The sequence below is a fragment of the Plectrocnemia conspersa genome, unplaced genomic scaffold (assembly GCF_051122295.1).
Source record: "Plectrocnemia conspersa isolate PC_06_02 unplaced genomic scaffold, ASM5112229v1 ptg000005l, whole genome shotgun sequence".
NCBI classification, from domain to species: domain Eukaryota; kingdom Metazoa; phylum Arthropoda; class Insecta; order Trichoptera; family Polycentropodidae; genus Plectrocnemia; species Plectrocnemia conspersa.
Genome location: NW_028277169.1, coordinates 31,571,663 through 31,689,572, shown reverse-complemented (window position 1 = coordinate 31,689,572; position 117,910 = coordinate 31,571,663). Strand labels below are relative to the sequence as shown.

General features: G+C 29.2%; 6 protein-coding genes and 2 long non-coding RNA genes across 12 annotated transcripts; 5 read left to right on the top strand and 3 right to left on the bottom strand.

The window, feature by feature from the left end:
* The first annotated feature begins 21,815 nt into the window (after positions 1 to 21,815).
* LOC148235432 (uncharacterized) lies at positions 21,816 to 23,902 on the top strand. Its single transcript, XR_015809527.1, has 2 exons — positions 21,816 to 22,145; positions 22,226 to 23,902. It is a non-coding gene; the product is annotated as an uncharacterized LOC148235432 (long non-coding RNA).
* Positions 23,903 to 41,592: 17,690 nt separating this feature from the next.
* LOC148235431 (uncharacterized) lies at positions 41,593 to 65,187 on the top strand. The gene is made up of 10 exons (XM_088185807.1): positions 41,593 to 41,731; positions 43,415 to 43,688; positions 47,223 to 47,260; positions 54,843 to 55,012; positions 55,084 to 55,235; positions 62,499 to 62,698; positions 64,194 to 64,302; positions 64,377 to 64,490; positions 64,566 to 64,661; positions 64,936 to 65,187. Exons 3-10 carry the CDS (start codon positions 47,232 to 47,234, stop codon positions 65,017 to 65,019), a joined length of 954 nt encoding a protein of 317 aa, XP_088041933.1. The 5' UTR covers positions 41,593 to 41,731; positions 43,415 to 43,688; positions 47,223 to 47,231; the 3' UTR covers positions 65,020 to 65,187.
* A 2,176-nt stretch (positions 65,188 to 67,363) lies between these two features.
* LOC148235430 (uncharacterized) lies at positions 67,364 to 73,221 on the top strand. Its single transcript, XM_088185979.1, has 4 exons — positions 67,364 to 67,924; positions 67,991 to 68,090; positions 70,722 to 71,602; positions 71,667 to 73,221. Exons 1-4 carry the CDS (start codon positions 67,564 to 67,566, stop codon positions 71,795 to 71,797), a joined length of 1,473 nt encoding a protein of 490 aa, XP_088042105.1. The 5' UTR covers positions 67,364 to 67,563; the 3' UTR covers positions 71,798 to 73,221.
* A 39-nt stretch (positions 73,222 to 73,260) lies between these two features.
* Positions 73,261 to 84,664, bottom strand: LOC148235429 (transmembrane channel-like protein 7). 5 transcript variants are annotated; one of them, XR_015809595.1, is made up of 6 exons: positions 84,539 to 84,664; positions 79,835 to 80,323; positions 79,659 to 79,763; positions 79,485 to 79,585; positions 74,289 to 77,888; positions 73,261 to 74,219 (listed from the first exon to the last, which is right to left on the bottom strand). XR_015809595.1 is itself a non-coding variant. In XM_088185977.1 (5 exons), exons 2-5 carry the CDS (start codon positions 80,043 to 80,045, stop codon positions 75,747 to 75,749), a joined length of 2,559 nt encoding a protein of 852 aa, XP_088042103.1. In that variant the 5' UTR covers positions 80,046 to 80,323; positions 84,433 to 84,664; the 3' UTR covers positions 73,261 to 75,746. The 5 variants fall into 5 exon arrangements, 3 of the variants coding, with proteins under 3 accessions (XP_088042103.1, XP_088042102.1, XP_088042104.1); XR_015809596.1 differs by lacking the exon at positions 84,539 to 84,664 and adding an exon at positions 80,434 to 80,564; XM_088185977.1 differs by having other exon boundaries at positions 73,261 to 77,888; positions 84,433 to 84,664.
* Positions 84,665 to 86,213: 1,549 nt separating this feature from the next.
* LOC148235427 (uncharacterized) lies at positions 86,214 to 92,047 on the bottom strand. The gene is made up of 2 exons (XR_015809552.1): positions 91,915 to 92,047; positions 86,214 to 86,572 (listed from the first exon to the last, which is right to left on the bottom strand). It is a non-coding gene; the product is annotated as an uncharacterized LOC148235427 (long non-coding RNA).
* Positions 86,767 to 88,540, top strand: LOC148235428 (uncharacterized). The gene is made up of 2 exons (XM_088185770.1): positions 86,767 to 86,800; positions 86,935 to 88,540. Exons 1-2 carry the CDS (start codon positions 86,796 to 86,798, stop codon positions 88,238 to 88,240), a joined length of 1,311 nt encoding a protein of 436 aa, XP_088041896.1. The 5' UTR covers positions 86,767 to 86,795; the 3' UTR covers positions 88,241 to 88,540.
* Positions 91,768 to 93,572, top strand: LOC148235426 (uncharacterized). The gene is made up of 2 exons (XM_088185771.1): positions 91,768 to 91,849; positions 91,987 to 93,572. The coding sequence occupies exons 1-2, from the start codon at positions 91,845 to 91,847 to the stop codon at positions 93,251 to 93,253; spliced, it is 1,272 nt and encodes a 423-aa protein (XP_088041897.1). The 5' UTR covers positions 91,768 to 91,844; the 3' UTR covers positions 93,254 to 93,572.
* LOC148235425 (thioredoxin-related transmembrane protein 1-like) lies at positions 93,560 to 98,108 on the bottom strand. The gene is made up of 7 exons (XM_088185773.1): positions 97,898 to 98,108; positions 96,095 to 96,256; positions 95,852 to 96,026; positions 95,690 to 95,791; positions 95,015 to 95,098; positions 94,834 to 94,944; positions 93,560 to 94,764 (listed from the first exon to the last, which is right to left on the bottom strand). Exons 1-7 carry the CDS (start codon positions 98,035 to 98,037, stop codon positions 94,657 to 94,659), a joined length of 882 nt encoding a protein of 293 aa, XP_088041899.1. The 5' UTR covers positions 98,038 to 98,108; the 3' UTR covers positions 93,560 to 94,656.
* Positions 98,109 to 117,910: the final 19,802 nt, after the last annotated feature.

The following is a 117,910-nucleotide window of genomic DNA, read 5'->3' as shown; positions in this document are numbered from 1 at the left end:
GAGCCTGTGCGGGAATATAAAAAAAGAGACTAGCGACACTACACTAGCGAGAATTGCCGGAACCGACGGCTCCGAAATCCTAGTATCCAATACATTTTCAACCGTCTGTAGGGTAAATGCTTCAGGGGTATATAACATTTTTTCCAGTATAATCATTATTTTTTTATTATTTCATTATTATTATTTATATATATATATATATATATATATATATATATATATATATATATATGTATATTCATATATATAAGTATATACATATATATATGTATATACATATATATATATATATATATATATATATATATATATATATATTTATATATATATATATATATATATATATATATATATATATATATATATATATATATATAAATATATATATATATATATATATATATATATATATATATATATATATATATATGTACATATATATATATATATATATATATATATATATATATATATATATATATATATATATATATATATATATATATATTTATATGTACATATATACACATATATATATATATATATATATATATATATATTTATATGTACATATATACACATATATATATATATATATATATATATATATATATATATATATATATATATATATATATATGTATATATATATATATGTATATATATATATGTATATATATACACATATATAAATATATAACATATATTATATAATATTATATAAATATATATATATATATTATATAAATATATATATATATATATATATATATATATATATGTATATACATATATATATATATATATGGTTAATATTTCTAGGAGTCGGATTACTCCGCGTACTTTTTTGATTCCGTGTGGAATCATGGTCCCTACGTTTCGGCCAGATTCGCCCGGCCATCCTCAGGGGAAAATTGAGAATATGAACATCCGGTGTGGGCAAAGCCCAGCATGTGGTTGTTCAGATCTGTCGCGATCTTACGCGATACGAAGCATTCAACCACATATATATATATATATATATATATATATATATATATATATATATATATATATATATATATATATATATATATATATATATATATATATATATATATATATATATATATATATATATATATATGTATATACATATATATATATATATATGTATATACATATACATATATATATATATATATATATATATATATATATATATATATATATATATATATATATGTATATATATGTATATACATATATATATAAGTATATACATATATATATATATATATATATATATATATATATATATATATATATATATATATGTATATATATGTATATACATATATATAAGTATATACATATATATATATATATATATATATATATATATATATATATATATATATATATATATATATATATATATATATATATATATATATATGTATATATATATATATATATATATGTATATATATATATATATATATATATATATATATATATATATATATATATATATATATATATATATTCAACCGTCTGAAGGGTATTTTTATTTAAACCATTATTTAAAAATATTATATTTTAATAATTTACGAAAAGTTTTATTTACATTTTAAAAATAAATAACATACTATATATAATTGTTATCGATCCCTGATGGGGTCTGGCCGCTCACAACTCGATATTTTTAATACGACATGCGATAATGACTCTTATTACAGCGCAAATAAGAACTAAAATAACACAAAATCGCATATTCATCATTAATTTGGTCAAGTTCACTGCAGACAACGTCACACGCTGCGACCGTATATTTACAAACTAAAATACACATTTTGACTTTTTAATTATTCATTAAAAAATCCCGGTATTTCTGGAATATTTTTCCCAAAAGGCCCGACAACAAAGGGTTAAGAAACGGTAAAAATAATATTCACAATTTTTTGGAACAACGCAAAAAATACTCGTTATGTAATTTTGAAACATTAATTTTGCAAAAACTATAAATTTTTAAATTTTTTTTTTATTTTTCCTATTTTTATATAATTATTTACTATTATAATTTCCAATAAAAAAATATGTTTTTTTTGGAACACTTTGCAAAAAAGCACCCGCATGCTAACTGGTTAAATATATATATATATATATATATATATATATATATATATATATATATATATATATATATATATATATATATATATATATATATATATATATATATATATATATATATATATATATATATATATATATATATATATATATATATATATATATATATATATATATATATATATATATATATATATATATATATATATATATATATATATATATATATATATATATATATATATATATATATATATATATATATATATATATATATATATATATATATATATATATATATATATATATATATAAATGTAGGTTAAAATCACATAAATTAGACTTGACATAAGCGTATTTAATTAAAAAATGTTGAATATTAAAAATATTAGGCTTTTTATATTTTTTTAGATTTACTTACAGTTACCACGATACTGATAGTCCATTCAGTTTTTTATTTTCATTAAAAATTTGACCCGCATGATTTGCGTCATATTAACCATTATACAAACATGAATCACAGCAATGGTCATTTAAAAAATAAAATAACAGCACCATTCCACGTATTTTTTTCCATCGCCGTAAACATTATCGAGAAGCGTTTTTAAGCGCTATCGTTCTGACCGCGACAAGCAGGAATAAGGGACGCGATCGCAACTCTCTAGAGCAGTGGTGCATAAACCATAGATCCTGACCCCTCTGGGGTCGTGAATTATTATATTAGTTATTACTAAATATTTGCAAAAATAATAATAATAATAATATAATTTATATAAAATAAAATTATTTTGTGAGAAGTCTAATCATCTGTACTATTAACTCTAACGACTATTTAAAATATTAAATAAGTAAATAAACAACTCGTTTTGACAAAATGCGTAAAAATAAAAGACAATATTTAATACCACATTTGCATAATAATTTAATATTTTACAGACAAAAAAATGCGACAATGCATCTATTTGCATAAAAACCACTTTTGTCGTCTACCCTTTGCATTACCGATTTTAAAAAGTTACACTTCAAGACGTGAATAAATTTCGTTGATGCAATTAAAACATCAACATCCGCATCTGGGATTCGACAGAGCTGTCTTAAATCAAGAGTATATAATATGTGACAACAATTCGGAACGAGATGGTCAGAGACAGTTCAAGACAGCATCTGATAGAGAAAATCGCATCTACAAACGAAACATAATGGATCTAAAAATGTTTTGTTATTTTATTTTAGTTTTTACTGTGAAGTATAACTTTGCTCTTTACTCATAGTTTATTTTTACCCAAGTTATATTATATTAAATCACAAGGTTCTGGATCATACTAGCTAATAAATTGCCAAGAAATTTACAATTAAAAATAAGCTTAGTAGATATTTGATTAAAAAGATATATAAAATAATATCCCAGAAATACGTATATTATATAAACAATTTTTTTTGTTGGAAAATTAAAACGCAATTTTTTTGTGTTTGTTTTTGTCAAAAATAGCAAAGAAGCATATATTATAAGCTTTCCTAAATAAATATCTATATTTATTTATTTATAAAATATAAAATATCTCTTAAACGCAATGACTAACAAGTGAATCACTTGTTGATCATTATTTTTAAACAAATTATTTTTTAAGACATGTATACGAATATCATACGAATACGAATATCAGTAAACCATTTTTATAATTTTTTTTAGAAAGAGATACAGACGCGTGAAGGGAAATAACAGTTGACTCATTAAACAGTCGCTGGAATTTAAAGAGTTAAAAGCAAAAATTCTTAAAAAAATATTTTATATTGTAAAATTAAATTTGTGATCAATATTTATACACAGTTTTAATAAATCACACATTTATAAATATGTTGTATTGGACATCGAATAAATTTTAATAGCATATATGCCATGCCATATATGTGATTAAAATTTATTTTAAATTATAAATACTTCAATCGTAACATCACAACGTATTAATACCAAGGTCAACCTTTTTTAAAGGATTAATTCACAGTCAATTTTACTGGTATTTCTTATATTTTTTGAGTATGCAACAAAAACATTCTACATGTTCCTATAGTGCGATAAAGGGTGAACGACAGCGCCCTACGGTTTTAGAGGTTCCGTTACGTAAGTAAGAAGCCCTGCAAGTTGAATACGTCTGACTGTTGCCCCCGTAATCCTACACCCTGACGATACAAATTCTATTATTTGTTTGGATTCCCTGCCGCCGCTGGGGGGCCACATTGATATATTTTTCGCATTGTTACATAATAATAATATGACGTGTGAATTGAAAAAATAATACTTACAAACAATGTGATTCATTGTGGGATTAAAATCAAAAATAGTTGCATCAGTTAGTTTGTTTTTTATATCATAACATGTCGAGTCTTTTAGCTAACACTGTCACAACGCAATATTGCGTGAATTTTATCAGTAATCTAAGAGTCAAGTCTATCTAATCATGGCAAAATATATTGTATTATTATGACATTAGATCTGCTATTCCGGCAGTACAATTTTTGTGAAATAAGTAGAACATGTAAATACGTGGATAGATCGTTAATGTTACAAATCAATGGCAAATGAATTATTGATAGCTTATAGATAGCAACTGGACTGATCCAAAATCTGACGATGGAAGTGAAAAGGCTGCTTGCAATTCAATTTACTTAATACAATTTTAGGGAGCAAGAAAAATCAACAAAATGTCAATAAGCAAAACCATAGCGAATAAAATAATGCACCAAAAAGTCATACAAGAGCATCTTTTAAAAATCGTATTTAGATTATAGAACCGAAACAGACGCAAATTATTTATACCATTATAAATTTGAACAATCATATTTTGTATCAAAAATTAGAAATACATATTGGAAACACAAGGGATCATATGAACTCGAACCAAAAACTGCTGCTGATTGAGAAAGCAGCCGCTTTTTCAATTGTTTAATAATCTTGATAACAAACAAGCATACGAGCTAAAATAAGCGTTATACTCAACTTACAAAGGCAATTGTGAATTCTAATCGTATAACTGAGATAAGCAGTTGTCGCGAAGATAAGCTTCTCCTCAAGTAGCTGCCGAGTATATATGGACAATTTCAAAGAATTTTTGAAGGCTTGGAACGCTTTAATCTAAAGCAGCGTTCTTTATACACGACTGACCACAACATATAACACTAAAAAACGTTGCGGACCGCAATTATTATAACGCTTTTCTTATGAATCAGAATTCGAAATAACTAATTATTTTAAGCTCCTATATTGTGATATTGTGGCCGCATTAAACAGTATCAATATGACAACTTACCTTGAAAAATGTATTCTTCCATGTTTATTATATTTATCGTATACGTTATAATATCCTGGAAAAAAATGAGCGAAATAATATCATACTACATTATTTATGTTCAAAGATAGAAACCGCTGTTTCATCATAAGGCACAACAACAGATATACGGTATTACAAAAATGAACCGCACGAGTTAATACAAAAAGTGATTGCCTCGACGTTCCACCCTCTCTCTGTCGATGGGGGGGCCCGAGGTCTCGCGGGACCTTCGCCTATTTAAGGGCATTTAGTTCTACATTTATTATTTACTAGCATCCGATCTCTTCGGCTACCCCCGTTGTAATGTGAAACCGCAAACTGAAAGGTCGACGGTACATGTTTTATATCAGCAGGAGTGAGAATGTAATATGTACATACATAAAGGCCTCCCCCAAGAGTGGCGCAGTACACGCTAAAAGACCGTCTGTCGTGAAAATTTAATAAGGAAAACGCAACAGATAAGTGAGCAAAGATTCTATATATTATATACATACGTATTTTATTATATTATAATAAAATATGCATTATATAAAGTGGTTTATTAGTTATTTACCATTTAGAATAATAATAACTGCATATTATGTCTAATAAATGGTCTTATTTTAAAAGCTTTATCTCTTAAAAAAAATTTATTCCTAAATTATTTAAATTTTTTTGAAGCCACATATTATAATACTAAATAGTTTCTTTATACAATTAAATAACTCTAGATATAAAAAAATATTTTATAAGCAACTATCGTTTTAATTTATAATTTTATTTCGAGATATGGTCGGTCTGAAATATCTATCTTTATTAAATATGGAATAGCGTAGCCCGTAATGTCTCAGACTAGTAATTCTGAGGTTGTGGGTTCGAGCCCCGGCAGCGGCACTCGAATTTTTAATTTATAAAAATGCACTAATAATCAATAAAACTGACTCTAGCTGTAGTGACATCTACTGATTATAAATTGTATAGCACATAATAATTAATAATATAGATTTCACAGATTCCCAGACTTTCAGTTTGAAAATAAATGCTTACTTGTAAGTATTAATTATGTTTGATTAACTTACTTAATTTTGACTGTTTGTACAAATTTGACCGATGTAACGCATTGGGCTAAAGCCTGTCAGATCACAACGGAAGATTTATTAAAAAATAAATAAATAAAAATACTCAAGCCTTTTTTTTGTTAAAAACTAAATAAGTGCAAATATTTTTGAATGTTTGTCAACGGCTGTATTTTTTATATCAGCTGCATAAGAAAAGGTTTATGTTTAAAAATATGCATGGTTTCTTAGGAACTTTTGATAGATGTTGGAAGTATTTGAATGTCAAAATATTGTTCACAATTTTCTGAATGACTTAATGGTAATCTTAAAACTACATTAATAATCAGATGTTCCGTAGGAATTGAAAGATTACAAAAATGTGTGAGAGCTATAAATTTTTTTTTGGCATACTTTCAGTAACCCAAAGAAGTTTTTTATCTTTATTTTTCTCGTAATATGAAATAAATTAAGTAGTAAAGCTGTTATTGACAATTTTTCTACGATTCGAGAATAAATATGGGATCCCAAAATTCTTTCGAAATCGGCTTTCGTGCCATATTGAAACAAAACATTATTAAGTGCCCAATATAACTGTATAATTTACCAGGAAGCTCTCTGTGGGAAGTGTTTACGACATGTCAGTGCCATGCAAGTACTAACATCATACGAGAAGGTAATTGAACTTAAGCTTTTCTTAAGTTAGGTGAATGCTTCATTCGGCAATTTGCTTTTTTCCTTTTTGATATTTACTGGTTGAGCACTGGAAAATGCCTGGGGCGCCTTTTTGCCATTCAAAAAGATATACCCATATTTCTTAAAAATAATGTCACGCCTGACACAAGAAAACTGAAAAATTATACGCATGATCCAATTTTTTTTATCAACCAGTTTTCCGAATTAAAATTGCAAGGCAAGCGACAGAATATTGCCAATTATTTGGGTCATTTGAAAGGATTTAAAAACAAATTAAAACTTTTAACATTAAAGTTGTCATATGTTTTTTACAGTTTTTTCTAGTTGCAAAGAACAATTTGAGGGAATGATAAAATCCTGGTTCGTTAGCGACTTAATTCAACAATTATTCAGCAATTTTTTACAATACTGTTATAAAATAATTGGCTGCTATCTATTGCATGCCTAAACTATCAGTAAAAAATGTTTCGCATGAATGAACAAATACTAAGCACTGCATACATTTTTTATAACACTTTTCCATCGGTAGTTGGTGTTTTAGATCAATTTTCTTTGTCATCTTTGAAATATTCGCGGCCCACTTAGAAACATTTGTACCGTTAATTAACAGCAAAACAATAAAACAGTCATGTTTTTGTAGTCCGTAACGTTTTAGATTAGTAACTCTAAGGTTGCGGGTTCGAGCCCCGGCAGCGGTACTCGAATTTTTATTTATAAAAATGCGCTGCTCCAGCTGCAGTGACATCTATTGATTATAAATTGTATAGCACATAATAATTAATAATTAATAATATAAATGTCACCGTCCTAGACTCTGTTGATAATAGTTACTTGTAGTTATTCATTATGTCTGATTGGCTTATTGATATTTTTATCATACCTAATATTCCTATCATAGTTTTAAATCAGCATTTGCTAGCACGACATATTCATCCCTCAAAAATAATGCATATTTTTTTATAATTACTCTTAGGGTAGTACCGAACAAAATTATTAATAAGGCATCGCCTTGTGATAATCTTCTTGAAATTGTAATTAATATTTTAATATTTAAAAAGTAAATATTAATAATAAAATGTACCTTCTAAGTAAATTTTCAATAAAATATTTGATAATGATCGATGTAATACGCAGGTTCTTTGTGAATATATAGAATATTATATTTAATGATATTTGCAAAGAGAAAATATTGAAGGTCAATTCCAGCACGAACAAAGTACATTGTAATTAAGTCGACAGGGCGTTATGATATTTATGTGTGTATGAGTTTTGTATGTTTGACTGTAAATACCTGCATATGTATGTAAAGGGTGTAGCTACATTTGTATGTTTGGTCATTTGACGTAGGTGAATTTTCAGAGGTCTATATCCCGTGATGTTGGTTGCGCAGGTTTTCTTGCGCTTCCAGAGCGCATGGCCCTCAGGGAAATATTACGAGGAGGATGAGAATCAGGAGCTCTGCAACGAAGCAAATAAATTTAAAAATAAAATAACGTATATTTTTAAATTAATATACTAATTAATATTTAAAAAATACTAGCCTATTTTTTTAAATTAGATCACACTATTATTTACCATAATCAGGTAATTATAAAACGCTGTCATCGCAGTAATATAATAATAACTTCCATCACATCATTGACATCAACTTTTTATTGCATTAATTTAGCAGAAAAAATTGATATGATTGGCATTCGTTTTATGCAGATTTGCATATCAATAACATAGCTAGAAATAAATTTAATAGGATCGAATTATTGAACTGATTGAAATTAAATATTTGAAACAAAATATAAAAAAACGTAACACGAACATTGTGAGGCACACCAGTTTTTGAGATAGTAGGCCTTTCCAACATTTTGATTCGTTCAACGAACGAATTCTGCAAATTTCGGTCATAATAGTTACCGCTAAATTTCGGTCATAGTAATTAATTAAAATAATAATAACAATATCGGTATTGAATTATTTCTCTCAGTAATACAGGTATTATTGCAATCCATAATGGTTGGTATAAATAATAACAAAAACACCCGAAGTCATATTTGATTATGCAAACCAAATAATATTATTATTATCTTTGTGTTGAAAAAATCTTGTTGTACAGTGTATTGTAAGTTGAAAAAACTTATTACAAATATTTTTGAAAACATTTTGAAACCCTCGCAGTTATAAAACCGTAAGCGGCTTAGGCCGCGGCCCTAGACACACCCCAGCCGCCCACCACCCCGCCCGACTTCCCCGCACACGCACACGCACACGCACCAACACACTCACGCGCGCGCGCAAGTTTGGAAATTACGAAAATCATTAAAAGCGGAGAGCGAGCCAAGATGACCAGATGGCTGAGCACGGCTTACCAGAGGCGCAGACTCCAATAAAACGGCCGCAACAATAACGCCGGGGGCCTCTAGAGTGGCCGACTTGAAAAGGCAATAAAGTTCGCAGCGGGCTTCGCTCTCTGTGTTTATACATGTTTATACTGGCGAAGCAATTCATTCGCCGCTGTGCAATTTGCGGCGCGGCCGATCATGACGCCCTTTGCCCGGGGCGAACCCAGCAACAGGCGCCACTCTCTGAAAGCCAAGCAATAAACTAGCGTCGCTGTAGTAATTGCAAAAGATAATCTCGAAGCTCACAGAGGATTGTAGAATGGCGGAATCATCTTATGACAGATGAGAAAATAACAATAATAGCATATTTTTATTGCAACACATAAATTTAGATTGAATATGGACAATCATCACGAGCTTTACGATTACTCGCTTGCGTTTAGATTGATTGTCAAATACGCACGTCAGGGAGTTCACACACTCACTAGTCAAAGTGTACATTATCAAGTAAAAGTATACACAAAATTTAGAAAAAATATTACATTTAAAATCAAAAAATTGAAAACACTACAATCAATTTATTGAAGAAAACATTCTATAAGCGCATAATTTTGCGTATTACACATGTAAATTGCCACTTTTGGTTTATTTTATGTAGAGATATATTAAGCGCTAGTCTACGCTGATAAACCAGAGACTTGGGAGTCAACATTCGCCGCGTTATTGCCAATATACAGCCCCAATTGACTTTCAAATTGCGCTTTATTCGAGTCAGCCGCGGCACCCATATGCACGAAATCATATTTAAACACTAATGGCATAAAATATCTTTCTTTATTAAAGCCAATACCATGACCATTATCACGATTTTTATGTGTTTTATTTTATTTTAAAGTTCTATAACTCTAAAAAAACACATTTTTAATAATAATAAAAAAAAAATCTGACACGTTTAAAATTAAATGAAAAAAAATGTAGGGTGTGAACATGTATATGCATTTAATAGTTTCACCACTGATTTGTTTTCAAACCTCTACTTAGCATTATCTCTACAAAATCGATCGTCTACCTACAACCCTTGCGAACAATAGAGTTATTCCTTTGAACACACAACTATATTACATCTCTTTACACTTATACGCGCAACATTTCGACACATGGCCCGAGTGGAATTAGCGGTGGGCAAACATTTTGGCGTTGCCCCCTTACAACACACTTTATTCAGAGAACAATCCTGACTGTGATTAGTTCCGTCGGTCCCACAGCAGATGGCGCCTTTCTCGACCGCCACTACACTACCCACGAGGGCGTAAACGCATCGATTCACAGTCAAGTGGAACCTACACTTTACCATTATATTGTTGTACTGCATACACATACCGACTGCTTCAAACGAGCACAATAAACGTGATATGGGGGAATTGGAGCAATGAAAGAAGGTATAAGGACAATTGAAGATCTTACCAATGTCTGGGAGTGTTCTTGATAATTGTGAAGTCGGCATTGCTTTGATTCTTAGATATTTAGTCAATTTATCCAGAATTCTCTAAATCGTATCGCTTTGTATTCACGGTGTATATAATAAATAATACACGTAAACAAACGAAATATATTTAATTATAATAATAAAAATCAAATTTGAATTTGCTCCATTGCTTACCGAGGCACCGGTAATGCATTCTGTTGTTTCGACCAATAAAAAATACGTATTCAAATTTAAACAAGATGGCCGACAGTAACGTGGCAACAGTTTTAAATAATTTTGCTACGCGACAGTAACATTCATTATTTTTTCATGTGCGTTGTTCGATTTGACTGAATATAAATAATCGGATTGCAAATTAACTAGGTATGTTATAACTATGAAAATGAAATATATACATAATGTGTGTAAGGATTATAAGAATACATTGATTAAACTAGATAAGCAATCGTGCAACAATCTTCGTAATGAAATCTTCAAATTTTGAATTCCAGTCGACGGGCTCAGAGGTCGAAAGTGAGTTTTTCTTTTTACAATACATAAACATTATCATTGCTTCCGATTAAATGCACATATTCGTTCGATTTGACTGAATATAATTACTCGAATTGCAAATAAACCAGGTACATTTAAACGTGAACATGTAATATATACTTAGTATGTATGAGGATTGAAAGTTAATGTCGATCAAACCATATAAATGTATTTTTATCTATTGATATTTGGGATACTATCTTTCACGACGATCGCGTGACAATGATTGTGATGCAGTCGGTTATTTAGCTGGAGAAGTTTGGTTCCATTTTTGCGTAGTCATCTTATTACTGGCTCATGGCTTCTTAAAACATCAGTCATGGGTTCTTGTCTTTTTGATTTTGTGATAATATTTAGGGTAGTGAGTGAGTTGTTTTATACACTTTAAAAAATTTAAACAAAATAAATTAAAACCATTATTGCAGCAAAAAAAATTCACCTAGATCGTTCCGTTCTGAGCGACGACTCACAAAATATCAGCCAATGGCCAGCTTATAAATGTGTAGTTTCTTAGATGTTATCTAAAATACGATATTTTACAATGATTATAATTATGTGATTGTATACCTCAAGTTATCGATAGCTGAAATGTCTAAGAGTGGGTTATTTTTAATTTCTTTGTGGCAAAATATGTATCTATGTCATGGTTTTTTATCATTTTTTGTTCTGTGTAATCATTTCTCTTTTGGAACAGCCAAATTCAGGATATTCAGTTACATCAAACTTATATAGTATGTTCTCTATAAAAAGATAATCTTCTTTTGTAAGATAAATGCTGTGAATATAACATATTTCACTGTTTATTTGATTGCACTAAACTGCACGCGTGTGCTTAACATATGACAGAAGAGTTGTCATATGTATGCAAATTTGACAGTTAAAGGAAATCCCGGTCTTACAAAATACGCAATTGATTTTTTAATTAAATTGTAAAATACTTATCAAAATATATAGAAAAATCCTGAAGTTCTAAAAAAAATATTTTTTCAATTTAAAAAAAAAAATTAGTTTATATAGGATTTTAAATATATTATCAATAATATTGATTTGTATTAGCTTCTATGTACAGAAAAAAGGTGTAATTAAATTTTGGCAAACGTTGGTAATTTAAAGTTATATTTCTTAGAGAATTTTAAAAGATTCGATTAAAAAAAACATTTTTAACAAAAATGGGCTAAGTCTTAAAATATTGTCATTAACAACTAACTACTAATAGAAGAAACACATAGTGTTGCAAAAATCCCATTTACATTGACATTCATTTACATATTTTAAAATTATAAAGTAAAACATTAATTTAAATATTTTAAAATTATAAAGTTTCAGAATAAAATTTCAAGATTAATTCAAAATAGTTTTTTCAACCTTTAAAATAATTTTTATTTTATTATGAATTTTAAATATTTTTAGCTTATTATAGATTTTAAATATGTTTTTAGTTTATTATAAATTTTAATTACAGTGTTTTTGCACTTATTAATTAATAAAATATAATATTTAATGCTGCTCATAAAAAAACTTTAGTTAAAAAAAAATATTTTTTAATAAAAATAGCCTAAGGTCTCAAATTTATTAATATTTTTAAAGCGCATATTGTGCTTAGTGTCCACTTTTGGTCTAAAGTAACAGATTAGGTGCTCAATATTTTCAGTTTATTGTTTCTTTCTCAGTGGCGTAGCTAGCTGGCTATGTGCCGCCCAGGGCGATCCTTAAAATTGCCGCCCCCCCCCATACATTTTTTGCAGGGTCATAAAATCAGCATTTCTTAAAATAATAAATTGGTTATTATTAAGCTCATGTTATTCGTGGATTTATATATGTTTTAGTGCATTCAGGGTTAAGAACCACACTAGACGATCCCATCGCGAATATGCCGCCCCCAAGCAAGTGCCGCCCAGGGCGGCCCACCCCCCCATAGCTACGCCATTGTTCCTTATAATTAGTAAATATAATAAAAAACTGGCTTTTATATAATATTATATTATATACACATAAAACATGTCAATTTTTTTTAAATTATAAAGTAACTTATGGTGTAACTAAAAACGTTCTTATTACTGAAATTTAAATTTATGATAAAATTGTGATATAGACAATATTTTTTTTATATAAATATAGTTATTTAAACAAAAAAAACATTATTTTAACGAATCACATAAAATACGTTAAAACACAATCAATGACTTAAAATCGCTCACATTGCACCAACTATAGGTAATCGATTATGTTGTAGCGTCAGTCAAGTGTAACAAAATATTTTTTAATATCAGTCATATTTTTGAGTTGATTTATTATTTTATTATTATTATTTATTTAAACTGCAAACCTACTTTTAAATGATATAAAATGTTACGTTTTAATATTATTTTAATATGTGGCAAACATTTTGGTATTTTTTGCTTTATTAATATTAAGTTAGGTTGCAAACCAATTTTAAAACATAATGTTTAGTTTTATTATTATCTAGCTAAGTTTTAAACCTAATCTTAAATGATAAACAATATTTAGTTTTATCATAAAATATCTAAGTTTTAAATCTAACTTTAAATACCTTAAAATGTTTTCTTAAGAAAATATATAGCTAAGTTGTAAACCTATTTTCAAATGAATTGAAAATGTTAAGTAGTTTTTTATAGATTGATCCATTTTAACTTCATTTAAAATTCTAAATATTAATTTCTAATTTCAACCATTAAATTTAAAAATAAATTTTAAAAAATCAGAACGAAGCAAAAATAATATTTGAAACCCAAAAAGTTGAGGGTCCGGTATTCGCACGTTTCCTACCGACAGAGAGTAATGTTTATTATGAAAGTACTACCTAGAAAGTGGGTGCTTTTGAAGGCAATGCACCGCTTCCTTTATTTCTTGTATGTATAAAAAGAGCTGATGGAACTTATACCTGAAATACGTCAATACAACTGTAGTTTAGTTCAGATTCATTATTTGAGGTCGGTTTTTACTTTTTTTATACATATATGAATCGGGCCCCGGGAGTTTGTCCCGTCTTTCCCCCCCTGCCAAAGGGGGGCTGATCATATATATCATGTTTATGTCAATCAATGTGGATATTAATGCACATATACATACATTTACTTCTAATAAATATATTCATAAAATGTGTATATGTAAATAATATACTTATAGAGATTTGGTGCATATTTTGATCGCGAGCTGACAATAAAAAGCCGGCAAGGTTAAATCGCGTGCTTTAAAACGAGAATCGCATAGATTCGATAAATCAAAGAGCGTTCGGCGCTAATCGAATCACCGGATTTGTGAAATCGTCAATCAGGGGATTTGCAAAAATCGAATTTTACAATTTGCGGAACAAAGGCGCCGCAACGACGTCATACGGATGGATGACGGACAAAGCGTCTAGAATTTTTCCAGAATTTTTTAATTCGTCTCCCCTATTTTTGAGATACATATATATGTTATACTATTTTTTTTTGGGAAAAGGGGAAAAAATGGGCATTTTTTAATTTATGGAAATATAATTAGAAGAAAGGTATTTGCATACTAATAAATAACATTGGGAAATAATATGTATATTTTTTATGATGTCATGAGCCTGAGGCTCATTTCAAAGCTCAACTTGGACCGTTGCTCATATTTTTTACTTTTGTGGGGTAGCTGAGTGTCCCCGCCTTCCTCCCAAGGGTTGGATATCGTGTTACAATTTCATTAGTAATTCATTATATGGTTTTGCCAACTGAAAGGGACTTTAATACCGATAATATTGTCGGGGGAGTTTCTGCATTAGAAACAAATCAATGCGCAACTCCCCCGTGGCACTGCTGTTAGGGGGATGAAAGAACTGGTTGTTACCCCAGTGCTAATTGAATACATCTTTAGTTGAAGAGTAGATAAAGCGAATTCAATCTCGCTAAACACTGCGTTGTGTGCTTTTATTTGCATTAATTTAAAACACCATATTTTGTGATATTTTTTTTATAAAACAATCACAGAATAAAATACTTTTCTGAACTTCTCGTATTTATATATATTATATTTAATACATATTATATGTTTTTAAACACACAGTTGTGGTAGACAGAAAAAACCGGACGTTCCAGAACAAACCTTATTGTTTATATACGCGTATAAAAATTGTAAAAAATATATGGGGGGCGATACATAAATAAATATAAAAAGTGCACAAAACCAGTAGTCCCGAAAACGCCGGATAAAGTTAATACCCTCATAATTTAGTCCATACAAATTTATTTTATGGCCATATCGCCGAGATTTGACCTTCTTTTGTGGCGCTCTTTTTTCTCCCGTCCGAGCAAAAGTTCTCTTTTCAACAATCAAACGAACCGATAGAGATTTTTGTACGTTCATCCGGATTCACGGACAATATACATGTCACGGTTGTGTGTATATATATATTTTTTTATTTTTCAAAAGAGAGCGTTTATTTTTTGAGGCATGATTCTTCTTTGAGACCCATCGAATGGGTAGATACGTGGTGAACGAAATGCTAAGACGTTTGCGATTTTTTTTAATAATGTAGCGTAAATTGAATCTATTCAACCGTAATTTTAACATGGTTCGTTCACTTGATTAATGGCGGTGAATAGATCTTTCTGTCTAATTTATAATCTGACAAGTAATATTGTAAAAAATCATCAGAGAATACACAAAAGTATTATAGGTTTTCTAGCATAATAATTAAATTTAATAAATAATAATTTTTAAATAAAGTATTTTATTAAGCACTATTTATGCTTCATAAATATAAAAGCATTTAGTTAAAAAAAATTGCTTCGAGAGCAAACCCGGACCCTGGGAAAACAATGATTCCAATGATATCAAAAATGTGATTTTGTATATTTTTAACATCGTAATTTAATTTCTTGATTAAATAATAATAGGTACGAGTTAACTCTTTCTATGCTACCTTTGCGAATAAAATTAACTATTGATAGTCGTATTTTCTTTGCTGCTCAGTGTTGCCATATAATGAATTACCAGTTAAAGTCAAAACCAATAAAATCATGCCATTGCGGTGAAAACGCTCGATTATCAAGCGTTTATATTAAGACTTTTTATAACAATATTACGAGTGAAAATCTTCTTGTTGTTGTTCGTAAGATAAATATATGTTCTTATATTTGTGTCATGTCTGTTACGGATGTTGTTATGGCCATGAGATGTTGTTCTCAAACCCAACGGGAATTCCCATCCGGTTGTCCTTGTACTACTGGCTTCCGTAATGCGGGGACGCGGCGGTGAGTCTGCGTATGATACGTATGATACAACAAGTAATATATTAAGCACATTTTTATGTTCTTTCAAGCCTAAGTTTGCACGCGTTTATGTTCTTAAAAGCAAGAAATTCAAAAATTTCAAATGGATAACTGGTATTTTTTTCAACTGGATAGCTCAAAGATTCTTTGCTGCCTCTTTTTTCCTCCATGCTGCTCATTGCTAAAAGTATTTCTAGATAATCATCTTGTATATGAGTCAAATACCTGAAGAACCTAAAAATATACTAAATATTAAAGGTAGAAAGTAATCTATGATATTCGCAAAATTCGCCACAAACATTATATTTTGAAGGCTTTCTTTTTTCTGAAGATTTTAGGTTAAACGTTTCTAAAACATTAATAAGAAAATATTTTTAGCTTTCTTTTCTAGCTTTATTTAGACACACTATTGCGATCCTATTCGAAAATTTATATTCACCGCCAGCAATTAATCGCTTCAATTTACCGCGGCGTCAATTGCTCGCACAAGTAATTTATAGCTTACAAATGATTGCTAACATATTATATCACCAGGCAATACACATAATTTATATCAATCTATTGGGAATTTTAAATTAAAAATAAGGTTTTTCTATAGGTGTTATTTTTATCATCCACGCAATGAATAAATACAGTTTTACTGATATTGACCAGTGAAATTGTGTGACATATTTTAATTAGCATGATTAGTAAAATTATATTCATACTAATGAAATATATCACTTCACTGTAACAGTTGCGAAACGTCCACTTGCTGTTCAAACCCAAGCCAAACGCAATGAAAGTCTTAAAACTAATTTTAGTTTTTTAACTTTTATTAAATTATATAATTTAAGTTAAGTTTGGGTTTAAACAACACATGGATGTTTCGCAACTGAAAAATTGAGTTCCATAGGCATTTTAAAATAGCATTAAAACACGTCTTAATTTACAAATTATTTTTTTAGACTTACTACACATATTACTGCTTCTAGGTTGTAAAATATGTTAGCAATCATTTGTAGGCTATAAATTATTTATGCTACTAATTGACACGGCAGTAAATTGCTGGCGGTAAATTGTGGGCGATAAATTTTTCTAGACTCAACTTATTCATCGATTGGTGAAGAATATTTATGTTCATTGTTCGCAATCTTTTTTTCTAGAAATCCATAACTAAATTTTAATTCAGAAGCGATGTCTCTTTTGACTGATAAGATGAAATTTTTTTTACCATTGTAATCCAATATAATGTATCATCGTCTCATTCTTTTTTCCACAGTTTTCCCAGATTTTTTGACTTTACTTTTTAATTTTATTGTAGCACCGGTTCTTAATAACGTCACACATTATTTATCTATCAATAAATTAAGATCCAAATGTAATAAAGATTATGTGGGCTTAATATTCTCGTTACTTATTTTTTTTATTAGAAATTTGCAAAATCTGAAAAAATAAAAAAAAACCACCAGAACTTTGAATAAATAAAAATTATATTATCAACAATACGATAGCATTAACTTCAGAGAACAATACATAATCTAGTTGTTATAATCATCTATATTTATTTATTTTAATTGATATGTTTAGAACTATTAATATTTAGAATTTACATTACAAGAAATGCAAAGAATAAATAGTAGGATATTTTATATTTACCTGTTTTTTTTACACTTAACAGTTCATTAATGCTTAATTTTTTTTCGCTAAAACCACATTTTCTATTTCTGACAGTTTCGCAAACATAATGAGAATTATATAATATTTATATTTTTTTCAGTGTTTCTTTGTAGAAATAAATATTTAATAACATGAGTATCCGAATGATAGGAGCAATATAGTATTATCAAGTCATTATCATCTTTAGAGTTAGCCAGTTTATCGATATGTATAATATAAAAAAAAAAGTTTTTATTCACACTGTGGGTCTTCCGATGCGTTTTTTCGATACCTAGTCTAATCGGCGAAATTTCTCGTCATAACACTATGAATTATTACTTCCTACACATTGTAATCGTCCTTGTGTGAAGTTTAAATAATAAAAAAGGTATGGTGTCAATGGGGGTCTCCGTAAAAAATATAATGTCCCATAAAGAGATATATATTTCATAGTGAAATGGCGGCAAGCACGAGCTTCTTCTGATTTAAGCCGATACACTTGAAAGGCGAACTTCCCGTCTCGGTAACAATGCTCACATAAAAATTCCTGAAATTTTTATAATCTTAAATGGTAACATCGCGTATGTAAATGGATCAGTTTATTTATTTATTAATATTTTTGAATAAGAAAGTATGATTTTATATTAAAATCTATAAATATTTTTTTTTATACATGATAAAATATTTTTTTAAAGATAATATCTGTTTACGGGAAAAACAATAACGACACGTGTCACCATTCTCTAGCACGTGTCGTACTCGTACTTAATGAAGCACTACTACTCTTTGCGAAATTGAGTGCACGCATATAAAAAAAATGATTTGATACTGAGGCTGCAGTTTTAAGGGCGAGAAAATCAGACTAGGATATCCCCAAAATATATTTATCAGATATTTTCATACAATTATTATATTACATATGTAAAATTTCTTGATAAAGAACTCTCAACTAGTATCGTTCTATGACATCCTGATGCTTCAAAATAGGTTAAATAGTTTATTTATTTAAAGCAATCGTATTCCCTTTTAGCCTGTAAAGTTCACACATAATTTTGTACCTTCCGTATTAAGAATAATTTACTATTGAAACCATTATTGCTGTTAGACAATGCTCATAGACAATATGTTTTTAGCTATTTTAAATTTATACTTTAATTTAAATTTAGTCTTTTCATAGTCATCGATTCTGAAGATTAATGAATTAATATTCTTTCGCGTTTTATAATATTTTTATTGTATTTTTTTGGTACGATTATGACAATGTTCTTTAATTGTTTTTTAATGTTAGTGTAGAAAAGTGTGTTATATATTATTTTTGTCGCTTTATTTCAAATTATTTGAGTTTAAAAAAAAACTAAAGTTACTCTTAATGACAGCTACTTAATTATGCGAGTTTTCTGTTAAATATCGGTTTTAGAGCCGCAATGGCAACAAGCCTTTTGTACATTAGTTTCGCAATATGTTCAGTGAAATTAAAGTTGGAGTCCAGACCCAGGTATTTGACACTTACTTAATGTAGTTTCCTTGTTTATTTTTGTTGCGTGTTGTAAAAAATATTGCTTCAGTTTTCTCTTGGCTTAATATTTTCCATTATTTAAAATAATTATTGCAACTTATTTGCAATTAGTTTAATACCATAAGCTTTGTCGTCAGCGTATATTGATAAGTCAGTATTTTTTAAGCATAGGAATGTCTTTAGTCACAAAACTACGAGGAACGATAAGTAGAAAATAATTTAAGAAGTAATGTGTATTTTATATTTAAATAATTTATAGGTTAGGCTGTTGTGTGAAACGATGGAAAAAAGTTATTGCTATGTATTTTATAAATGATTGGTTGCCCGTTGTAGTGTAGCGATTCATGCATAATGTTACACGCGCGTCTGAAATCCTACGAACGGTGCCCACGGGCCTAGCAGCCGGCAAACCGTATTTACAGCTGATAATAAACGAAACTTTTTGCATCTTGCCAAATTTTTATTTGTCACTAAAGAATATACGAAGGGCAATACAAAAAAATATATGTAACATAGCGGATTTCAAAACACCAGATTAAGTGATATTTATTTATGTCATTGTAGCTCATTCTAAAATAAATATTTTAAGAAATTTTACTAAATTAAACCCATGCGTTTATTTAACTCTTAATTCATATAATAAAATGCTTAAAAAATATTATATCGAAGCATACATTTATTGAGCTATTTTCTAATATTCTCATTGAAATATGACGGTGTCCAAATATCGACTTTTAAGAGGTTAAAATATATCTCTTATGCTTTTACCAAGTATACACTATACTTTATGGTTACACTATGTACCGTTACAGCAAAAGTTTCCGCGTTCATTTTCATCAGAGGCACTTTTAATCTCCGCCGAGCAGGGCGGGGCGGGGCGAAACAGTGTCGTGATCCCATGAGCCACTCTCCTCCACGTCATTAGCTCATGAATCAGTAAGCGTGTCCGATCCGTCCAGGCACCAGATACGAACAATGTTAGAAAATCCGCCTAAGTAATTGTAGAAGGCACTGCTCACTTGTGGGTTATCGTCGGCCCCCAGTCGACACGTGTGCTGCACGCTCCCGGACAGATTAGCGCCCGCGGGGGTGGTTCGAAGGGGGTCGAAGTCACCGCTCGGATTTTGTAATGAGCCACCGCAGAAAAACGCCAAGTAAGAAAGAGCCTGGCATCAAAAGGCAAAAATGCGAGCGCACAAGTCATTCCCTGCGGGTCGGTCGTGAGTCAGACAAAGAATAGACGGTGATTGTGACGTATGATCGTGGTGCACCTGTGGATTTCGATTTTGGAAGGTCATCGTGAATCGGATGGATATGGTCCAAAGTCGATCTGTAACAAATAGATATTTTATGCCAAGATAATTTTGTTGTGCTGGAATTTCGGCTTCGGTAGTCAGTGTGTCTTTTAAACATTCTTTAGCTCGATTTTCTGTTCTAAATGAAAATATACATATTTTTTAAGAATATACCTAGACCCATTTTATATACATATGTATGTTTATAAAATATTTAAAGTATAAGACTTGCATAAATATAATTAAAGCGAACCGCAAAACTCTTATGTAGCTTTTAATATCGTAATGTTCAAGACGAGCCTTATTTTTCATAATAATTTGCTACTGTTTTTGATATTGTCAAAAAAATTATCAGAGCTTTTTTAAGATCTTAAATCTTTACTTGATTAGATATTCAACACAAATAAATCCTCTGCTTTTTTTATTTAATTAAAATCTGTAACAATTATTGATTTTTTTATCATATTAAAGTTTCATGATTTATTTTATCAATTTTTACATCAACAAATTTTAGCTATATATATCAGGGGCGTATATTCAGGGTGTGCTAGGTGTGCGGCGCACACCCGCAAAACCATCTAAAATATAAATTTAGAAAATTTAGGGCATAAAGCGACATCATTTTGCATACAGTAGTATGCAAAATTATAAAATTTTAATATGCAGTGTATAGTATGCATTGGTATTTGTCATTCGCTCTAACAGTTTCCGCGCGACCGACACGCTATGTATTACTCATGTGGCGCGCCGACCCTGAGTGCGGCGGCCGACTAAAGTAAATTGTTCGGAGATTTAACGGCTGAAGTCGATCTGTCCGCTGGCAGCGCTCACTAGTAAAATTGGTCTCGAATTTGGTGCACGTACTTCAAAAACTCTTGCGTCCGTCGCTGCTTTTTTATTACATTATATCACAATAACAGGTCACTCATTTTTTATATTTTGGCGTAAAATAGTTTATTATCTTATTTACATATGATCAATACTTAATTTTCTATTCTAGATTATATTTTTTTATTTACTCCAATAATGATGAAGAATACTGTTGAAGATATTTTAAATAATCCATTTTCAAAAAGAAGTTATGAAATTAAATTGAAGATCATCAAAATTGGCAAACCACGTCCACCTCTTCCCAATTTATTTATGAAGCATAAAGACAATAAATGTGAATATACAAGACATTTTTCATGTGGTTAACAGGCTGCGAACTTCGATCTAGATTGTTCTGTTGGCCATGTATATTGTTTTCTAAAGAAAGAAGCGTGTGGAGTAAAAGTGGATTTGCTGACCTTAGTCATCTGATAACGGCACTGAAAAAACACACGTTCAATCATTTTTTTCTCTCAAAATGTTTGGAAAACAACGAATTGAAGTCACGACTGACGTTCAACGTAAAGATAATATAAGTCAACATAATGAACAAGTTAATAAAAATAGAGAAATATTAAAACGAATGATTGACGCAGTAGTATATCTAGGAAAACAAGAACAACCTTTTCGAGGCCACGATGAGTCCTGTAATTCACTAAACAAAGTAAATTACCTTGAATTTTTAAATGCACTTCGAGAATACGATTCTGTTTTGGATACTCATTTAAATACTGCAACGGTGTTTCGTGGTACTTCCCCATCCATACAGAATGACATAATTGAAGCAATTGGTGATGTTATTAAAGATCATATTAAGGAAGAAGTAAATTCAGCAAATTTTGTCGCTATTATTCTTGACGAAACTTCAGATATAATGACGAACTCACAGCTCTCGACAGTTTTGCGTTTTGTTTATGAAGGTAAAGTTTACGAGCGGTTGATTGGCTTTACAGACGTTAGCTCTGATAAAACAGCCGATGGCTTATTTTGCCACGTTGTAAATATAATTGAAGAATTTCAAATTCAAGAAAAATTAGTTGGACAGACTTATGATGGGGCGAGTGTAATGAGCGGGCATATTAATGGTTTGCAAGCCAAAGTACTCGAAGTTTATCCATTGGCCATTTTTACACACTGCTATGCTCATATGTTGAATTTAACATTACAACAAGGTCTTTCCAATATAAAAGTGTGCAAATCATTCTTTCAAACTTTAAATGGATTGTCTGCATTCTTTTCGAAATCTTCCAAACGAATAAATGCTTTACAAGAGTTTGTAGGTAGAAGACTTCCTTCTGTTACACCTACAAGATGGAATTACACATCACGGTTAAGTAACACAGTGCAAAAATACAGAAATGAATTTACGGACTTTTTTCGAGACGTCGTGAAAAATTGTGAACTATGGGACCCCGACACTGTAATAAAAGCACGAGGTTTTCTTAGCTTTTTGGAAGATTTTGAAACAAGGAAACTTCTACACATATTTTCAAACCTTTTTGGAAAAACTGATGTGTTATACAACATTTTACAATCCAAATCTTTTGACATATTATATTGCTGTAAGAAAGTTACCGAAATTTTGCAACAACTCAGACATGAACAGGAAAATAATTATGAAACATTATGGGATTCTTATGTAACGGAAGAAAATTATCCAAGACTGAGTAATGATTTGCTTGTTGAAGAAAAGCACGCGTTTAGCCAACTATTTAATACAATAGTTGATAATATATGTAAGCAAATTGAAAACCGTTTTTCTTCAATGTCCAAATTGGAATATTTTCACCTTCTGGAGAAAGAAAAATATGAGCAATATAAGGGAAAATTTCCAAATGAATTACTTACCAAACTGCAACAATTCTATGGAACATTATTTGATTATATAAGTTTAAAAAATGAGCTTGCTGTTCTTTATCATTTGCCTGAATTTGCAGAGAAATCTGTTCATGAGCTTGTACAATTTATGAACACAAATAATTTTGAGTCAGGTTTTCAGGAAATAGATAAATTAGGCAAACTAATATTAACTCTTCCAAGCAGTACTGCTTCAGCAGAACGTTCATTTTCTGCTCTGAAACGAATTAATATTTGTTATCGAAGTACCCAAGGCCAAGAAAGGCTATGTGGCTTAGCTTGATTTCAATAGAAAAAGGGATCCTAATGGATATTAAAAAGAAGAGCACTTTATATGACAGCGTGATAGAAAAATTTATGATCAAAAAAAGAAGATTAGATTTTATATATAAATAATTATAAGTTTGTGTTTATTTATTTATTTATATATGGGAAAAAGCTCGGCTAATAAAAATGTAAAAATGTACTTTTTTTTATTTTTTATAGCACACCCAATATTAACACCCACCGTACGCCACTGATATATATACTATATAACATAAACAGAAAATATAAAAAAAGACTAATTTATTTGTATTTTTTATTCCATCTAGGAAACCCGTTAGAGTTTTATTTTTGCGGATTGTCCTAGGAGTATTATTATATAAATTAACATTTCCGTACATAATTTCCCTAGCCGTACTCGTTTTCTTATACTTCACTGTCTTTAAATTTTCTCCATTTCTAGTATTAAATTTATGTACATCTTTATTCCTTATTAAAATACTCGGGTAACATATTATTTTCTAACTTATATATAAATACTAAGACTTCTATCTTCAATATTTATTGAACATTTAACCATTTCAATCTATCAATCATACTTTTAGAACTAGTAAATCTATTTTTATTTAAGACTACTCTCATTGCCTATTTTGTAATTTTTGTGAAATTTGTTTATCTAATTTATTTAACATATCTAATATTGTCGCACAATAAGTAAAATGGGGCAATATGATACTATTGTAAAATATTGTTTTTGTGTTTCTATTTAATATATTTTTTATTCTGTATAATATACTTATTTTTCTACTATTATTTTTAATATGTAATTACAATATTCATTAAATTTTTTTTTTATCTACAATTACTCCTAAATATTTTATATTATCAATTATTTATATAATAGAGTTATCTATAACTATTTTGATAGTATTATCTAACATATTTTTATAATTAATAAACATACATTTAGTTAAAGTATATTATTTTTTAACCATATTTATATTGTATTTAATTCATTATTTAAATTATCTAAAACTTATTTAATATTATCATTAATGCAATTCACTAATGTGTCGTCCACAAACATACGTATTTTACACTTTTTTACATTATTAACTATATAATTAATATATTCTATAAATAACAATGGTCCCAATTTAGACCCCTGTGGTACACTATGAAATATTAATTTCTCTTTAGAATATGCATAATTTATTTTATTTAAAAAAATATTAAACCACCTTAAAACTATATCACTTATACCGATATTCTCCAATTTATTCAACATTATTATTCTGTCTATTGTTTCGAAGGCTCTCTTGAAATCCAAGAAAACTGCTCTAATGCCCAACAACCAATTATGTATCACTACTTGTAATACAGTCTCAGTGGAATGTTTTTCTCTGAATTCCGATTGTTGTTCACAAAGGATGCTTTGAGAAATAATAAAATCCTTATCTTGTTTAATTACTTTTTCTATACACGGCAACATGTTGATTAGTCTCATTTCCTCGACCTTTTCACTATTTTTTATTTTAGGTATAGGTACAATTTTCAAATTTTCAGGTATTTTTCCTTTGGAGAGTGCTTTATTTATTAAATATTTAATTTAGTTCCTATTATTTTCCAAGTTTCTTTAATTACATTTATATTTAATTCATCAGTACTGGTTCCTTTTTATTAATTCATATATTATGTTGTGTATTTCTTCTAATGAAACTGATTTAAATTTACTAAACTTAGGTATTGAATTCACAATTTCTTCTATACTCTCAATGTAATATGTATTAATTTTTTGTGCTATTATATGAGGATCTTAATATTTATTTCCATTTTTATTATAAACATATATTTTTTTGAATAACAATGACACTGATGCCTTATCATCAGTATTGCCGATTAATGACCATTTCTGTTATTTTGACTTAATAAATAAATACGTAACAATATAATTCTCAATATTCTTCTAGTGTTTCTTCGGTTGAAACATTTTTCCTAATTTTTTAAAATATATTCTTGCTATGATCCAGATTCGGGCCCCGTGAGGAGAACGGGCTCTCTCATGATCCATAGTAGTTTGTTTTGTGACACCCTACATTTTATATGCACAACGGTAATAATCGCAACCAAATCAATACTTTTGAAGACCCGAGGTCAAACAGGTCACATCCCATTTCTCGACCTCAGCATCGAGCGTGATACATAATAAAAAGCACATCGGTGTGGGCACAAACACTCGTGATGAGCATTTAACTGCGGCTTATTCAATGGCAGTAGCATGACTGGCCGGTATTGTACCGGCGACCCAATGGCATTGTGGCCGCAGCACAGCACGACAATGGGGGAGTGCTCGCAGAGGAACACAGGGCCACCGTATTGTTGTCGGGATGCAGAGACTACCCGCGGCGACGCTAACAAGGGTACCTCCCCAGGCACTCCCCGGGGAATTATCTTGTCACACCTAACGAATGTATCGGCGATTTCGATACTCGATATCGAGATGCCACACGTCTTCTTGGAGATTGATTTGAGGCGAATCGTGGGATGAGGTTTCGTGGTTTGGCCTTGTGTTTGAAGGAATCGCCTACTACATAAGAGACTCTTCAATATAGCTGTTTTATTTGTATTGATTTAGTAGCTATTCGAGTCACTTATATTACTTTTTCATAATAGATAATGTGCTTCAGCGCACATAAGTGGTAATAAATTTTGGTGTCCTACTTCAAGCTGACTAAAAAAATCATTAGCATATAGAAAACATATGTAATAACCCTCACATATGTTGTGATTTTTCCTGATTTTCAATTATCTATGAACATGCTTCTCTGATCAGGTTTCCAGATAATGCAACAGTCTCACTTCAAATAAAAAAGGTCTAATTTAAATTTGATATATACAGATATTTTTATTTGCCACAAGATTAAAAATATTAGGCTGGAATATGATTCAATCGGGTCGCGTCGACGAGTGTACTATATATATATTACAGAAAGCACTTATTCTAGCTGCTGGTTGGGAATGTTTATAATTTGGAATTTGGGAAAGTTTGGAAATAAAATAAGAACTTCATTTGTTTGTGCCACCTAACTACATCAACGTTTGCTTTCCCGAGTATTATTATATCCTTTGAAGTCCTTTTTATGTTTTTTACTAGCATGGACATAGGAGCCTATGTCCATTTTTGATTATGTTATATAAAATTTTATCTTACAATTAACAATATTATATATAAAATATAAATGAAACGAATTTTAAATATTTCATTTATTATTATATATAAATATCTCTATATAATATAATAAAAATTCTTTTAAAATAATTATAAAATATAATTTTATTAATAAATAAATAAATATCATTTTTAAATAGTATTTACTATTTTTGAATTAATATAGTACTATTTATATTATAAATATATAATTAAAATTCTACAGTAAATTCTGCCGATATGAAATTTATTTCATAAGTCTAACGTCTCAGACTAGTAACTCTGAGGTTGCGGGTTCGAGCCCCAGCAGCGGAGCTCGATTTTTTATTTATAAAAAATGCGCTATTATGAACAAAACCGGCCCCAGCTGCAGTGACATCCATTGCTTATAATTTATAATTATTGAAATATATGTCAACGATTCCCAGACTTTCAGTCTAGTGGTTAATACTCACTTGTAGGTATTCATTATATCTGATTGACTCTCTCAGTTGTTACAGATTTATCCCGTTGTAATGCATTGGGCTCACGCCACATGCAAGAACAGGAGTTTTGGAATACTTCCATATAAATCATATTAACTCTAGAAGTATATTGAAAGCAATACTGTAGTATAATATGTTTATTATTAAAATATTTTATTTCGTTTTATTTATTTATTAAAATAATAACAATTTAACTACATTTTTTAAACCAGGTTAAAAAGTTTAAAAATCGGTTTTTGAATTATGAAAATTAGTGAAAAACCATTACTACAACTCATAATAAATTAATTTAAGCAGACTTAAAAATAAACATTATTTGTATTGATTTAAAAAAACACTAGGAAATTCAATATTAGTCATTGAAAAATTTCACACATGTATATTATTAAATATGAATAATTTCTGGAATTTCGGCAATTACAAAATATTTTTTTTAATTTGTGTATGATTGCTTGTTTGTCGTAAAATAATATCGAGCGAATGTCGAACGAACTTTAATATCTCATACAATGGCTCTCCAATGACGAGCTGATTTTTTTGAGGCACAATCGATTACATAACAATATTTTGATCATTGCTTAGGGATAGAATAGACATCTAGTTGAATCTTATTATTATTCTTTAAATCGCTCCCTCATTGCTGAGGATCGTAACCATGCTTTTTCAGTTTTCCCTCGATTTCGCTGCTTGAAGTTCTTTGACCATTGAAGAAACCATTTGTGTTATTATTTGGTCAGACAAGCGCGTGTCCAAAAAACCGGAGAATTCGCTTCATGCACGTTGTTGAAAGTATTTTTTTCAAGTACTCAATAATAATTTTATAAGATCCATTTCTAAGATGTGTGTATCCTTTTCTGGATTTATTACAAAGTTTATTATTTCTTGCGGGGTCAAAATTAAGTGAATTATTTTTTGGTTTGTGTCAACTTCATGTTTGCGACAAGTAGGTTGTGGTCCGAGTCGCAATCTGCATCTGGATTATTTTTTTTATATTAAATATAGATTATTTCCATCTAGTATCAATCAATATATAATCTATTTTATTTCGGCATATGAAAACCCCGTCTTACATGTTTTTAAACCATATATTTATAATAAATAAATTATTTTCTAGTAAGAATTTCACAAGATTTTCTTCTCAGAGAAGATATCTATTTCTACAATATAATCATTTAAATTATTTATATTTCAAACTTTTAAAAGCACATGAAAATAACCCTTTACTAAATACTTTAACTACTAAAATTAAATATTAAATAATTATTTACAAACAGTGTCCAAAATGTGCACAAAAGCAAATGTGTTATATATTATATTATCATCGTACAAAATAGTCCATGGGTTCTTTAATCGAATTAACTACTTAACCGTCACCGTTTATTTTACATTCTTTGTTACATGTTTTTCACTTTCGCCGCGTGCCTGCAGTGTTAGCTTTTCCGTTACAGTCCCGAGACTCGCTCCGTAGGAAAATTGATTTTCCTCCGCGCGCTTGCGCACGCCGGTCCATGAATATTTCAGACGACCAACCCCGCTTTTGTGTACCTACGCCAGTTTTATACCTACGTACGCATTCGCGATTGTGTCTATGTATACTCGGCTGTATGTATTATGTATTGCCTTATATATTATATATACCCTGGTTGAGTTTCGTAGCGTTTTCGAGCCATAGAAAGTATAAGTATAATGTATAAAAGCGTAGGAAAATGTAAAATAAATATTTTTTTCTAATAAAATATTCCATTATAGTTATAATTAGTTACCTGCTTCAAGCAGTCCATATTTAAATCTAAATACAAATCCACATTGATCAAAAAGTAAAAACAGTTAAGCTATAAAACATATAATATTATTTATTATAAGCTTTTGAAAACTTTAACGTAAATTCAACTTTAAAGTTTTGGTTTATTATTAACGATATGGAATGTTTAATATTGACAATATAAAATATTTATCTAATGAGTGCATTAAACGTTTTAGAAATAGCTATACATTAATATTTAAGCAAAAGTGAAAAAATATACAAAGGAAATTCGTAGATTGTATTTGTGGTGGATTAATAAATAATAAACGCTTAATTACATTGAAGATACTATCGTATTAATGGCACCAGCAGTAAAAATAATAAAATTTAAATACTATTTCAGTTCATTAAATCAAATACCAGATTTATCCTTTTGGCTGATTTTTGAAGTCACTGTATTTCTTCTCAAAATGCATGAGTCTCTCTAGTCTTTTGTTTCTCTCATTTATACATATATATTTTCAATTAAAAGCTTGGATTAATAAAGAAAAAAGCTTATCTAAAGCAATCTAATATCTCCCGGGTGGCACTCTATAAGCGAAACTATTGTGGTCGCTTTCCGATGATAACGAATGATATGGTATAGCAATAATATTATTAATTTTTCAAGAAAATGCGTATGTCAATATTTTAAATGCGTAATATTATTAATAACCCATATTATTTCAACCCAACTCTAGCCAAGCGGAGCTACGGCGATTCGACCGAGATGACTCTTTAAAGCACATGAAAAGTGTGATGTCAGATAATTAACAATATGCTTATACATATTCCTTATATGCCATATATCAAACTGTTGGTTGCATAGCATTTTAAATAAATGACACTCACATACACGACTGACTCGTGTATGTGAGTGGTCAATTTACTGTACTTATATATTCGTTGGAACATAACAAAATATTTATTATTAAAAGCTTTACATTATATCATATCAACAAAAGTATATTCATTTTTAGTGTTGCATTATATATATATGCTACAGATTTTGTGAAGCAAACGTATAAAAAAATATTCGAAAGGTTTTTCAATCATACACATACTGTAGAATTATTACTGAGTAATTTAGAAGTGAGTAGTTACAGAGTCTAAATATAGAATCGTTTATTTTATGTTTGCTGATAAAAGAGCAACATAATCGTCATTTGCATTATACTGTGACGACCGTTCACCACACTGAGGCGATAACGATGTTTCTTAGAATCAGTTTAAACAGAAAAATTGTGATTTTGCTCTTCTTCTAATTAATAAGTTATAGTAATCGTTTTATGTTTTGCTGTTTGTGAGTGTATAATATAAATTTAAATTTAAATGAAATTTTTGGTTAAATTTAAAATGCCTTGATTTGCATCTGTTTCAGTGAACCTAAGAGCTTCACAATACAAATTTAGATGTATGCTATTATCATAAAAAACATATTAAAATTTATTTAGTTATTTTTACAGAATTTGAAATTATTCCATAAAAATAAAATGTTATATTAATTAAAAATATAACAAAATTTGTAATTATTAAACTATAATTAAAATAAAGTCGTGCGTTACAAATACAAATATGTGGCAAAAAGGTTCAGTCAAATAAAAATAAATAATCAGAGGGAAGCATTTGGTTCATGATACTACTGTTTTTTTTATATTGATTGCATTTTTTATTTATGTATTATATTTTCTAGTAAAAATATATTTTTACTAACTTTTCTATTAATATATCTTAGCTTACATTATAATGAATCTAACTTTGTATCTCTTTCCTACTAGCAAAATATTTGACATTGATCTTGTTTGAAAAACTAGTTCTCAATAATAATAATCCATGCAAATGAGTTATTTACAATCTAAATGTCTGGGTCATCGATTCAATCCCATGGCGTTAATCACAATATCCCACAGATTACGTGTTATAAAATCGCACGAGCGAATAAAAGTTTCATAAAGTATTACGCGGTATTAGACGGGTATTGTATAGTAAGTGAGCATATCACACGTTTTGAAATAAGTCTCGAACCAGTGTTTCTTTAATAAGAGGTGAACGATCAACAAAATATTAACCTGTTAAACCCGGATAAGGCCATTAACTGTTCATACTACTCACTGCTTAAACTTGCTAAGCAGAAGGCTTACTGAAACGACAGGGGCTCTCAACCGACCGAATAAAAATATATAAATATTTTTCTTTGTCACTGTAAAATAGATTTCATTAAGTACATATTTGTATTTATTCATAAACTCTCATTATCTACAATCTAAAAACTTTTTTTTAGATTTCAGTATGAAAAAAGTTTTTTAATTTTTTTTTGTCACTCTGTACAATAATTAAACTTTAAACGACTAAAAAGATTTTTTTTCTGAATAAATGTAATTTTCATTTAATGTATTTAATTGAATTGTTGCATGATTATCTTTTTGTGTTCAAATATCTTCTGGAAATAAGGCAATTTATTTTGTACGATATTGGTACTATTTTTTTGTAGTTTTGTGTATTATATATACACAAAATATAATTATAGTGTCTAATGAATTATGCATAACAAGTGTTGGTACAACGCTGGAAACTTTGGCGTCTTGTTTGCGCTTCGTCGTTTAACAGCCCTGACTAAGAGGATTTCGAAGGCTTTGCAGGTCGTCCAGGAAGCGGTCGCCGCCATGACACCGGAACAATGGCACCCCGGAAGTGGGTTAATGCATTATCAAAATATAAGCCCGCGTATGTGTTTGTGTGTTTGTTGCCATTAAAAACGCTGATCGGTTTACGTTATGAATATGGGGGCTCCCCGTTCAAGGACGCACAAAAGCTTTGCTCGCTGATGTTTTTCCTCTCGGATCACTATGCTGAAAGGATCAACAAGAACGCGGGTCAAGGTCAGGTGGTCAGATTGCCATAAATTCAGATTACGATAGTAAATTTTCATTACGCCAATGTATTATCTCGCTGTGACACTTCATTTCTAAAAAATTCATTTGCTAAAAAGTAATGAATTTGCCTTAAAAAACGACATAATTGGATTCTGTTGTGGTAAAAACATCCTATGTGAATATCTAGAAATATATTACTTTACTTGTTCTATATACAAAATTACTGTCACTGTCTAATGAAATAGATTTTATTGTTTTCTTTTTCTTCTTCTAAGCTCTGTATGGGCTTTGGCTGCCTTCAGAAGATTTCAGTATTCCAGCCTATCCTGTGTCCCGTATGAATCAAAATATTGATTAATAATAATTTCACTGGGAAATATAAATGAAACTGTATTTATTCCCTGCGCGGATGGTTAAAATAACATCTATAGAAAAACTTTATTTTCAATTCAAAATGACGCGATCATTTGTAAGTCATAAATTGTTTATGCAATTATTTTCTAGCGGTAAATTGCTGGCGGTGAATTGCAGGCGCACTTTTTGCACGGAGTGTCACCGCTCATATTTTTGGCTTGAAATTGCTGCGAGTTTCATTTTTCTATAGAAAGTTCTGCTTTTATTATTTAAGTTCAATTGCTGCAAATCTTTAAGCTCAATTTTATCATAAAATAATAAACTATTTTTTATTTCTTTTAATGGTCACATCAAATATTGAAACTTTAGTGTTTTAAGATTTGATATTATTTCTTCAGGTTATTTGATTTTTCACGTTTTTTTTAAAGCATCGTCTTCATTTATAATTACTCTGAAATATTTATCATTAAAAACTGTTTCTTTTCAAGGATTTCTATATTGAATTATCTTATTGATTCTTAAAATATATCAAAAGGGTTTACGTAATTAGGATATTTTGTTAACGACTTAAATTTGTGGAGTTTAGTATTTTTAGTCCGAAGCGAATGTAAGTCTAAATGTTAATTAAGCAGCTATCTATTATTACTATTAATATCTCTTATTAAATATGATGTTTTTATTAGAGCATGTTTAATTGATATAAAAATAGTATTTAAAATCGAAAGCTCTAATGTTTTAATTTGTGACTTAATTATAATTAAATAAAAAAATATTTTTACATTACTAAATATAAGTAGCAAAAATCGGTTTACAAAATTATATAACCGGTTTTAAAATTTTACAAATTTATCCTGAAAATAAATCCGAATTTTAGTAACATATTTTTACTAAAATGTAATTAAAACGAACCATTTCGCAACGTACATGTTAATTGTATTTGTTATGAGAGCCACGTATAAGTGTTTTTAACTATACATATAGTGGTTCTAGTTCCTCAATAATTACTTTATATGTGTGTTTTTTATTTATATTATTTTATCTAATCATAAAATAAATAGATAAAACATACGCTAACTTATATATTTAATGTTATGTTATGCCTATGTAAAAATATAGTTAGATATATTAAAACAGGATGTTTTCATATTTTAAATATGTGTAAAGTTTTCATCTACCACTGAACAATACACTTAACGAAATAATACATCTGTAATTTTAAAATAAATTACAGTTTGTCAAAAGAAATGTGACAACTTTTTAAATGCTGGAATCCGATTAATCAGCTTTTTACTACTTTAACGAAAATTTCTGAAAAAATCATTGAAAAATATTAGTAATTTTTTCTTAGACTGTATGGTTTTATATTTTAATGTCATATATGTAAAGCAACGTCATGTACATAGTAATCTCAAAAAACGTTGCAATATAATAAGTTCAAAATACATTGTTTTCCAGTACAATTTAATTTTCAAATGTTAACACTTCAGAAATAAACTTTCCTAAATATAGAAAATTATTACTGAATAAAACAAAAATATATTTAACACAGTTGTTACCTTGAGCTGTGAATTTTATTTATATTATAAAAACAATTGGTTTCCTTGTAAAAGGATTGTATTGTAAAAAATCTCAGGAATAACTTAATGAATTTCGTATTTTCGTTCAATCTCTCTCTGCAACGACACAGAATTTTGTTACTGGTTTTTAAATATTATGTTGGTTTTCTGATTATAACTAACATAAATACAAAAAACCGTTTAAGACTTACTAACATAATCAAAGGTATTGCTAGTTATTTTAGGAACAGTTATTAAAAGTAAAACATTTATTTTATTTTTAAATTCTTTTATTATGAAAATAGTTATGAAATGGCGATAAGAAAAGTAATATTTTTTCTAAGATTATAATCAGATTTAATTAGCAAAATTTTTGTATTAAAAAATATTTTTATACCTGTAAAAAAATATATGAGTTTCGTATCATTTTATTGTTAGATTCAATTGATATTTAAGTAGACTTTTAGAAAATATATTGTACATATATGTAATGCAATTATGATTTTATATCATAAGAATGAGGATTAAAGTAATTTAATGTGATGCAATAAATACAATTTTAAAGACTCATGGACTGAAATAAAAGGTTGTTGAAAAATATTATATACATAAAAGAATCTGTGGGTTTCGAAGAATTAGTTTAAATAATGAGTTTATGGAATCTTATCTAAACACCTAAGCTAAAAAAAAGTATGACTGGAATATATTTCATTGTCGAGTCTTTTATCAGTCGAGAATATGTTCGACACATTTTTGATCATCGTTGAAAAATGTAATCCTAATGGAAAGCATATAATTAAAATACGAATGATAATAAAAAGTAAAGCAGCAACTCTTTATAAAAAAAATAAAACAAGTTTAATTCAACCATCATAAATATATAAAGAAAACGCTAGATTCATAGTACTATTATAAAAAAACTTTTTCTCTGTTTTTTTAAATCCTTTCTCGTGAAATTTCCGAGAAAAGAGAATTATTTTTATTTCTTAATTAAACTTGTAAAGTATAATAAATATTATATTTTTACTTAAAATATAGAAACTATACTGTATTCTTAAAAAAATGTTAAACTAACTCTTTGTAAGTAGTTAAAACATTATTGATTATGTCGAAGACAACGTCTACAGAACAAATTATATTTTCTATAAAAAAATTACATTTCTTTTGCAAATTAGCTATATTTGTTTTCTATAAAAAAATATCAGGCTCTAACTAAAATTTTTAATATATTTGCAACCTATAAAGATTTTAAATAAACATCTACGCCCCAGGAATGCATTGTTTACGATTAAATATACAAAAAGTAAAATTGAGAACTAATAAAAAACTCTGAATTTGTAAAATTATAAAAAAAAAATTTTTACCTTTGTTTTAAATTTTATTAAATGTCTTTAAATTAGTATACTTTCATTTCTGTTATACATATGCTTTTTTTATTTATTCTGATGTCAATATGTTTATAAATTTTCATTTGCATATTTTTTATTATTTGTTTTTTTTTATTACGGCTTATAATTTTCTTGGGTGCGATTTAACAGGGAATTGTTTTAATAGATATGCATTAAATAAATACATTGCTCAATAAAACGAATTGTTTGTGCATTACAATAATAAAAAATAAACATTAAATAAATATATCAATGATCGATACAAAATATTAGATTTAGCAATGTTTTATTTGAAGTGTGGCCTAAAACGAATAATATGTGCATTCAGATAAATAAGCGTTGCTGTAACCAACGACCAAAGTTAAGCAGCATTGGGCTTAATCGATACTTGTGAACGCTTGGTGATACACTAGGTGTCTTTGCTCATTATGCAACAAGTTATTAGTCAACTATAACATATCTTTCACTTAACTGTTAGATAGGTTAGGTCCGAGCGAGCGGTAGCGTACGAGCGTTGGTCAGAATAGTGAACACCCCATGAATATTCACCCGTATATTCAAAACAATTATCACTTCTGAGAAGTGATAATTGTTTTTTGTGCTCTCTTATTGTTCAAAATTTGGTGCATTCGTAATATTGGTATAAAAAGCTTTAATATTCCACTGCTGATTTTATTGCTTTTGACGTTGATTATAAACAGGGACCCCTTGAATTTAAACAGCAAAAAATAAATTTGATTTAATAGAATACTATGAGTCTTAATGAAATAGAAATATTAAAAAAAACGACCACTGAATGACAACTTTTGTCCCCTCTCCCCCTCTTCTTCTGGAAAGAAAAGACGTCCTTAGTTATAAACCAGAAATTATTGCGTTATCCCTTAAATAAAAACAAAAAAAAAAACATTTCTGAAACTATCCCAAAAATATTTGCTGGGCCGCATGCGGCTTGCGGGCCGTAGGTTGAGTATCGCCGATCTAGATAGAAGTAATCTCATTGTCAACTTTAAAACTCGCCTATTACAAAGGTATTATACTAGTTAATTAATATGTAATAGGCGAGTGTATGACTCCTGATTATAAAGTAATCTAATACACTAAAGGACATCAAAAAATTATATCGTTACTAACTTTATTATCCAACTTCGCCTAGGATAGATATTTATGCATTATTATTAATTTGATTCATCCTGTTATTATAAATGTATTCTAATGTTTGGCTATATACAATTTTTTGTCGCTTATATTCGCGTATTACAGTAGCACGTAATTGGTCATCAGTACGTCGCTGTTCTGTTTCTTCACCTGTTTCACTGGCACGTATTTCAGTAACATGTAATCGGTCGTCAGCACATCGCTGTTCAGCTCCTCTTTTAACTTCACCATTTGAGAGGAGAGCCTGTGACAGACACGTGTATTTTAAGTTTTATAGCATATATTATAATGCAAGACTGTCACTTTTGTTTCAAAAAAATATTTTTTAGAAAGAGTATATATTATATAATATATTAAAATATATACTACACGAGTATTAAATAGTCTAAATCTAATAATGAATTCATAAAAAATTGTGATCCATTTAATTCTTAAAAATATAGCATTATATATCAATTTTAATTACCAAACACAATATTTTAATAAGATTTAAAAAAAGTTTGCATTCGAACCTATAACATTTCAGTTAGTAAACAATGCCACTGATAAATCGCGCTGTTTCATGTTGTCTTAGTCATATATAAGTAAATATCAGTCTTAAGTTTGATAGAAGCATTTTATTGAATTCAATAATCACAGTCAAGATAATCTTAGTTTTAATAATAGTGGAATTCAAAAACCAACCCCACATCAATGTCACCATAGAAGGGATGAAAACCTTAGATTTGGGATCTCATTCAAAAGAAGCTCTGTGTGTACATTCCCCGCGATCCGAAGGTGATTCTGCGGCTATTTATGTCGAGCGTCATATTGCTAATATCCTAGTGTAATTGCTCGGCAGGTTTTAATAGGATACAATAGAGTATGAAAGGTTGCCAGTTAAGTGGCAGAGTCCTGGTAAGCCGGGGATGATGACGGCTTAAAGATTAAGCTCCCGGAGCTGGTGATACTCTGCAATCCTTCATAATCTTCTTTGGAGTAATCGATAACTGGACAACGCGACCTGACCGACTTTCTGCCAATCGATGTGACCAATTACGATGAATTTGCATTTAAATTGCTATATAACATTTATGCAGATAATGATGCTATTGCCTTGTATATAAATCGGTGAGGATTGTTGTAAATATTTATCTTATTCGCTCCATTAGTGAATGTGCGAGTTAAGTTGGAATTGAAAATCTTTCGACAAATGGGAAAATATAAAGACGTGTTTGTGTGTAGATGAAAAGTTAAGGCTGAACGCAGAAAAGTCTGAAGGTATGATGAAAATATGCGCAGAAGCCGAGGAGTGGAAAATAAGACACAAAATAGGCTTTTCGTTGAGGGCGGAGCAAGACGACGATAGACTGCGTAGGATGCAACGTATTTGCGATTCTGAGTGTTCGGGACGATATGCCGCGTAAAACTTTTACAAATTTATAAAGAATGATAAATCGATTTTAGAATAGAATATTTTTAAAATAGCTCATTTGTTAAATTAAAAAATGTTTTAAGCAATTTACTTATAATTTATATAAGTATTTTCGAGTTATTGAAGCCAGTTGCTTATACTATTATGCAGTGAAAAAAATATATCACAGCGCGGTTTGATTAATATATTTTTTTATATAATACAAATACATTTTTTTTTAAATCTGCGTAGATTAATGCGTTATTTTTGGTATTAAAATTTAAAAAATATCATTTGCCCCATCAGGATGTTGATATAAAAGTTTTTATCAGATATGCAGTAAGATTCGCAAATTGACAATAATTGCTTAAGTTACATCTTCGACGCCTTATCGAAAACTTGTGGTACTGTGACAGAAATCTTCGAGATGCTTAATTTTAAACATAATCAAATTATTTTTAAAAGCTAACGTTTTGCTGTCCTAGTAGTCGCACGTTATTTTAATCACAAATTATTATTAAATTTTCAACCTAGTACAATTTGTGTAACTAATTATCGGCGTCTCATTTTTAGTCTATGAAAGTCAAGCTGAACTCAAAATTTCAAACGTCATAGTTGAACTAATGTTGACGTAAAGTGAGAAGCGGCTGCTTTTTAAGTTTTGTAAATCTCCATCAATGCTTAGCGTGGCTTTGCTTGGTGCTAGTTCGAATGAACTCTCGTATGGTGCAATTCGGGAGTGTTTAATTAAAGTTCCTGACGAAAGTGTGCTCCGAATGGAAGTGTCATGTGCTAAGTATTCTGCGTTTGTATGCATTAATCGAGACATAGGGTGTTTTTTTCCTTTGTCTACCCTCTATGATTAGTCGGTTTAATTGCATTGGATATTTCCTGCTGTCTTTCTTACAAGCACAATTTTTGCGTAACGGTTATCATTACTTGTATATACAATGTCATTGTCTCCGATCGTCACGTACGTCAGTATAACATATAAATTTGTCAGCAAGTAGTAATATTCATTAAGAGTAATTACGCTTTTACACGTATTTGCATATTTTGTTATTTATCGTGGTTGGTGCTTCCAAAAGCTTTGACCTGAGATTCCAATTTAAATATTCAAATATTTTCCATTTGAATATATTTGGGTTTTTTTCAACTTTTCGACATTAAAATATTTTGAGAGTTATTACAATAATATTCAAAGTGATTTTAAAATTATAATGTGCGAGACAAAATAATTTCATAAAAATGAAATTTCATTTTTATATGATTCTTACTTACGATGGCGCTTTTTTTAAAGTTTTTTATCAACTTTCAAACTACAAACTGGCTAACCATCCATTAAAAAGACTAAAAATTCGGTTTGTTCAAATAATCTGAAAAAAGTTTTTAGATGATTTCCAAAAAATAACAGAAACTTTACTGTTATATAATATAATAATAAAAAACGTACAATAACTTAATCAATACCAATCGCTACCAAGCGGGTATTTTTAACAGCAGAATCAATTAAAAGCAAGTTAGGAAGCAATTTTTCTAGAGCGTCAATATACTTTATTTTAATTTGTTTTTATACCTAAAAAACAATTAAAATAGATTTTCAGTAACAGGTTTTTTAATAAAACGTTTATTATGATATTAAAACTAATTTTAAAAACATACTATTGGATTAGAACCATTTTCCATTACTTGTGAATAGTGTCATTGTCTCCGATCATCACGTACGTCAGCATAACATATACATTTGTCAGCAAGTAGTTAGGACTAATATTCATTCTAATTAATTACGTTTTTAACACATATATATTTGCATATTTTATTATTTTGTCATGATCAGTGTTTCCAAAAGTTTAGATTAAAGATTCCAACCCGAATATTTAAATATTTAACATGTGAATATATTTGTTTTTTTAACTTTTTGACATTTAAATATTTTTTAGCTATTTCAATAATATTAGTTGTACTTAATTGCTATTGCAATTTTTTTTAAATTATTATGTGCGAGACAAAATTTAATTTCTAAAAGTATTTTTTTTATGATTCAAACTTACGAGGGCGCTTTTTGCAGAGTATTTTATCAAATTTCAAACTAATAATTAAAATGCAAAACATGAAAAAGTGAAGACCAAAAATTATGTTTGTTCAAATAATCTGAAAAAGATCATAGTTATATGATTTCCAAAAAATAACAAAAATTCTACTTTTATATATTACAATAATAAAAAAAATGTTTAATAATTTACGCAACACCAACCGCTACTATACAATAATTCAACTCGACACTCCTGAATGCTCTCTTATTTTTAAAATCGGCTATTTCAACTTCACCGCCTGATAACGTCAACTACATCTACATATATATGTGCTTAATAAAATAAACTATTACCGGCTTTTCTGGCGTCTATCCAAAATAAATTTTGGCATACGCCTAGTACAGGGGTAGGCAACCTTTTGAGACGGAAGAGCCAAAAGTTACAATTTACAAAATTTCCCAGTTTTTAGAGAGCCACTAACATTTTAATTTTAATTTTATGGTATTTGATTAGGATTAGGTATATCAATTTGATTTCTGATTTAAAATAATAGCTTTAATATTTATTCATATAGCACCATTCATATGCACCAATAACTTAACAAACATAACAGTGTTGCCACATTAAAAAATGTCAGCTTTCCGTATACTCTCTACTCCACCTATTCTCACTGTTCTCTGTTGAGTGTTTTTATCCTGTTTAAAGTTTTTTTTGCAGTATAATATTTTTTATGAGGTTTGAAAATAAAATAATTCTTAATATTTGCACATGGAAAAGAGCCGCATGCGGCTCGCGAGCCGCAGGTTGCCGACCCCTGACCTAGTACGATCGATAGATGTAGTAAAAGTACTCAAATCGTCAGTTATTGTTATAGCTATTCAATCTTTCTCATGTTTTATTTAATAACATAGAAAGGTATAGTTTATATAATTCTATCGAAAAATACCTAAGACGGCATATCGTCCCGAAAAGCTCATTCGAACTTAGGGATGCGCACGCTTCTACATCGCGTCGACTAATCACAGTCCGCCAGAGCGAGATGGCTATAGGTGGGACGGACCAATTGCGCTTTTGGTGGGCGTGTCGTGGCGTCCAGTGGCGTCGCGCCGCTCGACCGAAGCTCGCGTCGCCTCGCGCCAATGTTGACAACGACCGACTCGGTTCGTCGCCATTGCCCCCGGCGCACACGAAGCGAGCTTTCTTCGCCTGCGCAGCTTCCCAAACTGTGTTGCCAACGAAACGGTGTGATCAGTGAAAAACGGTGAAAAATCGACTCTGACAGTGACGGTAAATACGTTGTTTGTATCGATTATTTGTTTTGTTGTAACGGCGCTGCCTGTGTGTGGATCAATTTTAAAGGTTGAAGGGAGCTTCTTTATAACGTACAAGCTCTTAAATATTTGTTGTTTTGTCATTAAATGTGGTTAAACAACTAATACTTATAAGAAATATATGTAAATTTGCAAATTAAAGATTTACTAAATATATTTTAAAGGATCCTCTAAAGATAGATATATAATGATATTTAGAATATTTATATTAATTTTGATAATAAAATAAATGGGTGTAAGCTGTGTATCTCATTAAAGTAAGGGGGTATATAATATATGTTATTCTTAGATAAACGATAGGTAAAATATGTTACGACTTTAGTATATTTTTTTTAATAATACTAATGTGATGAAATGTATGTTATAGTGTGACAGGGGTAAGTGGGAGGGGAGGGGTAAATTTTGATAGGTCTAATAAATGATTATGGTACAAATGTACATATATTTATTTACTTATTCATACTAAATCTATTTATCCTTTTTCATTTTTTTAGTAGATTACTGCCCTAATTTTTATACCCCTTTAAATTCTATAAAATTCAGTAATAAGCATTGTATAAATATATGAAGAATACAAGTAAGCCATATACATAATATTTGCTGTATTTAAAATATCTCATATACATATATCTAAACTAAAGTCGTAAGAATTTCATTTTAATATGTTGATTTTTTATTGTTGTTTATTAAAAAAGTTAATTTTACATATCGCGAAAGTTAAATATCAATCATTTTCTCTCATTATATTATAGAAAGCTATTAATTTATCCTGTCAATTTATTAATATACACTGGAATGCCACAAATACGATCGTTAGAAATCTCATTAAGATTGTTTTGTTAATAGATATTTCTGTATTAGTCGCATAAATCGCCATAAAATATACTACAAACACAAATGACAGTTTGAGAAGCGTGGATTGAAATCGCCTGCGAAACAATAATCGTGATTTAAAATACACGAAACGATCATTCGCTTCGTTGGTTACGAATTTACGTCAGATTATAAACATACTTAACGTTTTATTCGCATTACACGTTAATTAATTGTACGTTTTATTAACATTAATTTATACTACACATTTAACAGGTGATATCTCTATAAGCTTTTAAATAAATATCAAACGTTTATATTATAATTTATAACATAGGCAATATACATATTCATCGCGTGGAGAGAGGAAAAAAATACGTTTAATCTTTTCGTTGAAATACTCTCTCAGGTAAAATGGTGCATTCACAAAAGGTGCGGCTCAATAGAAACATCGGTTCTTTCCAGAAAAGTAAAATTTACTATATATCCTAGATGACAAATAAAGGTGTATTCAAAACAGGACCATTGTGTTGTTATGTATTTTTTATATTAACGACTTCATAATATGGTTATCATTGGGTCAAAAAAAGTGATCATCAATCATTTTTGTGTATTATAATATTACATATATAAAGCATTTACAACAAATCTGTTTTATTATAGATACGTAATCAAATTCAGTTTTATAAATATTTTTTATTTACTATCTATATGGCGAATTCTACCTGTTTTAAAACATTCGATTTCGCCACTCAGATAACCGTAATGATCTTTCTCGGAACGTCACAGGATTAGACGGGATTATAAAAACACTTTCTTGTTGCAGGTGTAGATGCTTTGAGGAGATACTGAAGTGTTTATAAAGTTTAAAGCTGAATAAGATGCATTATACGGCGCGTGCGCAGATTATAATCACGAAATCTTTGAAGACTTTGTTCTAAACGTGGAAATTTGCTTCGAAAATTGATTTTACCGAGAGGAACATTTCGGCCATATTGTGGGCTGCTCGAGTCGATAAGATGGCCGTCGACATTTGACATCAAGATGGCGGCCGCGGGGGAAACTTCATAAAGCCTTTCACGGACAGTAGAGGAACAGAGGTACGTGATTAAAAATATATTTATTACTTTCAGAAACACTGTATTATGACACATTGGGTACACACCTTAACCCTTTGAATGCGTAAATCGACTCAAGTTGCCTAATTGATTTTTTTTGTCTCTTTACGCAAAAATCAGTAAAAAAATACTTTTAAAAGAAAAAACTTTTTTTGTGAATAAACATAAAATATCATTTTAAATAAATAAAAATTAAAAAATCAGAACATTTAGACACAGTATCAAGATAAAATTTGCATTTTCAAAAAAACACAAATTAATATTTATTTTTGATTAACGCGTCCAAAGGGTTAAGTATCATGATTTTAAATAAATGAATAAAAAACATTACTGAAAATGGTTACGTTTATTTAAAAAAAAATAAAAATCAAATAATTTGTGTTATAAATATATGTATTACTTTTAAGCATTGTGACATATTTGGATAACAAAATTTTTGCAAAATTTAAGCAAATTATTTTTTCTGATTTCAAATAAATGAATATGAGTATTTTTTTAAATCATAGAATATTATTTTTTTCTTAAAAAAAAATATGCTTTTAAATATATTAATTTTAATTAATATAACCGCACCCTTACATTTCATCATTTTTCAATGAATAAGTGATACCAATTTTTTTTTTATAAATTACAGAATTTTTCTTTTTTCTTTAAAAAAATTATGATTTAAAATTTTTTTAATATTTTAAGAATTTTTACAGTGGGTTATGGTATTTTTAAGAAAACAGTTTTTTCAGGTTGTAATTGTTTTTAAATATAAATATATATGATTTTATTTATTTGATAAAATAATTAAATGCTCAATATTTTTACCGAATTTTTATACTTGAAGAAGTTAAATATAAAATTTGCTTGTATCATAAAAAAAAGACATATTACCCATGGAATAGTGTGTATATAATTATTATTAATTGATTAGATTTATTCTTAAAATAACTGAATATTTAATTTGTTGCTTGTATTAAATGTTTTTTAATTAAATAGCTACTTATATTTTGTCAAAACACTGTAAAATTGATAATAAAATAATTTTATATAAAACTTATAATTTCTCGAATATGTTTGGTAAGCAAAGTTTTACTGGACGCATATGAAAAAGTTACTGACTATTTAATTTGTTGTATTTAAACTAAAACTCTATTTAAGTTTCAATCATTTGAAACACAATGGTTCATTAAATTACTTGTTTTCAATTTAAAGAAATAATCAAAAATATTAAATTGTATGTTAGATTGCTTTTTACTTTCAAGTGTTTCCCTCTCTTCATACAACAATTAAATCGCAATTCATTTATCGAAGTTAATAAAGTCTTCTTAATCGATGAGTATTACAAAGTTTTGACTGTTCTGCAAAGCTTTTATAATGCCATTGTTTTGTCACTCAACTTTTAAGAATCATATTCTAAAATATCAAATCGTTATTTTTTATGATTTTTTAAAATTAAGATAACTTAATGGATTAACGTTATTTTACACATCAATGGATAAAAATTAAAATATTTAGTTTATCGGCTACGGTCCATGGCGTCTAATCTTTTAGACTCAAATTCGACCCCGTCACCTGACAATGTCTCAATATTTGGTACACAACGGTGGAAACGGCCTTTCCCTAAGGATTAAGATGACTCGGATAACAGCCGAAGCTTTTGTCTACCGGACGAATTTTTGGAAAGTGTACTGTTTAATCTTTTCGTCAAATCTGACAGTTATTCGACGCTCGAATCGATTCTCAGCACAGATTGGAGAAAAACGGTCCAAACAAACGGATTTAATGAAACGAATAGCTAGACTATAAAACATTTAGCACGGTATTGTAAGAATATTGTCATTGGAACCGGAAAGTTTTCGGTTCTGCGCAGACACGAAATCGGAATCCTTACAAGAGACCAGAGCATTCCTTGTGTTACCTGACACTGCGTGACAGTCTTTGGTATGGCATCAAAAATCGAAACATCGATTTTGTGCACCCGGTAGACTATGGAAAAAAAACGCAAAACATGTGACAGTTTTTTTCATTATAAAAGCAATTTATTTTAATTTTTTTCAACGTTTAATTACATTCAAAGATAAAAACATAATACAAAATATACACATTATAATAATTTATTCGAATACGTTGATATATACTATATTTTTCATTAGTAAAATATCTATAAAAACACCTCTTTTCGGGTTACTTTTTATTGCGATATTGATTAGACTACTAATAAATATGCCATTCGTAAATTTTATTGTGCAATTTTTAAATTTATGTTGAATGCTTCTTCTGAAGATAGTAAATCGAATTTTTAATGAAATACTATCACATAAATCATCTACGTCTGTTTAATGCATATAAAAAGCATACTACAAATGGTAAAATATTTTTATATAATGATTATTTGTAAAACATTATATAATGAAATCTATTTGTAACGAATACCGAAATAATAAAATTACCAATGTAACGAATCTTCAATTTGTCCCCGAAAAACTTTCATACAAAATGTTTTCATTGTAACGAAGACTGATTTCAGTATAACGAATTTTTTTTATAAAACATTTCTTAACATTTTTATTGTGTTCATTACAATATCTTTAAAATCTGTCTGTCCTGTAAGTAGTTATTTAGATATGGTTATTTATTAAAAATATAATTCAATTTAACGAATTTTCAGTATAACGAATTTTTTTCTTCGGTTGAGATTTTACTGTGTATTATTTAATAAAAATATCTTATTTTTTTAATTAATTATTAAGAAGTAATTGCCACATGTATACTTTTCAAAAATAATTCTATGTTTCTTTTAAGTGCATCTATCACTAGATTTATTAGGCTTTTTTAAATGCAGCATTTATTAACTTTTCAGCTACTTTTAAATGCACAAGTCATTTTTTTACTACACTATAAAATGTTCTTGAAGCTAGTGATTCAGATTTATAAAGAAATACTATCATATAAATTATCTACGTCTAATTTATGCATAACAATTTATATTTATAGTATATTTACATACATTAAAGATTTTATTAATATAAATATTTTGTAAAATCCTGAAGAAAATATATATTGAACTGCAAACGTTCCTCTGTAGGTACTTTAATTTTTTTAATATAGATACTATTTTTTTAAAGGCATTTAAAAAATCATTTGAGCTACTATTATTTTTATTGTGCTATTTTAAAATTTATTTTTAATTTATTGGTTGTTAAAACATCACACAATAAAGTTAATTAATCTTGATTAACCAAAAACTTAGGGTTACTTTAATTTCATAATATTTTTTATGACAATATGCAAATTTTACGTATAGCTAACAATCACCAAATCATTTTTCAACTATCAGAGCTTTTTGCGTGAAGATTATTTTTTAGTCTACTTACTAGCATTAATTTAATGACATTTGATTTATTTTTGCAATGCTGCTTACAAGAGCAGTTATATGTACATAACTTGGAATCAGACTTTTTTTTAAATGATCTACCTGTACAACAAGAAAATATTTTTATTATTGAATAACATATTTTTAATTTACAGATTCCGTCTATGATGTGGCCAAACAGCCTGACTGGAGGGTGAGTTATTTAATTATCCTAATTATTATAAAGAGTCCCTAAAAGTTATTCTTTACTATAAAAAATATTATTTTTTACATATTATACATATATAATTGATCAACAAAATATGTTTAAAGGCAATTGATCATAGCAACTTTCATCTTGAAATTGCCCCCAAGAGCAAATCGTTATTCATAGGGGATGTTTTTATTTCTATCCTACCTATGGATGTAGATTTAAGGATTTAACTCCTGCAAGTTTCTACAAACGATGATCGCCGCTGTTATGTGTGTGCATACAAAAGCTAATAGGTCTAGCTAATTTATTGTATCAGCATCAGACGATTTAGATGCACGCTCTATTTATTCAACCCCCACTCGGCTCTGGGGGGTGGATTGGCATGGGGTCGTCTGTTTACGCTTTAGACGTTTGCCCCCGAGCAACCAATTAAGTTAATGAGGAGGCGAAGCGTCCCTAACAACCAATTTGCTAGAACGATCTTCAAAGATAACGAATTATTTTTATATCATCACATCACAAAGACCTGGATGTATGTCGGTTTATTATACCTATTATATATGTATTTATATAGACAGACACAAAGGTTTAAAGAGCTCACCTGATGTGCAAAATATATACAGGATAATGTATGTATGTACATATATCTATATATATATACATATTTAAATAGACTTGCTGAGCTAAAAACGATTTCTATCCCATAAAAATAGATATTGTGAATACTATAAGTATATATGACATATATACTTATAGTATTCATATATAACATATATACTTCTATTAATGACATAAATATGGCAGTTGCAAATTTAAGCTTTTTTTCTGTATGCAGATGATCCATAAATTCTTTAAATACATTCGATCTATTGCTGACTCCTCTCTAAAAAGTGATTTAGATTCTCTGTGGAGATGGCCTTCCATCAAGCGTCTGCTCTTTAGTGTTGAAAAGTGCCATACTGTGTAATTTTAAAGATCTTGTTTGCCATCAGTTTATTCCTACGATCTCGGAGGGAACATTTTGCCTAGAGAAACTTTCACAAATGATCTTAGAATCACTTTTACAAGTAAGTGAAGCTTCTCTCTACACGTAAACGATGTCTGCGTTAAATTTTCCAAGATGCTCGGCTTGGTATGAGGAACATATTTCACTTTGACGATTCGTCAGTTATCCACGTCCTCTATAAGACTTTAGTTTTCAGCATTCTTGAGTCTGGATCAATAATTTGGAATCCCCGAATATCTCAATTGAAAGAATTCAAAAAATAATTTCGAGATAACTTTATAAAAGGATTTTTGGTTATTATCAATTATGGTATCTCATTGCCTTTCTTTTAGGAGCGATGGGATACAGAAAGTATATCACTAAGTATTTTTTCAAACTGAAGAAATCCAGTTTTGGGTTCCGGAACGTCTTTAAGAATCATGATCGCGTATTTTTTTGATGACCGTTAGAGCCAGAACTTCTGTACTAGCCGACTCGCCTATGACTGTCACCATCCAGCCCCTTAATACGCTGACATTGCACATTTGTCTATATAATGTCAGATACATAGAGCTATTTCAGTTCTATCATTTAATTTTAATATTAATGTATTTTTTCTTTCTTACTATATATTATTTTTTTTCTTGCCTGTATTATATTTTTTTGTGTATTTAAAATATTCTATGAATTGTATTTTAGATCAGCGTTACACATTGGAGTATCATTTCTGTCACGATTCACTTAATTTAATTTAAATAAATAAATAAATTACCAGTACAATAGACCAGTGTATAGTGATTAATATATAAGAAACCTAGGGTTCAAATCTCAAATGGATTTTAATGCTTTTATATTTGTATCGTATCTGGGAGATCGGAATTAGTGATTGTTATTAAATTATATTATTAATTTGCTCAACACAGTTTATGCTTTCCTAGATTTTCCTAGTATCACTGATTAATATTGAGCTAGAGCTATTAAATTGAGCTAGACGTTTTCTTTGTATGCTAAAATAATAGATTTCAATCTGATGTCCCACCACTTAGATGTTGATTGTGTTTATCCCCATTGTAACACATTAGGGTTACGCCAATCATATTGCAACATTAGATTTACAATAAATAAATATATATAGACAATTTTTAAGATAGGACAAATATACATTACAATATTTATTTTTATTTTTTATCACAAATCTGAGCACCATTACTTGACAGCTTTCTCAAATGCATCTTGATGTCAAAAAATATTACATAAAATAAATCTATTTTATAAGCAAAATCCGGACGATTTGTTCTATAAATAATTGTGGACATACAGACTAAAACTTGACTTTACCTTATATATGAAAAAAAAATATGTTCCTCTTCATTTTTAATAAATAAAGTTGAATACTGATGCTGAACTTATTCTATAGTGATGTTAATTACATTAAAAAATCAACAAGTGGGGCAGGTAACTGTAGCCTTATTTTGGCTAATTAAAAAAATAGAAAGAGAGTGGCGTTGAATTAATAAATGGTGCAGTTAAATGTAGTCTCATAACACATAATATTTTGCATTTTAAATTAATTGTTTGACTTAATAATTAGTAGAATAATTATTATGATGAGAGTAATACATTATATTAATTTAATATATTTTTAGGCTGCATAATTTTGCAATTTAAGATTTATTATTAAATATTATAAAACTGAAAAAAATAAAATAAAAAATATAAGATATAAATAAATAATATAACAAAATCAATTATATTAAGTCCAAATTATATTTTCTAACTGCTTTTATTTTTACACTTATTTTCAATTTTTGATTAATTATAATATATTACAATATAAAACTAAGAAAAAAGATAAGATATACTGATGTTGAATTTATTTTAAAATATTTTTTTTTGTAATATTTTATTCATTATTATGTACTATGAAAGTGAGAATAAAAATAAATAAAAAATATAAGATATACTGATGTTAATTTTTCTAAAAACAACATTCAGTTTCAAAATCAAATAAATCTAACCATATAATATATTTTATAACTACTTTTAAATGCATCATTATTTTTATGAGTTTTTTACAGTTTTAGATTAATTTATTTATAGTATTTGCCAAAAAACATTATATTTTTAGTAAACTTTCAAATAAACCATTATTTTGCATATTGTTTTTTTAGATAATGTAATATTTGATTAAAAAGAAAAAATGAAAGCCTAAAAATATTAATTGTGGAATTTCCATATTGCTGTATTATTTGTTATCAATTATTATATTCATAAGATTCCAAAAAATCTAGGCTACATTTATATGCGCCATATTGCTATTTTTAGTTCACTGTTAATAAATTTCAATTAAAGATATTATTAAATAGAATATTAATTTAAAAAAATATATTGATATTTAGATAAAACCTAATCCTTAAAAATACTGTTAAAACGAAATTATATGTATTTGCATATTATATGTTTTAGGCTACATTTAAATGCGCCGTGATTTTATTTTTTAGAATGCTGTTAAATTTACCTTTAATAATAATGTAAATATAATATAAAATGGAACAAATTATATAAATAGAAATTATTTTTAAATATAAAAAAAATACAAAAAATACTGAAATATTCTAAAACAATATATAAAGCATTAAACCAACGAATGGCGCAGATAAATGTAGCCCCGTGTATTAGATGTAATTTGTACATAATTGTAAGCATATAATATATAACATATGTCACACATACCATTCAATTTAGAAAATAGAAATAGTAAACGAAGAGGGCGTAACGCGTGGGGTGACCGACATTAAAAATTACAATCATTGATCCCACAATATGTGATAGGCGATATAAACTTACACAGATTTTTTTCATATATAAATACACTTCAGAGCTTCTAAACTGTTTATGTAATAATAAATAAATATAATAAAAAAGCAATGAAAAAATATGCATATTATATTAATATAAAAAAAAAATGTTATCTTATATCTATACTGTGTTTAATTAATTATTTTGAATACAGATACGTATATATATATATACTTCTAGTATATATTTTAAGTTCGTTAAAATTTAATGGACATTGGCGAAATGTTGAGGGGCATTGCCTAATCCGGTTTTCTGTTGTTTCATTGATAGAATTCGGCCCGACATATTTCCTGCTTAAGTCAAACTTAATCCGGAGCCATTATCTGTCCGTTGGATTGTTTTTATTTTTGTTATTTTCTTTTATAAAATATAGTGTTTATACCTATATCTATGCTTTTTTATTTTCACAACAAAAGCGTGTCTCAATATTAATCGATAAAGATTAATTCGTCGATACGAGTCGCGGTATGTGCGACGTTGCGTAGTCTATAGACAACCGTGAAATTGTCAGATTTAAAGCGATTAGCTTTGATAATAAAATATAATATTTTATTTTATTTTAATTAATATTATGTTATACATAATATATGGTAGGCTTTAAAAACATACATCTTTCTAGATTATGTTTTATTAAAGAAACTTATCTTAAACCACATATATACATATTTAACTTAGACTTGTTTGAAAATTTATGTTGTAAAAAAATAAGGTTTATGTGATATATTGTGTAAGGAATTATTTATTTATAAATACATTTTGCTCATTGAAATAAACCATCGCTTGTTTGATCAATTCAATACAAAATGTATTGAATTCAGTGATTTTACTATCTTTGTTAATCGTTTGATATAATCTCTTACTCGCCATCGAAATGCTATTTTGATATATTTTTATATCAAAATAACATATTGTAAACTATTCTTTAAAATATATATTTTTAAGTGTTATATAAAAAGCTATTCTATTAGTCGAAAATTGTCTATATACCCATGAAAAGTATAATTTATGAAACGTTGTAATTAACAATAATAAAAAACACACAAACTAATTTTTCGTTTTTTGCCAACTACAGAATTTCTTTCATGATTACTGACCTTTGTTATCCTTACATTATCATTCTGAAAAGCTTCTCTATTATCAACGAAGAACTCTTCAATGCATTTCTTCAAAATTTTCAGTTTATTTTATATATCTGATATAGGTGATGTTTTATTTTTGGTAATTCATAAAGTTTCTTTGATTTTTTAGGTACAATTAAGACGTCATGATAATTTTGATAGACATCTATCTTGTTGCATTTGTTAGACATCTACATTTTCTTTAAATTGCTGTCTTTTTTTTTTAATTAACAGATAGATGTACTATTAATATGGCGAAATTTTTAAATTTAAATTTAAAGTTCCTTCTTTCAATCATTAAATTAATCTGTCATTTATTTTTTTACTGTATTTTTTTATTACAATAACTTATTTCTGTTTATAATTAATATTTATACAAAAAAGATACCCATATTCACGTCAAGTATCATATAATTATAGTAACGTGTACGTTTCTTAGTGGTCCAAAGGATTCGTTGCAAAACGAAGTGAAGAGGGAAGCGGTTGCTTTCTTTATTTCTTTTTGATTTTAATATTTTTATTTTATCGAAATTAGCTGAACGGGCATTTATAATATCTAAGCTTTGGAGTTTTTTTTTACTTAATATTAAACTAGAGTTTTAGTTTTTACATAATTGTGATCAAATAAAATATTTGCACTTGTGTTATGTATTATTTATATCAACGTATTTCTGTATATTTTTCAAAACAATATGAATACTAATTGATTTCTCAAATAGCCATGTATAATTAGAGTCTATATAAACCACACTAGACGTTCACCACATTTATTTCTTTGTCAGAGACCATTTTCACCGATAAGATCTATTTTTGCTTTGAAGTCACCAAAATATATATTTTAAAATCTGTAAATGATATATTTCTCTGCAAATTAAAATCTCGGAAGTTTGGGCACCGACCGTTGCAATGTTCAGGTTGTCTCAGTCATTTTCACAAGTTATTTAAAACCGTTTAATGAATATCCGTTCAGATACGCAATCGTTTGTATATATCATTGTCAGGTGGTCACAACAATATTATTATTATTATGTCATAATAAAAGCAATATTAAAAAAAAAAAATTTTGAATAAAAAAACTGTAACTTTCTGTAACTCTAACTACATATATAGATATTATGTTTAATTTATTTCCTCTAAAAAATAAAATAAACTACAAAAAGGAAAATATGTTTTTTAAGATGTCTTATTAAATAATTAATGTTGAATAAACATTATTAAGATTTATAAAAACTTAATAAAATAACTATATTCTCCGCCGTACTTATATTGATCCGGTGATTATTGCGGAAACGAAAACTGCGGACACATAATTCCCGACAGCAAAAATTACGGACAGCAAAAATTCCGAACATTGGTGATTTCGGACACAAAAATTCCACATTAATTTTTTAGGCTAATTAATGCATGTTCATAACCTAAAATTGTGTACGTTATAACCTATGTTCAGAATTTTATCTGTCCGCAATTTTCGCTGACGATAATTTTTTTATTTCTACAGAAATTAAAAAAAAATACAAAGGGATGAAAACCTTGTTATATTTTTCGTATTTTTAAGCACAAATGATTTAAGGATTTACAGACTTAATACTTAACAATTAACATAACATTTATATATCTAAATATATTGATATTTCTTCATTAGAAAATAAATAATTTACGGAATTTTCGTTTCCGCAATGATTCGATCACTATTATATATTAATAAAACGTGGTTTAAATAAGTATAATGTGCCCTTCTATATAATTAATATTTTACTCTAAAGTCGTACCTGGAAAACAAATACTTTTATAGTAGTGATTGCCAACTTTTCGGACCTCACTTAGCTCAATAGTTTTTATGTCACTTGAAATATGATAATAAATTTTGAAGAAAGTCTCCAATGACTAGTGTGATGCTTTTGATTTATTCCGTCATTGTCACATACGGTCCGCACTTGCCGGCATAAACATAATGATACATTTATGTAAGAGGTTTTGTTCTACGTTCAGTGCGTCAAATTATATAATAGCTTTGGCACTGTGGACCCGAGAGATTTATTTAAAACATAACATTTAATATTACCTATTATCAAATATCTATCGTCGGACAATAGATAATACTGGATATTGGTCCGGGTATTCAATGAACATGCTAAATTAAAAAAAAAAGTGAAATATGAATTTAATGAAACATTTTAATAAACACGAGAATTGTAAATATAATAAAAAGAAAACTGCGGACTGCTGATATTTGTGGATAATGGAGCTTTACTTGTATCATAGTTGCAGCAAAATATCTGCTTAAGATCCTAAGCTAAATCCGCTCAAATAACATTCAACACTAAGACAAAGAATATATATTTCTAATATATTAGCAAAAAATACATACATAATTTATGTATAAAAAATTAAGTTTAAAATAATACTTTTTATTTTATTTTCACACATCCTTGAAACATAAACTCGCAATATTTCTCTGGAATACGGGTCCTGTCAAAGGATTACGCAAAGCTGATTGGCGACGCACATAATATTTTTTTTCGCAACTCCTCGTTAGTCGTCCGAGGACACCCACCGCTCGGGATTAAGAGTAACTTGATATCGTGTATCGAAAATTTATAAATTGTTTCAACGGTTTCAGATGCGCCCCCGAGTCAGAGCTGGGTTTCCCTGGTTTGGCGGGATGCGGGCCGACCCTCAGACAGGACGGTGCCGGAATGGCCTATCTGAAGTCTTCACCATATGCAGTCAACGGACTATCTTTGCCTATGCCCATGGACGGGTTGCACACGTCCATGGGCTATCCGACAGGTATAAATTTAAAAAAATCATGCTACTACATCTTGGAGATTTACTAATGCTCTTCATTTTATGTTCGGTAGGAAATCATAGGAAGCAAAGAAGAGAGAGGACAACGTTCACGAGGGCGCAGCTCGATATCCTTGAAGCTCTGTTTGGGAAAACTAGATATCCTGATATTTTCATGCGGGAAGAAGTGGCTTTGAAGATTAACCTTCCAGAATCAAGAGTGCAGGTTTGTGATATATATAGTAACTAATATTTTTTATTCATCTCGGAAAAAAATAGTTCGGTCGAGAGTTTCTTACTTGGAAATTTTTTAACATGGTTTAAAATTTGTTGCATTATATTGCATTATATTTATTGCTTAAATTTTATATCAGGTGTGATTTTCATAAATATTAACGTCTTTTTGTGAGATTTAATTATCCCGGATATTTTATTTTTAAATTAATGGTAAATATTTTTAAGTCTATCGAATTGCGCAAAAACTATGGAGCATTTGCTAGGATTCTTATTAAAATATTTTGCTAAGTTTGCAGTTTTATTAACTACTAAACCGAGTAAGATTATAGATTATAAATCAGTAATTTATTTTTATAATTTAATTTGCTTCCACAGTTTAGCTCTAGTAACATTAATTATTTTAATTAGTGTACCTATATGAAATTTTCTAGAGTCTAATGTAATACTTGAGTATTTGATAATATAAAATTATTATCCACTTATACTTGATTTTTTTTGGAATTTTTTATTTCAAATAAAAATCCAAAAGTGTGTAAAAAAGCTTAGTCAAACTTCACTTTTTCAAAAATCAGTTTAAAGTAACCTCTAAATACTTTATGTGTTTGAATAAACTGGTCCACTGAATTAAGTAGAAACTCAATAAAAATAAATAAAAGCACTGGGAAATGAATTAGTATATCATAAATTTCAATTTTCAGTCGAGTTAACTGGGTCATGGGAAGCTTCGTCCATATCGTAAATAAAAGTAAATATTAAAACGTGCGAGTTAACTCGTCCATGGGGAAATTGGATCACATATTTTTGGCGAGTATACTCGGTTATGCATTTCAATATTAACCAATTCATCAACCACAAAAAAACATTACTGAGATAATCACTAGTCAAAACATTTTTTAATAATTAAAATTTTATTAGCAACAAATTAAATCAAATTTCGGTCAGAATAAAAATCATATCACACAATATTCACTGCTCGAGGCCAGTGAATCTATATTTTGTGAACCTGTGTACGCAAACATATGATTCGCATATTTAAACGGCGACAAATTAATCAAAATTTAAGTCAAATTTTGGTCAGAATAAAAATCAAATTTTGCTCAGATTTTTATTAAATATTTTTTATCAACAGCGTGGTCATAATAAATGCTTAAAATAAAACTAGTAAACGGTCAAAATAAGAATATATATAGTACGATCAGAATTAAAATAATGAATATATTAGGGTCAGAATAAATATCAAGTGATTAGAATTAAAATTGCATACGGTCAGAATAAAAATAGAAGATGATTATGTGAATTAAAATACATATTATAAAATTTATAAATATAAATGAGCAATAAATTATTTATTTTACAAATATCTTAATCGCACCTAAACTTTTATATAGGGATTTATTTTATTTATTTATATTAAATAGGTTAAATGCGAGCGAGCGTTAGTCAGTAAACACTAAACTATTTAATTGTATGCGGGACGCGAAGGTATTCAGAGCTACGAACGAAGCGGGAATAACGACAGAGACCCAAAGAACCAAAATTCGCCTTAAAACACCTGTATAATTATCATGTATTGTTATGCTTTACATCTGACAATTAAAAACTGATCTGAGGTTAAATTATAGAGCATATAATATAAATACTGGCTATTAATGAATTGTAATCAATACGAAACTGAATAAATACTGACTGAAAACAATGATAAGACCATCTGTTAAAATAATTCTTAGCATTAAATATAAATTCTGACCATCTAATATTTATTCTGGCCGCTTATCTTCTGATCTTTTATCATATAATATAAATTAGAAAAATCTAGAAAAACCTAATTTGTGGTCGATTGATCAGAATTATAATTTTATAATAATTATTAATTCCAATCTCTCTGACACTAGTGTTAAGATGATATTCAAACTTTGCTTTTTAATGTAGTAGTCTTTTTTACTCATACTAATATTATATATTATAAGAAAGCTTATAGTATATTTTTTAAATATTATTCGAGGAATATAAAGCACACACTTTGAGTGGCACTGGATTCAGCATAGCACATATAATACAAAGTTACAGATAGCGTTTTCCGACAGCACATGTTCCGCGCGTATGATACAACAATAGATGTGTAATGTGGTAGAAATCGCAACGTCGCGGACACACAAGAATCACATTCGTATGTGAAATTAATATAAGTGAAGTAGATAGGGAAAAAAATAATAATGTGGTGTTCGGCATCGGCGATGTGAAGTAAAGTGGAAAAAGGCTTTTCGGGCGTGGGCTCTAATGAATAAGCCGTATGGCCGTGAATGGATGTTTAAGTAACCATAAAATTCGAAAGGCCATAAATGGTGGCTATGGCGAAATGAAAAATCTGCCACAGGTAGATGGGTATGTGCGATCTGATGAATGAGGTCAAAATCGAACATCCTTGAATTCCTAACGATGCAATGTGGCGTGAAGCATAACCATCACGCCAGAATACATGATTGTTATTCACACATGTTCCTGAACAATTATCTGTTGACTTTGATGATCTTGTGAAGCAATTGAGAAGCTTTGATAAAAAATATGGGTTGTTGGGAAATTGATTTTTATACAAAAGAAGTACATATGTGTTTTCATATTATTAAATTGTTATTTTAATACACTTCCAATTATGAGTAACCTCATTAATCTTTAAAAATATGTTTGGTAATAAAAATTAAATATAATTAACTAAATAAATATACCAACATAATTTTCCTTCAATTATATGCTATTTTCGATATATTATTTATTTAATAAAGGAATATTATGGACCATTTTACCCTTTTAATCAGGGACATTATTCCAGATTTTTTCAAAAGAGAGCAAAAGTTGGCCAGTCGTTTTTTAATAATTTGATTTCATTAAGATTCATATATTTTATTAAATGATATGCATTTTTCTGATTAAATTCAAGGGATTCCTTGTTTAGAATCTACGTCAAAAAACATCAACTATATAATACTAATAGACTTTTTAAAACAATATTACGACTTACAATAAGTAAGAATCGAATAAAGGAAGCACATTTAAACTGAATTTTGACCAATAGGAGAGCGCAAAAAACAATTATCCCTTCTCAGAAGTCAAAAATCCACGTCAAAAGCAATAAAATCGTGTCAGTGCCGTCGCAGTGGGAACGCTCGTTACCGAGCGTTCCCACTGCGACGGCACCGACACGATTTTATTGCTTTTGACGTGAATTTTTGACTTCTGAGAAGTGATAATTGTTTTTTGCACCCTCCTATTGACCAAAATTCAGTTTATATATACTTCGACCAATACTTAAAATAAAAATATGAAAACGCGCCATCACCATCCTATTATAAATGATCAGTAAAGATATCTATTACATTTTTAAGCTATGGTGAAACATGAAATTAAGTGGACGCACCATAAAGCATTCAAATTATTTCTTATAAAATATTTCTTTTGTATTTACATATATAGAAACACAGCTTTTGACGTGAATTTTTGACTTCTGAGAAGTGATAATTGCTTTTGCGCCCTCCTTTTGACCAAAATTTGGTTTGAATATACTTTCAATAACACTCTCATATCAGAAATTTTTAGTAATATCCTTAAAAATCATATTTTCAAAACATAGTGTAATATCAAGGTGCAGACTAACTATAGAGCCATATGCAAGATGCAACGTCTTCCGCTTATTTTCCTTTGAGAGATGAGTTGTCTTAGTTTATATTTTGGATTTGCTCTAAAAACATTAGGTTAGGTTTGGGTTAGAACAGAAAATACTCGTTTTGCAACTGTCATATTGATTGATTTTTTAGAATCAGAACGTCATTTCAATTTTTTTTTAAATTTATATTTAATTAAAATTCATAGTATTTGCTTAAATAACATGCATTTTTCTGGCCAAATCAAATCTCTGCTTTTAAGTTCACCAGACACTTTATTGTGATCATTTTCAGGCAAAACTGGTCCATTCTATTCTCAACGTTCGCAGCATTTCACAAATATGCAAAATTGGTAAAAAAATAGCGTATGCACCATCACTAACAATGCATATTATTCAATCATTTTAGTTTAATCTACGTTTTCTTAATTTTTTTTAATACAACCTCTTCTGCTATATGTTTATTTTTATTAAAGCTCCATCAATTTTTTTACATTGGTTTAAATTTATATCTGCAATTATTGCATCATTAAAATTATATTTTCATGGGTAGAATAAAATAAGTTTATTTAGTTTTAAAAAAGCAAGTAAAAATGTATCAAGAAAATATAAATAAAAGAGAATTTATAAAATATATTTAAAGCGTGTTTTATAAATTATTTTATTATTTTTAAGTAAAAAAATGCGGATTTTCTTTTATTAATGTTTTAAGAAAAATTCTAAAAGTTTCTTGTTTTTTGCCTTTTAATGTATTTTTAAGGATTCTTAGTAAATTTTTTTATCTTATATTTGTGAATATTATATGATTTTTTCAAAATTATTTATATAGTACAGTTTTGCAGATATTTTTTAAAGTATCATAGGATTTTATTTTATTTTTAAACATTTTCATAATTTAGAATTTCACTGGACAGAATCAGTGAAACCGTATTGTTATACGTACGTTTGAAAAAAAATTGGCTTCAACAAGTGACATGTCGTTAAAATTTGATTTGTCTATTGCAAAACGTACATTTGTTGTTCAAACCCAAACCTAACCTAACCTAACCAAACCTAACTTGCCCTAATAAAAGTGCGAAAACTATAGTCAATTTTAAATTTTTCATTAGGTCAAGTTGTGTTTGGTTTATTCTCTAATTAAAACATTTTTGTGTCGTCAAATCACAATTTTGAACAACATATAATCTCACTAGCACCTGTCCGTGAAATTATATTTTCACTAATAGAAATATATTACTACCGGTAAAAATGTATTCTGATATGATTTCACTGAAATTACAGTGAAATTTTTTTTTTTTGTTAATACATATTCATTAAAGCATATAAACGTTTGCCATTTTCGCTATGCTCTGCGTAACGTGGCATATATTTAATGGACAATTAGTTTAATGACAAAATATATTGCTATGTTAATGTCATTGACGAGTAAAGTGATGTTCATACCAGTGGCGTAGCTATAGAGGGGCGGGCCGCCCCGGGCGGCACTTGCTTGGGGGCGGCATATTCGCGATGGGATCGTCTAGTGTGGTTCTTAACCCAGAATGCACTAAAACATATATAAATTCACGAATAATAAGAGCTTAATATTAACCAATTTATTATTTTAAAAAATGCTGTTTTTATGACCCTGCAAAAAATGTTTGGGAGGAGGGCGGCAATTTTAAAGATCGCCCTGGGCGGCACATACCCTAGCTACGCCACTGGTTCGTACTGAAGCAATTAGTATAAGGTCATCCGCTGTCACTGATGAACTAATTCAAACGAACTATGTTTGATAGGCATTTAACGTTCGATAAACTTTAAAAAAATGTTTTATAAATATATCCCTTGTTTGTATAGAGCTTAAAAATTAGAATTAAGCTTAATTGGTCTTACATAATAATTTATAATGAAGGATGTTTTCGTTATTTTTATGGGGTGGGATAAATAAGACATAAAATAATTTCCGAAACAATTTATAATATATCCTAGTTAAAAGCTATGTGAATTTATTGCTTAGTTTAGATCCTAAACTCAAACTAATATAATAAAGTATTACTTGACTAGTAGTATATTATATTTCTTCCCTTTTGAATTAAGTTACATTATATTCTATCACAATTATAATATATAATCAATAAAAATCGATAGTTTTTATTCCTATTTTTTTATTATATGTAGATCGAATAATAAATAAATCAGTTAATCTAAAAGTAACTATAAAGTTCTATATCTGTAAAATTAAACAGCTTTACAACTAATCGGTTAAATACGTCAATAAAATTTTTGACTAAAATGTTATTTTTCTTATGATTTAACAACCTCGATATTAATAATTATCTATATCTAAACTTTCATTTTACGTAGAATAAACTACATACGTGTTAACATTATTTAACTAATTTGATATGATTGTATCTTATTTTAACTTCAATAAATCTTCTTTTGGAGAGCAAAGATATTTTTTTTAAATATATTTTTAAATTAGCGGGGAGGTTTATTTAAGACATCGACCTTATATTTGAGGGTGCAGGTAAGTGAATTCGTCGAAATAGTTGTCGGTGTCTTTTTTTCTTATTCTTCGTCGGTAATTAAACACAAATCTGTGCCCTGTCACGTTCCGGACAGGTAGGAGGTATCTACCTTGAATGCTAAGGTAATGGATGCTGGAAGTTATGAATGGAATCGCTACGTGACATGAAACAATAGTCGTGTTTCAATTACGTTTTGTGCCATATATCTGTGGAATGTCAGAAATACTATTTATTATGTCTGAATGCGTAGTACATACAATAATATAAAAATATATTAGTCACGCCGTAATATCCATACGATTCTACGTAACAATTGATACAAAACATATAAAAACTATTATTTAACTATCCTTAAAAAAAATATTTTTGATATTTTTTTTTTTTTTTCGCAGAATTTTTTTTTATATTTTTGAATAATATAGTGTATTTTTATATATAACATTATGGGGAAAATAAATCAATGTCTTGGTTTTAAATCAGTAGAAACTAACAATATCTAACATACATTAAAATCTAAATGAATTCTCATTACTTTTGTGACTCCCTATATAATCAACATAGTTTTAAAAGAGACTATCGATCCTTCTGCTGTTTTTTAATCGGCGTTATGTAAACTCTAGCCTAGGTAATAAATTTTTGTCTACGTTTCGTTGGCTTCTCGTCATATCCACTATCCTATAGTACACACAAAACCCACGACAAAACTGCCACAATGGAAATAAATGTATTTCATATTAAATATCGTCCATTGTAAAGGTCGACAATAGAGTTGGCAGTAGGTACCCATAGTGACAAGTCGATGTGTATGGATCTACATTTGGAATAACACGTCAACGACAGTTGTGACATGTTTTGTACAATTTGCACCGTCGATATGGGCAATAAAATGGGAGAGAAAACAAACATAGGACAGATGGTGTCGTGGGCAGGGATGAAAAAAATAGGCCCACAATGAATGAGCGAATAATATGGGTCGTTGTTATGGTTAAATTCCGAGTTTGGCTATTATTAGAGTGACGAATCAATGATTGCCTAGACACAATTATAAAATGTACATCTCATTTAACATGTTCTTGAAATGCAGGTTTGGTTCAAGAATCGCAGAGCAAAATGCAGACAGCAAGCCAAACAGCACCAACAAACCCAAATCCAGAATGGCTCTTCAGATTCTTCAGGAAATACGACAGCAGGAAAAAGAACTTCATCTACCAAAAACTCATCCAGCAAGAGCACCACCAATACCAATTCTAAATCAACAACTCCAGTTCACAATAACAATAACAGGTATTTGATAATATAAAATCTTTAGAACCTATATATTTAATTCATGTTATTAGTTAAAAAACAACCAAACAATAAATTTATTTCGGTTAAAAAAGGTTCAGTTTATAATCTGTTTCAACTAAAATCAAACCAGATGGTAATTTTGAGTGATTTTAAAAACCTTTTTAGTTTTCCCTAATACAAAAATGATCAATAAAAAATAAGTCTACAAATGATATTTTTTTATAAAATAAAAATTAAACATCGACACAGTAATTCTATTTGTCAAACTCATGTGTATTGTCTTAAAATAAAAATAGCATGAAACTTATTTGGCAAAAAATCTTTTAGAGAATAAATTTGACATTAGCTCGCTATTCAATATACACAATGATACGCGCATTTTTTCACTGCTTTGGGTTGTGTGGTACATATTCTTTAGCTAGAAAAATATGATACTATTTTAAAAAAAAATTAGATTGAATATAAAATAGTGCAGAAAAGTTATTTTAACCGCAAATATACAATAATCATAATCTATGCCATTCTCTAATTCAAGAGACAGATATATTTAAAAAAAATAGCACTATAAATCTCTATAACATAATAAAAGATTAGATTGAAAATGATTTAGTAATCCACTAAACAGCAATTAATGACGCAATAAGCAGTAAAATTCATATTCTATATAAAAAGACGCAGCAGCGACTTTACATAATCAGCCGCTGGCTTCACTGCTATGGGTTGTGTGGTACATACTTTTCAGCAGACTGTACTTAGAAACGATTCGGTTTCGGTCAAAACTGAAGCACACTATTCCGTCCAATTTCGATTCAAAATTAAAAAACAATTTCGGTCAGTCTCTAGTTAATTTGTTTTTATAATTTTCATCCAATTCATTCTTAACCCTTTGAGTAGTGAGTAAATTTATACAATTTTTTTTTTGATTTATTGATACTGGAAGTGAGTTAATTTTATGTATTTTTCCAATAATATTTATGTTATATATTTATTATTATTTTATATTACATTTATAGTTAATTATAAAAAAATCACTGACTCTCAACGTTTTACTGCTTTGATTTATTTTATTACTACTTTGTTTTAATAATCAATTTAAGCACTCTTCTATTATTAAATTTCATTAATTTATTTTACATATTTTTTATTATATATAATATTATTCGGTTTTTGTGGATTTTGTGGAGGCTCTCAATATTTTTTATAAAATTTATAAAAAAAATATTTTTTTAAGTTTATTTATTTTATTAGTGTTATTTTCTATAGAAATCATTTACATTAAAATATATATATCAGGGGTGGGCAGTGAAATACTTTTTCTCTCGATCGCTCGCGTGTTAAGTAATGAGAGTGAATGAGAGATAAGGGCATGCTGGCCGCATGCTCTTATCTCTCACTCTACGGCAATACCGCTCAAAGTCAAAGGGCTAATATAATTTTTAAAGTAAATATCTTGTCCATGGTATTATGATATGTACTTGCTCATTAATTTTAGCTCATCAGCAAGCTCACCAGCCACTATACCATTATTGAGAGATTCACCCAGTTATGCAAAGACGCCTACCCAACACGGTGCCACTGGCAGTACTTCCACCACTCCTAGTGTAAGTTACATGTTATTGATACGAATAAAGTTCAAAATGATCTACTTATTAATATGTTTTTAATTAATCTATAGTTATCAGCCGGTGCTTATTCATCTGGGAGTAGTAATACCTCAATTTGGTCACCGGCGGCCATTGACGGTCCTTGGATGGCCAGTATGAGCAGTTCATTAGGCACCACTGGACAGGTGAATACAATTCTTGTATATAAAACGAGTATTATTAAAAAATATTTTTATGAACATATTTGTGGTGTGTTTTAGAGTTCAAATTGTTATCAAAACTACGGGAGTTACTATTCCAATATGGACTATTTGAGTCCATCGTCGGCTATGTCACATCAGCAGTTGAATGTTGGTGTAAGTATGACATTAAAATATTTTTTAGCAATATTTCATTCACAATCACAAGATTTAATTGTTTTTAATTAAGAATCATTATGTATGTAAATGTAATAAATAGGATAAATCTTGTATGTATGTCCACAAATATTTTGATCGAAGCCGCGCAGTGATGTTGTATTCAATTTATTTTTTTAAATGTATTTTTAAGGCAAATTTTTTTTATTTGAAATACACTTATGAAAATGTTTAATTTAATTGTTATTTTACTATTTTTCATTTTTACCCACAGGAAAACGGCCTAGAATCTTCATGGGCAAAGACAAGAGACGAAGCTTCGTGGTTTTATAACACCAGTGGATGGGATAGAAAGTAGAATTAATTTTAATAAAAGTTATATATCCATAAGGGGCGATGATAAAATAAATAAAATTTTAATTTTATTTTTAATTCCATATAATTTAAAAATCGAATTGTTTCAAAATAATGGTATAAAAAGGTCCATCGTTTATTTCAAAATTATTTATATTAACGAATATTCAAATTTAAAAATGGATGATTTTTGGTGCTTTTGTGATTAAAAATAAAATTATTTTGGCCTAAATTTTATTTTGTAAAAAATCATTATACTTGTCCATATCATTGTACGAGGAATATATCACATATTTTACAGGGTTGTACTGTAGATAATTTTCAAAATATATATTGACGATTTAATTTATGTTTGTATATTAACAATATTATCTCAGTGTTGAATTAATAAATATATTTAAAACAGGGCTACAACCACCGAATCGGTCTAAATTACATATATACTGTATTTATACGTTGTAATATTACAAACCCTGATTTATTATGTAACTATTGTATTAAAAATAGTATGTATAATTAAAATATTTATACATTTATAACCTTTGTAAATATTTAGTCATCAAATTTGTAATATAATTTTTTAACAGAAAGTTCATATTATTTTAGGAAAATGTCTGTGTTTTTAAAAGAATGAACCAGAAAAAAATAAGATAGTACTGATTTAAAAATATCGTAATTTTTAATTGTTTGTGGTACGTGATTTGTATGTACAAAAAAATCGAAATGTGAATGTATAGCATAAGATGTTTCATTTCTACAAAATTATTTATAAAAATATATATATTATGATTCAGATTAATTATTAAAATAATTTTAAGATTCTTACTTACGATACAGATGCAATTTTTAAAGAAATGAGTCATATTTTTGAATTTGTTTATTTTAATTTTATAATATATTATCTATTATGTACGTATAGTATTATATAAAACTGGCCTAATTTCAACAATACTCAATCTATGGTAAATTATTTTAATACAAGTCGACATTCTATAAAATAGCGTAAATGTACATAATTGAACCATTGTTATTATGTGCCAAATTGACTTTTTTTATAATTTATTAAATATAAATAAATTTTCATATTGATGAAAGACAAATAATAAATAATAGTATCTATATATCTTGTATTAACTTCTATTAAATATTTTTAATTAATTGTGTTCAACTCGAGACCTATAAAGCCTATGCAATAGTTATCCATACAATACTTCATAATCATAGATTAATTTTTTTAAAGAAACATATCAGATACGATCGTTTCATTGCGAAATTGTTTTATACGATACCTTTATTTAGATACTTCTATTGAATTAATTTTTGTGAAATAAAAAATATATATTTATTCGTCGTTTATTGAATTTATTATTACTTAGATAGAATACCTCTTTCATACATACATATTACTGTAGGTGATCCTGTGTAATTGTCCAGTAGAAAGTGACCATCGAACAAACAAAAACACGTTACTAAACTCTCAATGGTCACGCAAACATTCGAAAACCAGCTTTTTGGTAATTTTTATCCTGTTCATTATAGTAAAAATGCATCAGTTTATTATTGAAAAAATATGATCTTATGTGGATTAGGTTATATTCAATATAGAGAAAGTAATATAAAATATGTTTAATAAAAAATAGTTGGAATAAAATACATAATGTAAAAAAATCTGTACCAACTGAGTAAGTCAATCAAATATACTGAATACCTACAAAGTAAGTATTAACCACCAGACTAAAAATCTGGGAATTGATGATATCTATATTAATAATTATAAATTATTATGTGTAATATAATTTATAACCAATAGATGTCACTGCAGCTGGAGCCGGTTTTTTTAATAATAGCGCATTTTTTATAAATAAAAATTCGAGTGCCATTGCCGGGGCTCGAACCCGCGACCTCAGAGTTAATAGTCTGAGACGTTATGGACTACGCTATTCTGTTCTTGTCCTCGGCTATAAAAGGCGTATTTGAGACTTTCTCCACGACGACAAAAACAATGATAATCTGTGATCGATTTTATTAAGATTCGTGTTTTTTTATTAAATGACATTTTGGCCAAATTCAAGGAGTGCAAATGCCCATATCTGCCCCTCCCCCCAAATGCCATCCTTGTGCAATACCGAGCTATGTAAACTGCCAGTGGGAGACAAATGTTACATGTCTAAATGCGATACACTTACGGTACGGATGATGTTTAATGCAATACGAACAACATAAATGAAAATATGTATTTAAAATTATGAATATTATTTTAAATTCATAAATAATCTGTTCAAGTTTTAATTTGCATTTTTTGTTTAATGGTAATGCTCATTACAAAAAGTGTTATGACCAAGATCTTTGTTTACAAGTGGAACGGCGGGTTCGTTGTGGTTCCCTTGGTTCATTTTTATGAAGTTGAATTAATCTTTGATTAATATGTTTTGCCTTTTATCGACTGATGACATTGAAGTGTATCTAGTTTTGTGATATTTTCACAACGACAGTGATGACGAAGTTTCATCAGACTCAATAAGGGAGGCAAATTTGCGCATTATTTCAAATGGGTAACATCATAAAGGCTTGTTGTTGCTGGCGAAGACAGAATAAAAACACCGACATCGTCATACTGTTAGCGGGGCTAGACAACGCAGGTAAGACCAGGACGGTCGGTCTATTGTCCGGCTCGAACTCTCCGAAGTCCGAAGCGCCGACCGTTGGTTTTCATCCGGCGCGTTTGATCTATCGTCGTCGAATCGTCCATCTCCACGACGTCGGCGGAGGTCATCAGTTTCGCAGAGCCTGGCGACATTACTACCCGGACGCTCACGGAGTGATCTTCGTCGTCGATTCGGCCGATCATTTACGGCTACAAGAATGCGCACAAGTCTTGGAAGAAATCCTCGCACATCCGTTCATATCGGGTATTTTATACCAATCTATATTCACTACATCGGCAAGTATTAACGTATTCAATTTCATCGTTCTAGGTAAACCTGTATTGATTCTGGCTAATAAACAAGATTTGGTCGGAGCTATGGACGATCTGGACATTGTGGAAAACTTGAATATTGAAACGATTGTCAATAGGTATTATTCAAATCGAAATTTAATTAAATCACTATCTAAACTTTAGATTCTAAAGGCTGTTCTAAAAATATATTTTTATATTTACTCATATACTATTTTAAATATTTAATAATTTCATTAATCTGCATTTTAAACTACGTATTTAAATAAATAATTAGTGTTGCTAACACTAGCAATATGTCATTACACGTTATGTTCGATGATGGTAATCCACAAGATGGGTAGAATCAACCGTTTTTACCTCTGATGTTTAACGGCAGCAGAGACGTTCTTTCGAGGCGAGTCAGTGGTCGTTTTATTAATACTTAGATATCATTAAGATTCATAGTATTTCATTCAATGACATACATTTTTCGTGCCTTTGCTGATACAGTGGAAACGCTCAATTATCAAGTGAGACTTTTTATAACAATATTACGAGTGAGAAACGAATAAAGTACATTTAAACCGAATTTTGCCCAATAGGAGAGCGCAAAAAACAATTATCCCTTCTCATAAGTCAAAAATCCATGTCAAAAGCAATAAAATTGTGTCAGCGCCGTTGCAGTGGAAACGCTCGGTAACGAGCGCTCCCACTGCGACGACGCTGACACAATTTTGTTTTTGATGTGAACTTTTCACTTCTGAGAAGTGATAATTATTTTTGCGCCCTCCTATTGTAAATAATTCGATTTGAATATACTTTAACCAATACTCTCAATATCAAAATATGTAGTAATATCTCTAAGAATAGATATCATATTTTTAAAATAGTGTAAAATTCAAGTGCAGACCAACTATAGAGCAATACGCGAGATGCGATGTCGGTCTACATTTATTTTTCCACTTATTTCCCTCCCCCCGAAAGTTGAGTTGGCTTAATTTGTAATTTAGGCTAAAACCATAATTCATTTTTTAAACTTTCATTATATTTGGTTACTGAGCGTTCCCACTGCGACGGCACCGACACGATTTTATTGCTTTTGATGTGAATTTTTGACTTCTGAGAAGGTATAGTTGATTTTGCGCCCACCTATTGACCAAAATTCGGTTTCAATATACTTTGAACAATACTCTCATAACAGAAGTATGTATTAATATCAGTAAAGAATACCTATCATATTTTTAAAACAATGTAAAATCGAAGTGCAGACTAACTATGGAGCAATATGCGATGTCTGTCTAATTTATTTTTCCGCTTATTTTCGATATTAATAACTCGAGAATTTTTGGTTTAGAATCAGGGACGCCATTTCAGCTTCTTCTATGAGAAGAGAGGGGTGGGGGGGGGAAGTTGGCCAGCCAGTGGTCATTTTTTTAATATTTCGATTTCATTCTAATTCATAGTATTTCATTAAATGACATGCATTTTTAGAGCCAAATTCAAGGGGGGGGGGGGGCAAATACACCTCAACTAAACTAAAGCTTATTGTGCTACCATCTATGTATGCACTATATGAAAAAAAATACTACCACTTTATTTTCATAATTTAAGCATCTTTTCAAATCATTACGCAGCGAAAAAACTATCCTTTGATTAAATGTTAATTAAATTAATCATCTTTATCATTTTTTTACTACACTGCTGAATAGGTTCTCGTGTTCTTTTATTTCTTTATAAAATTCTAAACATAAAATATTTTTATAATAACAAGTGGTGAGTGTCTTCACACTTGCACCACTTCGTGTTCCAAGACATAATTTAACACAAACATGATGCACATTTATTTTGAGATGAGCGTTTTTTTATTATAAAAGTTTTTCCATTTTTTTGAAGTTATATAATGAAAGAAAAAATAATAAATCATCCAAAAATATATATAAAAGATATCATATAGTATAATAAAATAATAAATATAACACAAAATCATATAATTATAAACCTAAACCTGCAGACCTGAAACTAATGACATTACAATAGGTTTAACTGTATTAAAATAATAAGTGCTTAGGCATTTTATGTTTGTATTTGAATTTAAGTTTTGTTTTGTCGTAATCACCGATTCTTGAATGGTCTTGCAAGATATTTTTATAGTTGCTTCAATTGCAGAAATAATTGATGGAACATTGCTGACTGCGCATGCATAAAAAAGCCATAATTTAGAGTTAGGGCTTACAAAAAAGGTTCACAATATGTTTGAACATTTATCGATGTACATCGACTAAGTAGTTTTTCAATGGCTTGTACAGTTTCAAAACTTTTTCAATAGCAGGCTTAAGCACAAACTACCTAATTTTACTATAGCCTGTCAATTTATGATACTTTGTGCCAACTTCATTACAAAATTCTTTTAGAGCTTCCTCACAAACATGTGAATATATTTTCACAATGACGCATTCAAAGTTTCTTTGGAAAGGGATTTGTTGCAAATGGTTATTCATGGGGTGTTCATTTTCTGACCAATGCTCGCACGCCTGCACCTGATCTGTCCGACAGTAATTCGCAAACAATTCGTTTTATTTTTGAAAAATATTTCATGCTTGAAGTAGTTAAAATGTAGTGCCTGTGAAATTATTGAGTCACAAATTTAGTCTCAAGAGCGAAGTAAAAAGATTAGGGTTGGATCTGCCAAAAAAAACCGCTACCATATAAAATTTAAATTTGTTATGTTATGAAAACTATCTTATATTAAGATTATATATAATTTTCAGATACAAATGTCCCACTCGAGTTGAGTCCTACACTGCAAGCATTCCCAAAGGCAAAACAATCAAACCATCTCTAGATCCCGGCTTGAAGAAAGGTTACGAATGGCTCTTGAATTACATCATTCACCGCTACGACGAAATCAACGAACGAGTCCGAGAAGACATTGTAACACAAATGGAAATGGAGAATAAACCGCAGAAAGAAGAACTCACCACCGGCTTCGAAAATCCGAACTATAAAATAGACATCATATCGAAGGACTCCCAAAACGATGAAGGCATAATCATCGTTCAGCAGGCCAACGGTGCAGTGGACGATCAAAACTTATCGCCACTATTCGGAGCCAGGCAAGTAATCGAACCGTCCAATATGAACACTATCGAATTAGAAGCTCGCACACATATGAGAAAGCTATCTCCGATTAACAGGAAAAAGATGTTCTTAAAATCCGATAGTAATTCGAGCGATTCAAACTTAAAAGAAGCAAAAAAATCGCATCACGGTAGCGCTAACGAGATATTTGCGAAGCAGTTGAAAGAATTCAAGTCTCAAGACAGTCTGAACGATAGAGTTGAAGTCAAGAGCATAACCGACGAGAATATTGATTCAAATTTGAGTCGAAACAAAGCGAGATTGACCGAAGTGTCTTTGGGAGACGTAACAAACTCACCAGTGAGATTATTAAGCGGTACAAAGTCGGAGATTAATAAGACAATATTGCCACCCATCAAACTTACGAATAAAATCTTATCGCCTAAGAGGGATTCAAAACCAGAGTTGAATTCAAAATCTGATCTTAATAATAGACCTCTGAGTGCTTCGGGTTCAGTGAGAATGCAGCTGGAGAGTGCTAATATACTCAAGAGAAAACTTAGTTTTAAAGGTATGTTATTATTATTATTATTATGTTCTTGTTTGAGCCTATTGTTTATTTTGTGTTTTTGTAGGATTAAGGCGCAATAAGACCGATCCGGAGGACGATACGAGCTTATTCATCTTCGATCCGGACAACAAAGCAGAATCGCCCTCTAAAAAAATCAACAACGCAGATATCGTTGTACACAATGAAGTGTTTTAAAACTTAAAATTTTTAATATTTTCCTATCAATCTACAAGTTAACTTAAAATAACTGATTTTTAAATATTTGTATTTTAAGTTATACAACAAACATTCTAAAAATAACACCACTTTCCCTCATTCTAACAACACCTCTTATCCATTCCTCATTTAAATATACTTTTTCAGAGTGAGTTACATTAGTCAACATGGTTTTAATTTAGTGTTTAGTTTTTTAATAACATGTATACATATCACGAGATATCGGCAGATTTAATACTTTATTTTTAGTGTTATATATTTGTAGAATAGAATCTACTTTATTTTGTTTTTTTTTTAATTTCAAAAGTCTATTTTTGTTCAATGACTTAATTTTTATATTTAGTTTCTTAATATTATTTTGTTTTTTTTTTTGCTTTTATTTAGTTTTTAATATTATTTTTGTAGAATTAAAATAGATCTCGAGACATCGCTAATTTAATATTTTTAATTTGGCTATAGTAACTAAAAATACAGCTTTTATTAAATGACTGTTGTGCCCATCATAATGATGTTTTGACTTTTTTTATTACTTCCAAGTATTCATACAGGTCCTTTGCTGTATGATACACTTCTTCGGCTATCATCTCCATCCATAGGCATATGTTTTGCAAACAAGAGATCTCATTTTTTCCATTATAGAGGCACAAAAAAACTCATATTTAAAACCTGATCATATATTATATATTTGAGGTACTTCGTCTTCATTCGTTTGATGGTTAAAAGAAGTTCACAATCACGTCCTATCATGAAGTGAATTCGATCATTAGAAACTCTTAGTCTTTATTTACATTATCCAAATATTGCCGTGTCATCAGCATAACATATTGACTTTTTGTCCCTGGAGCACTTCTTTAAATATGGTTTCAGAATACAATCTTGATATCATCATCTCATAAATTGTTTTTGTGTTTTCAATTTTTTATATTAGTTTATGAGATGAGTATTTAAAATATCAGTTCAGTTTTATGGGCCAACTTGTAAATTCAGAATCACATGCAATATTATTTTTATATACTGACATTCAATCATAAGTGTTTAAGATAGCACATATTATTAAGTACTATTAATGTTTAATTAATGATAAGAAAATAGTATATAGTTAACTGTGTTTAATATAAGTGCCTTTGTATATGAGTAACACCAAAAATTTAATATTAATAAAAGCAAAAACATGTTAACTGCAGTTTTATATTTAAGCTCACTTTATTGATCACTTAAAAAAACATTACATTGTTTTTTCAATACAATATTTTCTGAGAATTCTTTGCCTTTTCTGCAATACAGTAAGATATAAATTAAATCGTTAAAGTTAACGTGTTTTTGTTGTAGGATGTTAGTAATAACAATTTTTATAAGAACAAATTTTGTATCCTGGTCATTGGAATAAAAAATTTAAATACATATATCCTTTGTTTAAAAATAATAATGATAACAAAAAGTAATAACGGAACATCTAAAATGATGCAAATGAATTTTATTCGATATAAATACACGTTATGAATACATTTATTTTATATAATATACATTATAATAAATACTCCTTACACACTTATACTTTAAATTTGATATGGGCACCAACATTTTAATATATATTTATATCGTACATATATGTATATATACACAATTTTTCACTTTGTGAACGATGAGACGGTGGATGACGCGAAGCTTAAAAGCTTGCGGATTATATGAGCATATTCACTTTTTACAAACATGCAAAAATATTTCAAATCCTTTTCCACTTACCCGAATTTGCAAATCAAAAACGACCCAATCGTTTTCAGTAATCAATATAATTAATATACTAATACATCTTGTTTACATCGACTAGAATAAGAGTACACATAATACTGTAAAAATGTATATAGTTCAAAAGCGATACAGCGCAAACTTATATCTATGGTTTACGTGTACAAAAAAGGGACGGCAAAATGTTAAAGAGATCAATAACCGAAAAAGCCGCTTACGCATTATTTGTACTGTTCGCAAAACTGTTTTGTCACAACGTTACACGTTAATAAATACTTGATAGTAAACGATAACAACACAATAGGAACAAAATAATCTCAAATAACAATTTATATAAAACATATAGATATCAAAATAAATAATTTTTAATATTAAAAAGTCAATATTTGTGCGAAAAATAACAATTCTTCTTAAATAAAAGTTATTAATCAAATGCGCTGAATATGTCATATCTCGGACGCTTGTATTGCTAACAGTTATTGGTATACATATTTATTTACTACCCCATACTTTTATGAAAAATTGAGTTATGGTAATAAATATGGCTTGTGGCCGTTTTACATAAAACCTGACCACTCAGCAGTTAAACGTGCGTCTATGACCCACGATTTATTGCCGTTTTCAAGTAATAAAAAAATTGTCTCATTTAAAGAAACTTTTTAGATGTTAAATTCTCCTTGTTTCATGAAATAATACGACAAGTATATAACTCCCTCTCCAATACTATTTAATTTGACACTCGAATTTGTAATACGTACAACAGTTCCATGAATAATAACTAAAAATAAAAAGGCCATATTGGAAATTTTTGTTCAAGGGAGATTAATTACTGCGGGAGCTAAAAAAAGGTCATTTCGAAAAGTTTTCTTCAAAGACCATCTTGGGAATATTTTGTTCGTGGATGATAAAAGAAGACAGATTTCTGCGGAAGCTAAAAAAAATGTCATATTGTATATTTTAAATTTTTGTTAAATGGCCATCTCGAAAATTTTTATTTGAGGGGAAATAAGTTGCTGCGGGAGCTAAAATAAAATTCATCACGGAAATTTTTGTTCGAGACAGAACAAAGAACAAATTGTTATGGGAACTAAAAAAAGATAACAAAAGTTCATTTGGGATATTTTAAATTTTTATTCAATGGGTATCTCGAAAAATTATTTTTGAGGGGAAGAAATTGGTGTGAGTTAAAAAATGGTCATCACGGAAATTATTTTTGTTTGAGACAGAGAACAAAAAAGATAAATTGTTACGGGAGCTAAAAAAGGACATTTCGAAATATTTTGTTCAAGGACAAAAATTTTGAAGAACCATGGTAATTTAGAACAGGTTAAAAAATAGATTTATAATTAATTTTATATTGGCAACTAATTATTTGTTAAATAAATAATTCCATGAATGAAAAAAAGTGACCAGTTATTAAAATAAAATGATCAGCATTTAATAACATATGATGATCAATAATTACAATAAATGGTTGGTTTTTAAATTGATAGTTGTGAAACGTCCTTTTGCTGTTCAAACCCAAACCTAACCTAAACAACACGTACGTTCGGAACATTTTACCCTTAACAGTTGAAGTGTCGCCCTACAACTATTTGTTAAAACAAAATTCGCTAATGGAGTACAGGATTTAACGATAACTAATCACGTGGCAACTGATCATTTAGTTATATTTACGGACCATTTATTACTTACGGATCAAAAAGTTATTATTCACTGACGATTTATTTTATTTAACTGATTATTTATGGAATTATTTACTTATCAAATAATTAGTTGCCAAAATAAAATTCATTATAAATCTATAATTTAATTTGTTCTGTTTTGTTACAGTTTTGATTCGAGATTTTCTGCTAAAAAATGTTCCTTTTTCGTCCAGTTACCCAATATGACAAGTAAATCAGTGCCGATCAATATATATACAAGCGTCCGAGTTCTAATATAATTGATTATGTATACACTACAAATTGAATTAGCCTAGCACAGCATGTCAAAATATAATTACGCAAAATATGCCACTATTTTCACTTATTAGCAAAATATATACCGTTTGTGATTATTAAAAAAATACTACACCGTTGCACTCAATCCAAAATAAATGCTTTCAATGAGGTATACTTCATGAATAGTTAAATATAAGTATGTACATTGCTAAACTACCGTTATATTAATGGTTATGTACTTATTTTGAGCTCTGTCTAATCATATCGTCGTCTTCCACGTTTGTATGAGCGTGGTGTTGACGCGCCCTCTCGTTTCTTTTACACTGTTGCCGTATGATCGCCGATAAGCGATTGAGTAAGAATTGTTTATCGTGTCCTTCGAGCACAAGTTGACTTTTGAGAACGGTGACCATGTGTCTATTTGCCGCCGCTACGGCCCAATAATAATACAACAACAAGACTAGCATGATGAACAATGGCAACGCAAATGTAGAAGTACCTAACAAGAAGACAATTTGTCGGAGGACGTCCGGGAATTGCTCAAACGTATAAACAACTTTATCCCATACTGAGAATCGTTCTCTGAAAGGTCCGCATCCTTTAGACGGACCCAACTCGGCTATGGCAAACCCTACTGGTATCGTGGCTATACAATAACTTATCAATAATACGACCATAAATAGAGAGTTGGACCTGGACGCCCTGTAAACCATGGACGAGGGTTTGGAGTTGACCAAACACGCGAATTTCTTAACGTAAAAGACGAAGAAGCTCAGAACGGTGGCGATCAAAGGCAGAACTGGGCAATAGAAAGCGCCTAGCCAGCACAAAGTTTGAAAATACACGACGTCTAATACGTGCTTGGGAAGATGGAACTCTTGTTCACCTAGAATCTTCAGACACTTGCTTTGTGTGTTCCTGGCTAATAAAGCTCGGGGAAAGTTGACGAAGAACGTCACGAAGACTTGAATGGCGAAATCGGCGATGAGCAATTTGTATATTTGTTGACCGACGTACGTCTCCCAGCATTGCAACTGATTCGATTCCAATTCCGAGCATTGCGTCTTATTCTGACTTATGATTAATAGATACAATTGTATTAAGAGCACGGCTAAGGACGACAATCGCAAGAATACGGTTCTAATCAACGTCAGCTTGATCACAAAGTTTGGTCTGTAGTTTTCGTAACTAATCAATATTTGAAACAAGGTTGGGACGAACATGTTCAATCCGACGATACAAAAAGAAGTGAAATACTGTAACACAAACTGTCTGATGTAGCTCAAAGTATCTTCGTCTTTGGAATCGGATTTTAAAAATAATTTTAGTTCAGATGCGACCGTAGACGTTTTAAACGGAGATACATCAAGAAATGATTCGGTCGATTTATTTGATTCGTTGATGTTCGGTACGACTTCGGGGAAGTTCAAATATTCAGTTGTTGCATTGATTTGATCCGATCCGGAACCTTTGCTCAATTCTTTCATCGAAAAGTCAAACGCGAAGAAAATCAATACTACAGAACCGATCAAAATTCCTATGACAATGGCATTGATAACAATCCGTACGAGGATCAATTTGATTTGCTCTTCTTTTGATCTAGATTGCCGTTCTTCTTCAAAACGCTCGACTTCCAACGAAGCTTTGATCTCATTATACAAAGCTTTGTGTTTGATGTTAGCCGACTTCTCGTTATGGATACAAAAATCCCAACCGCCGAATACGAGATTACAATATTGATAAAATTGCCCTTCGCCTTCTACCAACCGTTCTTTAAAACCCTTTGCAGCCGATTTGACGATGGCCATCAAAGACAAAGTAAAGTAGATTATTGGCACAAGGATGTACGCTAAGGGTAAATCGTAATACATCGAAGTACCTGAATTATCATTAATAAAGCTAATATTTGGATTATTACCGCCTATGTAATAAACGAAAATCTTATGAGAGTACTCTCCATAGAACAAAACAGTCCTTTCCATCCATCCAGTTCCCTGTATCACATCCAAAAACAAGTTTCCACTGACTGAATTCGTCGAGTTTTGGTAACTCTCCGAGCAGCATTCCGTTGAGTTTGGTGCGGCTGTTGCGTCGCACTGTTCATTGCCGTCTAACACCGATCCTTCCAGAACTATATTTGGCACGATGACGAAAGATATTATTAGGACAGAGATGGCCAAGTTTAAAAATAACAGCCATTTTAAGAGGAAGAAGTAGGCGACGACGCCAGTGCCGAAGTTGCCTTCTATTTTCTTGAAAGACGACTTCCAAAGCTCTAGTTTCCCTAGAGCTTCCTGCAGCCTGGCCCTCGTGCCTTGCCATGCTTTGCGCCTCCTCCATTGTAATTGTTCGAAGCCTTGCAATCGTAATTTGGTAGAGCTCTGTGAAGTAATAAACATAGTTTTCAAATAAACTTAATCTTAGACTTGAATACTTGAAATTTAATACATTCTATACAATATGAGAATGTTACCCATTATTTTTTCTTTAATAATTTATTTTTCAGTATGAATTTTTTTTATACTATTTTTCTCAATCAACAAGATGAAGAAAAATCTGCCAATTATTTGGTTCTTGAATTCAATGATTACCAAAGCACAAATTTAGTAGCCCAATTGTGCTGCTGAGGATCTTGACTGACACTTTTCAAAGCGAGAATATATTTATTTCCAGAATCCATTAAATTTTCAGTAACTGGTCGATTTTATACCGGCCACCGCCACCCTTGCACACATAATGAAACAATTAGGCGAATGTGCAAAAGCCATCTTAACACTCAACCGACTGACGGGTTATTTATTTACTACGTAATGTATAAAAGCAGCTGTTTCGCGAGAACTTTGCGCAACACAAGAGTTATAACAAAAAAATTGTGATAGCTTTTGAATTAAAAAATATAAAATTATCAGATGTTTTGACGTGTATTGGTACATATGGTAAAATTATATTATCAGTGGTTTTCAATCTGTGGGTTTTCAATTTGTGACGTATTTACTTAGCAAAACAACGTTTTGAGTGAGCGTTGGTCAAAACAGTGAACACCCCATGAATAATACTCTGCAACGAATCTACTTAAAAAATGTAGTTTATAAGTGTATATAAATAAATAAAATGTATAAACAAATAAATAAATATTTTTTTAGAATAAATTTGAGCCTCAACAACAGGGAAGTATTGGAATAGTAACTTAATCATTGTTTTATTTACACCAAATTTTGATACTTGTTTATTATCACAGCGCCATGCTTAAATTTGAGAGTTGCAAAACCTATATTTGCTGTTCAAACCCTAACTTAACATACACAAATTAATTATTGCACCACTATTATATTCGTTTAGATTAGGTTTGGGTTTGAACAGCAAATGGACATTTCAAAACTGTTATTTTAGAGTGTGGCACCGTGATAATGTATTCCGTCAATTAATCCTCAAAATATACTTGATATTGAGTTGCAAAATATTTAGTTTCTTTGTAAATATTTTTTTAAACTAGAAATAAAACAAATATTATGATTTTAATTTTGATTTTATACGTCCTACAGATAAAAATATTAAAAAGATGTGTATGTGACAATTATCAATTTGAGAGATAAACGCTGCCCTCGTCAAATTTATTTCGCATCCAAAACTAACAGAAAATAATTCAACAAAAAAACATCGCCTATAACAAAATATAAAAACATAAAAACTGATGAGCAGATTTAAACAATAACAAAAAACTATGACATTATTTTAGTATTCATATTATTGATAAAATGATACTAATTATTAATTTATTGTGGAATGTGGAGCTACTGTTTGAACTGATGCCAAAAGCTTTTCATATCTAACATATGTATTTATAAGCCCTACTGCAAGATTGATTAAAATCGGTAACATAATTTATAGAGCACTCACGGTCGCAAAATTTAATGCCAGAGACACAAAAATAAATGTGAATATCTGTTACATGTTTTAAATTTTAATTATAAAATTACCTGTAATTGTGCTTTCCTATCACGTTTTTGAGCCATCGGAATCGGCATGGCTTTGATTTGCATGATCTCTTCCCACGTACTTTCTTCATTTGAGAAATTTTCTAAAATTACATATAAATATAAATAAGCAAATCATTATAATTTATAATATATTTTCACCATCAATAAGCATACCGGACAAATCCGGTAACATAGACACCATAACATCTCTCGAAGCAGTTCCTCTCGCAGCCGTTGATTGTCGTCTTTCACCAGAAGGTTTTATCCTTCTGACCGTAGCTGTAAATAATTTTAAAAAAATACATAAAACGAATCAAATAGTATAAATATAATTCCATTGTATAGCTTACTTCCTCTGAGTTGCTTTGACGGCAACAGTGTCGTTATGTTAGTGGCCGTTTTCGGTCCGTCCAGTTCTCCAGCGCCCGGATAGCTTTCTTGATAAAACTCCCCGCCGGCTTCTTCCCAGCCACCCCTTCCGGCTCTCCCGGGTCCGGCGCTACCGACTCCACTTCCGCCACCCCTACTGCCCTTACTCCCGGCACTATTGCCCCCCGACATGTTTGCTCAATTTAAAACCCACTTAAATTGGAATATGCCAAACGTAAAGTTTATAATACTTGAATACGTGATGCCTAATCATTGTATCAAGAACTAATGCATTGCAACGTCACAATCATATACAAAATTTCTGAACGAGATTAAGATAAGGTTAATTAAGCTATTGGTTTTCCGGAGTGTTTTTGATTAGATATGGATCTCTTATATGAACAATACAATTATTGTATCATTACTACATTTTAACGAATATGTCAATGATTCAGAGAAATGCAGGTAATCTGTAATAAATAAATAAAATATTATAGATTTCAAATAATTACATTTTTAAAGTACAGTAAGTGAAGTATTCTGTGCTATTATCGACAGTAAAATTTATTGATAAACATACCATTTCCTTTTCAACATTCAATTAGTGGAACATACACAATGGGTATTTTGAAGTAAACATTTCAAGTTGAAGCAATCTGGGAAATGTACAGTGAAGTAGTTATATATAATTTGAGTTGTACCACATTGAATAAATGTTTATATCTAATTATAAATATCTAAATAAATTGTATTTAATATCTTTATTGATTCCAAAAATTGAATGTTATATTGCTCATATATTTATGTTTATTAGACTACAATACAAGATACGAATGCAGTTCTATTGTTTATTTAGGGCAATATATGATAAATAATTCTGGTAAAGTTTTAACCTTGAAACACCGCCACATGTTTTATATTTAAAATCATCTACTTATGGTTTTATCAGCACTAGTTGTATCAAGAATGTAGTAATACACACACATATGATTTTGTCTCTTATATTCCTACATTTTTTTTCCTGGCGAAAGTGAATTATTATTTGGCAATAAAAGACCACGAATAGGAAAAATATGACCAGATTAAATGGATCGAATGACAAGTGAGTGGTCAATTTACTGAGATGACGTAATCCTTAAATGTTATAATGCACAGAACGAAATATTTACGTATTATAGAGCAAAAATAATTAAGGTTTATTTGACTGCGTAGCAAATTTTTATAGCTCAAAAAAGTGTAAATTTACTATTGAAACTATCATATTAATTTGGATAGGGGGCGAGAATTAATTATAGAAATGTTTCTCGTCATAAAATTAAATTGAATATCATAAAATAATTGATGAAAGTGTATAAAATAACTCTGTATATTTATTAATGGCAACAAAATAAATGGTTAGTATTTTTTCAACAGCCTGGTCATAATTATATTATTCAGGGTCAGAATTAAAATATAGGACGATCGGAATTAAAACAATGAATAATAGTCATAATTATATTATTCAAGATAAAAATAAAAATCAAATGGTTAAAATAAAAATAACACATGGTCAGAATTAAAATATAGGACAATCATGTGAATTAAAAAAATATTATTTATTTTAGAAACATCTAATAAAATATCCCGCTCGCACTAAAACTGTTGAACAAGTTAGGTGTGAGCAAGTGGCAGCGAGCGAGCATTGGTCAGAACAGTGAACACCCCATGAGTAACTCTCAATGAATCAAAGCATGCAGGACGTGAAGGTATTCAGTATTTATAATGTACTGCCGACCAGCTGTACTAATCTTATATTCTGACCTTTTAATATAAATTTTGACCCATGTAATATAAATTCTGATCACAACCGTATTAAAATTCTAACCCAAAAAATACAAACCATTAATTAATTTAACTCGCATTTACATTTCTAGGTACATAACAGTATCACATTTTAATTATGCCTCAGCTGTTTTCATAGAAATCTTGCTTCTTCTATATTATAATTTCACTCAATATTGTATTTTTAGCCTGAAAAAGAAAAGAGCTTAAAATAGTCTAGTTGCTATTTCTGATCGTTGCCTTGTTATTATTATGGGGTGCGATTTAACAGGGAATTATTTTAAGAGTTATGTGCATTTAAATAAATACTTTGTTCCATGAAGTGAATTGTTTGTGTATTTATGTCAGATAAATCTTCGGAATAAGATCCGTTGCAGAGTTATTTATAAAGTGTTCACTTTACTGACCAATGCTCGCTCACGCCTAATCTGTCCAACAGTAACACACAAACAATTCGTTTTACGGAACAATTATTTTATATATTGCTCATTTAAATTTTCCTCATTATTATATATCAAAAAGTATTATTTTCCAATTAAGTACATAAAACAAGGTGCAAGGTAAGTTGGTTTTTATGCGTTGCATGAAGGACAAAGATAAATAGGTGGTAATGAAACTGGTTCTCGACACAAAATAAAAAAAACAATGGTAGACCTTATCTAAAAACAAATGTGTAAATATACAAACAATTATTCATAAATATATCATAATTGTTCCTTTCAGTAAATGAATACATCAAGCAAAAAAACAGTAAACTGTATTCTGAGGAAGAAGTGTTCTTCGATTTATATAAACTTGTCACTGAGATTGGCATCAATAACGTATTTATAAAAGATGTAGTAGTAAAAAACCAGACAAAAATACAGTTTTGACTAAGGTTTAGATCTTAAGATTGTTTTTCTCGTAATGCTTACGCCTGCTGCTGTGAAGTGAATAAAAAATAAACTAGTCTATGCACCGTTAGTATCAAAAATTGTCTGCGTTTGGAACATTACATATCAACTATCTTATTTGTTTCATAAAAACAATCAATACCAACGATTGAAGAACATCTATACACTAGAAAATACTAAATAAATATTTAGCACAACCACTAATTTTAAGATTTAAACATAAGCACAGTGTAGTTCCAAAACTTGAAATAAATATTTTTGAAAAAGTCTTTAACCCTTTGGACGCCAGTGACGTGCCTGCACGCCAAAGCTGTCGGACCGTCAAACGCCAGCGCGTGCAGGCACGCAAATGTTATTACGGACACATTTATTAATAAATTTGATTTTTTTTTCGTTAATTTTATACAGAGACATCTATTAAATGGAATGTGATCGTTAAAATGTGCAATTTTTGAACCATTCTTTTATTATTTACGATTGAGCATACAGACGTTGTTAGGGCTGCTACAATCTTTTTTTTAAATGATAAAAAAAACACAATTTTTTAAAAAAAAAATCATTTTTAGAATTTGAATTTTGTTTTTGTTTATATTATAACATTATTGCCATATTTACTACTTTTTAAATTTTTTTGACAAAGTTTAAATTTTTTAAATATATGAAATAGCCGCCATTTTGATAAAAGATTTTGATTAAAACAACGAAAATTATCGTGTCCCATACAAATATTAAAAACAACCAAAAACATATAATATAAACCACATACAATATAAATTACATATAATATTTGTGTGTGGCAGCCCTGACAGTGGTTTTTAAAACTTGTTATTTTTGTGCTTTTTTTTCACTTTTATGTTAAAATTAATAAAAAGGAAAGTAAACAGTGAATTTCCAGGTAAATAATGTTCCTCTTTCATAATAATTTAAAGGGTTGAAAATGGTGGCCTACAGAGCAAATTCATAGAAATTTGCTTGGCGTTGAACTGGTTAATACTTCAATTACTTTAAATTTAACAATTGATATTATCTTTTTTTTATATTAAAATAACACAATATTAGCAAAGATGAAAATGGTTTTGACAGTGTACTATATATAAAATGTATGATTGTAAAATTTCGGGTCAGTAGTTTAAATAAATGGTCAGAAATTATCAAATCAGGGTCCATTATTTATATGAAATGATCTGTTTTAAATGCAATCGCTACCGAAAAATCGATTTTAAACTATTTTATACAAAAATCACATTAAATGATTGTTTGATTTGAGTATGTAATAATTTTGATAATATTGGTATTACGAGTTAATAACCGCAATCGTTGCTGATCATTTATTTATAATATTGAAATAATCGTTTTACATTAAAAGTTTAATTTTCATTATAAATAGAAATATTTATGTTGTGACATTCTATTTCCAAGCTTACGAAATTAATGTTATTAATAAATAAAAAAAATGATAGTAATATATTTAATATGGAGCATCTCTAAATCGCAGATCAATTGAAATAATTTTGAAAAGATAGTAACACGTTTGATTCGGAACATCCCTAAATCACCAGGTCAGTTAATATGAACAAAAAATATGTGAATCAAAATAATAAGATAAATACAATTTAATCGAATATGATTAAAAATAGGTTGTAGCTTATGGCGTACAACACACTTTTTAATTAATTAAATTAACAAACGACATCAATCAACGCGTCACCCATTATTATAACGAATTGGACCAAATTCTCAGATAAAACAATACTGCCATCGAAGCTGATGACTTAAACCGACAATAATATAAGCATACATCTCCAACTAAATCATAAACAGATCGTATCAATTGCTCTCCGAACGCACAGCATCCTGCATCATACCTTTGATTATTTCCTTTATGTACACACAATGTGCAAAAGATGGCGGCCGATAAGATGGCGGAAGTCGATGAAGCAGTATGAGAGTCGTGATCGATGTAATGCATACCGTATTGCGGTGTTTTCGAAATCGAGAGTGGGCGAAACCGACGTCTAGAACGGCCGCAACGACCGACACCAACCCACTGTCCCGTCAAGTCGGTGCTGCCATTCTAGACAAAAAGCTATCAGAGCTACTGATTTAGCGTCGTAGCTAACATATCGATCGGGGTGAGCTAACATTTAAATATAATATTGTGGCTATTACTGTGATATATATCAGGTATCGCCAACTCGTTCAAGATTGTAATCGATAATATGTTTTTATGATACTCTGCGATCAAATTATTTTAATTATAGGATTTAATTGATTTTTTTTATGGAATAGAAAAATCATAAACTATTTTAATATTTTTTGTACAAAATTTATTTAATTTTTCGTAGCAAAATAAGATAATACGGAAAAAATTGTTACCGATTAATTTAAAAGAAAAAGAATCTTCCGTATCACGCTTATCCGATTTTACAAAAAGCTGGTTCACATAAATACGTAGATCCAAAACAAAAATTTATATATTCTTAGCATCTTTTTAAATTTGGCTATTTTTTGTTTTAAATATATTTGCTTAAAGACCTGGCTTTCGAAGACATATCACATTGTAAAGTAATAAATTAATTTGCAAACGTTATATTATCAAAATTAAACAGATCTGCGAACTTATTTGTATCTGATCGAATATATCTAAAATGTTAAATAATGCAACCTGGGAACTTTTCACGCAAAACATCCAATGTTGCACTCGATGTGTGGTAAGTTGTGCCGTCTTATTTATCTTCCACAGCAGTATTTTCGATTTCGTGCCAAAAATATTCGGTTATCATACTCATATAGTGTTTGCCGTTGATTGTTACAGTTCGATCCAAAAAGTAAAGCTCAATGACGCTGCATGACCACAATGTGCACCAAACAATTTTGCTTATTAACATACCCATCAAATCATATCCATATACCCATAAGCACATCATCATACAATCAAAGCAATTTTGCCTGATTAACATACCCAGAGGTGGAAATGTAAACATCAGAGAAGATTTTCTTTGAAAAATCAGCATCAACTTCCTGCTGATCTAGCACATTATCTGCGTAAATTCTTCGCTGGCTATGAAATCTGCGCTTCTTGAGCTATTTGAATTTTATATGAGCGTAGGTGCAAGCATATATGAAAAATACGCCAAAGAAAGCCATAAAAAATAATGGTGATGTAAATTATTCTGGTTTTTCTACAAATGACTCTTTTACTGTAAAACAGACAACACACCGTGATTTCATTATTCCATTATCCTGCCTTCTATTTGTGTAAATCCGTAATTGAGGAACTCTTGCTGGTATAATGTTTTTTCTTATCGATGACATCTGATGGGTAAAAAAGTAATCAAAACAAAGCTAACCTTTCAGCATACAATGAAGTAAAAGAAGCTCTGCATATATAATATATGCAAGTCAATATGGTATAATCGTTGTGAGCATTTTTTTTAATTAAAAAAAGTAAAACTTTATGGAAATTATTTTATTTTTATTTACGATAGAAAAAAAATTCGATACACATGAGAGTCGAGGAAAATAAAATTTTACTTACCGATAAATAATGAACCTGTGATGACGATTATATCTGCTAATATCGGGTTTAATGGCTGCTAAACTGGTACATCTTCGTCGAAGGCGAGTCAAATAATAACAGAGTGAATTTGACTGGTAATAATTTATTTCGGAAGGTGAACTAAAGAAGGAATAAAATATTCTAAATTATGGTAGAAAATATCTTTTTAATACAAATAAAAGCATTTTAATATATCACTCAGAGCTGAATTACAAATTGAAAAAACCGTTATTGTGTTCTGGAACGAAGACCGGAACTGAATTGATACATATTTTTATAATTGAACAATGAAAAAATATAGGTTTGAAGCGCAGTTTTTTATTTGAAGATCAATTACATATTTTATTAAATTGTGGATGAAGGTTTTTATAGATCCATATTCTATACAGCTATGATTCAAATAGTCCTTATTGATTGTCGCCTTCAGGATAAGTATGTATGACTCCCTATAAAACACACTAAGTTTATTTTGATCCAAATTCTATTTTTCTTAAATATTCATAATATAAAAAATATATATAAGCATAAGGTTAATATATTACTATAGTAAGACGGAAATTTCAAGAATTGATAATGAAGTTTATCAAGAGGTCACTAAAATTTTATTATATACGAGTGGGAAATTTTGTTTTTGCTAATTATTGCATTGCATATCAGTACGCAGTAACAATGAGGTAACTCTTTAGTAGTAGTATTGAGTGGTCTAGTTTATAATTTATACAAATTTTATTTACCTGTATAATATCATACTAGACCCCTCAAAAAGTGATATAATTAGAATTAAATTTAAGTGGTTAACATATTTTAGGTTACACGGAATCAATTTATTGTTCTTCATCATTGTATCGACTTATTGTTTTTGCGCAACTTTATGCCAAGATGAAGCATCCCGAGAATGTCCACTACAAAAACAACCAAAGTTAGTAAAAATCAACAATGAAAATTACTTAATGTCGCATTTAAAAACATACTTTGGCACTGCTCCGACTAAACTCCGTTACTTTGACGGCGAGATTATGTACAAGTCCGGAAATAATATATTTTCATACCAAAAAGACAGTGTCGCCGATCGAATGGTCAGTTATAAACTGTTCATGGAAAAGAAGAATAAATATGTCGACAATTTTGGAAATATTGTGGTAAACAGAAACAAAATTTCTTACATGTATGAGCACTACAACAATAAAAAGTTGAAATTGATCACCGATATCGGCACGCAGACTGATTATTTATCTGTCGATATGGACAAGAACAGGATTTATTTGATTGGTTACGATGTTCTAGGACTGGGAGATTATGGTAGTCTATTTGTGTTTAATATGGCTAAATACGATGTAACCGGAGGAATTATAAGGTTACAGACGGTTCAGAATGCTTATAACAATATCGTGGCCATTTCGATAGATACTCTTAGTGGAAATCTTGCCATTGTCGTAAAAGATAGTAATAGCAAATGGTCTTTGCACGTGTTGGAGAATGTAAATACTGAGTCTTGTAAAGTGCCACCCCAACAAGGTATCTATAAAGACGCGTTAAAATCGGCTGTGAAGTTAGCTGGCGAAGAACTGATGAAACTGTACGAAGAGGCTGTAACGGGTAATTTAGAATCGGAGATAATCAAAAGACGGAAGTATATTCAATTTCCTGTCGGAGGCAACACTAAACCTTCAATAGACGACAAAATGGCATCAGAAAATAAGCCAACTCCGGCTTACAGTGATACGGCGGCTGTTGATTTCAACACATGTGGTAATCTATTCATCGATATGACAACCGAAATTGAAAAGTTGAAGAGCGACGCCGACATTTTAAAAGCAAACTATAACAACTGGTATGATAAAATATTCGAATCTGACACACTCAAGAGCCTGAGTGAATTTGAAAAGAAATTTTATAATACACCATTTAATACGACAAAGTTCGAAAATGAAAAAGTTGTGTGTTACGACGAAAATAATAACGAGAATATCATTAAAAGTCTCACCGAAGCTAAGGATATCATAAAGAAGACCATAAATTGGTTCATATTTACAAAAGATTCAATCGACAGTGATGAATCGAAGAAACTGTTTCAATTAGATATGAGAATGCTGGATAATGAGGCTAGTGAATAGATTTCAGATACATAATTGAAGTATTTCATTAGTTTTGTTTTTAGTATATTTACCAGAGCTGAATTTATTTGTAGTTTTATTTACATATATGAATAAAAGGCAATCGATATTTAACTACAACGTCACATATTAACATTTTAGCAATGGGTTGAGGTATATTTGTAAAAATACTACGTTTGTAAATATTCTTACAGAAAATTTTGTATAAATTTTGAAATTTCATGTATTGTAACTATCCGGAATAATTAATACAAAATTATGATTGTAAATTTATTAAAATAAAATGTAATACACAGAAAATTTAAAAATAAACACATATTAAAATAAAAAAATAAGGAAAGATATAAAAATGAATTAATCGACTTTATAAAAAATCACTACATCCAAAAGTGTCATTAGTGTGCTCGTTACTTTAAAACACAATATGTATAAAAAAGTATACAAAAATTAAATGAAGTTTAAGTTAAATTATTACTAATGCTAATAACATGGTAAAAATCATTTCAAGATTTTACATTAAAAAGTATTCCAGTATTTTATGGTTTTTTATTTACTAAAATAAAAAAATACTATATGTATAAAAATCACCGCTGTATTAAACATTAATAATATAATTAATAACAAACAGATTCATCATTTAAAACTGAGTCATAAAATTAAATCATTTGCTTTTATTAAATTTTCTTGCAAATAATTATTTCCAAAATTATGATTGTAAATATATTTAAATAAAATGTAATACACAGAGAATTTCAAAATAAATAATTTTCTTTGTAATAATTACTTCCCTTCTGAAGAGTATATTGAATTAGATCGCACCGTGAGTATTTTAGGATTGTAACCCTTAGATTTAAATGAACAAATCAGTACTGATAATGCACCTTTCTTCCAATCGGTAACATGTATTACTTCTGCTTACTGTTTAATGAAGTAACAACAGAAAGAGAACTATTATTTATGTTTTCTTATAAATTTGTATTATTCTTAAAACATTATATAAGAAAAAAACATCGTCAAATGTGCAGAAATACTACTAATGTCTATATTTTTTATGAAATTTCAATTTTTTTTTGAATTCCGCAAATTATTATTTAGCAATTCATTGAATATTTGTCTTACTTTGTGTTGTTATAATACCTATTTGTAAGTGTTAATTGTTACTTTACTCTAACAAATTAGACAAGATGTAATATAAATGTTGCAACGGCAGGTTTACAATAAAAATAAATACAAAATAAGATTATTTTGATAAAATAATACATGCTTTGGTACTGGTCGATTAATGACAAATCAACACTGGTATTTCATATGTATACGAGCACACATATGATGAAGCAATTTAATGCATGCGCTAAAGTCATCTTAACCACTGAAACGCCAGCGAATCACCGGTGCGTCATTTGTTGATTTTTTTTAGAAATTAATTTTTTTAAACAAGTTAACGAATTACTAACAAATTACATTTTTGTAATCATTAAAGATTATTGTACTAGCTTCATTTATCAGTAAACCAAGTATTTTATATTTATTTTTAGAAAAAGATACTGACCTGTGAAGAGACATTACAGGTGACTCACTAAAAAGTCGCTGGCGTTTAAAGGGTTAACACTCGACCGACCGACAGTTCTTTTAAATTAGAAGGAATTAAAAAGCAAAAATTTACCAAATGTTTTGACTTATATTGGTACATATTGTTGCAATCTGAGGGGTGAATATTGAGATGCGTATGCGCGGGCCTCGCAACTTCGGCACAACTCCCGCGCATAACGGCAGTTGGGCCGCATTGGTCGCCGCTCTCAGAGGGCAGCGCTATCATTCTTAGTGATGGACACCGTGTAAAAACAATTCGCGCGTTTTTTATTTTTCAAGCTCTAATGCGACAGCCTCACATAGGCCAACGTAACAATATGTTAAAATTATTTTATCAGCGGTTTTCAATCTAGGAGTCGCATAAGAAAAAATGAAAATCATAAAATTTGTACTCTTCTACATTCTTTTATTTCTAGTGCAAAAAAACTGAATATTTTGCAACTCAATATAAATTAAATAATAAAAAAAAAAAATTGAGGATTAGTTAACGAAATGCATTGATTTTGTTTCAACGAAAAATGATGCATTGATCGGTGGGTTATGAAGGGGAAAAATGGATATTTAAATTTAATCTTAAATAAAAAGTTAATTTTTTAAAGTACTTTCCTGTTATTAGGTGGCAAATTTATTCTAAAAAAATATTTATTCATGTTTATAAAATTAACGCATTCAAACTGCTTCGTAGCGAAATAGAAGCCGTACAGTTATTGTAAGAACCTGTTTTGTTGTGTTCATGGGGTGTTCACTGTTCTGACCAACGATCACACGCTCCCGCTCATTCGCACCTAACCTATTTAAATTTTAAAATGTATTTATGTAGCAAAACAACGTTTTAAGTGAGCATTTGTCAGAATAGTGAACACCCCATGAATAATTCTCTGCAACGAATCAACTTAAGAATGTAATTTATAATTGTATATAAATAAATAAAATGTATCAGCAAATGAATAAATATTTTTTTAGAATAAATTTGACCCCCCATATCAGGAAAGTATCGAAAAATTAACTTATTATTTTATTTAAACTAAATTTTGGTACTTGCTTATTATTACAGCGCCATGCTCAAATTTGACAGTTGCGAAACATCTAATCGCTGCTAAACAAATTAACCATTATATTCGATTAGGTTAGGTTTGGGTTTGAACAGCAAATTTCCGTTTCGTAATTAAATTAAATTTTGGCGTGGCGCTAAACTAAATGAAATTCGCGTTAAATTTGAGCGCAGCTCCGTGATAATAAACAAGTACAAAACAAAATCAATGCATTTCGTCAAGTAATCTCAAAAACAGCATTTTTTAATATTCTATTCATATTGAGATTCAAAATATTCAGTCTCTATATAAAAAAAATTTAAACTAGAAATAAAGCAATACAAGCCAAAATATTTGATATGTTTTTGTTTTTAATTTGTTTTAATTCAAAAGTTATCATATTTCATGCATCAAGTGTTAGCACAACTTTCACGCGTGCAAACGCGGCGTTGGCCTGTCACTAATCGACGTTGGTTGTTTTTCAAAATAAAGTTTCAATTGGTCAAAAGGTTTTTTTAATAAAAAAATAAATAATCAAAAGTGGTATTATATATTAAACTCAAGTTCTCCTATTTGTGAGAAACCAACAAATTAAAAAAAAAGTTTATTTTAACTTTTTGGGATTACAATTTAAATATTGATTTTGTACATATTAAAAAATATTTAATTCCTAACATCTTCATTAAAAATGTATGCAATTATTTCTTCAACAATGAGTACAAACTAGCGGTTCTCACCAAAGTAGCTAAAGGTTTCAGATTACGGCCGCAAAAGGCAATTGATTTATTAATTTGTAATTAATGTATTTTTTCTAAATATATATGAAAAATATTGTATAATTATAGGGTTATTATATTAATATGGTAAGATGGGAATTTCAAGAGTTGATATTAAAGTTTATCAAGAGGTCACTATAATTTGATTACTTTTATGTGAGATTTTATTTTTGCTAATTTTGCACTTCACATTAGTCCGCCGTAACAATGAGGTAATTCTTAAGTAATTTTATTGAGTGATTTCATTTCTAATCTAGCCATAAAACATTTTATTTACCTGGGTAATTTCATACTAGACCCCTCAAAAAGTTGTATATAGAAATATATTTTAGTGGTTTCCATCTTTCAGGTTTCTTAGCAACAATTTATTGTTCTTCTCCCTTGTATTGACTTATTGTTTTTGCGCAACTTTATGCCAAGATGAAGCATCCCGAGAATGTCCGCTACAAAAACAACCAAAGTTAGTACAAATTAACAATGAAAATTACTTAATGTCGCATTTAAAAACATACATTGGCACTGCTCCGACTAAACTCCGTTACTTTGACGGCGAGATTATGTACAAGTCCGAAAACAACATATTTTCATTCCAGAAAGACAGTATCGCTGATCGAATGATCAGGTATAAGCTGTTCATGGAAAAGAAGAGTAAATATGTGGACAATTTTGGAAATATTGTAGTAAATAAAAAGAAATTTTCTTACATTTTTGAGCATCATAACAATAAAAAGGTAAAATTGATCACCGATATCGGCACGCAGACTGATTATTTATCTGTCGATATGGACAAGAACAGGATTTATTTGATTGGTTATAACGTTCTAGGACTAGGAGATTGTGGTAGTCTATTTGTGTTTAATATGGCTAAGTACGATGTAACCGGTGAAATTATAAAGTTACAGGCGATTCAGAATGTTTACAACAATATTGCGGCCATTTCCGTAGATACGCTTAGTGGAAATCTTGCCATTGTTGTAAAAGATAGCAGTAGAAAATGGTCTTTGCACGTGTTGGAGAATGTAAACACTGAGTCTTGTAAAGTGCCACCTCAACAAATTATATATAAAGACGCGTTGAAATCGGCTGTGAAGTTAGCCGGCGAAGAACTGATCAAACTATACGAAGAGGCTATAACGGGTAATTTCGAGTCAGAGATAATCAAAAGACGGAAGTATATTCAATTCCCTGTCGGAGGTAACACTAAGCCTTCAATAGATAATAAATTAGCATCAGATACTACACCGACTCCGGCTTACAGCGATACAGCTGCTGTCGATTTCAACAATTGCGGTTATCTGTACATGGATATGACAACCGAGATTGAAAAATTAAAGAGCGACAATGATATTTTAAGAACGAACTATAACAACTGGTATGATAAAATATTTGAATCTGACGCACTCAAGAATCTGAGTGAATTCGAAAAGATATTTTATAATACACAGTTCAATACAACAAAGTTTGAAAATAAAAACGTGGTGTGTTACGATGCAAATAATAACGAGAATATCATTAAAAGTCTCACCGAAGCTAAGGACATCATAAAGAAGACCATAAATTGGTTCATATTTACAAAAGATTCAATCGACAGTGATGAATCAAAAAAATTGTTTTAATTAAATATTAATACACCGGATAATAAGGCTATTAAATAGTTTTCGATATATAAATAATTAAAATGTTTTATTAGTTTTGTAATTAATATATTTACAAGAGCTGGATTTTATGATTTGTGATGATTATATTTACATATATAAAAGGTTTAAACTATTGATATCTAACTACATTGTCACATATTAACATTTTGGCAATGGGTTAAGGCATATTCGTACAAATACTATGAATGTAAATGTTTTTATAGTAAATTTGTAAAAATTGGGATATTTCATGTATCGTAACTATATTGAAAAATAAATCCAAAATTATAATTGTAAATTTATTTAAATAAAATATAATACACAGAAGATTAAAAAAACACACATTAAAGCAAAAAATAATAAATGAAATAAAATGAATCGATTGACGTTACAAAAATCACCACACCCCAAAAGTGTCACTAGTGTGCTCTTAAATTTAAAATACAATAGGTATAGAAAAGTAAATAAAAATTAAATGAAATTTAAACTTAAGTATTACTAATTATAATTATTAAGGTCGAAATTGTCTCGTGATTTTGCATTAAAAAGTAATCCAGTATTTCATGATTTTTCATTTACTAAAATAAAAAAAATACTTTATTTAATAATCAAAATAAAAAAAATCACTGGTGTATTAAACATTATTAATATTATCAATAACAAACATTTGTTATTTAAAACTGATTCATAAAATTAAATATTGTCATTTGCTTTTATAATTATTATTATATATATATTATTAAAAAAATGTTTATTTTTTTAAGAACTGGAGTATTCAATTTGTTACAGAAATATAAATTACTCTTTTATAATAAACAGTTAAAAAGCTTCATTTTAAAGAGTTAAGCATTAGTCAACTATTTTTTATAATTTAAAAAATAAAATAAATGCACAATATTAATAAAATATTGACAAGAATATAAGATCAATATTTCATACAAACGAGTTTCCTTACCCCTAACTTTATGAAGTAACAACAGAAAGAGAACTATTATTCCTAATTTTACTGAATTTGTACTATTTTTAAAACATTGCTCTGGACGTCTATAAATGAGATCAGAAAAAATAAAAAAATGTTTTTGGAATGTTTAAAAATAGTTTTTTTAAAACTTCACAAAAATAGGGATAACCAATTGAAAGAAAAATATTTTTTGGATCGTTAAATACTGGGATTGATACTGGCTATATCTTATATCACCGTCTAAAATCTCTGGGCAGTTAAACAATACTTTGTAAATAGTTATTCTATGTATCATCTCATATTCTGTGATAATGAAAAATAGTATATAATACAAAAACAAACAATTTAAAAAAAAATAACGTATCACAGAATATCACAAGATGATTGTGAAACGTGTATGCATTTAGAACGTTATAGTCTCTTATTCGGTATTTGGTTTTTTGTTGCGTTTCCTCACAACACTCGGACTCGGTTGTGAGTTTTTATCGTTCGTCGAATCGTCCTCTCCGTCGCTCTCTGAACCGGATTCCTATTTAAAACATTTTATATTAACGAAACGAACACTAAGATAGTATAAAATAAAATATAAAAAAATTACGGGTGTATCACTCTCAGAATTCTTCTCTTCGTCTTTGTCGCTATCCTGAGAGTCGAACTCTTCAGAATTTTCAGCCTCTTCATCCACCAGATCGTCGTTTATTACTTCCACCTATTATAATTTAATTTTCTTATTTATATATATATGCACGCTATTTGAGAAGGTATAAATAAATTATTACCGCTTCTGTAGGTGGTGTGACCGGAGGTGGCCTTTTACCGGCACTTTTTTGTGGATATAGAAAATCGATACACGCAACCATTAACTGAAATATAGTAAAAAATAAATAAAAACAATCATAAAAATACAAATCAAATCATCAGTTAAAAATGAATTATATTGTAAAAAATACACCACGATAAATAAGGATATCTATTGTACTCTAATGTTGCATTGTGTTTTGCCTGAACATAATATATTTATCTTTTTGTCAATCTATAAGATATTGGTGTAGCTTATTAACTGAACCATAATGACATTCATGTAGTATTAACCCTTTGATTGCCAAAATTTGATATATTAGCTTTTGATCCTTGTGCGAGAAATGTCTGATCCAACGTTATTGAAAAATGACACATTTTCAAGGATCTGTAGTTAGCTTCATCACATTTTACCGAACAAATGTATATTATTTTTATTATGTATACGTTAATATTTAGATAGTAATCTAAAATGTTCGGCAACCAAAGGGTTAGATACCAGAAAAAATAATTTTAAAAAACTAATGATGTAGCAAAACTTATAAATTATTATCACAAATAAATTGCGTTATTATATATTTGTAGCAAAAAGATATGGCTTTAACAGTAATCAATTAATAATTTTTAACTGGTGGAAAGAAATACAATACACTCACCAATCCTATTAACGATCCTAATAAAATAGTAGCTAATGCGAACACTAGGTAAGAGCCCCAAGTAGGAAGACCGTACCTTTCTAGTAAAATATTATGGACCACCTGCAAAATAATCACAGTTAATAACAATTGACATATTGATTAAACTTAAATTTTTTTTACCCTAAGCATCTGTGACATTTTAAAGAAGTAACTGACGTACGACATCTGAATGCTGTTAGGGTCTTTCCACCACGGAACCGGATCAGTATACTTCCATCGCTTTGCCTCTACGTAAGTGTAGAGCGATTCTTTATCCCTAGGACCCTTGTATTGTCTAAATTCACCGTTTATGACACTAAAAAATTATCATCGTGTTTATAAACAATCATTTATATATATTTAAATTTTAATATTTTTTGTTACTGGTAAATGGTCGGTAAGGCGGTGACTAAGAAGCGACCGGATAATCCTGGCGCCGCTGAGACGTCGATTTCAGCGACGTTGATGCCCAATTCCTTGGAATTGGAGCCCAGTTCCGACCATGTGCTTTTAAGTGAGATGCACGCTGGACACCAAGGTGCCATACTGAAATAAATAAACATGATACATTATTTATATGTTACTATTTATAAACTTTTTTACAACATTCAATTATGAGGTAATATATAAGGTATTGAGATAATTTTAAGATAAAACCACTTTTGATTTAAAGACAATTATGTATGAATTAAATTTATGTTAAGTTTGTAAATTAAAACTTTTGTCGAAAATTGATCATTTTGCAGCATAAAGACGAATTTACAATTTTATGCACTATGCATATAACTGGTAAATATTAAAAATAATTTCAACCAAATATCTATAATATAGCTTTATATAATATATGTACACGAAAATGTTAGTAACGCGTATATAAAAAATTTGCACATTAATTATAGCAACTCCTCGTAACTACCGCTGAAATATTTTTCAAATTATGCACAGCTTGTACTTTTTGCGACTGCGTGTTTGAACAAGAACAGAACCGAAATAAACTAATTTTTTTTCGGTTCAACTACGGTTTTCGTTCCGACAAAAATAAGGTTTTCTTCCGGTTTCCGGGTCGAAGCCCTGAATATTTATGAAATAAATACTAGATGCAATCAAATAATTTGATCAGAAGCCGTGACGAATTTTATCAAACGCTTTTTTAAGTCGGCGTAGACGACATAGACTTTGATTTTGGCCTTGGATATAAAAACGAAAGGTCATTTATGAGTCAATGACAGTTTGAAGATAAGAAATCTAAAGTGCATTTAGTGACATAGTAAAACTAGACCTAGAAATATTCATTGGAAAATAGAAAAAAATGCCACAAAAATGAAAGATGTTGCTGATTATTTTTTAATTATGTCCAAAATGAAATGATTTTGTGGACTTGAAATAAAATTAAGTTGGATTTCAACTTAATTTTAAATTTGATGAAATCAGAACTTTTGGTAAATAAAATTCAAATGAGAGAAGAAACTGTTGTAATTGAACTTCAGGGGGCTAAATTTATTCTATAAAAATATTTATTTATATAACGATTATATTTTGATTGAAAATGAAAGTGTTGAAACTGCCTCCTACCGAAACAGAGGTCGTACATTTCCTGCAAGAACACACATTGTTCACAAATTTCAACATTAATTGTAATTTGTAAATGTCATTTATTATATAATATAATATTTTTTATAATAAACTTTACTTTATATAAATAACGGGAAAGTATCTATTTTACATACACCTTTCAGGAATTAATTAAGTCATTGCTAATAGCGCATTTCAAAAAGCAATTTTGATATGTTAGATAAATAAAACCATGACCGAATTTTATATTGACATTTAAAATTTTGTATGTGAAATTCAAAATGGCGGACCACCACTTGTATAAATATTATATATAAAAGTATTATAAGATATATGTATATTATGAAATATAAAAAATGTGCAATTTTAAGGTAGATAAATGTAAGATTGTAATTCAACAGGCAATACGTTTTAGGTTATAGAGAAAAATTAGCATTTTATTTATAAGATCAAATATTACTCATATTTTGACCAAATTTCAAAATAATGCTATTTTTTTTTCAATAAGATATTTTAGTTAGACTTCGGTGGAGTCGAACGGTGGTTATTTGGAATGTTAAAATGTTAATTGCGCGGCATCGGTGCAGAACAAGATGAAATAACGTTTACACTGACAATTCGAGCATCCATTCTCCGGCGAGCGCTTGGTTCCAGTTGGTCTCGTCGAGGGGCACCACGGCCGAGTCGGTCGTCAGGATAAGGCCGGCGGCGAAGAGCACGCCCCATTGCAGCCACCGAGCCCCCGGGAGCCTCATCGTGACGCACACGCCGGCTCTTGGCAAGCGACACCCGACGACACTGGCAACACTGCCGACGATCGCGAACGCCATACGTTTCACACCTCACGCCTTTCGGCCAAAATGGAACAATACCCTTTGAAATGTTTCAATTACATTTTTTTCTATTTACTAATAAATATTTCTAGCTCTACTTTTAAAGTTTTCTAAATTATAAGACATCGCGAATTTTAATTTATTCTAGCATACTGTTAGACAGGTTTCTCTTCTGCTTGAAGAAATATAGCTTCAAGTAAATAATTCGAACGAAGATTGTGAGCCATTCATTTAAGAAAGCAGCTAAAGAACTTCTTCAGGGCGTTTTGTCGTCATATTGCAACTGAAGAGAGCTCGTGTTCGGTGTCTCGGCAATGCATCCGATCGTCGTTACGAAACGTCGTGCAACGGCGCCGACACAATTTTAATGCTTTTAACGTTAAATTTTTGACTTCTGAGAAGTGATATTTGTATTTGCGCCCTCCTATTGACCAAAATTCAGTTTGAATACATTTTAACCAATACTTTCATATCAGAATTCGCAGTAATATCGTTAAGATGCGACGTCTGTCTATACTTCTTCTGCTTATTTATTGGAGTTGAGTTAACAGTGTTTGTATTTTGGACTTGACATAATGATAATTCTAAAAAAAAACTATATCCAGTTTTACAACTTTCATTCGGTCAGGATTGGGTTGTGAGAACAAATGGACGTTTTGCAACTGTACAATTGAGTTTAATAGACATTTTAGAGCAGCATATAATTTCCCTAGCGCTTATCAGTTAAATTATATTTTTGCTTGTAGAAATATATAAATATCTACTAGTAAAAATGTATTTGGTATTGCCTAATGAAAATATAACTTTACTGAAAAATACATATTCACTGTAAAATGTATACATCGCACGAAAATAAATAATGAAAAGTATGTAAATATATATATATATATATATATATATATATATATATATATATATATATATATATATATATATATATATATATATATATATATATATATATATATATATATATATATATATATATATATATATATATATATATATATATATATATATATATATATATATATATATATATATATATATATATATATATATATATATATATATATATATATATATATATATATATATATATATATATATATATATATATATATATATATATATATATATATATATATATATATATATATATATATATATATATATATATATATATATATATATATATATATATATATATATATATATATAATATTACTACATATGGAAAAGTTGAAATCATATAATTTTACTAGCACCAGCTAAATAAATTATATTTTCACTGGTAAAAATGTATTCCGAAATGATTTCACTGAAATTACATATTATAAAAAATATTTTTAAGATAGATTCGAGACTGTTTTTATTTGATTTTATTTCAGGGATTACCCGAGTATTTCTAATTTAGAATCCGGGAATTTCTAATTTAGAATCAATAAATTTCTAATTTAGATTCTGGGAATTTCTAATTTGGAATCAGATAAATTTTATTTTCACGGGTAAAAATATGTATTCAGATATAATTTCAATAAAATGACACATTAAAAAAAATACTTTGGGAAAAGTATTACGTATTTCTTAATTTATTTTTCTTTCTGAGATTGCCTTCCCCCAGGGCTGGCGCCCCGGGCGGTCGCCCGTACCGCCCGCCCCTCGAGCCAGTATTGCAAACAGCGTGGGTTTCGTCCACCCCGTTCCACTGTTACTAACCTTCTCTTTTTCACTAAAACGGTGACAAAATCTCTTTGCTGGGATTAAAATAGATGTCGTATATAATATACGGATTTTGAGAAGGTTTTCGACAAAGTTTTCCATTAGTTATTATTAAAAAATTGACTTCCGTCGCTAGAATGATTTACTTTAGTTATTCTCGAGGTATTTAAGAAATCGTATTTTTATTACGAAATGTATGTATTTCAAAAAAAAAATCTTTTTCACTGCTAACAATTAAAAATATTATACATTGTAATAAACGATATAATAAATGTGTTGACGGGTGTTTTTTTACAACAGATTTAATTTATCTTTCTTTGTAAATATATGTGACAAATATAATCCTATTTTTTATTGTAGTAACTACTAAATATTATTGATTTTTATTACCTCACATCATTGAGAGTAGATTAAAATTCTTAAAACACATATCGATGGCTAAAAGTGTCAAATAACTCCACATTTGACAACTTTGGAGAAACAAAAAACTAAATAGACAAGTTGAAATATAGCAATATCTCAAGTTTGTAGTGTTCAATTGGAGATAAAATGTTTTTGTGCATACGTATTTCGATTAAATATGACATTGTTAAGTAATTTTGACCCAAACGTGAGTTAGCAAATTTATACTTTAAATCATCACTATGTATAACTTAATTTATTTAAAAAATGTAAATCAATGATTTTCTCAAAAAACAATTTGCATGTGCTAGGCCAAATTGTCTGGGACTAAAATGGTTATACAGTATGTATTTACGAATTTTTTGTTCTATATTATTTAAATCAACATTTATAACTCAAATTTAATTAATGTTACTTTTAACATAAATATAAATAAATAAGTATACGAGAGATTAATAATCAATCAAAAATAAATATAATTGAGATATCTAAAATAAAAATCTTCTTATATATTTTTTTTAAATCTTCCATTGTAACCTGACAGCCGTAAGCCCAATGTGTTACAACAGGTAAATCTGTACCAACTGAGTAAGTCAATCAGACATAATGAATACCTACTAGTATTAACCACCAGACAAAGTCTGGGAATCGGTGACATATATATTATTAAATATAAATTATTATGTGCTATACAATTTATAATCAATAGATGTCACTGCAGCTGGGCCGTTTTTTTAATAATAGTGCATTTTTATAAATAAAAATTCTGTGCCGCTGCCTCGGATTTACTAGTCTGAGACGTTATGGAATATTGTTCTAAGCTGCTTCCGGATATGTTTGCTTTGAAGTGTAACACGTAAACAAAGAAAATATTCTAAATTAATATTAATAAAAATAAATTGAGGTTGCCCGATTAATTTCGAACTCTCGGTAATGAATTCTTTTGTTTTTGATTATAATTATATTACAAGGTAGCCAGTGGCAACGTGACGGTTGTTTATAAAAATAATTTTCATTAATTTTTCTTGTGCGTTGTTCGATAATAATCAATATAAATATTTGGATTGTAAATTAAGTGGATACATTTTAACTATAAAAATTAAATATATACATAATGTGTGTGAGGAATAGAAGAATACAGTGATTAAACTATACAGTTGTGGCCAATTGAAAGTTTATATGGCAGTTAATCAATTTTGATGCATTTTTTACAAGTTTTTGAATTTATAATATAACAGATAATTATAATTGTTAACTTTATTTTTTCGTTAATACTGTTATTGCGTCAATTCTGGGAAAGGTGCATTTTTTTTGTCATCCCAGCCAGTGCATAAAGGCGAGCCTCCAACTCTTTTTGGTCTATTTATAGAAAGCAATATCGAGGACGTTCAAAAATTAGAAGCTTGTAAATAAAACAGTTTTATAATATCTTAATTAAATTATTCTGGCGTAATTTCGTCTTTATTTTTAATAAATTCTTGTATTCTGCCTGGCATCGATAAATACAGATTTATAATTATTTTAATATCGATATTCTTTTCCCACACTTCCATATGTTTTTTCAGCTCGGCTTTCTTAATTGTTGTTTTATGATTGCCCATAAATTTTTAATTGGGTTCAGGTCAGGGCTGTTTCCTGGCCTTGTTAATAATGTGATTCACATTAATTCTTTGAATCGTTTAATCTATAGACAGGGGATTAATTTAGTGAAAGTTTGAATGTAAAAACTATAGTTGGACTCACAGAATGAGCTCGAAAGTTACTCTACAATCTTCGACGGTCCAATGACGATGAGCTTTTGCCCATTCTAGGCGATTTTTTTTCATTTTCTCAGTAAATAGTCTTTTTTAATGGGTTTCTCGCTTTAAGTCCAGCTTCAACCAAACGTCTATTCACTGTCCGTCTCGAAATATTCGAATTTGAAGTAGGTAGCAATTCTGTTTGTATTTCAGCAGTAGTTTTGAATCGAAATTTTTTATGATTTCCTTTATTCTGAGCTCTTCTCAAGCAATCACCCATCACCACAAAGACCACCCCCTTGCACCCTCTCTAGAATTCCTGTTTCGCGATATTTAAAAAAAAATTCGAATAGCAGAACCACTATACTTCACTCTTTCTGATATCTCTAGAATTGAAACATTTTCATGATTTTGGGTTTTTCTTTACATAACCGAGGCTAACAAGTTAAAAGATGTTGTAAATTATTACCACAGATGCACTTGACCATCAAAAATACAATAGAGTAAGTTTTGAGGAAAAAATATATCGTGAAATATTGCTATGAAACTTTCAATTGGCCATAGCTATATAAACAATCTTCGAAATGAAATCTTCAAATTTTCCGAGATCAAAACGTGAGTTTTTTATACAATACTTATTAACATTACGAAACATTATATTCTTATATATAATTGTCGCAAGACGTTGAATGTGAGGATATGACTTTTTCATACTAACTTTATATGTGTCTATAATATACAAATGGGTAAAAGTCATTAGAAAATAGTTAAATTTAATTCCGATTCAAAATATCATACCTACTTTAACCCTTTGGACGCGTTAATCAAAAATATTATTTAATTGTTTTTTTTTTTTGAAAAATGCAAATTTTACCTTCATACTGTGTTAAAATGTTCTGATTTTTAAATTTTTATTTATATAAAATGATATTTTATGTTTATCCACAAAAAAAGTTTTTTCTAGAAAAGCAATTTTTACTGATTTTTGCGTAGAGATAAAAAAATCAATTGGGCGACTTTAGTTGATTCCCGCGTGAAAAGGGTTAAGAAGTTTATCAAATTTAGTTCTTTGCGATTATTTTTCTTAAATAATGGCCAAATTCAACATATTCACTTAGAGCAAACATAAATTTGTCCGAACTGTGCAGTAGATATAGATTAGATATTAGGAACACAATTTAAGTAGCAACCGACAGATTGCCCAGAAGCACCCTTTCATTTGAGATTAGTGTTAATGTATACATATAACATCTGTTATGTTGATTATATGGAGGTAATAGAGCATGTTGCATTATGAACTTGCATATACTTATGTTTATTCTCTAATATTTGGACCTAAAACGATAATAATAGTTTTGTTATGATCAACTTTGTATATTTTCATATAACGATATCTTTACATGTAGTTTTGTTTACTTCTTTCAAAATGAATGCAATTCTGATGTTTGAGATCATATTGGAGTTTAGGTTATATGGTATTATATACACAAGACACTAATAGTAAAGATAAATAATCATTAGTTCTCGGAGTCAATTTAAACTTATCACAAATGGTTTATCAAAGTAATGATTGTGTATTTACGCTGACGTTCTGCGCTGACAGTTGATATTTTGGTCTTAGCATCTGATTTAGCGGCCTTTAGATTTTCCCATTTGCGGATAAATAAAACAATAAATTGCAATATAATTTTAATATTTACAAAAAATGAAATGAATATTTTTATCTAATAAAAAATTATAATTTTTCTTAAAAATAGTAATTATAATAAAATTACATTTTTTTCTATATAAAAATATAAAATACTACATTTACGCTGATTATTACTAATTAAAAAATCATTTATAGTGTGAGCTTGCACAAGCGTCACAATAGCAATTTCCTAAGTATTAAAATTTTAATTAACGATATATATCGTGTTACATATACGATATATACTGATGCAACTATTATAACAATATGTTAAAGCGCAAATTCAGCGTTAGCAGGTTATTGCGATATTACTGGCATGGAAGCCATTAAAAAATCAACTAATAATTAACTCGAGCAGCAAACCATGTAGGTATAAGTAAATATTTTATAATGAAATAAAATTAATTTATTATTAATTAACTAAAAATCATACAATATACATATGTATGTGCATTGTGCAATATATAAACGTTTTTAACGATTATTTCTATAATGTTTTCCATAGTTTTTTTTAAATTACCATTTATTTTTCTTAATTACAAGTTAATTGTAAATGTTCTATAGATTGAATTTTTTTTATAGATAATTAATTTATTATTTTTTGTAAATATTTTATTGCAATATGTTCGGCGTTAGCCCAATATGTTACAGCGAGATGAACACAATCAGCAACTATTAAGTAAATGAGTAAAATCCATTTTATTAATTATAAACTATTATTGCCAGGGCCGCCGAGAGCAAACCCGGGTCCTGGGAAAACAATGATACTGGCCTCATGTCAAAAATAGCACTTTATATATTTTTTAACATCGTAATATAGTTTCTTGAATAAATAATAATAGGTACGAGTTAACCCTTTCTATGTTACAAATAGATATAAGCATTAGCCATCATTGCGACATATTTTCTGAAATCATATTTCATGCGAAATAGTTTAATTATGAATTAAAAATTATTAAAAATATCTACTCATAATATTTATCTGATAATAAAACGTGTTTTCTTTGCTGCTCATTGTTGCCATATAGTAAATTTCCAGTCCAGGTCAAAAGTAATAAAATCGCGCCATCGTGGGAAAAAAGTTCGATTATAACTTTTATAACAATATTACGAGTGAAAATCGAATAAAGCACATCTAAACCAAATTGTCACCAAACAGGAGAGCACAAAAAATAATTATCCTTTCTCAGAAGTCAAAAATCCACGCCAAAAGCAATAAAATCATGCCGTTGCCATCGCAGTGGGAGCGCTCGTTACCGAGCGTTTCCACTACAACGACGCTGACACGATTTTATTGCTTTTGACGTGAATTTTTGACTTCTGAGAAGTGATAATTGTTTTTGTGCCCTCCTTTTGACTAAAATTCGGTTTGACCTCTATACTCTGACTAATATTCCCATATTATAAATCTGTAATGTTAGCGGTAAGAATAGCTATCATATTTTTAAAACAGTGTAATATCAAAGTGCGGACAAACTATTAAGCAATATGTTAGATGCCATATCTGTTTGTACTCAATCTTCCGCTTATTTTCCTCTAAAAGATGAGTCGGCTTAGTTTGTATTTTTGACCAGACCTAATAAAATTTCTAAAACTATAATAAGTTTTATAACTTTCATTGTGTTAGATTCGGGGTTTAACATCAAATGGATGTTAAACAACTGTCAAATTGAGTTTCATAGACATTTTAGAGCAGCATATTAGCTCCTATCAGTTAAATTATATTTTCACTAATAGAAATATATATCTATTGGGGAATATGTATTTGGATTTTACTATTTTACTATTTTACACACACAGACTTGGATGCTCGGATCTGAGTGTCCGATCCGTTCGTTTTGAGACGGCGGACAGACACATTTGTGGTTTTTCACACCACACACAATCGGATTTGTCCGCCAAACATCCATCTCGGACAGATCCGTGCGTGTGTGGCGAGCTATTGTTGACAGGAACTGTTGTTCCGCATTGATGCGTCCGAACTTCGGATATGCGAATGACATATCGACCAGTTGTATCAATTTTCAGCGTTACAGCAATAACTACAGTATACGATAACATTATTGCCCACTGAAAAAATATTATACCCGTCTGTCGGAATAATTGTCACCATTTAATATAAATTTTGATCAGTTCAATCTGACTTCTAGCCATTTAATATATGTAAATTCCGAGCAAATAATATAAATTCTGACCAACTAATATTTATTCTGGCAGCTTATATTCTGACATTTTAATTTAAATTCTAACCCATGTAATATAAATTCTGACCTTAACCGCATTAAATTTCTGGCCCGAAAAATACGAGCCAGAAGTAAAAATTAGGAGGCATCCAGAAGCGGTTGATGAAAGACGATGTTGTCCTGCATTTATTGTTCCAAAAGATGAAAGATTTGGCGCCCGTATTTTCGAAAATATTTTTGTTGTAATTAAATATATAGAAACAATACTTGCCGGGGTATTCGAATGCTTTAGTTTATCTAATCAATAAACATAGTGAATCATGCGAGCGGTAATCGGATTATTTTCCGGTATTATTACAACCTCTAGCTGTCGCCATCTGGCTCTTTAATACGCTGGCACTACACACTGATCTATTTAATATCAGCTACGAGGAGCTGGTCTGGGTTGTATCATTTATTTTTAATATATTTTTTTCTTTCTTACTATGTATTTTTTTGTGTAATAGTTTTTTTTCATATGCTGTAATAAAATTATGTATTATTTTTTGACAATCGTGACGCATTGAACGTAACCTGTAAGATCACAATGGTCTATATTAAATTAAAATAAAATATTTTAATAAATAAAAAAATGTGCAGAAAATAACAGCTTTATAAAAATATTTACATATAAATATGTATTAGTGGTTAGGCCACAATGCGTCCACCAGTTACAAGTACCTGGATGAGAACAAATCAATACTATCCGACAGATAATTAAAAAGTCGGGTAGCTATGCTTATTCGGAAGTTGTTTAAAACTCCTGTTTTTGCATGCGGTACTTCAAACAATATTTGGAAACGCAAGCGCTGGTAATTAAGTGGCACACAATAACGAAGTTCTTCCAGATTGGATTGTATATATTCCTTAACAGCAACTTGAAAAGTGCTTTTATAAGTATATTCGTCGACGCGACTCGAGGAAGTCACAACATAACTTCTAGGAATTTAATGGGTAATAAAAATAGATGATATTTATATTACCACATGTGCATGTTTTTAGAAATATTTTTTTGGACCAATTCTATTAGAAGTGAGTCGGTTGCATTATTTGGAAATCAGAGCATGTACAAGGATACTGCGAACTAAGTGATTATGCAAAGCACAGAGTGCCTCCGAACATCCTAATTGATCACACAAATTCCAACATCTTTGTTGTGTATTTTTGCCATATGTCGGTATAATATATAGTCCTCTGGAAATAGCACACCCAAATTGATTACCACTTCTGTGCAATAAAACACGTCGTTATCCATTTATCAGCAATTTTAAATAATGCCTTGACTGCTAAATGATCATGTGACCACTCACATAAATTTTCAACATAAAATTATATTTTTTTACAATCAGTGGAATCTATTTTGAGAAATACTTTCAGGTCATCGGCAAAATAATTCCAATAATTTTATTGATATCATTAATTGACGAAAAAAACATGAATGGGGTGAAATTAGAACCTTGAGGAATTTCTGACGAGGAAGACGAGTCGTCTTATTAAATCGAAGTTATTCAACATATGTTAATGTTAACATATGTTATGTACATATGTTAATGTTAACATTTTATTATACACCTTATTAAATAAATTTAAAATTCATCAACATTTTTAAAATTTATTAACATTTTTACCTCAGAGCATTACAAGTTTTTTTTGAAAAAAAATGTAAGGCGCTGAGTAGAAAGTTGCAGCAGGGCGGCGGGACTAGGGTTCTCAATTATTCGTAGTTTTTAAATATTTGAATATTGAATAAAAAATGGATGAAATATTCGAATATTCGAATATATTCCTTATTTTTTTCTTGGTTTTTACCGATATTAATTTACTTGACCAATTAATACAAAATATCAATTAATTGTATGTAAAATATTAATTAATTGAAAAACATTTTAGTTAATAATATTTATTTCGGGATTCTAACCCTGAGGGGTGTGACTTTGAAGCCAGTAAGACACAGGTGGTTGATCCCTCTCTGTTGCGGTGCTTGTATGGTGAGGTTGATCCCTCTCTGGTCCGAGCGTCCATGACAGTATGGTGTCCGCTGGAGGGCGAGTGTCTGCTAGTCTCTTCGAGTGTATGCCGGAGTCTGCCAGGTGACTGTCCTCTTCTTATTGGAGTCCAGGCTTAAGTAATCAGGGCTGCGAAGCTTACTTACCAATCACAATCATGCAGCAATCATCCAGCCAATCGTTGCACTCGCTTCTTTGATCAATAAAATAAGTATACATCTTTAGAAAGTGACATTTTCTTGATGGATATCTTCAAGGTTGAATTGTGTAACGGGAATTTTGTGACCTTACGGTGCTATTTGTCTTCCAGTGCTATTTTTTCCATGACCGTTTCATTCAATGCACCGGAGAATCCTTGCATGTTATTTATGGGGGACTTTTTGTTTTAGTCGTAACAAGAGCCTTCGTGTGCTCGTACTATATTATTAATAAATAATCACGTTTGGTCATAGATTTTAACGCGAGTTTCAAGAATAGGTTCTCCCATAAATGAGGGCTAATCTTTGTGGTCATCCACATTAATTTTAATTATTCATTAATGACTTAAATAATCATTTAACTCATTAAACAATGCTATGCGAATTACTAATCAGTTGAGGCACCATAAGTAAAATATTAAATTTATTATTTTACGTATTTTTTCTCAGTTACGTCATTTCAGCCTTTTCAAAACAGAAAAAAACATGGAACATTTTTAATACATATTTTTATTGAATTTATTGTACATTATATACAAAAGCTAATACTGTTTGGGCAAATTTGATATGCATAATGATAGTTTGTTTAGTGCGGATTTGCATATAAATGAACTAATAGGAAATACTTTAACCACTATCGAATCATTGAACTGATTGAAATGAAATAGTTGCGTCTTAAAACAAAATTTACAAATAACTTACAACTTCACAAAAAATTGCGACGCACATGTTTTTGATATGAACGTTAAACGATAATAAAGTGTGGGCTTTTCCAACATTTTGTTTTGTTGAACGAACGAATTCTGCGAATTTCGGTCATAGTAGATAAATTAACTAATTGGAAATAAATTAACCACTGTCGAATTATTAAACTGATTAAAAAATCTTTGCTTGTAAAAATCTCATATTTATAAATGATGATTATGAATACTTTGTCTGATGCTGATAAAATCAACACGCGTTTAATCCTCTGTCATGTTTTCGTTTTCCTTTTTATATATGAGAGTCAAAATCGTAATTTTCCATACATCGAGGAAAATTATTATTTACAACAAAATATAGTATAGATATTTAATTTTAATTCAGTTATTAATGTACGACGCTGTTTCTATATTGCATTAATAAACCCGCTATTTTTTTGCTGTGGATAATTCTATGAATAGTATTATAAAAATTCATACCTCCGTACAATATTCCCTGGGCCGTACTTATTTTTTTTATAGCTATTTACATTTAAATGATCTCTCTTATGTACATTTAAATTTATTATTATAAAAATAAAAATATCATGATCACATACTATTTTATAAATTATATACAGATTCATCTTCCAATTTTTTTGAACATCCAACCATTCCTATCTTTTTATGTATAAAAGTACGTCAATTGAACTATATTTTAATTTTTATAAGAATGTCGTATCTGATTAATTAGTAACTTGAATCTTTTTCGTGAACTAAAACTTTTTATTATTAAAATTATTTCACACAGCCAAAACTGTACGCAAATCAGATGACACTCAACGAATACTTAAAATTCTTCCGATTTTTAGCAGCTCAACCCTAAGAAGATAAATGAAACCCTCTATTATTCTATTATAGTGTAGCAATCCTATCTTGTTTATTGTTTCATATTTATTATAATATTGGATAACTCTGCAATGATTGACTAAATTTATCCTATTGATCCTTATTTATTATTTTTCACATTTATCTTGACTTCGTACTTTTGCGTGACAATGTTTCCCATTTAGCCATTTATATGTTTTTTCTTAGTTCAACTCAGCCAAACTATTATGAAAATTACCATTGTATAAATTTATTACAATCATTTTGGGAATTACCGTCACGCGTCGTTAAATTGAACTTCGCGCATCGTAAAATATTCTCAAGCATACATATATAGCCCATTATATTAATATTCTAAACTTTATACGTTATGTTATATTATTTAATTTTCACCTTAAATTTGTTTAATTTTACTGTTGGTCTTAGTTGAAAAATAAATTAAAAATACACATGACATTTAATTACTTTTTAACGCTGTTTATAAAAGTATAAATATTTAAGAAAAAAACCCAGAAATATTATATTATTTTTTCCGTAAGATTTCTATAAATATGTTTGTACTAATCAAAACCATATAATCAATATCATGAGTTTTTTTGCATTTTATTAATCTATAAATTTGGGCGACCGGCGCCTTTTATTTTCGATTTATAAATTGTCGAAAATTTTAGTTTGTTTCTGTTTGATGATGGACATAGAGGGATCTCATTCTTGAAACTTGCGGTAATTGTCGTGACCAAAAATGATCATTCATCTACAATTGAGAGACAAAACAATATACCTAGTTTAAAGGATGGAACCACACAAAGGCTCTCGTTACGACTAGAAAAAAGGGTCACATAAATAACACGCAAGGATTCTCCGGTGCGTTGACAAAATATTTCTTTGTTGCAAAACAGTCATGCGAAACAGTATATCACCAATCTTGCCCATCTTAGTATGTAGCACTAAGTATTATAATATGAATTAATAAACTCTTACTAGTTTCCACCTGCGTCTTTTTGGCTGCGAAGTCACACCCCTTAGGGATATGAAACCGGAAAATTTAATTAGTTAAAATTTTTTTTTTTTTTTTTTTATACGTACTTATTAATATTTTCCGCGCTAAAGGGAATATTATCAGTATAAAACTTCAGCAATTTTTTATATATCTCTTCTTCATATCCCATAAATTTCATATTACTTAGATTTGACAATGTTATATATTGATCTAATAAAAATGTAATAGTAATAAATAGTAATTAAGAATCGTAAGAGAATTCTTTTTCTCTACTATTTTTAGCTTATCATTAAAGCATTTTATCTGTTTAGCTAATTATATAAGATTATAGTTGGTATTTATAAAACTATTACCAAAGGTTGAGAAACCATTTACTATAATTTATATAAAATTAGTGTTTGAATTATTTAATTTAATAAATAATCAAACCTTACTAAATTAAAATTTGTTCTCTCGGCGAAGGACGAAATCTCTTCAATGAAATTAATACTCGCTGGTGTCCCTTAAGAAAGCCTAATAGGCTCTTATCTCTTTCTAATACATAGATATATATTATTCATATTCCTAAACAGTGGCGGTTAGTCCATAAAAACCGCGGCTTTGTATTACCCCTAAAAGGAAAAATAGCATAAATTAATTAGTTATTATTATTAAAAGTTTAATTTTTTTATCAGACTACATTCCCTAATTACAATTTTTCATTAGCCGCCCTTTTTGAACTTTTTGCAAATGATATAGATTTTCGCTCTGAAGCAATTGCAGTACGTCTTTAATGTGTTGTTTTTGCCATAAAATGCCTGCAGGATTTTAAAACGATATCTTATATCAAATAATATTGTTATATAGATATAAGGGCCAGTTCAGACACGTCCCAAGGTTTTTAATTACTTGATACCTGATTTTTTTTATCCCAAGTATCGGGTATTTAATATTTTAATTATTAAATAAATAGCCCGGTGCTCAAATATTGTTGACAATAGCCAGTATTAGAAAAGCCCATTGATCCAAATATTTTGCTTAGCAAAATCAATCTGACACGCAGCTAATAAAATTTCTTTTGGACTTCAGTAACTTGTTAATAAAACATCGATATTAAATTGTAGACATGATTTAAGTAATAAATAGTTTTTTTAGTTGACTAGATTAATATTGTTGTGCTCTGTATTTCATTGTAATATTTTTGACACCATTTAAAATATTTAAGTATATAAATTTGCTTGCAAATATTTTTCTTTAATTTTTTTTGTCTATAATGGAAAGTCACTCAATAAATAAATTACTCATATATCAGATAAGTATATCGAACGTATATCCGTATCGTGTGTTTTAGAGCATATAGAAGGGGCGTAAACCCAAACATGTCATCTCTTTCTCAATTATGAATAATGATGAATTGGATATCTCTCGAACTGACTGTGTTAATGCAAATATAGTATAATGATGAAAGCGATTTTGAACCAGTACGTAAATCGTACTGAACACTGTCATATAGCAAATATAATTTTAGAGAAAATTGTAAATTATTTTTATATAAAAATGTTAATAAACATTTTCGAAGGAATATTTTAAAATTATTTATTCTTCTGAAATGTAATAAACTTTTATACGATTTTCGGTATATTTTAACTTATTGATTTAGTTTTATGCGGTTTTAGAAAATTATGGAACGTATCTTTTATTTTTATACGTGTGTTAGATATTTTTTATGTGTTTTCCTGTGAACGTATCTACAGCATAAAAATAGACACGAGTGTAATTCTGCACGGTTTTGCTCAGAGCGCATCACAGTCTTCAAACTTTAACTCTCAGCAAAAAATATATAGGCGTTGCTGCACAATCGAATAAATATCTTAAAAAATAGTCATGATTGCACAACCATTATTTTTTTTCTAAAACAATCTACATTTGGTAATTTATTTCTAACAATTAAACATAAATACTATAATTCTGAGCACACAATATAAAAAATAAAAATGTATAACCGATTTCTATACTGAAATATCTCGTTTGCTACATTTCCGTTGCTTGTAAGATAAACAAATTAATTGATCTCCCCTAATATTGTTATTCGCTTGATATATACGGCAATTAATAAAAGGGGGGGGGGGGGAAGGAGGATTCGGATAAATTATTCTCGCCGAGTTTTCGGGGATGTTAACTAAATCTGTGGATTATTTGCGTGGCGGTGGTATTTGTTGCGGTCCCGCCACTACTGTGGAGGCTCCGCGGAAGGAAGTTCGCCGTGGAAGAAAACGCGGGGCGGAAGCGCACGCGCACTGGCCACACTGGCTCCCGTCTCTGGCCACACTCTGGTCCGTAACGGCCACTCGGCGGCCGCGTTCAGTGCTCGTGCAGTGTTGCCATCCGCTCTTGCCGCTGGCAACATCACTACGCAATCAATCAACAGTGCGTGAACTTAAGTGAGTATTGCACGCACGTAAAAATTTTATTCCCCTTTTTTTAAAAAAATAAATAAAATATATATTTAATAAGCAAAATATTAAAAAAAAAAATTTTATAAAAAGGGATTTATTAAGTGCCTTTTTTCTCATTGTGCATAATGTGAACTCAAAAGGAAATAAAATACCCGGTCTCTTATTTGAATATAAACAAGTAACTCCTTTTAATTAAGTGATCCTTGTTTTTGTAATTACTTTTTTTAAAGGCTCAACTTTGGGCCAACAATGCATCGGTTCTCGAGTTTCATTACGTTTCTCTTCGCAGCTTCGCAATGTCTATTTTGGGACGAAATCAATTTAAGCCTTTCTTCGTTAATATTGAGAGGATAACTTTGACATTGACATTATGTGTATACAATATATACAAACAAAAGCAAATATTGTGTTTTCAACGGAAAAAGGAAAACGCTTTGTTTGATGAACGGGCTGAAATGATTTATTTTGTTGTAATATATATTTTATTTATGGGGGCTAAGCAAATACTTTATTTATTTTTGCTTTTAAGCAATATTTATCTATTTTTTCATAAAAAGAAAATTAAAAATCAAAGGGTGAGTTTTATTAGCACATGACTAAGGAAAAAGGGTGAATTATGTATATTATATTATATGATGTTTATTCTTTTTGTATTAAGGTACAAGACTTTAAAAATAGTATTTAATAAATAAGTACAAATACCACTCTTTAAATTATAAAGACTTGATTGTATTTCATAATAAAATAAAATATATCTTTCTATCGTTTCACAATATTATATAAATAAGGGTTAGGTTTAACGGTTTAAATATTATTTTATATCTTAATAATGATTAAATTTCATATTATCTTTGTTTTAAAGGAGAATAAATATATATTTAAAAATATTTAAGCGTGTCTTTTAGTAGTAAAAATTTTTTTTTTACTAAGAGTTTCATATACTATATATATGATTATAATTTGGAATATATACCAACAAGAAGTTTTATATTTTTGCATTAAAGCAAAATATATTTATGTCTACAACATTAATATTAGGGTGTGTTTTAGTGGTACCAAAACGATTTCTTTGATCATTGTTTTAATTATAATATGTTATTAGTAACACTGTAATTTTAATAATAATAATAAATAAATAAGCGTGACTTCTATGAATAAAAATTTAAAGAAAATATCATTATTTTAATGTAATAAGATGTTGATATTTAAGAATTTTTGTTGTTATTTTAAAATACATTACGTTTATATTAAAAAATAATATTGAGTTAATAAGGGTGGCTTTTATTTTTATTTTAAAAATTAGAGTAAATATGATTATTTTATTAATAAGATGCTGATAATTTACCAAATTTATATTGGTTTTAAGGCATATTGATTATGTTAAAAAAATATTATTCAATAAATAAACAAAGGTGACTTTTAGCGGTACCAAAAATATAATTTCTATTATATACATTAGCTCGTAAAAAAATACCTGCACCTTTGAAATCATAATATTTTTAATATTACTCAAGAAATATTATATTTTTTAGTAATAAAACTTTGTCAATAAAATATTTTAAATCGTTTAAAGATAATAAAACTATTTTAAAATCGTTTATTATTATTTAATAAATGAAATATTCTTATTTTATTGCACCCTCTTTAGCCTTTAATACTGCTACAACACGAATGCTTCAATGAGTTCAAAGTCTAATTCGTGGTGGCACACTTTTTCCAACGCTTCTATAAACTTTTGTTTGCTCTTTGGGTTATTCAATATATTTTTTTCTAAATTATGCCCCAAATATATTCTATAGGTTTTATTAAGCACTATTCATATCAATAAAAAAACGATTAGGATCCTACAATTTCGATTAATTATCACCCCATTAGATTATTACACAAAATATATAGTCCAGATGCGTTTAAAAGAATCTTTAGGAATACAATTATTAACCAACAGTTCGACATGTATAGTATACGTATATAAATAATTTATATTATTGAAATAAACGTTTTTTAAAAAATGCATATTTAAGGGTCAGTTCAGTATAATTTATGAAAAATTATATATAAAATTAATTAATGAAAAAACATAATTTACTAAAAAAAATTCATTCCCGGATGAAAAAAAATTAAAGATAATTTTATAAATAACTGTTTTTACCGTTCTGTCGTAGTGGACACCTTCCATTCTAGAATATACGAAGCACCTCCATAATATTTTGCTTGAAGAGAGTTTTTTGCCACATTGGAAATGGACTGACTCAAATAAATTTATTTTAATCTAATTATAAAGCATCTTTCTTTTTCAATCCAATTCAATCCCACTTTTAATAAATGCATTTATTCGGTGAAAAACGGTTTTTGGCAGGTATATGACTGCAAACGCATTTTCGTAGTTGTTTATATTTATTTATTTATATATTTTTGTCCACATAAATATGTGATTTTAATTTTTACATTTTATATTAAATTTAAACAAATAACTATACATATATTATTTGGGTGTTAATGGGTTTGGGTGCTTTTCAAACCTTGTTAACAAATGGCGAACACATAGGTAGCAAATTGTGCCACATGAGAATTATGCTGAACATAGTACGTGCATTTTGATTTACAGTTATGCAATACCCATTAGTTTGATTGCAGATATCAGATTCAGAATTGATTTAATCGAATGAATTGCTATCAGCGTTTAATGCTCCATTAGTATGATATATACAGTAATGTTTCCATGTGACGTTATTTAACTAATATTTGTTCGTTTTTATAACGTAGCACTGAATTAATTGATATTTAAAGAGCATTGGCATTATATGCAATCTTCTTTGATGGTTTGCATATAAAAACCTAAATATACTTTCAGTGCTTTGATCATTCAATTACAGTTTTTTTCATGCAGTGCTTGTGTTAATTTTTTCCTTTAGAATCAATGAGATTCTGTATTTAGATATTAAGATTAATTAGCCAGAGTGCTTATCTTTATTTATAAAAATGTCATGGACGAAATTTATTTTTAATTTAATTGAAAATCTAAAACGTCTGTAGTTTTAAATTTAGCTCAGGACATTTAATTTTTACCTATGTCTGAGAATGGCGATGTACTATTTTGATACAACTAAAATATAATACAATAGTGATGACAACTATGTACAGCATGGAAACAACCAAAAGCCATAATGTAGGATCACGTGACTTAGCCCTAGCGTGTGATTAATTGCTTCAAATTGTATGTGTCTTATATGACTTTTATTGTGACATGTCTACTTTTAAAGAAACGTACTACTTTAAAACATTTTTTGTATAAAAAAAAATATAAATGATATTTTTATACTTTTTTTAGATGTCATAAATATATATTTCTGATGAAGTCACATATTTATTTGTTGTTATATATTTTATTAATTAATTTTAACATATTAGGGGATGCGGGAATGTCGATATTAAAATTGTATTGATATAATACTAATGACTTTTTCGATACTTTGGCATTAAAATAGTTGCTCTTTTGACACGAATCAGTTTTCTATTCTTTTCAGTTCTTCATTTCATCATCAACAATTAAGATCAGTTTCTTTTGTATTTGTTAATATTATATTGTTCAACTATTCGTTCATTATTAAATAAATAGTTCGTCAATCCTAAGCATAATTTGTAAGGCAAATAATCGACTTGCTTTTAATTTATCGATTAATTGACTTTCAATGTCAAATGAAAGAGTTTTTACGCACCGTGAAACTGTAGAAGGCAAGACAAACAAATTGCTGTGTTAAAGAAGGTTTGCCAAAACCTATATCGATAGCGTCTAAAATTGAGGGTTTTACTAAATCTATACTCATTGGCATTTAGCAATTCTGTTCGTTTTAGCATATGAGATGTCTTCGTTTTCCAATTCAAAATAAAATGCTAACAGGTGTCTTTTTAAATAATGAAGGTTTCATAGAATTATTTGAGAACTTTCGATGATAATTGACGCAATTGGAAAGGAGTAATCCACGTATGAAATTGGTAAATCCATATTTTATAAAAGAGGAATTATATCTTGCAATAAATAAAAAACAAATTTTAGCTAATAAGAAAATAATCCAGACAAATTAAAATAACATAATGTCAAACAAATCTCTTTTGGGCAGTTTTCTTTGGTTTCGTTTCAACAAGATTATCATTTTATAATGATGTAGAAGAAGAAGAGTGGTAGTTCATTTTCAATTTTTAAAAACTCACTATTAAAAATTGTGATTGTACCGAATCCAAAGATAGTTTACTGTTAACGGGTACATTAAAAATTCGTACTGCAATAGTGCATCGCCATTCTTTTTGTGAGTGCATTGTATGCGAGGGAGAAGCGATACATGTGCGTGAGAATATTCGTCGTCTCGCTTGTTCTCATTTCAAGGTTTTTCGTCTGTGTCACATCCGGCTATAAAAATAAATATTTCGACCCATTTCGCAAGAAATATGTATGTAGTATCACATTAACTACAGTATGATTGTGTTAGTCTAGCTACAGCGTGCGTGTGTTTTGAATAGAAAGTGGAAGCTGTGACGTTCACTGATCTATTATGTGAATTTTTTTTTTTATCTTTGTGATTTATAAAAACCACGGACTTAACAACTTGTAACAAACAATATATGTAAATTAAAAAACACTTTGCAATTGCAAAAAAATAAATTTAATATTGTGCAGCTGTGAACTTTCTAAAACATTTTAGGCATCTAATGAAGTAATCATATCAATATAATTTGTTTGTAATAATCTGCGGTTGTATGGATAAAACATAAGTTTTCTATTGATCACCAATGTCTTAGTTACTGGCATGTTTCATATT

Excerpts from the sequence above, each read along its gene's own strand:
- LOC148235431 (XM_088185807.1), top strand. The coding sequence starts at position 47,232 with ATGATGTGGCCAAACAGCCTGACTGGAGG. Across the intron at positions 62,699-64,193 it reads GTTCACAATAACAATAACAG|CTCATCAGCAAGCTCACCAG; the intron begins GTATTTGATAAT and ends CATTAATTTTAG. Across the intron at positions 64,662-64,935 it reads ATCAGCAGTTGAATGTTGGT|GAAAACGGCCTAGAATCTTC; the intron begins GTAAGTATGACA and ends TTTTACCCACAG.
- LOC148235430 (XM_088185979.1), top strand. The coding sequence starts at position 67,564 with ATGGGTAACATCATAAAGGCTTGTTGTTGCTGGCGAAGACAGAATAAA. Across the intron at positions 67,925-67,990 it reads CGCACATCCGTTCATATCGG|GTAAACCTGTATTGATTCTG; the intron begins GTATTTTATACC and ends TCATCGTTCTAG. Across the intron at positions 68,091-70,721 it reads ATTGAAACGATTGTCAATAG|ATACAAATGTCCCACTCGAG; the intron begins GTATTATTCAAA and ends TATAATTTTCAG.
- LOC148235429 (XM_088185977.1), bottom strand. The coding sequence starts at position 80,045 with ATGTCGGGGGGCAATAGTGCCGGGAGTAAGGGCAGTAGGGGTGGCGGA. Across the intron at positions 79,764-79,834 it reads GTCAAAGCAACTCAGAGGAA|CTACGGTCAGAAGGATAAAA; the intron begins GTAAGCTATACA and ends AATTATTTACAG. Across the intron at positions 77,889-79,484 it reads ATAGGAAAGCACAATTACAG|AGCTCTACCAAATTACGATT; the intron begins GTAATTTTATAA and ends ATTACTTCACAG.
- LOC148235425 (XM_088185773.1), bottom strand. The coding sequence starts at position 98,037 with ATGAGGCTCCCGGGGGCTCGGTGGCTGCAATGGGGCGTGCTCTTCGCC. Across the intron at positions 96,257-97,897 it reads GGAGAATGGATGCTCGAATT|TATGGCACCTTGGTGTCCAG; the intron begins GTCAGTGTAAAC and ends TATTTATTTCAG. Across the intron at positions 95,792-95,851 it reads AAATGTCACAGATGCTTAGG|GTGGTCCATAATATTTTACT; the intron begins GTAAAAAAAATT and ends ATTATTTTGCAG.